At 32.6% G+C, this 123872-nt stretch overlaps 4 protein-coding genes across 6 annotated transcripts; all 4 read right to left on the bottom strand.

The window, feature by feature from the left end:
• Window positions 1-22596: 22596 nt before the first annotated feature.
• Window positions 22597-43163, bottom strand: LOC143048462 (translation initiation factor eIF2 assembly protein-like). 2 transcript variants are annotated; one of them, XM_076222152.1, is made up of 12 exons: window positions 42906-43163; window positions 41044-41112; window positions 39847-39901; window positions 38664-38705; window positions 37697-37792; window positions 37216-37322; window positions 36425-36558; window positions 35483-35605; window positions 35125-35153; window positions 25714-25833; window positions 25069-25203; window positions 22597-23076 (listed from the first exon to the last, which is right to left on the bottom strand). In XM_076222152.1, exons 1-12 carry the CDS (start codon window positions 42977-42979, stop codon window positions 23008-23010), a joined length of 1053 nt encoding a protein of 350 aa, XP_076078267.1. In that variant the 5' UTR covers window positions 42980-43163; the 3' UTR covers window positions 22597-23007. The 2 variants fall into 2 exon arrangements, 1 of the variants encoding a protein (XP_076078267.1); XR_012969850.1 differs by having other exon boundaries at window positions 22726-23076; window positions 25607-25833.
• Window positions 43164-55998: 12835 nt separating this feature from the next.
• On the bottom strand, window positions 55999-63242 carry LOC143048454 (actin-related protein 2/3 complex subunit 4). Its single transcript, XM_076222142.1, has 6 exons — window positions 63160-63242; window positions 58908-59026; window positions 58522-58633; window positions 57962-58057; window positions 57047-57246; window positions 55999-56649 (listed from the first exon to the last, which is right to left on the bottom strand). Exons 1-5 carry the CDS (start codon window positions 63160-63162, stop codon window positions 57070-57072), a joined length of 507 nt encoding a protein of 168 aa, XP_076078257.1. The 5' UTR covers window positions 63163-63242; the 3' UTR covers window positions 55999-56649; window positions 57047-57069.
• A 2885-nt stretch (window positions 63243-66127) lies between these two features.
• On the bottom strand, window positions 66128-82115 carry LOC143048444 (mitochondrial carnitine/acylcarnitine carrier protein-like). Its single transcript, XM_076222135.1, has 9 exons — window positions 81956-82115; window positions 79500-79592; window positions 78274-78401; window positions 77626-77716; window positions 76843-76960; window positions 74309-74381; window positions 73107-73216; window positions 67454-67578; window positions 66128-66868 (listed from the first exon to the last, which is right to left on the bottom strand). Exons 1-9 carry the CDS (start codon window positions 82049-82051, stop codon window positions 66806-66808), a joined length of 897 nt encoding a protein of 298 aa, XP_076078250.1. The 5' UTR covers window positions 82052-82115; the 3' UTR covers window positions 66128-66805.
• Window positions 82116-91796: 9681 nt separating this feature from the next.
• On the bottom strand, window positions 91797-116588 carry LOC143048435 (ubiquitin carboxyl-terminal hydrolase 15-like). 2 transcript variants are annotated; one of them, XM_076222116.1, is made up of 21 exons: window positions 116433-116588; window positions 113577-113707; window positions 113108-113208; window positions 111217-111361; window positions 110656-110801; window positions 109901-109956; window positions 107834-108020; window positions 105207-105380; window positions 102579-102737; window positions 102171-102395; window positions 101833-101916; window positions 100946-101040; window positions 100575-100646; window positions 99748-99867; window positions 99077-99192; window positions 98369-98634; window positions 95690-95805; window positions 95092-95241; window positions 94532-94635; window positions 94191-94279; window positions 91797-92563 (listed from the first exon to the last, which is right to left on the bottom strand). In XM_076222116.1, exons 1-21 carry the CDS (start codon window positions 116558-116560, stop codon window positions 92456-92458), a joined length of 2772 nt encoding a protein of 923 aa, XP_076078231.1. In that variant the 5' UTR covers window positions 116561-116588; the 3' UTR covers window positions 91797-92455. The 2 variants fall into 2 exon arrangements, with proteins under 2 accessions (XP_076078231.1, XP_076078242.1); XM_076222127.1 differs by having other exon boundaries at window positions 107834-107981.
• Between the last annotated feature and the right edge of the window lie 7284 nt (window positions 116589-123872).

Below are 123872 nucleotides of genomic sequence, written 5' to 3'. Positions count from 1 at the left end.
CATCCCGAAATGCCTCGAAATAAATGCCTCCTCGACTCCTCTTTTGGCATCGGGTTTACTTCAGTACGGGAAGAAGTCCAACAACATCGGGACCATGCTAATACAGGATGTTAGATATCAAAAACAAACTAGGTATCAATTTATTATTTCATTAATTATTGACAAACAGGGCTGTTCATCTCTTTCTTTCTTTTAAGTGGGGTCTTGATTTGCCAAACACTGGCACAACGTTTATTGGCAATTGAGAAATTCAGATTAGAGGACTTTGTAATCACGATGTAAGAGTATTTTCCAATGCACATCTAAGTTAAGACATGTCCATATCACAACAAAAAAATCACTGACAGAAACCTGATGACATCTTAAATGTTCGAAAATATATATAAAAAAAGATGCCCCGCAGGGTGCAGCTTTATACGACCGCAGAGGTCGAACCCTGAACGGTTGGGGCTAGTATGGACACAACATTCAAACTGGATACATCTCTGAATTTGGATTGTGATTAAATAGTTGACACATCATAGGTTTCTGACACAGAATGAATTTGATCTAATGAACTTAAAATGTTTTTTTTTTTTTTTGCTTTTGAGCAATTCACTTTGCTGTTGAATATTAATCCTTTGATATTTGAAGAAATTTTCTTTTTCATTTCTGAAATCTGAAATAAGAAAAATTGAACCCAAAAAATGTTCACCTCCCCTTTCCCTTATTCCAACTAGAGGCTCTAAAGAACCTGTGTCTCTCACCTTGGTCTTGTGCATATTAAACAATGGACACGGATAAATTCATGACATAATTGTGTTTTGGTGATAGTGATGTGTTTGTAGATCTTACTTTACTGAACATTCTTGTTGCTACAATTATCTCTATCTATAATGAACTTGGCCCAGTAATTACAGTGGAAAATATTTTCTAAAAATTTACAAAAATTTATGAAAAATGTTAAAAATTAACTATAAAGGGCAATATTAAGGGGTCAATTGAATATTTTGGTCATGCAAACTTATTTGTAGATCTTAGTTTGCTGAACGTTATTGCTGTATACAGTTTATCTCTATCTATAATAATATTCAAGATAATAACAAATAAACAGCTGCGCCATGAGCGCATGATACGCATGACGTCTTGTGTGGAAGTTTTATGCAATAATCATAAATAGTTTCTGAGAAAGTTTAAAGCAATAACCATATATTGTTTTTAAAGCAATTGCTTTTATGCCGTCGCGTATGGCCATCTTTGTGACCCAGATCAGAGACTCCGCCCAGATCAAGCCATAGTATTTTGTTAAACAGGCTCCTGGTCAGTCATTCTTTAACACCTATTATATGTATGTTTTCTAATGCAATACATAGCTTGAAACTTTAAAAAAAAGTTAGTGGATTTAAGAAGTTTCAGAATATGTTCTTGTAGATGTATTTTTGTATTTAAAGGGTTAACCGTTTGACTATCAAATAACATAGAAGTCCGAGTGAAAAAAAGTACATTTTTATAAATGCGATTCCGTTTTCCGCCGTTCGTACGATGTTTCAACAAAATATGGATTCATTTCAGTTGTTGATTTAGTATTGAAAATTTAACTGAATTATCTCCTAATAAATACGGTTTTTTATGTTTAATTTGTGTTTCTTTAAGAGGTCAGGTGCTCTTGTTCATTCATAAAATTATCGTTCATTCATACATTTACCGTAAAATCAAAATCACTACACGTGTCAAATTATTACCTGTAATCTAAAAATAGACAAAACTTTATTTGCGCAAATAATTTAGCGGAACGAAACCCTTGTTGAAAACACATAACAATAAGTTCGTTTTCCTTTTCTGTCAAAACTCCGTAATATTTATCGATCACCTTACTAATGAAATGGACCCGTCCAAACGTAGTAGATGCCAAGTCGGTCCAGATGAAGAGATATTTACAATTTGGAATTTTCTAGTTTATTAATACATAGATTGAAAAAAAGTACGTCTTTTTAAATATCATGATCAAAACTGGGTTTGCATAACAAATGTCAGATGAAACCATTATCCTCGTCTTTTCAGTGAACAAGTCTACTACGTTTGTTGACACTCGACGATCCACCGTGTTAGCAATTTTATTTCACATGTTTTCGAAATATTGAAGATCATTTTTCGCAATGTGTCCTGAAAATTGATAAATATCAAAGCAACGTAGAGCTGTTTGTTCTTGTTCGTATAATAAAATTGAGAATGGAAATGGGGAATTTGTCAAAGAGACAACAACCCGACCATAGAAAAACATACAACAGCAGAATTAAGGTCACCAACAGGTCTTCAATGCAGCGAAAAATTCCCGCACCCGGAGGCGTCCTTCAGCTGTCCCCTATACAATATATATACTAGTTCAGTGATAACGATTTAATGTCATGTTTGTCTGTGATGACCCCCCCTTTTCGGGATTGCATGAGAATTGTAGTTATCTCGTACCCACATGCACTTGTTTCTATCCATAGGAAGGTCGACTATCCATATAAAACTATTTATATGGATAATCGACCTTCCTATGGATAGAAACAAGTGCCTGTGCTCGTACCACATCAGAAGGACACATATCAACTGAGCAATGATGTTTGGAACTTAGTTTTAAAAATGATGACAAAGTAACATTATGAAAATATTTTTATTAAGCTGAAATATACATTTATTCTTTACATGTTTATGTCTTGTAAGATATTTTATTTCTTTCCCGTTTTTTAACATTTGCGTCTGGAAAGTTGAAATGTTTTAACTTAATCATTTGTGTTAATGGTTAAATATAAATTAATAATGAAAATTGTTAAAATTAAATCAATAAAGGAAATTATTGCCAAGGAAGTTACAAACACTACCAGGGGATAATCCATGATGATTTCTTTTTGGGTTATATGTTTCAGCACATGTATATTTGACCCCAACTTTAGCCTGGTAAACGTGTTGTCTCCTTGTGAAATATAAAACATATTAAAAATGACTTTCTGCTAAAGTCTTTTATTTATATAAAGTTAAAACCTTCTTACTTTTAACTAGACAACACTCATGTCAGGTTTAATTCTTGTATATATGTGGATGAAAAATAAAAGTCCCCAAACATTAACATGGCAGCAATTGCTTTTACAGCCTTTAAGGGGCTATTGGTACTTTACGGAACGGAACGGAACGGAACGGAACGGAAAGGAATTTCATTTAAGGTATCCAAAGGGGGCATTTATCAAAATTTCGAAAAATCTTTAAACAAAACACTTTAAAATTTCTGTGTTTTACGGTTTTCCATATACAAATAACACAAATGTATACTTAATCTCATCTTCACAGGTGAAATGTGTAATAATGACGTATAACATCGGAAAATATTCTGTAGATGAATATGTCGGATTGTCCTGATAAATTATCATGAAATTAACGCATTTGCAAGTCATGCATTATGATATCTAGACTGACCTCACGTCGTCCTTGATTAGAGACAGTGATCAAAATGAATCTGATTTAAACTTTTTAATTTATTTTTCCGTTCCGTTCCGTTCCGTTCCGCAAAGTACCAATTGCTCTGAGGAATTGGTATTTAACGGAAAAAACGGAAACAGACATCTTTAATGTAATTAAAGCAGTATGATAAAAAAAAAATTGTCTGACACCTCTTTTTGCATGAGTGGTATGTGTTTTAGATAGCATTTTCGACTTGATCAATAATAAAAATTTAACACAAAGGCAGGTTACACAAAAAGTCTTTCTCCTTCCATCGGTAATTATATTTTAAAAAAGAGGCCTTCAACAGCCCGTTCCGACGATGATTAGAGACAGTGATCAAGTTGAATCTAATGTAAACTTTTTAATTTATTTTTCCGTTCCGTTCCGTTCCGCAAAGTACCAATTGCTCTGAGGAATTGGTATTTAACGGAAAAAACGGAAACAGACATCTTTAATGTAATTATAGCAGTATGATAAAAAAAAATTGTCTGACACCTCCTTTTGCATGAGTGGTATGTGTTTTAGATAGCATTATCGACTTGATCAATAATAAAAAATTTAACACAAAGGCAGGTTACACAAAAAGTCTTTCTCCTTCCATCGGTAATTATATTTTAAAAAAGGGGCCTTCAACAGCCCGTTCCGACGATGATTAGAGACAGTGATCAAGTTGAATCTGATGTAAACTTTTAATTTATTTTTCCGTTCCGTTCCGTTCCGCAAAGTACCAATTGCTCTGAGGAATTGGTATTTAACGGAAAAAACGGAAACAGACATCTTTAATGTAATTAAAGCAGTATGATAAAAAAAAATTGTCTGACACCTCTTTTTGCATGAGTGGTATGTGTTTTAGATAGCATTTTCGACTTGATCAATAATAAAAAATTTAACACAAAGGCAGGTTACACAAAAAGTCTTTCTCCTTCCATCGGTAATTATATTTTAAAAAAGAGGCCTTCAACAGCCCGTTCCGACGATGATTAGAGACAGTGATCAAGTTGAATCTGATGTAAACTTTTTAATTTATTTTTCCGTTCCGTTCCGCAAAGTACCAATTGCTCTGAGGAATTGGTATTTAACGGAAAAAACGGAAACAGACATCTTTAATGTAATTAAAGCAGTATGATAAAAAAAATTGTCTGACACCTCTTTTTGCATGAGTGGTATGTGTTTTAGATAGCATTTTCGACTTGATCAATAATAAAAAATTTAACACAAAGGCAGGTTACACAAAAAGTCTTTCTCCTTCCATCGGTAATTATATTTTAAAAAAGGGGCCTTCAACAGGCCGTTCCGACGATGATTAGAGACAGTGATCAAGTTGAATCTGATGTTAACTTTTTAATTTATTTTTCCGTTCCGTTCCGTTCCGTTCCGTTCCGCAAAGTACCAATTGCTCTGAGGAATTGGTATTTAACGGAAAAAACGGAAACAGACATCTTTAATGTAATTAAAGCAGTATGATAAAAAAAAATTGTCTGACACCTCTTTTTGCATGAGTGGTATGTGTTTTAGATAGCATTTTCGACTTGATCAATAATAAAAAATTTAACACAAAGGCAGGTTACACAAAAAGTCTTTCTCCTTCCATCGGTAATTATATTTTAAAAAAGAGGCCTTCAACAGCCCGTTCCGACGATGATTAGAGACAGTGATCAAGTTGAATCTGATGTAAACTTTTTAATTTATTTTTCCGTTCCGTTCCGTTCCGCAAAGTACCAATTGCTCTGAGGAATTGGTATTTCACGGAAAAAACGGAAACAGACATCTGTAATGTAATTAAAGCAGTATGATAAAAAAAAATTGTCTGACACCTCTTTTTGCATGAGCGGTATGTGTTTTAGATAGCATTTTCGACTTGATCAATAATAAAAAATTTAACACAAAAGCAGGTTACATTTCAAAAAGTCTTTCTCCTTCCATCGGTAATTATATTTTTAAAAAGGGGCCTTCAACAGCCCGTTCCGACGATGATTAGAGACAGTGATCCAGTTGAATCTGATTTAAACTTTTTAATTTATTTTTCCGTTCCGTTCCGTTCCGCAAAGTACCAATTGCTCTGAGGAATTGGTATTTAACGGAATCGAACGGAAACAGGCATCTGTAATGTAATAAAAGCAGTCTTGATAATATCAGTGCAAAGTTTTTAAAAATTACTTCTCATCTTATTTCAGTTCCCTTATGTCAAATTTTTAATTCAAGCATTAAAAAATCAGTTTATCCATCATTATTCAAACTAGCTATAAAGTCATACCAGTTTTTGAAAATAAATGTTTAAAAATGATGTATTTAATTACAGACCAATTGCATTTTTACAATTAGTATCTAAAATACTTGAGAGACACGTAAACAATTATTTAATGAACTATACGGACACATATAATCTGTTGTATGTCCTGCAATCAGGTTTTCGTTCGAACCATTCCTGTCAAACTGCCATGACAACTTTGTTAGATAAATGGTTAAAAGCAATTGATGAAGGCGAATTAGTAGGAGCAGTATTTCTGGATCTTTGTAAAGCCTCTGATGTTCTTCATCATAAACTGCTTCTCCAGAAATTACAAAAATACAGATTTTCTTATTCTTCACTGCACTGGCTTACTTCATATGTAACTGATAGACAGCAGGTTGTAAATATTTCAAATACTTTTTCAGGTGTATTAAAAGTAAAAACAGGTGTACCTCAAGGGTTCGTTTAAGGTCCCATATTATTCTTATTATTCATTAATTTTTTGCCTTTGTGTAATCCAAATCATAACAGTGATCTTTTGGCTGATGATAGTACTATTTCTGTTACTGGTAAAAACAAAAGTTGTATAGCCAGACACTAAATACTGTGTTAGAAAATATTTCTCATTGGTGTGATGAAAACAAAATGTTAATCAATGTATCCAAAACAAAGAAAATGTGTTTATGTTCAAAACACAAACTTTCTGTTATGTGTAATGAACCTTTTAATATCTTCATTAATAATCAATATATTAATGAAAGTCAGCGTGAACAAGTCCTTGGTATTTTTGTGGACGCAACTCTGTCTTGGTCTGATCATATCAAATATGTTATTAAAAACTTTAAGGTAAATTCTTCCTTTAGCTCTACTAAAAAGGATCAAGAAATATTTAAATCATAATGCAAGAATTTTATTTTATAATGCATACATTCTTCCAAATTTTGACTACTGTTGTTCAATATGGGGCAACTGTAACACATTTTTAATCGACAGTTTGCTTAAATTACAAAAAAGGGAAGCTAGAATTATTTTAAATGAACACGATTTTCAAAAACCATCTGTTGAACTTTTTAAAGAATCTGGAATAATTCCAGTAAATACATGTAATAGAATATTATACCACAAGTCCTTATTAATGTATGAATAAAACAATGGATTGGTACCCCAATACTTGTCAATACAAATAGCAAACAATCATACAGTACTCGACTCTCATTTTCAGATAATTGTATTGTTCCAAAATCAAATACAGAATTATACAAACCAAGCTTTTCTTTTAGTGGTCAAAAGGTGTGGAATTCACTATCCAAAGAAATCAAAAAAATGTATCGTCATTCAAGTATACTTACAAATCATTATATATTTTAACAATAAAACTCAAAACACTATCATGTAATCCGTTTTGTTCATGTATTTGTTTATGTAATTTAATATTTATACTATTATTCATCATTGTGTATTGCTAGATTGATTTGGTTTATATCAACCGTGCAAGGGCTTTTGTCAAGGTCGTTAAAAAAAAAAAACCGTAGTAGTAGATTATGTTTATTCATGTTGTTAATATTGTGTCTATAGAGAGCCTTATTGAAAATTGATTTAATGTTTTTTTTCGTAAATAAATATGTTGATTTTGAATAGAGAAAATAAATAATTTGGCCAGCAAAGGGAGAAAAAAAATTTTGACAGAGGATATTTACAATAAAAAATAATGTTAAATTTGAAAAAAAATAATTTGTCGCGCCACTTCCCAAAAATAAAAATAAAATGCGCGCATGCCTCCCCCTCTGCAAGTTAAATGGTCTGTCCCTAAAGATCATATAAAATGTGTCGATACGTTGCTTATAAGGATCTGAAAACGCTCAATTTTACTTTCTGTTTAAAGATCTTTTGAGGTTCTCTTAATTTGTCGGATTAATACACACTTTTAAAATTTGAAAGCTTAAATTTTTATTAGCTGATATAAAAACTACCAGGACAGAAAGTAAAACGGAGTGTTGTCAGATCCTTGTACGCAAACTTTTTAAGAGTAGACACGGGATTTGAATTTTGATTTAATTTGGTTTGAATATAAATAAAAATTTATGTGTTAATCTTCTTTGTTTATCCTACTATAAATTTCATGATTCTTCTTTTGGAAATAAATTCAATCAACGATGACAGAAGGAATTTTTTTAAGAGTAGACACGGGATTTGAATTTTGATTTAATTTGGTTTGAATATAAATAAAAATTTATGTGTTAATCTTCTTTGTTTATCCTACTATAAATTTCATGATTCTTCTTTTGGAAATAAATTCAATCAACGATGACAGAAGGAATGTTCATGTAATATTATACTTGCCTGACGACGACAGAAGGAAACTGGAATCGCAGAGCCAATGCAGTGTAGTCTATATAAACATAGCAGACATAATGGGTATGTAATATCATTCAATTGTTATCATGTAGTTTGCTGTTATGATAACAGCAAACTACATGATAACAATTGAATGATATTACATCTCTCTTTCTCTCGCAAATGAAACTAATATAAAGAACCGTTCATCATTTTTGAAAAAGACTATGAACGAAAATCGATTTATTTATCTTCCCTTGGTGACAGATTGATTGGGAAATGAACCAGCGTAATATAATGGTAATCACAGAGAGTGACCAGCAAGCAATTTTTAATTGTAGCTTATTCAACGTTAAAACAATGACAACAATGTTCCACTATAAACGAATGTTACTTTATACAAATATAAGGACTTTGTTAGCTAAATCTACAAATTTTATTAGATATTATGATTTTTTATTGCAATAGATTAATATGCTATATCATGTAGTTAATACTTATGCATAGGTGACTTCGTTACCTTCCCCATCCTTGTAACTGCCCTTATTAAAATTAAACGTGCAACTCAACTGTGGTTGTTATTACATGGTGTCAGATGTTTTGACGTATTACACGCCGGAATTTAAGTAACAATTCAATTAATCCTGTCAGCAGTAACGTCCGGAAGATATTTTAGAGAATATTATTGCACAATTTGTGTACAACAGGTGACATTGATCAGTAACAAGTATGGCAACCGGGTTTCAGTTCGAACACCCATCATTAAGGTAGATAGGGTGTCTTCCTCCATTTTGGATTTTGAAATACTAGAAAACAAGGTCTAGATCTTTAGTTTAAACATATTTATTTATAGTGGATTGGGAAACAAGTTTTTACAACTTATATTAATCCCTTTCCACTTTGCGGGTGCGAGTGCTGCCTTGTAGCGGCATTAGCCTACTCTTTTTCGAAATCTACAAGGGTGTCTTTAACGTGCAAGAGATATGGCTCTCTCTTAACACGGGCCAGCCATTTATCGTCCCCGTCCGACGGACTATCATCGTTTCCTCAAGACCATACTCGCAAATGGTGTCAAGGGAGAGCCGAAAATTGAGTTCCTGAAATTTTCATCCCAAACGGGAATCGAACCAGGAACCTTTGTGTTAGTAGTCCGATGCACTAACCACTACACCACGGCTCTCTTAAGGTCTAGATCTTTGATGAAATGTGCAAATTTTTATAGGAGTAGGTAATTTATGTGTAAGAATTTTCATTATACATTTTTTGTAATATAGAAAATGCAATGTTTGATCATATTTTTTATTGTATTTTACAAATATAAGAATTCCTATGTTTGATTATATTTTTTCCAACTTTGTCAAATAAGGGGAGGCAACTCAAATGCAAGGGCAGATAATTCAGATAGTGTTACTTTTACAATAGAATGTGTTAGGAATTTACCCATTTTTACATGTATCAAGAAAACGAGTCCGGTGACCCCATTTTTTCTTTTTCTTATCTGAAAGCATAATATAGGAGCTATCTTCTCATATTTTATCTCAAAATTCTATGGTATTGTTTGTGTTTTATGGCGGAAAAATGGGTTTTCCATGCATAATCTATACAAAATCTTGACAATTTTGCACACCCTATAGTGTGAAAATAAGTCTGGTGACCCATTCTTTTTATTAATGTTTTTAAACAAGCAGGATATGAACTACATTTTGGCAAATTATTAAAAGATTCTATGGATTATAATTTAGACACCCCATCTACCTTAAATTGGGGTGCACCAGACGTGTACCAAGAATTTCAAAGATTCAAACAACATGTTGAGTTTACATTCAAGGGTCCCCTAGTTAAGGCAGAGCCTGCTGACCGCGCAGGTTGGTTAGGACTATGGATTGGACAACAAGGACGTGAAGTCTACAAAACTTTTGTGTGGCAAGAAAATGAGCAAGACAACCCCGACATAATTCTAGGAAAACTGGAAACATACATCCGCCCTAGGACAAATAAACGTGTAGCCAGATTTAAAGCATGTCAAAGGAAACAAACTGAAGGTGAGAACTTTGATAATTTTGTTAAAGACCTCAGATTATTATTGATGGACTGTGACTATGGAAACACCGAAGATATCTTGATAGATCTAATAATCAGTGGCGTTAAACATTCAAAAGTTCAAGAGAGAATGCTTGACAAAGGCTCAGATTTGACTATAGCAAAAGCTATTGAGATTGGGCAACAATTTGAACTATCACAAAAACTAACTCAAAATGATTCGTGGCGAAGAAATTCTACGCGTCAGTGAACACTCTTACGACAAAAAGAAAGATCACAAAGGTACAAAACAACAATACCGTAGACCGCCTGTAAACACTCAAAATAACAATAAACAAGATAAAAGAAGACAAGATACCTATCATCATGATCATCAGTCAAAATGTGGAAATTGTGGAACAACGCATGGAAACAACAGATGTCCAGTAAAAGGCACAACATGTAAATACTGCAAAAAGCCTGATCATTGGTTAAAAGTTTGTAGAAAGAGACTTAGAAAAATCAACATGATTCAAGAAGTAGATCAGAACAGTTGTGATAGTCAAGATAGTGACAAAAGTGGAGATGAATTATTATACATATCAACCGTAAAAACTGAGACTTGGCGAAACTCAGAAGATAGATGGATTGTAGACGTTCACATCGGTGACAAGGCACTTCCGGTCAGAATTGACACCGGTGCAAAGTGTAGTATAATTTCCAAGAAATCACTCAATAAATTAGAATTAAAGAGTAAAATGTTTGAAATTACCGATTCAAAGAAAATTCTGAAATCGTACACAGGACACAAGATTCAACAGATCGGTAAAATAAGACTTCCGGTTATATTCAAGGATCGTGAAATTTATGAAACTTTTGAAATTGTCGATATGGAACAGGACAATATTATCAGTGGCGACTTTGCAGAGAGTTTGAATCTCGTGAAAAGAATAGACACAATTGACACTATAGAGGAAATTGCTAAGCCAAATGAATTGTCACATGACTTTCCAGAACTGATAAAAACATCTGGAACATTACCAGGTGAATATCGACTCACAGTAGCTGAAAATGCAAAGGGTGTAGTGCATGCACCGAGACGAATTCCTGCCGCTATTAAGGAAAAAGCGATAACTGAACTTAGAAACATGGAAGAAAACGGTTACATAACAAAAGTTGAAGAACCGACAGAGTGGGTCAGTTCCATGGTAGTCGCACTTAGAAAGGACAAAGTCAGAATTTGTATCGACCCGAAAGATCTGAACGAAGTGATTCAACATGAAAACTATCCGTTAAAGACAATTGAAGACGTAATACCGTTGATACCAGATGCTAAAGTATTTTCGGTACTAGATGCTAAGTCTGGATTCCTACAAATTAAACTAGAAGAACCGTCTTCATATTTGACAACTTTCAATACTCCGATTGGCCGATATAGATGGTTACGCTTACCTTTCGGAATCAAGTCCGCACCAGAAATATACCAGCGTATTATGGATCAGATGCTCGAAGGCATTATAGGAACTACCGCTATTATAGATGACATTCTTATTGCAGGCCGAAACATGGAAGAACATGACAAAATTCTGAAACAAGTGGTTGAACGTGCTACTAAACATAACTTACGTTTAAATTTTGATAAATGCTTTGTGAGAAAAGCTAAAGTTGCGTACATGGGCCATGTTATCACCGACAAAGGACTCCTACCGGATCCTGCTAAAATCCAGGCTGTAGTCGAAATGCCTGCTCCACAAAACAAGGAAGGTGTTCGTAGATTCTTAGGACTTGTTCAGTACCTTTCAAAGTTTATACCAAATCTCAGTCAAGTGGATGCTCCGTTGAGGACACTATTGAAATTTGATGTTTTATTCATATGGGAATACGAACAGGAAAAGAGCTTTCATGAATTGAAGCGTTTGTGAAGTACAACGCCAGTTCTTGCATTTTTCGATGTTAAGAAACCTGTTGAAATCAAGTGTGATGCTAGTCAAGAAGGGCTAGGCGCCGTTTTAATGCAAGAAGGCCGTGTTATTGCTTATGCATCTCGTTCCTTATCTGAGTCTGAAAAACGTTATGCACAGATTGAGAAGGAGATGCTCTCCATAGTGTTCAGTACGAAGAAGTTTCATTGTTATATTTTTGGGAAGAAAACTATCATACATAACGACCATAAACCGCTAGAACAAATTTTTAAAAAGCCATTATTAGCAGCACCGCTTCGTATACAGAAAATGATGTTAAAATTACAATGGTACGACATTCAAGTGTGTTATCGGAAAGGAAAAGACATGAAAATATCCGACGCTTTATCGAGAGCATTTTTGTCCGTAGAAAACAATACTGAAGAAGGAGATATCGTCCAGGACATGATTTGCATGATATCAGTCAGCAAGGACAAATATTCCGAAATACAGGATGCAACGAAATCCGAATTGTTTGAACTTAATGAAATAATTCTTAAAGGATGGCCAGATCTTAAAGTCGAAACTCCGTTTGAAGTCCGAGAGTACTGGGATTCTCGTGATCAGTTATCTGTTCTTGATGGAATTATTTACAAGGGACTTAAAATTGTGATTCCGCCCAGTTTGCGTGACAACATGTTAAAACTCATACACAAATCTCATCTTGGCATGACAAAATGCAAGAAACGTGCTCGAGAAGTAATGTTCTGGCCACGTATGAATACAGAAGTTGAGCGATTAATTGAAAATTGTGCGCTTTGCGCGTCATATCAAAATCAGCAGCCAGCTGAACCGCTTAAACCTACTCCGACCCCGGATCTACCGTATATGTTAGTTGGATGTGACTTGTTTGACTTTCAGAGTAAAGCTTACATAAAATTGAGAATGGATATGGGGAATGTGTCAAAGAGACAACAACCCGACCAAATAAAAAACAACAGCAGAGGGTCACCAACAGGTCTTCAATGTAGCGAGAAATTCCCGCACCCGGAGGCGTCTTACTTACCGTGGATTATTATTCTAAGTACATTGATGTGTTACCGTTGAATTCAACCAATACTACAGCTATAGTTGAAGCGCTAAAATCCATATTTGCAACACATGGAATACCAACTACATTACGTTCAGATAATGGACCACAGTTTAGTTCGTCCGAGTTTAAGAAGTTCAGTAAGGAACTCGGAATTGACCACCAAACATCGAGTCCACATTTTCAAAGTGCAAATGGTGAAGCCGAAAGATCAATACAAACCGTTAAAAATCTCTGGAGAAAATCTGATGACAAACATTTGAGCCTATTAGATTACCGTACTACACCATTAGAAGGAATTGACTTGTCGCCTTCCCAACTTCTAATGGGTAGACGACCGAGAAATACTCTGCCTACGTCAAAAGAAGTGTTGAAGCCTAATATGAACAACTCAATGAATGTAAAAAGACACTTTGACCGCGAGAAAGAAAAGCAAAAGTTTTATTATGACAAACGCAGAGGAGTGAAAGAATTACCAACAATAAATGATAAATGTGCCGTGCGTATGACACCTTTACCCGGCTCGAAGGAATGGAAACCAGGAACTATTGTCAAGCACAGCGACAAACCGAGATCTTATATTGTGCAAAGGTCCGATTCAGAAAACAATCGCTTGTACAGGAGAAATCGTAAACACTTGCGTACTTCTACCGAAACAGCCTCCAAGGACATTAACCGTGAGACAACAAGTGACAATTTCGAATTAGACAATCTACCTAATAGAATCGAGACCGCCCCGAAAGAAGCAAATGACAATAAGCTAGATGTAAGTAAAGAACGCGACGAGGAAGTGATGCGCTCAGATGTGACAATGACTAAATCAGGAAGGCTTGTCAAGAAACCAGAGAAGCTTGATTTGTAAAATTTTGTGAATTAGACTTTTAAGTTTTCTCATATTAGCGTAGAACTTTATGAGCGAGTTTCATTTTTTTTTTAGTTTTCATTAGAATAGACTTTAAAGTTGCTAGTTCCGAAATCCGAAATTTTCATATATTGACAATTCAATTTAATTCAATTTGTGAGTGCGATTAGAGACTTTTAAAATTCTTCAATTAGTTTCATTTGCGAGAGAAAGAGAGATGTAATATCAATCAATTGTTATCATGTAGTTTGCTGTTATCATGTAGTTAATACTTATGCATAGGTGACTTCGTTACCTTCCCCATCCTTGTAACTGCCCTTATTAAAAATAAAACGTGCAACTCAACTGTGGTTGTTATTACAGGGTATGATTACAAATGAGACAACTTTTATCAAAAGACGAACTAATAAAGATGTATACCCCAATAAAACATCGTATGCCTAATGGCATTCAACAATGAACAAATCACATCCAATATAGTAAGTTATAAGAGACCCCTTTACTTGCACTCACTACTAAATGTAAACCAATAAAAAGCAAGAAAAACAGCGTTTCCGGTTTCTAGAAAAAAAAGCAATAAACAAATATAACACGTATAATTCAAAGCTGCCGATTTCGGATCTTGATCTATATAATGAGGCGCTGTTCAAGTCGCCGTGAGCACTACTCTATCCCCTCAAGAGCAATGGTGTAATAGTACAACTTGTTTAGTTAAATTAAAATTCTGTTTAATATTAGATCGCCCATGTTAAGAGTTGTGTACATATATTTGAGGTGTTCAGAAACAGCAAAGATAATTGTTATCATTATAGAGAAGACTTTTTCACTATACAAATTTCTATTTAGTTGAGCACTCTTAAATAATTGTTAAAAGTTTGGCAAAAACAGATCCTCTCCTAAGAAACATTTTAACAAGAGAAACGTTTTAAATAGCTCTGATTTCTTATGTTAGCATGCTACAATAAATATAGATTACATGGATAAAATTGAGAAAGGAAATGGTGAATATGTCAAAGCGACAACCACCCGACCATAGAGCAAACAACAGCCGAAGGCAACCAATGGGTCTTCAATGTAGCGAGAATTCCCGCACCGTAGGTGTCCTTCAGCTGGCCCCTAAAATATGCATAATAGTACAGTGATAATGGACGTCATACTAAACTCCGAATTATACACAAGATATTAAAAATTAAAATCATACAAGACTAACAAAGGCCAGAGGCTCCTGACTTGGGACAGGCGCAAAATTGCGGCGGGGTTAAACATGTTTATGAGATCTCAACCCTCCCCCTATACCTCTAGCCAATGTAGAAAAGTAAAAGAATAACAATACGCACATTAAAATTCAGTTCAAGAGAAGTCCAAGTCTGATGTCAAAAGATGTAACAAAAGAAAATAAATAAAATGACAATAATACATAAATAACAACAGACTACTAGCAGTTAACTGACATGCCAGCTCCAGACCTCAATTAAACTGATTGAAAGATTATGTCTTCATCATATGAATATCAGGTACAATCCCTCCCGTTAGGGGTTTAGTATCATACTATCATAAAATATATGAGAAGAACATAACCCGTGTCATGCCAACAACTGTTTTTTTAGAAATAAATGTGTTTAGTTCCGATGCAAAGACCCTATCAGTGAATCAATGTTAAAGCCAAAATATGCAATCTTTAATGACCTGACAACAGTATCGTAACTATATCCCCTTTTAATAAGTCTATTTAAAGGTTTTGTTAGTTTCTGAGGAGAATACTGACATTTTTGTGCTTTATAAAGAATATTTCCATAAAATTTTGGATGTGAAATACATGAACGTATAAGATGTCTGCATGTTGAGTTATATTTACGAATTATTTCCTTATACCGGTGATAAAATTTAGTAAATGTTTTGACCAGTTTGTGATATCGAAAACCCTGGTGTAATAATTTTTCAGTAATACATAAATTTCTCTCGCTAAAATCTAATACATTGTTACATACACGAGCAAATCGTACAAGTTGAGATATATAAACACCATAAGATGGTGACAAGGGCGTTTGCTGGGCGATATTCATGCATTGGTTTTATACATTTTAGTCATTTTGTTGGAAGATTTGTTATTTTCATCTAAAAAACTTAAAAAGTTTACATCAGATTTAACTTGATCACTGTCTCTAATCATCGTCGGGACGGGCTGTTGAAGGCCTCTTTTTTAAAATATAATTACCGATGGAAGGAGAAAGACTTTTTGTGTAACCTGCCTTTGTGTTAAATTTTTTATTATTGATCAAGTCGAAAATGCTATCTAAAACACATACCACTCATGCAAAAAGAGGTGTCAGACAATTTTTTTTTATCATACTGCTTTAATTACATTAAAGATGTCTGTTTCCGTTTTTTCCGTTAAATACCAATTCCTCAGAGCAATTGGTACTTTGCGGAACGGAACGGAACGGAAAAATAGATTAAAAAGTTTACATCAGATTCAACTGGATCACTGTCTCTAATCATCGTCGGAACGGGCTGTTGAAGGCCCCTTTTTTAAAATATAATTACCGATGGAAGGAGAAAGACTTTTTGTGTAACCTGCCTTTGTGTTAATTTTTTTATTATTGATCAAGTCGATAATGCTATCTAAAACACATACCACTCATGCAAAAGGAGGTGTCAGACAATTTTTTTTTATCATACTGCTTTAATTACATTAAAGATGTCTGTTTCCGTTTTTTCCGTTAAATACCAATTCCTCAGAGCAATTGGTACTTTGCGGAACGGAACGGAACGGAAAAATAAATTAAAAAGTTTACATCAGATTCAACTTGATCACTGTCTCTAATCATCGTCGGAACGGACTGTTGAAGGCCTCTTTTTTAAAATATAATTACCGATGGAAGGAGAAAGACTTTTTGTGTAACCTGCCTTTGTGTTAAATTTTTTATTATTGATCAAGTCGAAAATGCTATCTAAATCACATACCACTCATGCAAAAAGAGGTGTCAGACAATTTTTTTTTATCATACTGCTTTAATTACATTAAAGATGTCTGTTTCCGTTTTTTCCGTTAAATACCAATTCCTCAGAGCAATTGGTACTTTGCGGAACGGAACGGAACGGAAAAATAAATTAAAAAGTTTACATCAGATTCAACTTGATCACTGTCTCTAATCATCGTCGGAACGGGCTGTTGAAGGCCTCTTTTTTAAAATATAATTACCGATGGAAGGAGAAAGACTTTTTGTGTAACCTGCCTTTGTGTTAAATTTTTTATTATTGATCAAGTCGAAAATGCTATCTAAAACACATACCACTCATGCAAAAAGAGGTGTCAGACAATTTTTTTTTATCATACTGCTTTAATTACATTAAAGATGTCTGTTTCCGTTTTTTCCGTTAAATACCAATTCCTCAGAGCAATTGGTACTTTGCGGAACGGAACGGAACGGAAAAATAAATTAAAAAGTTTACATCAGATTCAACTTGATCACTGTCTCTAATCATCGTCGGAACGGGCTGTTGAAGGCCTCTTTTTTAAAATATAATTACCGATGGAAGGAGAAAGACTTTTTGTGTAACCTGCCTTTGTGTTAAATTTTTTATTATTGATCAAGTCGATAATGCTATCTAAAACACATACCACTCATGCAAAAAGAGGTGTCAGACAATTTTTTTTTTATCATACTGCTTTAATTACATTAAAGATGTCTGTTTCCGTTTTTTCCGTTAAATACCAATTCCTCAGAGCAATTGGTACTTTGCGGAACGGAACGGAACGGAAAAATAAATTAAAAAGTTTACATCAGATTCAACTTGATCACTGTCTCTAATCATCGTCGGAACGGGCTGTTGAAGGCCTCTTTTTTAAAATATAATTACCGATGGAAGGAGAAAGACTTTTTGTGTAACCTGCCTTTGTGTTAAATTTTTTATTATTGATCAAGTCGAAAATGCTATCTAAAACACATACCACTCATGCAAAAAGAGGTGTCAGACAATTTTTTTTTATCATACTGCTTTAATTACATTAAAGATGTCTGTTTCCGTTTTTTCCGTTAAATACCAATTCCTCAGAGCAATTGGTACTTTGCGGAACGGAACGTAACGGAAAAATAAATTAAAAAGTTTACATCAGATTCAACTTGATCACTGTCTCTAATCATCGTCGGAACGGGCTGTTGAATGCCTCTTTTTTAAAATATAATTACCGATGGAAGGAGAAAGACTTCTTGTGTAACCTGCCTTTGTGTTAAATTTTTTATTATTGATCAAGTCGAAAATGCTATCTAAAACACATACCACTCATGCAAAAAGAGGTGTCAGACAATTTTTTTTTTATCATACTGCTTTAATTACATTAAAGATGTCTGTTTCCGTTTTTTCCGTTAAATACCAATTCCTCAGAGCAATTGGTACTTTGCGGAACGGAACGGAACGGAAAAATAAATTAAAAAGTTTAAATCAGATTCATTTTGATCACTGTCTCTAATCAAGGACGACGTGAGGTCAGTCTAGATATCATAATGCATGACTTGCAAATGCGTTAATTTCATGATAATTTATCAGGACAATCCGACATATTCATCTACAGAATATTTTCCGATGTTATACATTATTACACATTTCACCTGTGAAGATGAGATTAAGTATACATTTGTGTTATTTGTATATGGAAAACCGTAAAACACAGAAATTTTAAAGTTTGTTTTGTTTTAAAGATTTTTCGAAATTTTGATAAATGCCCCCTTTGGATACCTTAAATGAAATTCCTTTCCGTTCCGTTCCGTTCCGTTCCGTTCCGTTCCGTTCCGTAAAGTACCAATAGCCCTTTAAGGCTTTGATTGAGACAAGGTGGGACATGTGAAATTCCCCACCCTATTTTTTTTTTAAATAAAATTTTAAATCAAACCAAAAATTATACAGATCTTTAGATTAATATAACAAAGACTTGTGTAAAGTTTTAAGCAATAATCATCGATTGTTTTTGAGATATGGCACGACATGTAAAAAAACCCTCCCCTTTTTTTACAAAATACTCAATAACTCAAAAATGAAATTTTGACTCATCACCAAAAAGTATACAGATCTTTACATTAATATAACAAAGATATGTGTAAAGTTTTAAGCAATAATCATAAATGGTTTTTGAGATATGGTGCGACATGTAAAAACCACCTCCACCTTTTTTACAAAATACTCAAAAATGAAATTTTGAATCATCACCAAAAAGTATACAGATATTAAGATTAATATAACTAAGAAGTGTTTAAAGTTTTAAGCCACAATCAAGAATCATTTTTGAGATACGGTGCGACATGTGAAAAAAACACACCCCTGTTTTAGTTACAAAGTGCTGTAACTCAAAAAGTTTAAATCTTATTTTCACCAAAAAGTATACAGATCATTTGACCATCATAAGAAACAACAATATTAAGTTTCATAAAATTTGGATAAGTCATTCTCAAGTTACGGTGCGACATGTTTACGCCGGACAGACGGACAGACAGACGGTACGACAGACGGACGGACGGACACCGGACATTTGTATACCATAATACGTCCCGTCAAAATTTTGACGGGCGTATAAAAAAGGCAAAATTTCCTTAAAATTACCAATTCAGGACAGTAACCTAATAACGGGTTGTCCGATCCATGTGAAAACATCAGGGCAGATAGATCTTGACGTGATAAACAATTAAACCCTGTCAGATTTGCTCTAAATGCTTTGGTTTTTGAGTTATAAGCCAAAAACTGCATTTTACCCCTATGTTCTATTTTTAGCCATGGCGGCCATCTTGGTTGGTTGGCCGGGTCACGCCACACATTTTTAAACTAGATATCCCAAAAATGATTGTTGCCAAGTTTGGTTTAAGAGGAGAAGATTTTTGTAAAAGTTAACGACGATGGACGACGACGGAGGACGACGACAGACGCCAAGTGATGGGAAAAGCTCACTTGGGCCAGGTGAGCTAAAAATAATCTCAATTCAAATTCCTAACTACTCATATAAATACATCATAAAATATAAAATGTCATACAGTCATGATTTAAGTTGATTTGACTACTATTCTTGACAAAGAAAGATAACTCTAATGCAACATTTTATATTGGCAAATTTCCAATGAAGTTCATTAACCTAAAGTTTTTGGCAAATTTCCAATGGAATTTATTAATAACAAAGTTTTTGGCAAATTTCCAATATACATAATTTAAGAGCAATGAAGTTCATTAACCTAAAGTTTTTGGCAACTTTCCAATGGAATTTATTAATATTATAACAAAGTTTTTGGCAAATTTCCAATATACATAATTTAAGAGCAGTTTAGGTGAGCTATTAAAATTAGTTTAAATTACCAACCTTACACTGCTTTTAAATTATGTTTAGTACTTAAGTAATTGTTCATTAACCTTGAAACCCTTTTCCCCTTTTTTTGCACCTTATTCCTTAATGGTTTGAGCCATAACTCCCAAAGACAATTCTTACCATCCCTTTGTGGTATTCCAATATCCAAAAATCTAAATACATGGTCAGATTCATCATATCAAAGAACCCAAAGAATTCAATTTTTGATGAAATCAAATAAAGTTCAATTTTGGACCCTTTAGAACTCAATGTGGACCAATTTGATAATCGGTCCTAAATATTAAAAATCTAAATACATGGTTAGATTCAGCATATTGAAGAACCCCATATATTGAATTTTTATTGAAATCAAACAAAGTTTAATTTTGAACCCCGATTTGAAAACTTGAAAACTGGGCCCATAATAAAAAAACTAAGTACATGTTTAGATTCAGCATATCAAAGAACCCCAAGAATTCAATTTTTGTTAAAATCAAAATCAAAGTTTAATTTTGGACCCTTTGGACCTTAATGTAGACCAATTTGAAAACGGGACCAAAAATTAAGAATCTAAATACACGGTTAGATTCGGTATATCAAAGAACCCCAATAGTTAACTTTTTGATGAAATCAAACAAAGATTAATTTTGGACCCTTTTGGCCCCTAATTCGTTGGGACCAAAACTCCCAAAATCAATCCCAACCTTCCTTTTGTGGTCATAGACCTTATGTTAAAATTCCATAGATTTCTGTTTACTTATTCTAAAGTTATTGTGCGAAAACCAAGTAAAATGCTTATTTGGGCCCTTTTTGGCCCCCAATTCCTAAACTGTTGAGACCAAAACACCCAAAATCAATCCCAACCTTCCTTTTATGGTCATAAACCTAATGTTTAAATTTCATAGATTTCTATTTACTTAAACTAAATTTAGAGTGCGAAAACTAAATGTCTTCAGACGATGATGACTACGGACAACGACGCCAACTTGATACCAATATACGACCAAAAAATTTTCAATTGTTGCGGTCGTATAATAAATAATCCTTTAGTTTAGTCTGAGTAGAGACATATGTCTCTGGTCTGAGTTTAGCTATTATGACTGATCATACATAAATTTAAACCTCAAACTCTGTCAGACTAATGGCAGGATCACAGGCACTTGTTTCTATTCCTGGGAAGACCCACTATCAACATATATTTAAGAGTAGATAGTGGGTCTTCCCATGGATAGAAACAAGTGCCTTTGGGCAGGGTCAATCAAAGATTGAATTTACCTTACAAGGCGTATATGTATTTTTTCTCCTCAACTGACATTTTCAATTAGAAACAATGCTACACAAAAACTCAAATTTACAGCAAGTTATCCTTTCACACATTCTTGACTGTTGACTTTGTTTCCAATTTTGCAGATAGCAAAGGGAAAAATTCCTGGACAGGATGAACTGTAATACTGCCTCAGTAAGTGGAAAGCACATGGTATAAACATATAGGGTGGGTTCTGATTATAACATTGACTTCAAGTTACAGTTAATAATTCTCTTTAAAATTGGATTTCAATATAAAAGTTGATTATGCGATAAATTTCCATAACTATTAATTACAGCTATAGTACCTAAAATAATGCTTTATCCCAAAAGTTTGTGTAGGTCAGATATAGTTTGTCTCACTTTGCAAATCTAAAAATATGGAAACTAAGGGGTTTCTGTCACTCCAGGAAGTACAGTTAGCTAAACATTGGTTCAAATTTTTGGAAGAGAATAAATTTAAAACAAATATCAGTTTAAAAATATTTCATCAAACCTTGACTTTGTGACCTATATATCAATAGTGATCTTCCTTCTCTAAAGGAAAAGCATAAATCTCGCTTTGGTAAAGATTTAATATAAGGATCAAAAGACAAAATCTTGGAGCCTAACTGTTGAATACTTCACCAGTAACCTAGAAGCACATCACCATTTTAGGCACTGACCATTCATCTTTATTTTTGGGAAATACTAGTATCCCAAGTTGGCCATTGGTTTTTGGTGTCATTTGGTTGTGTCTCTAGATCTTTAAAAATGATGCATGTTTTAAGAAAGGTCCATGCTTGTTAGATATAGCAATCATTAGTATAATTATCATTTACACATAAAATGTCTGTTTAAAAAAACTATTTATTTCTCAATATGAGTAACAATATTTTATTCTCCCATAAGAATGTGTTTTATTATCAGAACACATAAATAATTTACTTGTACAAAACCTCTTTCCTGACTACCCTGAGTGATCTATTATCTATAATAATTTCCTTGTACAAAACTCTTTCCTGACTGTACCCTTTAAGATCTTTTATCTAAATTTCCTGTTTTCATCAAGCAAGGAAGAGAATGATACACATTAGAAAAATTGTTTATTATAATAACAATGAATTCCATTTATTATTCATGTTTGTATATATAATAAACAATGTGGTGTTTAAAGAAGGAAAGAGCAAAAATAGAGTTTCATATAAACAAATACAAGAAATTCCTCTAGTTTACTAATTTCATAATATTAAATAAGACTTAATGATTTCTAAAATAGATGTTATAAATGATAGAATAACAAAATACTGACAGAAATTTATACCAGTCATCACTCAAATTATACATTAAAAGTGCACTGCCATACATAAAGTTTTCTTTAACTTGGATTTTGTACATTTGATATCTAAGCCGATGGATGATTCTGTACAACTTCTTTCATGTGACCAATGATCTATGTGTTATATGACATGAATGATAGACCTGTCATTCTGTACAATATCAAGTTGTTGGTGTTGTACTGGTGTCTTCTTCTTCATCAGATGATTCTTCATTCTGTGTTTGAACTTTCTGTAGGAAAAGTGACAATACTATATTTAATAATTGATTACAATAGATAATGAAGGTATGAGATAAGCCCTGAAAGGTTCTAAAAATTTACAATCACAATGTGTTCTCCCCAGATATTTCATATAGCATCCTGATAAACAGGGGAAAGTGAAATACCATCTTGTTTCTAAAAATTATAGCATCACATCCATAACATAATCTATAAGAAAACCACTTCTGATAGCATCACATTAAAGATTATAGCATCACATTACCATGATGCTAAAAGGCCTTGGGGAGAACATTGCCAGTGATTGCATTTAATTTTTTTTATTATTGCATCAGTACGTATAGGTCAAAATATTTGAAAGCTCATTACAATCTATTGTAAGTAGCAATAGCAACTACTATTTGGAAGGGGGGGGGGGGGGGAATCCAAATTATTTGTGTTTCTCTATTTAGAAGGGGGGACAGAACACCTGAGGGAGTTAACTCTTTACAAATTGTCTGAATGTTTTAATCAAAGTATTAGTATTTAAGGAGAAATCAAACTTCTCATTGATCAAAATTAGTGTTTGTCAATATGCAGTACATTCAATGAAATTGTTCTTATAAATTTTGTGGTTCAGATTTCTTGAAATTATAATATTTTTATCAACAGGTCACAATTATTATTTTGTTCAAATTTATGAAAATTAAACCAGCCAAACTTATTTTATTCAAAGTGTGGAGAACCTTATTAAACTAGGATTTACAGCATATAATTATTCCAGGTTTTTTTTCCATAAGGCCAATTAAAATTAATTGCTAGATTTTCATCCCCGCCCGCCCCTCTGAAATCGTCCAGCCCGGATTTTTTTTATTTAACAAAAATACGATTTCCGGATTTTGGTCATGTCCGTTACCAGGAACCATCGATAATTTCGTTTCATTCGAAACTTCCTGTTTCAAATTTCTTTTTTGTATTGTTCGCCGGAGTAATCCCATCGAAAATGATTAAGTCTAAATATTCTGCTGCTCTATGATGACAACATCATCTACCGAGAATAGAGATTGATAACGAGAAGGGCATGAAATATTCGAGTTACGAGTAAAACGCCTTGTCCTTGAACGCAAATTGCGGTAGTCACCGGTAGTCACAAGTGAATCGAAAATCATGTTTTTTTCTTTATTTATACAATGACTTTGTGTCAGGAAATTTGGACTGTGAATGAAATCCAAAGCGCAAGAATCATAGAACAAATTGGTTCAAAAAACATGACTGGATTAAAGAAATTGACACAAGCACGAACTTGTTTGAATTATGACCGTATATTGAGAAAAAAATGTCGACAAACATGCATTTTAATTATAACAAGCCCTTCTATTCACCCATGGCTTTTGTTTTTGTTGACAAACAGCAAACACCCTCTGTTACTGTGCCTACCATCAATTTAGTCATTAAGCCACAACTAATTTTTTGGTTAAGTTCATGTTTTACATCATAATTTCTTTCAACACTGAGTTTACATTTTATTCTGTACTCGTAATACTTGTGTTGCATACAATTGTACCAAAACATTTAATTGATTTTATGACGACTACAAACCATTGCTTAGAAAGCAAAATAAATGTGGTGTAGGTATACTAGTAGTCTAACTGAAGACTGAAGAGAGCATTTCTCTTCTTTTTGATGTCTACTATAAATAGGTTTCTAAAGCGGCAATTGCTTGTATAACAGTGGTTGCCAATCAGGGATTTTTATTTAAGAGTTTGAAAAATAGTGTAGGATTCCTTATACAGCATGTATATACATTATACAAGCTTGTTTCCCACTAGCATATACCCCGCGGTATGAAAAACTCATGACGAGGGTTTCATATGAAATAAAATTTTAAAAATAAAATCCTCCCACCCGCCCCATTTTTTAAAAAATTTTGATGAAAATCTACGAATTAATTTTAGTTGGCCTTATGCCTTGAAATACCTTAGAACTAAATACAGGAATATATGATCACAAAAGTTTTGACCTACCAGTTTAAGTAAATCCATAAGTTTGTAAGGATCTTGACCAGTGGCTAGATCAATAATATCTCTAGGAACACCACATGTTGCAAATGGACTTGGCTGTACACCTTCTGGTCTTGCTACACATCTAAATGCTGGAAACTGATAATGAAAAATATTTTTTATTATTATAAATCACATTTTGATGAAACTACTCATTTGTCTAAAAATAATCATTAACACGATTTATCTTTTATAACAAGTAAAAAACAAGCAAATATATTTTAAACCACTTCTTATAATAGGAGGTGCAAATCTTCAATATGTGTGCAAACTTTCTGTGAAGTTTGTAAGGATCTGCATTGAAAACTTGAGGATAAGCTGATTACTCTACATTGGTACTATCTTTTGTAAACTTTACTGAAGATTACTTAATTACCAAGTTTGGAATAAAAGGAAATTCCATAACAGCAAGTGCATAAATTAAATATTTGTGCAAGCTTTGTATAAAGTTTTTTTTAAAAGTATCTGAATTAAAGATTGATTACACAATAGCGGTACCTACTTTTCACTCAACATCACAAAATTATAAACAAGTTTTGCACTTTCTGCAACCTGGTGAACTATTCAGTCCTTCTCTATTTACATCTACACCCCTCCCTAGTATCTTACATCAACACTATCTGTACCAGTACTCTCTAATGATTCAGACTCCTCCAGTTCTTTCCAGGTAAACATTAAACTATCTGTTACACTACCAAATGGATTGAAATCAATCAGCAATAATTTCCCCTACAAAACAAGAATTAGCAATTTAACATAATACAGAAGCACAAAAAGAATTAACATGAAGGTCTTCGCAACTTCACATACATATTCACATTTGAATATAAGCTTGATATGACAAACTAATATACAAATAAGTCTGCCTGTTGCCTTTTGAAATGACAAAGTTTAGGTTTTGGTATGGTGAAACCCCTGAAAATCACTCAGATAAAATAAAAATAGCAGGTGCATAAATTAAATTTGGAGGAATCCTGTCAGAGTGTGATGTGGACAACAAAGACACAAGAAGAGAGAATTGATCACTATGTGTCCCTACAGTTGTACTGTCAGAGTGTGATGTGGACAACAAAGACACAAGAAGAGAGAATTGATCACTATGTGTCCCTACAGTTGTACTGTCAGAGTGTGATGTGGACAACAAAGACACAGGAAGAGAGAATAGATCACTATGTGTCCCTACAGCTGTACTGTCAGAGTATGATGTGGACAACAAAGACACAAGAAGAGAGAATTGATCACTATGTGTCCCTACAGCTGTACTGTCAGAGTGTGATGTGGACAACAAAGACACAAGAAGAGAGAATTGATCACTATGTATCCCTACAGCTGTACTGTCAGAGTGTGATGTGGACAACAAAGACACAAGAAGAGAGAATTGATCACTATGTGTCCCTACAGTTGTACTGTCAGAGTGTGATGTGGACAACAAAGACACAAGAAGAGAGAATAGATCACTATGTGTCCCTACAGTTGTACTGTCAGAGTGTGATGTGGACAACAAAGACACAAGAAGAGAGAATTGATCACTATGTGTCCCTACAGTTGTACTGTCAGAGTGTGATGTGGACAACAAAGACACAAGAAGAGAGAATTGATCACTATGTGTCCCTACAGCTGTACTGTCAGAGTGTGATGTGGACAACAAAGACACAAGAAGAGAGAATTGATCACTATGTGTCCCTACAGCTGTACTGTCAGAGTGTGATGTGGACAACAAAGACACAAGAAGAGAGAATTGATCACTATGTGTCCCTACAGCGGTACTGTCAGAGTGTGATGTGGACAACAAAGACACAAGAAGAGAGAATTGATCACTATGTGTCCCTACAGTTGTACTGTCAGAGTGTGATGTGGACAACAAAGACACAAGAAGAGAGAATTGATCACTATGTGTCCCTACAGTTGTACAGTCAGAGTGTGATGTGGACAACAAAGACACAAGAAGAGAGAATTGATCACTATGTGTCCCTACAGTTGTACTGTCAGAGTGTGATGTGGACAACAAAGACACAAGAAGAGAGAATTGATCACTATGTGTCCCTACAGCTTTACTGTCAGAGTTTGATGTGGACAACAAGGACACAAGAAGAGAGAATTGATCACTATGTGTCCCTACAGCTGTACTGTCAGAGTGTGATGTGGACAACAAAGACACAAGAAGAGAGAATTGATCACTATGTGTCCCTACAGTTGTACTGTCAGAGTGTGATGTGGACAACAAAGACACAAGAAGAGAGAATTGATCACTATGTGTCCCTACAGCTGTACTGTCAGAGTGTGATGTGGACAACAAAGACACAAGAAGAGAGAATTGATCACTATGTGTCCCTACAGTTGTACTGTCAGAGTGTGATGTGGACAACAAAGACACAAGAAGAGAGAATTGATCACTATGTGTCCCTACAGTTGTACTGTCAGAGTGTGATGTGGACAACAAAGACACAAGAAGAGAGAATTGATCACTATGTGTCCCTACAGTTGTACTGTCAGAGTGTGATGTGGACAACAAAGACACAAGAAGAGAGAATTGATCACTATGTGTCCCTACAGCTGTACTGTCAGAGTGTGATGTGGACAACAAAGACACAAGAAGAGAGAATTGATCACTATGTGTCCTTACAGTTGTACTGTCAGAGTGTGATGTGGACAACAAAGACACAAGAAGAGAGAATTGATCACTATGTGTCCTTACAGTTGTACTGTCAGAGTGTGATGTGGACAACAAAGACACAAGAAGAGAGAATTGATCACTATGTGTCCCTACAGTTGTACTGTCAGAGTGTGATGTGGACAACAAAGACACAAGAAGAGAGAAGTGATCACTATGTGTCCCTACAGCTGTACTGTCAGAGTGTGATGTGGACAACAAAGACACAAGAAGAGAGAATTGATCACTATGTGTCCCTACAGCTGTACTGTCAGAGTGTGATGTGGACAACAAAGACACAAGAAGAGAGAATTGATCACTATGTGTCCCTACAGTTGTACTGTCAGAGTGTGATGTGGACAACAAAGACACAAGAAGAGAGAATTGATCACTATGTGTCCCTACAGCGGTACTGTCAGAGTGTGATGTGGACAACAAAGACACAAGAAGAGAGAATTGATCACTATGTGTCCCTACAGTTGTACTGTCAGAGTGTGATGTGGACAACAAAGACACAAGAAGAGAGAATTGATCACTATGTGTCCCTACAGTTGTACTGTCAGAGTGTGATGTGGACAACAAAGACACAAGAAGAGAGAATTGATCACTATGTGTCCCTACAGTTGTACTGTCAGAGTGTGATGTGGACAACAAAGACACAAGAAGAGAGAATTGATCACTATGTGTCCCTACAGTTGTACTGTCAGAGTGTGATGTGGACAACAAAGACACAAGAAGAGAGAATTGATCACTATGTGTCCCTACAGTTGTACTGTCAGAGTGTGATGTGGACAACAAAGACACAAGAAGAGATAATTGATCACTATGTGTCCCTACAGTTGTACTGTCAGAGTGTGATGTGGACAACAAAGACACAGGAAGAGAGAATTGATCACTATGTGTCCCTACAGTTGTACTGTCAGAGTGTGATGTGGACAACAAAGACACAGGAAGAGAGAATTGATCACTATGTGTCCCTACAGCGGTACTGTCAGAGTGTGATGTGGACAACAAAGACACAAGAAGAGAGAATTGATCACTATGTGTCCCTACAGTTGTACTGTCAGAGTGTGATGTGGACAACAAAGACACAAGAAGAGAGAATTGATCACTATGTGACGCTACAGCTGTACTGTCAGAGTGTGATGTGGACAACAAAGACACAAGAAGAGAGAATAGATCACTATGTGTCCCTACAGCTGTACTGTCAGAGTGTGATGTGGACAACAAAGACACAAGAAGAGAGAATTGATCACTATGTGTCCCTACAGTTGTACTGTCAGAGTGTGATGTGGACAACAAAGACACAAGAAGAGAGAATTGATCACTATGTGTCCCTACAGTTGTACTGTCAGAGTGTGATGTGGACAACAAAGACACAAGAAGAGAGAATTGATCACTATGTGTCCCTACAGTTGTACTGTCAGAGTGTGATGTGGACAACAAAGACACAAGAAGAGAGAATTGATCACTATGTGTCCCTACAGTTGTACTGTCAGAGTGTGATGTGGACAACAAAGACACAAGAAGAGAGAATTGATCACTATGTGTCCCTACAGTTGTACTGTCAGAGTGTGATGTGGACAACAAAGACACAAGAAGAGAGAAGTGATCACTATGTGTCCCTACAGCTGTACTGTCAGAGTGTGATGTGGACAACAAAGACACAAGAAGAGAGAATTGATCACTATGTGTCCCTACAGCTGTACTGTCAGAGTGTGATGTGGACAACAAAGACACAAGAAGAGAGAATTGATCACTATGTGTCCCTACAGCTGTACTGTCAGAGTGTGATGTGGACAACAAAGACACAAGAAGAGAGAATTGATCACTATGTGTCCCTACAGCTGTACTGTCAGAGTGTGATGTGGACAACAAAGACACAAGAAGAGAGAATAGATCACTATGTGTCCCTACAGCTGTACTGTCAGAGTGTGATGTGGACAACAAAGACACAAGAAGAGAGAATAGATCACTATGTGTCCCTACAGCTGTACTGTCAGAGTGTGATGTGGACAACAAAGACACAGGAAGAGAGAATTGATCACTATGTGTCCCTACAGCTGTACTGTCAGAGTGTGATGTGGACAACAAAGACACAAGAAGAGAGAATTGATCACTATGTGTCCCTACAGTTGTACTGTCAGAGTGTGATGTGGACAACAAAGACACAAGAAGAGAGAATTGATCACTATGTGTCCCTACAGTTGTACTGTCAGAGTGTGATGTGGACAACAAAGACACAAGAAGAGAGAATTGATCACTATGTGTCCCTACAGCTGTACTGTCAGAGTGTGATGTGGACAACAAGGACACAAGAAGAGAGAATTGATCACTATGTGTCCCTACAGTTGTACTGTCAGAGTGTGATGTGGACAACAAAGACACAAGAAGAGAGAATTGATCACTATGTGTCCCTACAGTTGTACTGTCAGAGTGTGATGTGGACAACAAAGACACAAGAAGAGAGAATTGATCACTATGTGTCCCTACAGTTGTACTGTCAGAGTGTGATGTGGACAACAAAGACACAAGAAGAGAGAATTGATCACTATGTGTCCCTACAGTTGTACTGTCAGAGTGTGATGTGGACAACAAAGACACAAGAAGAGAGAATTGATCACTATGTGTCCCTACAGTTGTACTGTCAGAGTGTGATGTGGACAACAAAGACACAAGAAGAGAGAATTGATCACTATGTGTCCCTACAGTTGTACTGTCAGAGTGTGATGTGGACAACAAAGACACAAGAAGAGAGAATTGACCACTATGTGTCCCTACAGTTGTACTGTCAGAGTGTGATGTGGACAACAAAGACACAAGAAGAGAGAAGTGATCACTATGTGTCCCTACAGCTGTACTGTCAGAGTGTGATGTGGACAACAAAGACACAAGAAGAGAGAATTGATCACTATGTGTCCCTACAGTTGTACTGTCAGAGTGTGATGTGGACAACAAAGACACAAGAAGAGAGAATTGATCACTATGTGTCCCTACAGCGGTACTGTCAGAGTGTGATGTGGACAACAAAGACACAAGAAGAGAGAATTGATCACTATGTGTCCCTACAGCTGTACTGTCAGAGTGTGATGTGGACAACAAAGACACAAGAAGAGAGAATTGATCACTATGTGTCCCTACAGCTGTACTGTCAGAGTGTGATGTGGACAACAAAGACACAAGAAGAGAGAATTGATCACTATGTGTCCCTACAGCTGTACTGTCAGAGTGTGATGTGGACAACAAAGACACAAGAAGAGAGAATTGATCACTATGTGTCCCTACAGTTGTACTGTCAGAGTGTGATGTGGACAACAAAGACACAAGAAGAGAGAATTGATCACTATGTTGATGGTGCTACACCATAGGGTAGTGAAATGCGTCTAATGTGGCGGGTATCGACCATTAGATATACCGCTGCTGCTGGCTAGCCTACAATGCCTCCGCGGGGTAATACACGGATACTGGGGTCCAGCATTCCAGGCTAAATTGCAAAGGGATCTCGGAGCAGCAAGGGCCCTAGAGATGCAGAGTGCAGGCCCACCGGCGAGTGGATACGCCCTGGCTCTCATCAACCTTGCCCCAGCTATGGGATATTAGCCCCACTGCCTTGTGGGTGACTTTGGAAAGTCGAAGGCTATGGAAGTAAATCCAGAAAGAAAATCCGGGTAGATAGAACTCGTAAGCTCATGCAGTCGTCTAAGGGATGGAAAACCCCTACAGAATAACCCGACCCTTCACGTAGAAGGTTTTGCTTAGGGTTAATGACCCTAACAAATAAAAAAAACTCATGTTACAGAAACAGCAATGAAGAATATAACTACAGCTGTGGAAGAGAGTCTCAAACGCACCAACAGTGGAGCAAGGATGAATGTAGGTAGTGAAAGCCGAAAGGAAACTACAAACAGGATAACGGAGACCCTTAACATGGCAAAAACTAAAACCAGAATTGGTTTTTGGAACGTCAGAACAATGTATGCAGCAGGAAAATTGGCTCAAATAACCTCAGAAATGCAGCGGTACAAATTACATATCTTAGGCGTCAGTGAGAGTAGATGGACAGGATCTGGCAGGATGACAACAACTTCAGGAGCTACTGTAATATACTCTGGGCGAGATGATAACCAACATCATGAAGGAGTGGCAATAATCATCAAAAAGGGTATAGAAAGAACACTATTAGAATGGAAACCTATAAGCAGTCGAATTATTATGGCAAGATTCAAAGGAAAACAGATTAACATCACTTTATTTCAATGCTATGCTCCTACGAATGAAGCTGATGATGAGAACAAAGATGTATTTTACGAACAGTTACAACATGAAATTGATAAAACACCAAACCATGACATGAAGATCATCATGGGAGACATGAATGCAAAAGTTGGTTTGGACAACACTGGCTACGAAAGAGTTATGGGAACGCATGGTTGTGGTAAGATAAATGAGAATGGAGAACGACTTGTCGATTTCTGCTCAACAAACAATTTAGTAGTAGGAGGTTCCATTTTTCCACACAAAGACATCCACAAACTAACATGATATTCCCCAAACCTCAGGGATAAAAACCAGATTGATCATCTAATGATAAATAGCACATGGAGAAGATCATTATTAGATGTGAAAGTTAAGAGAGGAGCCGATGTAGGATCTGACCACCAACTGATAACAGCTCTCATCCAACTGAAACTCAGGGCAACTGGAAAGAAAGTTCCATCAAGGAAGCGTTTTGATATTGATAAACTAGAGGATATCAAGGTTAAAAGAGATTTTACCATAAAGTTACAGAACAGATACCAGATATTGGAAAACTCAGTAAGAGATGAAAATGAAACATTAGATGAGAAGTGGAATGAGATATCAGATATATACACTAAATGTAGCGAGGAATGTATAGGCTATAAGCAAAAGACAAAGAAAAAAGATTGGATCACACCGGAAACATGGAACAAAATTAATATCAGAAGGCAGGCAAAAAAGAAAGTCAATGATACCAAATCACCAAGATTGAAAGACAAATACCAACAAGAATATAGTGACATACATCGCAATGTCAAAACCCTGGTTAGAGCTGATAAGAGGAAATACATGGATAATTTAGCAGATCAAGCAGAAGAAGCGGCTAATAAAAGAGAGCAAGGCAACCTCTACAAAATTACCAAAATTATCTGTGGAAAAGGCAAGTCTTCACCTAACATCCCAGTGAAAGACAAACAGGGAAATTTAATAACATCAGAAAAGGAACAAGAAAAAAGATGGGCAGGACACTTCAGTGAAATTTTGAACAGACCATCTCCAAAAGAACTACCTTCTATCCCAGAGCCTAGCTTTGAACTGGAAATAAGTATTGAACCACCCACCATATCTGAAATTGTAGCAGTAATCAAAACTCTAAAAAACGGAAAAGCTCCTGGTTCAGATAATCTGAATGCAGAACTGTTTAAAACTGATCCAATCTTAGCAGCCAATACCCTCCAACCAATTTTCCATAAGATCTGGAAAGAACTTATAGTACCAACAGAATGGGATAAAGGTATTATCATCCCAATACCTAAAAAGGGTGCATTAAATGATTGCAATAACTGGCGTGGAATCACCCTTATATCTATTCCTAGCAAGATCATGGCCAAAATTATTATAAAAAGAATATCTGAAGCAATCGACAGTTTACTCAGAAAGGAGTAGGCAGGATTTCGCAAGGGAAAAGGCTGCGTTGACCAGATTTTCATCCTGAGAAATATCATTGAACAATGCACAGAATGGCAAAGGCAACTCTACATCAATTTCATCGACTTCGAAAAAGCATTTGATAGCATTCATAGGGAAACCCTTTGGAAAATCATACAACTTTATGGCATCCCACAACACCTGATCAATCTAATCAAGGCTTTTTATGAAAACTTCAAATGTACAGTCGGAAGTGAACAACTTTATTTCCCAATTAAAACTGGAGTAAGACAAGGATGTGTAATGCCATCTACACTATTTATAATAGCCATTGACTGGGTGATGCGACAAACAACTAAAGATATCCCAAGAGGCATAAGATGGGGAACTTTCACCATTCTTGAAGATTTGGACTTTGCCGACGACATTGCCATGCTATCGCACACTCACCAACATATCCAGGAAAAGTCCAGTCGAATAGAAAAGTATGCAGGACAGATAGGTCTCAAAATAAACACTAAGAAAACTGAAGTAATGAGTTTAAACACTAATAACCCAGCACCAATTATAATAAACGGGAAACCATTACCACAGACCGATACCTTCACGTACCTAGGAAGTACTGTAAGATCAGATGGTTAGCTAGAGCTGCATTCAATAACCTGCAGCCCGTATGGAAATCCGGTCAATACACCATCCGGACAAAGCTAAAACTATACAACAGTTGTATACTACCTATCCTGTTGTATGGTTCTGAATGTTGGCGAATGACAGAGGCAGACCAACAAAAGCTCTCTACATTCCATACCAAGAGTCTGAGGAGAATCCTAAGGATATTTTGGCCACAAAAAATCACCAACCAGGACCTCCTCATTAAATGCAAACAGGAAGAGATCAGCATACTCATTAGCAGGAGAAGATGGAGATGGATTGGCCATGTTTTACGCAAGAGCCCTGAAGAACTTACAAACACAGCAATGTTCTGGACCCCAGAGGGAAAGAGACACAGAGGACGACCTAAAATAACATGGCGGCGCACAGTTGAGTCTGAGATGGCAAATTTCCAACATACTTGGGGGAGCTTGAAGAAGATGGCACAAAACAGACAGATGTGGAGAAACTTCGTTACTGCCCCACACGCCAATGGGCGTAATGGGCAGTAAGTAAGTAAAAAAAATTACCGAAATTAGGTGAAACAATTTCTGGATCATTGTACCACACGTTGATTTAATAAAAATAATAAACAAGACAAGAAAGCGATAAATCAAGTAAGAATTAGAGAAATATTAACATATCATTTTGAAGATCAACTGAACTATTGAACTAGCTATATTCTTGCACTGGAAAAACAATTGTTTGTTCAAATTGATATGAATTACGAAGTGCAATTCTGTAGATGTGATTTTTGTGGATACCAATTTTTGTGGGTGAGGAAAAATTAAATTTTGGTGAAAATTTGATTTTGTGGTTTTGTTGAATCTGCATGTTAACCTCTAGTAAATATATACTTCATTGAACAGTTTAATATGTGGTTTACCTTTACCCATTATATCCAGTAGTGTCCTGGTGATGTGTTTCCAAGATCTAAAACAGTTATCTCACTAGAAAACAACTTAAACTTGTCTGTTCTATGGTCGTGTTGTTGTCTCTTTGACACACTCCCCATTTCCATTTTCCATTTTAATAATTCTCTAAATTCTTACCTTGTCTCTTCTATAAACATCAAAACTATCTGCAATATAGAATTGAATTATCTATTTTTATCTACACCTTTGTAATACTTGTGTTTAATTGAACGTCAAAAAAGATTATAATCCACAGAAAAATTATTTCAAATTTCTTTCATAAAAGTTTTTACAATTTCCGTTATTTGATATTTATATACATTGTACCTATCTCTTTGGTCAGACGAGTAAACTACAGGATAAACTTCATATGTGCAATCATAAGTTTTTAGTTGACTGGGAATTCATCAAATTTCATTGCAAACAATGTTATTATAACTAGTCATAAATAATAAAGCTATACCACACAACAACAGTACATACTATTCATACTTACAATTTGCACATGTAAATTTTGAGGATACCATATGATAGAAAAATGACTTTATGTCTGCTACAATATCTTCTCTCTGATCCATAATATGTTCATAGTATATTGAGTGATGACGTTGTGAAATAGCTGTAAAACAATAAATAATATCAAAATATAGCACTGATCAAACTGATTTGAAAGAAATTTTTACGCAGAATTATTTAAAATCTGCCATATAAATACTTCTAGATTTAAGTTGAAAATATGTATATTTAACAATTTCCATCATCCCTTTATTGTTCAGAACTATATTCTAATTTTAAAATACAAGGAGAAAAGCTAAAATCATGAAAATCAAACCTGACCTATAAATTGTCATAATAAAACATGAAGAAAAAAGTCTGGAAAACTGATTTGCAGGACTGAAGAATGGACAGGTGAACAGACAGACCGACTGACAGACGGAAAGTATGCAAACCTAAATCCCCTTTGACTTTGTTGGATTGGGACTAATAAATAAGTAGACATGATTTTATGGTCCATGAAAAAGGATAGACTTACCAAAGCAGCAATGAAATTCCATAGGTAAACTGCACAAAACACACCCTGTTTGCAATAAGGAGAAGTTGAACAGCAGTATCCAATCATTACACAGAAAAGTAAGATTGAGAAACATGAACATTGCACACCTTTTCCTGAAAAATGTATTTTGTTGTAGAGATGCTGTCTCATTGATGATGCCCACATCTCTATTTAAAAATTATGAAATATTTGCTTGTATTTCATACTGCTGTTGTTGGACAATGGGCAAATATGAGAGTTAATACTTTGGTTTTCAGGAAGTGGTGCATACAATAAATGCTTTCGAAATTTAAAATGAGTTTTTATTATGCAATACCTATTGTGTTGCAATTTTGGTAATAATAAAAACATGGCAAAATTTTGAATTTATAGCATAGGACTCACCTAATAACTGGTTATTTCTGACATAACATCTAAATTCTGCTGCAGGATTTAAATCTTGCCATTGTCTTAGGATTAAATGATATTTTACTGTAATATCACTACTGTCTTCATCGTAATCTTCACATTTACAAAATCTAAAAAAAATTAAACAGAAACGTATAAAACTTTCCTCAGACAGAAAAAAAAAATCTTTGAAAATGAAATGATATCAGTATTCTGTTTTATTGTTCAGTATAACAGCTTAAAGACAGACTTATTTTTTTTTCTGTTACCTATTCAATCATTACTAAATTATCAAATTACCTTTCTTAAATTTGCTGTTGTGAACTTTCTTTGAATATTGTAATACAAGACTACACTGACATGAAAAATTTGTCTGTTTTTAGTTTCATTTTTAGAGATTTTCCTAAATTTGACAAAGTGCACGGAAAATGGTTAACCTTTATGTGTGCAAAGATGTATATATGGTCAAAACAAAACAAGTGCCTAATTATATTTATTTGAAGTTTAACTATTATCAATTACATTCAGATTAGCCTGTGCAAAACAATAGATTTAAACAATATTTGAATATTGTTCTTTTATTTTTCCAAAGTTTTGACCTAGTTCCTTATATATGGAATGCAGTGAGACTTAGTACATTTAAATACAAGTGAAAACAAAAATAAGATTTTAAGAAAAAACTGAAATGTTTGCAACACACATTCTTTTTATAATAAGTGTGGTACTAAATGCATCTATTTTAACCTTGCTGAATTAACTCTTATGATATCAATCGTAAAAATACTTACGGTTGTGTTAAATCATGGGTGATGAACTCTGAACTTTTAAGCAAGAGATATATGTCACTAGGACATGTACACTTCAATGTTTTATCAAATGATATCCAGGTAGCATCCTGAAAACATTACCACATATCAAAGATATGCCTATATCTTTTTGACAGAATATTAGTTGATATTTGTTCTTTCCGATACAGGAATCAGGTCACTGAATTTGATTTACTTAAAGTTTCAGTGACAGATGTAAATAAATAACAATGTATCTTAATTATCATGTTAAAAACTAGCTCATTCTTATTTTAATGTCTTTGTTTTCTTTGCATTCTTTTGATTTGTCCCCCCATTTGTTTTTATGCTATAATCAGCACCAAAAAGTACTGGAATTATACTTTTACGGTTTTACATACACAAAAATTTAAGTATGCTTATTGGATCTATAGTGTTTTGTTTTTCCACAATATTTTGAAACTATTAACATTAGTATATATACCTGTGGAGAACTCCAATTTAACTTTGGAAAGACTCTCCCGCCACATGATTTAATTTTGTTTTTAATCGTTGTTTCAAATTCCGGAAAACTGGGCTCCTGCAATTAAAGATATAAAATAATAACCAATTTAAAGTAAAAACGGCCTTTAAGGAAAAAAAATTATACTAAAAACATTGGCATGATTGTAAGAGAAGAATTGATGATCTTTAAGATATACCTTTGATACTACATGTACAATGTATTGATGATCTTTAAGATATACCTTGATACTACATGTACAATGTATTGATGATCTTTAAGATATACCTTGATACTACATGTACAATGTATTGATGATCTTTAAGATATACTTTGATACTACATGTACAATGTATTGATGATCTTTAAGATATACTTTGATACTACATGTACAATGTATTGATGATCTTTAAGATATACCTTGATACTACATGTACAATGTATTGATGATCTTTAAGATATACCTTGATACTACATGTACAATGTATTGATGATCTTTAAGATATACCTTGATACTACATGTACAATGTATTGATGATCTTTAAGATATACCTTGATACTACATGTACAATGTATTGATGATCTTTAAGATATACTTTGATACTACATGTACAATGTATTGATGATCTTTAAGATATACTTTGATACTACATGTACAATGTATTGATGATCTTTAAGATATACTTTGATACTACATGTACAATGTATTGATGATCTTTAAGATATACTTTGATACTACATGTACAATGTATTGATGATCTTTAAGATATACCTTAATACTACATGTACAATGTATTGATGATCTTTAAGATATACCTTGATACTACATGTACAATGTACTGATGATTGGTTTATAAGATTCTGTTTGTATTAACAACAAGTTATTATGGCTATGGTCTATTATTTTTAGTAAATAAAAGGTGATCTCTTATAATAAGTAGATACATACCTCTGCTATTGGTCCACCATCATCATCCCAGTCTACATCAATCTATTAAAACAAAGCATTTGATTTTATCATTTTGGTCATGTTAACACAATTGCAGTCCTTACTTTGCTGTAAAGTATTGGTGTATTGCTGCAAAATTTTCTTAACCCAACCACCGGTTGTATAATTTATTTGAAAATTTCAGGGCAGATAGATCTTGACCTTATAAACAATTTGTCATGTCAGATTTGCTTTAAATGCTATGGTTTCAGAGATATACTCCAAAATCTACATTTGCCCCTAAGTTCTATTTTTAGCTATGATCGACATCTAGATTGATGAGAAAAGCTCACTTGGCAAATAGGACCAGGTGAGCAAAAAATTCAGATTTTTTAGGGTAAAGATCTCCATTTGACGCAATTGTAATTCATTGAATCTAACCAAATAGCATCTATAATATTATCACATGTAAATGTAGAGAATGTTAATAAATGAGTGCAAATTGTACAATGAGTCTTAATCTCCATAACAAAGGATGAATTTAAGAAATTAAGTGACACTTTTAAAGTTCTTAATCAACCAATTGAAGTTCTTATGTATGTTTTATGCAAATGTTGGAATGTCAACATTTATCTGTGGTTTCTGTTTCAAGCAATTTGTAATCATTAGACACAACCATTTTAACACCACCAAAGTGAAGAGAGTTCAAGAACTGTCATTGGTTATAAATGATGTAGCTAGGAGACCAGATCATAACTCTTGGCTGCGAAGATGTTCGAATGTATTCTCTAATTTTTGTGCTATTTTCACATTTCTTGACCGGTGTGAGAAAAATATTTCTCCTCACTAGTGAAAATTCTGATCTCGGCAAATGATTGGTTGAAATTTAATTGTGACGTTAAATTTTCTTGTTTTCTTCTGAATTTTCTTATTGTGATGTCATGAAAAAAGGCGTAAAAAAGTACACAATTTTCCTCAAGTATTGAAAAGGAAGGATAAAAATCATTAGAGAAACAGATTCCACCACTGTAACTTGTGTATTACGATATTTCTCCACTCCAAACAGTTAAATTTTAATTACTTAAAAAGCTTGGCAAGCCTTGTGCTTTAAATATTAAAATTTAACTGTCTCGAGTGGAGAAATTTTGTAAAACAATTTTCAATCTATATTTCAACATTCTGAAGAAATTAATCTGCATGTTACCTCTTCTCCTCCCACATTGTCTTCATTACTTTCCAGTGCACTGGCTGTTATTGACCTTAATACAAAATATTCAATAATTAATTTTATGGGCATTCTGTTACTTACAATCTATATTCATCAGGGGAATTATTGCGATCCGATGGATACATCTGTTGTAGGGTTGTCACTGACTCAGACGTACTTATAAATATAATTATTTTCTGTGACTGTATCTTACATTCATTTGTAGGATCCTTTACTATAGATAATTTAGCTGATCTGTAACAATAACATCTTCATGCCTTATATATCATGTACTGCAGTACGCCGCTAGATTAAAACTGACGTGGAAAGGTAACACACGGCTAGCGAAAGCTCTTTTTTAGAGAGCCCAGGTGGTCGTGTGGTCTAGCGGGACGGCTGCAGTGCAGGCGATTTGGTGTCACGATATCACAGTAGCATGGGTTCGAATCCCAGCGAGGGAAGAACCAAAAATTTGCGAAAGCAAATTTACAGATCTAACATTGTTGGGTTGATGTTTAGACGAGTTGTATATATATATATATATATATATATATATATATATATATATACATATATATATATATATATATATGAAACTGAAAATATGTGTGTATTTCTTAAAATTTATAATCTTAAATAAAGCAATGTTATTTATACATGAAAAATAAGATTTGAATGTATAATAATTGATATTTGGTATAGGCACCTGCAATTTTTATAAGTTGGCTTTGCACAAGCTTTCAGCAACTGCAAACACAATAAGGTCATCCTGCCACATTCTGTATGTGCAAGGCTTAGTCTGTAATTCACTGGTTGTCATCTGTTATATTTTGATTTTTGCTTGTTATTTTGTATATAAATTTAGCTGTTGATTTTCTTGTAAGAATTGTTTAACATTGTTTTGTCTTGGGGCCTTTTACAACTAGCTATGCAGTATGGGTTTTACTCATTGTTGAAGGTGACTTATATAGTTCTTTACAGATATTCCAACCTCTCTCCTTTGTTTTTTTTTTATCAGTGGTGTATGTTTTTATATTAGTTGAACTTTTTTATGAGTGACATTTTTCTTATTTCCAAAACTGTTGTATTGTTGTGTAAAGTTCTAAACTTACATGACTAATATACATATAGCTTTTGTACTATAATATATTTACAATTAATTTGAATTAAATCAAACTGATAAGATATACTTACTCTGCTGGGAGAACAATTCCATCAGCATGAAGGTAATCAATGAATTCTTGAGGAAGTGGAATCATATAGCTAAAATATAAATATACTGTAAAGACATGCTCTTACCTTTTCATAGTATGTGCCTGTTACTTGAAAATGCAGTATGAAACTTTGTACAGTAGACATAAAGTAATAATCAATGCAAAATATATTTGTGCATTATTACAATTACTGTGAAAAAATAATCCCATAAAAATCATAATAAAAAGCAGACATAAATATAGTACCCCATATTGTAAAACAATTATTATTGCTATAATGAAGCTGCCAACAGTACATGTGTAACATTGTTTGAAGCATTTCATAGTAAGATTTCTAAAGATCTCACATTTGACAAGACAACTTTAACAATATATTGAACATCCTGTAGTTCGTTTGTATTTGTTGAAAGGGTCCAAAAAAAAAACTCTGGTTAATTTTGTAATATCATTCGTTTGATATGTTTGAGTTTTTGATTTTGCTATTTGATATAAAGGGAAAGCTGGGTTTTTGATTTTGCTATTTGATAAGGGAAAGCTGGGTTTTTGATTTTGCTATTTGATAAGGGAAAGCTGGGTTTTTGATTTTGCTATTTGATAAGGGAAAGCTGGGTTTTTGATTTTGCTATTTGATAAGGGAAAGCTGGGTTTTTGATTTTGCTATTTGATAAAGGAAAGCTGGGTTTTTTTGATTTTGCTATTTGATAAGGGAAAGCTGGGGTTTTGATTTTGCTATTTGATAAGGGAAAGCTGGGTTTTTGATTTTGCTATTTGATAAGGGAAAGCTGGGTTTTTGATTTTGCTATTTGATAAGGGAAAGCTGGGTTTTTGATTTTGCTATTTGATAAGGGAAAGCTGGGTTTTTGATTTTGCTATTTGATAAATTTAAGAGTTCTTTAAAAAGTATATCACTATAGCACTGTACAGAGAGGTTACACAAGGAACTATGTACATTTAAACTCATCATATGATTGATTTTATGAGATTTTCAATTTCTTTTTTTCCCCAAATACATGTGGCCAATATTCCCTAGGTAATTCTAATGTTTATCAATTCTCAGGTTCTTTTTGAATTTGTGAGTTTAATACACCATATCGCTATATGGACATCACAAAGGTTCCCCTGAAAATGTGAACTACAGGACTTCAAAAAAAGACAGTCAATTTGTAAATTAAGAATAAGCGCTCACTCTTTAAATATTGAGACAAACAGATATTAAAAAAAAGAAATAAAAAGATCTGAGCGTCTTTGTTCTAATTGCTCACTTGGTAAAGTTGAAGATATGCTTCATTTTTTATTAGTATGCCCTCTTTATGATATTCAAAAGGAAGATTTTTTTCAAGACATTTCTAACAATTGTTATAATTTTATAAATTTAAATAAATCTTCTAAATTTTTATGCTCTTGAAGCAAGAAAATGTAACTCTTATGGAAAAACTGGGCTGTTATATTTGTGACTGTTTTGAATTAAGGAGATCAGGTATGAACACCGACACTTAGTCAAGTAAATAATTTGAAAAAAATGCATATAATGTAATTTTATTCTTTTATTCACAATATATATATGTTGTTTTTGTCTCTTTATTCTAAATATATATGTATTTGCTGCTATTATTGTTGTTTTTACCAATTATGTAAATCAATTGTATCTGATTTTATGCCCTTTATGGGTCCAACGGCTGTTTTGCCAGACAAGCTCGGACTAACTGATGATCAGATCAGATGATCAGTTGTACATGTATATCTTGGTACCTAAAATGCATAATCTGTATCTTGAAATATCAATCTTGTACTTTTATTAAGATTTCAAAAGCATGTGTTCATATTCCCACAATTTATATTTACCTCTTTATTGTTATATCCTTAAATTTATTATACCAAGAGGGAAAACTACACTGTAAAACTTCATCAACTTTCATGACTGTTTTGGATTAAATACAAAATAATTTCAGTATACTATTGAGAAAAGAAATTTATAAAGTGTTCTGTACTGCAGATATTTTCAACAAATAAATAACTTATAAACCATAAAATGATGTAAGATAGTTGAATTCTTGAAACACATTTTAGTTTTTTGTTATTGCATCATGTTCCTAATGTAAATAACAGAGGTGTTCCGATTGGTGGCGCTACTAAATTTAGTCAAATGACGGAATAAGCACGGAAACCCGGAAAATAAGTTTTTGCACATTAAATAAGTGTGGACACAGATTAGTGTGGATAGTATGTATGGCTGTTTGACAGATCTTTTCTGACAAAAAAGAGAGTTCTCTGGTTTCCTCCCATAGGGTTCTATGTGTGTTAAACTGTTTTGCACAGTGACAGCCAATCTTTACCAAACACTGAAAATAGCAGTGTATCTTATTTAATATTGACTTTTTAATGTTCAAGACTGTCATGGTGGAGACACTACTTTAAGTGCCGACCGTTCATAGATTTTATTTAGCTAGACATTGCAAGTATTAAATCTATATACTGACCAACGTACTGACGCTAGAAAATCTCACAATGGACGAACTTTGGGATAATTTCAAAACAGAGGTATTAAAAACCATGGAAGAGTCAATCCCTACTAAAATGATAAATAACAACAAACAAAAACTACCATGGATTAATAAAGAAATAAAGTCACTGATTAGAAAAAAGAACAAATTGTTCAAAAAAATGAAAACAGACTCACATAGTAAAATTAATAAACAGTACAGGGAAACAAAAAACTGCTTCAGAAAGATACAAGAAAAGCTTATTGGACATATCTGGAAAACATCATTTGTTACGACGAAAACTTACAAACCTCGCAAAAACAGAAAAAAAAATTGGAATTATATTAGGTCCACCAAAAAAGGCAGTTCGGGAGTTGCACCATTAAGATCTGAGGGTATGCTGATAGACGACACAAAACAAAAAGCTGAAATACTCAATAAAAAATACCACTCTGTTTTTACACCTGAAAATGATAAAGAACAAATACCAACTCTATCAGACAACTTTCCATCTATGGCCGAAATACATGTTACACCAAATGGCATAGAAAAACTTTTGAAAAATCTTGATCCATCTAAAGCTACAGGTCCAGACGAAATACCAGCCCGCATTCCTAAACAATTTGCACCTCGTCTAGCTTTCATCTTTAATACATCTTTCTTGAAAGGAGATGTACCAACAGACTGGAGACAGGCAAATGTGATCCCTATTTTTAAAAAAGGCGAAAAATACCTAGCCAGTAACTACAGACCTGTCTCCCTAACCTGCATTTGCTGCAAACTGCGTTAACACATTGTTTTAAGTAACATACTGAAACATCTGGACACACATAACATCCTTGTGGATAATCAGCATGGCTTCAAATCTAAACGCAGCTGTGAAACACAGCTACTTACTTTATGTCACGAACTACTTAGTAACCTCCATCATGGCGTACAAACCGATCTTATTATTTTAGACTTTTCCAAGGCATTTGACAAGGTACCTCACAAAAAATTATTAAGGAAGATGGATAACTATGGCATAAGGGGAAATACCCGGAATTGGGTATCAGCCTTCCTTAATAACAGAACGCAACAGGTTGCCCTTGACGGAGAGGTATCTAGTCAAATGCATGTGGTAAGTGGGGTGCCCCAAGGCTCAGTCTTGGGTCCACTACTTTTTCTCATCTTCATTAATGACCTACCTGCAGCAGTAACATCAAAAACACGCTTGTTTGCAGATGATTGTATCTTATACAGAAACATAACAATTCACCAAGATTGTACCATCCTACAAAATGACCTAAACTGCCTAGCCAAATGGGAACAAACTTGGGGTATGCAATTCCATCCAGAAAAATTCAACTCTCTCACTGTGACAAGATCACAGTCACCATTCAAACATGACTACGTATTAAAAGGCCACATTTTAGAACCCGTCAGCACTGCAAAATATCTCGGTATCACCCTTTCTCACAACATGTCTTTGGACACACATATCAACAACATTACTGCAAAAGCAAATAAGATCTTAGGCTTTCTTAAAAGAAACTTAAAAATAAACCAGGAAGAAACAAAAAGTTTAGCATACAAATCAATGGTACGTTCGAATTTAGAATACTGCTCTTCAGTATGGTCACCTCACACCCAAAAAACAAAAAAAAAAAACAACATTGAAAAAGTACAAAGACGGGCAGCACGCTACGTCACCAACAGGTACCACAACACCAGTAGTGTCACTTCCATGATTGACCATCTTCAATGGAAGTCACTTGAAACTCGCAGAAACATCAACCGAGTAACTATGCTGTACAAAATCTCACACCATCTCATTGCAGTAGACCTAAACCTTTACCTTTTACCACAGCCAGTCAAAAACACCAGATTCACTAATTCATTACAATACCAAACATTTAGCACAAGAACAGATTACTTCAAGTACAGCTTTTTTCCATTCACAGTTGTACTGTGGAATTCACTTCCACAAAACGTCATCAGTGTTAACTCCCTAGATCAGTTTAAAATACTGATCCAGAGTCAGTATATTTAGATATCCAACCTGTTTGTAAATATGTAAATGTGTTAATTTTTGTTTGTTTTTGCACAAAATTATTTTTGAATTATTGCACTCATTGGTTACTATATTTTATTAAGTGTCTGTTTGCGATGCGCCGACGTATAGTCATCAATGTAATGATGGATCGTCGTATGATGTAGATGTAGATGTAGATGTCAACGTTAGATATTGCTACTACCACGAAAAATAGCGCTAAGTAAATATTTGATCAGGAAATTTTCTTAGAAATGCTGAAATGAATATTTCAAATTATATATGAAAATAAAGATTGCTTCTTAAATTTTCACATTATGATAGAGGAAAATAAAAATAGAATATCCATAGGCTTCGGAAGACACATATTATCAGAAAAAAAAACCGTTCACTTGGCGTTGTCCCATGTAACAAACTCGAAACATTAATCTCGAACAATTCGCGGAATGTTCACGCAACTCTTTTTGCAAGAATGTTCTATGACGCGTGATATATTTCAGTACTGGTTTACATGGCCGTCTCAATATAAAATTAGCATAAAATTAGCATAAATATTCTGAAATAAAATTAAGAATGGAAATGGGGAATGTGTCAAAGAGACAACAACCCGACCAAATAAAAAACAACAGCAGAGGGTCACCAACAGGTCTTCAATGTAGCGAGAAATTCCCGCACCCGGAGGCGTCCTTCGGCTGGCCCCTAAACAAATATATACTAGTCCAGTGATAATGAAAAACTTTTACTGCAAAAAAAAAAAGAGATTTTATTTCATGAAGATTATTTTTCGACTTTGATTACTATACCTATAAAAAGTACTTTAAAAGTTGAAATTGTTACACCAAATTGTATTAAGATTACAGGGTTAACTATAAAAAATAAGGATTAATGAAAATGTCTTGCAAGGTGACCAAGGTTGTCCGTTGACGTCGCCACAAGCGTAATATGGGACGGCATGTATTGCATTCGCGGGTTCCTCCCTCCACTTAATGTAAATGTCCTACTTTCAACAAAACAAAATGATGCACATATTCAGTACAAAAATACACATCTATAAGACGATCAAAAAGTTTAAAAAACTTCAGTGTCATAACTTTAAGCCATTTAATTGTCTCAGACTCTTGTTCCACTGCTTAAATAAAATCATATTCGGGATATTCCCACGAAAAACACATTATTACTAGAAGTACAATGTAATATCCTATGTAAATTATGGAAAAACTCTGGAACACTAAAAGGGACGCACCCCAAATTCAAAATTGATCTATGTTTTGTGGTAAATAGCATTTTACATAAGTTTCATAACATTTGTTGTACATTGAGTAAGACACATTATGCCGTTTCACATGTATTATGCAATGATAATGTATGAAATTAAAATGTCTCTGATGACATATATATAGTTCCAGCGTATAAATTTAACAAATACTAGAACACACCCGTGATATCACGGGTCCGTGACTGAATTAAAGTATATAACTATGCGCAAGCCTTATTTTAGTATTATTATTGTCATCTGATAAAGTCATACCGATTATAAGATACACAGTTTTTCTCTGCTGTCACTGAAGTCTGGAATGGAGTATTTTTTAATCAACAGCATTGTCCTATATAAGTTATAAATAAAGTTGAATTCTTTGCTTCGCTGTTTTACGTCATGCCCACTAACAAATTGAAAACTGTACCTATACGCCTTATTTTTAGTCCAGATTTTTAGTATTCGTATTGTTATCTTAGAAAGTCTTACTGATTAAAATACTACAATAGGTAACAATTTGACAATTTAGTAGTGTCAACCCTGTGGTTATGACCCGTGTATATAGCATATTAATCCTGAATACAACGTTTGGTGGTGCGCCTGATAGATGCGGAACGTACAGATAAGGTAATGGGTAACAGGTGAATATACTATTGGTATCGGTAGCGGACTCGACCCGGAACTTCATAATTATTGGCAATATTAGGGACGACATCAAAAGTTCAATGTAGGATAAAAAACTTAATTCACATAGTTTTTCCACTGACCCCCCCCCCTCCCCCCCCCCATCCCCCCTCTTAACTTAATTTGGGAAAAATTGATTTACCAATAGGGATATATGTAAAAATCGATTTTAGATATACAAAACTATTTGATTTAAGTTTTTTATCCTACATCGATCTTTTGATGTCGTCCCTTAATTACGTGGAAAACAAAGGGGTCTGGAGTGGTGTAATTTTTAATCTACACCTTTGTACTATATTAGTTATATATAAAGTTGAATTCTGTGATTCGTCGTTTTTACGTGATGACGGCTGACAAATTGGACCTCGTAATTTTAGTATTATAGATGCCATTTCTGCTGATTTTCTAGATTTTTCTTCCTGGAAATCCATCAATATTTGACTGGAAATATTAAAAATTACATCTGTAACATGAAATAAGCCACCATTCAATGAAATATTTTAAAACAAAAAAATCTCCATGAAACTTGTCAAAACAATATTTCACAACAAAATGCTATCAATGAAAATATTTCCTAATCGAACTACGGATTACCTGAGGGATCACATGCAATGATTTTTTTTTTTTTTTTGTGAGAGTGTGTGTGTTTCTGGAATTTTGGAATTATTGTTTTTTTTGCATCAAATGACCGACAGTACACAAGCATGTTGCATGCCGCTGTTTGAGTTAAAACATGGAAAATATTTTGTAACGCTTTTAAGTATCTTGTATACCTAATTGTCGATTAAACACAACAGCAGATGAGATAATAAACCATCATGTACCAAAAACAAAATATCATTCAGTATACATCCGAATGATTTAGTGTAAAAATTTCCTAAACAGCAATGAATTAATTCACAATTCACGTACTTCATTTTTTTACTGTAGCCATGTACTCGTTTATGAGAAAAAAAATCATCATTCTTGCATTTAATTCGAACCCTGCACATGGTGGAAGCCATCGACTCCATGTTTTTCAATTGCCTATGGTTGCTAGTTCAGGTGGTTCTCTAATTTCTTCCACCAATACAACGTGGCCGCCACGATATAGCCAGAAGTGCTGAGATAGTGTTGAACATATGAAATCAACCAATCTCGCATGTCTTAATAGTCTGAAAACACGACCTTGTGTGGTGCCAAAATATGAAGACCGACAGTATGTAGGACACGGTATGTGTCAATAACGGTATAGTAATATATGATAGTTAGTTAAGTTGTAATTCATCGATAACAAAATCGATGTAAAAGCCGCTATCTTATATAACAAGTTGGGATATATAAACATATATAACACCATAAGATTGGGCCACGAAATAACACTGTTATAAACGGAGAATAAAAAAAATCGGGTGCGTAAAATCAATACAGGAACAAGGCTGCTATCAAACTGCAATTGTTTTCTGGTCTTTTTTGTAGTACAATTTTTTCGTTGATATTTATACCAGATCTCCTATATTTTCATCTATAAACTATAATTATATATTTTAAGGTTTCTTGTAGCAAAAGAAGATATTTTTGTTAGGCGGAAAATTGTACCATGGAAGTTGTTGGATAAGTATTGTCGTAAATAAAAACTTCAACATTATAAGCAGGTAGTAATTTAAACATTAGATCCATTCCATAAGCGAGCCGGACTGGTGATACTTCCGTAGCAGATTTTCACTACCGTTTTATTCGCAGGGTTCGGTAAAAATTAGTTGTCTGTGTAGCGTGTTTGTGGGGGTCTTTTTTATGTGTTTTTTTTAATTGTTTGTCTTTTCGTCGTTTTTCCCTGCGTCAATGTGTTGTCTGATTTAAAGGACATTTGAGCGCAAGAGTAAAGGACATTTGGGCGAAAATAAAAATGAGCATAGATCATTTGAACGAGAGAAAAAATTAAAATGACGAAAGAGTATCTCTTCTGTTCGCCAGATATAAGCAGTTACTCCTCCTCATCACGGGGATGTTAAAGTTGGGTTTCGAGCACGATGTCGAGTAAAATTCATAAACTGTGGAGTTTATCACGCACAAAGTTTAAAACATCTATTTGGGGTAATAAAAAAAAAAAACACTGTGAAAAAAATAGACAACGGCATTATTTACTGGTCAGTTCCGGATTGAAAATATCCAAGACTTCTGGTAAACAAATTTCTCGTTATTTCATGCCTGCAGTTTCTGTTCGGCTCTGAGTACATTAATGATTGACTATGATAAAATTGCGCAATAAAATGGGCATGAAATCTAGGATCGGGTCCATTGCTTTTACGTTTTGAGGTAGATTGAACTGCGGCCCTGAGATAAAGTGGAAACCGTAACTGTTGGTCTTTGATGTAAATTTCAGCCCACTAAACGCGGCAAAAGTTTATACAAACCTTACTGTTAGTTAAAGCGCTGATCATGGAAATTCCGGTCGACAAAAAAAGTCTGTTAGTTCCTCTGGAGCTAAGAAAGCTATCACAAACATTCCTACCGCTATTTACTGACATCTGGAATCTACCTCTTTTTATTGTTGATTTAATCCAACTTTCTGAATTTTTCGTCACCAGGCTTGGCCAAAGTGAAACATACAGCACTTGATTTCAATTGACGAGAAAAAATCCTTCACAACTTCCATAACACTTTATTAAAGTCAACATGTAAAATAGAGAAATAATGATTCGATTTTATAAGCTATTTTAGTTCAATTTTGTCAAAATAAAGTAAGAAACATTGCTGATGCATTATACACCTACCAGTGAATAATTCTACCTCATTGAATCCGTATTGATGTGGACTTCAGTTTAACCCCTTAGCGAGAGATGGGTTACATATGAACTAGGCGTTTTCAGTTACTACGAGGAAAATCATGTCAACATTGAAAAAGAAACAATTGTAAATTATTTGGTTAACAGATTCTCATATAGGTAAAAAAAAGTGATTAACAGTTTTAACCTATAATATGAAATCAAACAGACCTAGAAAAATTAGAGTAACGAGTTCGCTACCTATTTATAACTACTTTTATGTTTATATAGGGATATATAACCCTCGGTAGTCTCCAGAGGTCACATCGGTGATTAATTAAATGAATTCTAGACAAAAATAAATCGGTTAACATGAATGTGACAGCTAATGCCATTTTCATTAAAGTATAGAAATTGATAATTACAGTTGTATATAATTTTCATCGGAAGTCTTGGATACGTGACCAAAAAAGGCAGGGACAGTCTTTACATATTTATACCTTAAGTAAGGGATGCGCATGAGAAACTTAAGAACATTGAAGTCTACTTCTGCTTAATGGAGTTTGCTTTAACCAATTAGATCGGCGTCTGTCTTTGATATTAACAATCCTCAAAAATGCTTCGACATTGCCAACATGTGCATGGCGCTCTATCTGCCAATGATATTATTATTTACTTAAATGCAATGTTTGCATGGTCACCGATTTTGAGTTTTTGTTCTCTGTGGTAACAAAATTAACGAAAACAACTTACTATGTATAACATTCATATACGTATTGATAAATTGTTGTTGTTTGTTTTACGTCCAGTGGAAACTATTTCAAAATGGTTCAGGACGAGGGCAAATTACCAGTAGTAGTCTCAGACAAAGAAGTAGGTCTAGTAGCAGGGCCAGATCGGGGCATTGAACTGCCACTAAAATCATTATGGTATTTGTTAGGAACAGAAAATCTGCCTTGCAACAGACCACCCATGGACCTCTCCTAAGAGTTGCTGCAAGGGTTCTTAGCCTACACAGAGTGTGGTTTTCTCATGACCAGGCATCGAATTTACCGTCCAGATTCTATCCAGACGTAGTTGCATTTTTAGAAAACACAACCAAACATTCACCCCTTATCGACAAAGGTTATAATGCATGTCGGACAAAGAATAAATTAATTATATTTTCTCATCCCAATTCATATATGAGGTTTCAGGTATTCATTAAAGTAATTTTGATTACCAAAAATATTAAAAAAATTCAAATGATTTTCTTCTCAATGCAGTTTGAACTTTCCGAGAAAGTTGTAAGGTGACTGTGAAGCATGTTAAGATAGTTGCGATGACTCACTCTGTCGATTTAACATTTGAAAATTATAATAAATTGGGAATGTGTCCATGGGATACATGGATGATGCCCCGCTTGCATTTAAAATTATAAAGGGATATTACTCAAGAACTTTAATGTGACACTACCTAGATTTGTACTTGATCTGAGTTTTATGGTAATAAGCTTTGTTCATAAGTTTCATAACAACTTGTTGGGGAAAAACTTAAGAGAGCAGAAACGATAAATTCAGCTATTTTCCATTTGTAAAGACACATAACTCTGGAACGGTAAAAGTGACAGCACCAAAATTCAAACTTGATTTGTGTTTTGTGGTAATTAGCACTGTGCATACGTTTCATTACATTTGGTTGAGGCCAGCTAAAGTTATAGAATGGAAACGAAAACATTCAGCAATTATTCCATTTCAAATGTAAAGGGGCATAACTATAGAACGGTAAAAGTGACGCCACTAACATTCAAACTTGAGCTGTGTAGTGATAAGCATTGTTTATAAGTTTTATATATTATTTAGTTTAGGCAAACTAAAGTCAGAAAACGAAAACGAAAAAACTCTGCAATTTTTCCATTTGTAAAGGGGCATTACTCTAGAACAGTAAAAGTGACACCATAAAAATTAAAAAAACAAACATTTAAAGAACCCTTTTGCCTGCTGTTTCGACTGACTATGTATATGAAAAACTCTTCAAAACAAGAATATGTCCACAGAACACAGTACACAGATGCCTAACTAGCACCATCATTTTCTATGTTGAGAGGACTGTTAAATTGGGTTCAACACTCTAAATTTGGCATTAAAATAAGAAAGATCATATGGGGTACAGGTGTACGAAATTGATTGGACTTCAACTTGACCAAAAACTTTAACCATAAGCAGGACAGACAGACAGACAAACAGAAAAATAATGCTTCTAATTTACCCTGACTCAAACTTTTGTTTGAAAAGAGTCATCAGAACAAATGTTGACCATTCTGTGATTGCTGAAAGATATGACCTAGTAATGCAAAGTGATATTATTTCATAGTAAGAGATTCCACCTATTGTGATGTGAATACTTTATACAGAAATTCACAAATTCAATATAATATAGCCTGTATATTTCAACTTTCTTCACATGGTACTTTTCTAACATGAAGATTCATTGTATTAAAAAATGACTCAAATATTCCCAACATTTCAGTGCCATATACAGTGCAATACATGTCCTTGTCCTTTTATTACTAGTTGTCTAATATTTTATATGATTATCATGAAGTTCCCATTATCTGTTATCATCAAGATGTCTTTCTTCTTAGACAACATACAAGTTATGTTTTGATGTGTTTAGGCAACATTACTAGTCTATTGGAACCTTCTTGACTCCTCTTTTCACCATATAGCTGAGCTGAAAATTATTTACATATCTCAAGAAAAATGAAAAGAAGCAGTCAATAATATAGATGATCTCCTCAAAACTTCAATTTGTTGATCTATCACATTAATGTTCAAACAACTGATGCAACAGGTAGTGAATAATCTAGAAGACTCGCCCTCAATACTCTTATGAAAGAGCAAATAGACACATACTAAAACCTAACATCAAAATTAATAGTAAGATGAGATATAAGCTGTACAACTAAAAGGTGATTTCAATTTTTCATTTTGTGACTTGCTATTTTTATTTAGCGTCATTCCAGCAGCAGCGGTATTGGGGAGGTGTTTTTCTCCCTATGCATATGATATTCATGATCTTGCGTTTCCCAATCTTATTTAAATTAAATCCTTGAATTGCCCCCATTCTGATGTGGTAGGTTCAAGGCCTTGATGTGCAACTAATCAAAACGAGAGCACAGTGTTTTCCCTAGGCTATTCATGCATGGCGGTACCGCTACGCATAAAATTTCGGCCGCCATGCATTTATCATACCCGCTATGCATCCCGCTATGTGTGAAATTTTTATTATCTTATAATATGAAGTGACAATTGACAAAACTCTACAGGTGTTTCAAACTCACTGGACTGATAATTGATCATAATTAGATGCAACGCTCTGATTTTACAACCACGTTGATTAGATAGAACAACATTCGAGACTTCGATTGCATAATAGAAATCGGGAGTTAAAATAGTTTTAATGATAAATATTATAGCCTGATACAGCTTCCAAATATCCTTCCGTGAAAAAATAAAAAGTAAACCTTTTGCAGTATAAATTTTACGTTTTGAAATCATAAGTCTGACATCGAAATATTTATATCAAACGCAGTTAATTAGTTGTAACAGAGAATAAACATCATTGGGTTGAAACATGATGTAACTTTGACCTCCATAGCAGAGTTCAAAAAATTTATGGGTCACTGAATATTCACAATTCAGATCGTTTTTGTTTTGATGTTTTTATTTTTGAAACTGATCTTTCAAACTAGTTTTAATCCAGAAGAAAGTAAAAACATTGCTTGACTGTACCTTAAGTTGAATATCTATATCCAAATTAAATTAATTAAAACTGTAATCCATGATCACAAATTGAATGCATGCTTTGTTTACAATTGTTGAAAGCCATGTGCTTTTTGGCGGGAAAATTCGGGAAACCCCTTATTAACAGGAAACAGTTACATTTCATTGTTATTTATAGACAGTAGGAATTTCATTTTGGAAATCATTTTGATTACACTGCTAAGATTTATTCATGAAAAATTAATAATTTCTTGGGGTGAAACTGATAATACTTTTTTTATTAAAATAATTTACATAGGGGTATGGAAAGGGGGGCTGGTTTTTTTTCTGTTTTTTTTTCAATAATATTACAAATATATATAAAGTTCACCAGTCTGAAAATACATGGTTAAATGGATTTTAATTCTGAAAAACTCATGTTTATTTAATTCCTTTATTATTTCCATCATAATCAGAAACAAGCTACATGTATAAGGTATTTCAAACATATATTTTTGGCTTTTATATCAGAACATTCAAGACAATTAATATGTATGTACCTGTAGAAAAAACAAACCTGGTAGAGCCTAAAAAAATTCTACAGGGCCCTTGAAAAAACTTTTGGATCCAGGCTGGCCTTGAGAGAAAATGTTAAGTATTGTTCCTTGCAGATTTATGTGAAGTTTTTAAACTGACATGCACAATTCATTCACAAGTGTAATAAAAATAATTCTACAAAACAACGCAGCGCATCGCGTTGCAAATTCATCTTAGACCCACCATGCATCAAGAATTTTCTAGGGAAGACACTGGAGCAATGCAAGGCCTTGATGCGCAACTAATCAAACAAGAGCAATTCGAGGCCTTGATGCTCGACTTATAAGAAAAGGGGCAATTCAAGGCCTTGATGTGGGACATATCAGAATGGGAGCAGTTCATAGATTAATTTTGTTTATATTGGGTAATACTGGTATGATCTAATATGCTTAGAAATACATATAACAACTGAAAAAACTTTTTATAGATTTTATTTATTGCTAGGCATATGATTTATAATATACCCTTTATAAGTATAAATATATGTACAAAATGATTACATGTTTATAGCTTTCTTTTATAAAATTACACAGCTTTAATATTCATGATAGTATTTTATATTTGAAATTTCCCTAGAGCATGACTGATCTATAATTCATATAAAACGTGTCCTTCATTTACCAAAACTGAAACATATTGGTACATAAAGGAAACTTTAGTAGGTAGAAAGAAGCATTAATGAACATCATTATCAAATCTGTCAATACTATTTTGAAGGGAAAACAATTGAAACAAGTTTGGAGTGTTAATCTGTAGCACCTGGTTTTGGCAAACACACTTCTTCCAAGTCACTTTCTTCTGACTGTCACACATTTTGTCCATAGATATAAAAAGAAATATATACAAAATAATACCGAGACAGATTAAAGATGTTCCATAAAAAGTTATTAGTTGATTATTTTTTCGACTTATAAAGCCCCTTTCCCTCCAAAACTATAATTCTACCAGCTACTTTCCTCAAAACCTGCTGTAATATGCAATGACAGTAGCTTTTAAAATAAGCACAATCATCTTTTAGAGTACACAATTTAGAAAGCCGTGAAAATGCATGTAAAATATTGAATTATTTTGTCAGACTCCTAATTACAGTTTAACTTATATTTTTATGAACACTTTCACATATCAAGACCAAGGGTCTGAGGTTTGGAGTCCCTGTTCCATATTTCCTTTTTTCAAATCATGCAAAAATGAAGGGAAAATAGGTTTGAAACCCCATCCCTTTTGATTTTTTCCCACACATGGAGTGCATAAAAATATTTCTTGAGCAAGTACCATAATATTTTCCACAATCTGAAGTCAAGTGCTTTTGTGTAGTCATGTGGTTGTGCTTAAGGCAGTGAAAAAATAGTATCTTCATGTTTTACAATAACATTACAGTAATAATAAGTATCAAAATTAAGGTGCAATACTGAAAATTTGGTCAACAAATCTTGCAAAAATAGGTTTCATAACTATCATCCATAAAGTAAACATTAATGCTTAAAATTAGAATCCCTCTGTTATTCTGTCACTGAAGATATTTAGATATAGAATTGCAGCACATTATTCCTAGTAACAAAGATCTACCCAAAAATTATATACTGGTATTCCAAACTACTTACAATCTTTGATGTTTTACAGTTTAAATCATATACAACTGCAAAAATTTATTATTTGTAGTATATTGTACTACTTGAAATAAATCAGATGTTTAATTCATAATAATGTACAAATTTTCTTTTTCTTTTATCAGAAATAGTAATTTTGCATTATAGTATAAATACATATGACTTTACAAATTAAATGACGATGCACACCAGAAATATACCAAATGATCATTTTATAAAAGTCTGATTGTATTCATGGACCTATGGAATTCATACTGAATCAAAATTTGTCTCTCCTAACATTTTAAAACCCAATTTACATGCTTAACAATGAAATTTCTGTGTTGTACAATTTCCTTATAAGCTATCACAGAATATACATCTAGGAGACATGCTTTAATCTTTCTTCTGAATAAGTATCCATAAAGGAATGGTTTAAAATGTATTTGCTGCACCATTTTCTATCTGAAAATAAAAAATAAAAAAAATTATACAATCAATATAAAGCTATGTCATGAGTGTAGTGTAAATTGGCTTCAGTATATTCAAAACAAACAATGAAAGTTGTATTTATTTAAAACAAGTTTTAGGAAAGACCAAGATTTAAGCTGATATTTGAAATACTGCATACTGTGTGCTTGTATACCTGGCATAAGAATATTTGTTGCACTTTCCAATAGTCAGCTATTTTTTGAATGGATTATTGTTCATTTGCATTCCACTCAATAAAAGCATTCTGCCAGTAGACTTCAGGTTATTATTTTGTTTAGCTCTTATAAAGTTTCATAACAAAGATAACACACTGTTGCATAGATAAGGAGAAACATTTTATATCTTTTATGTATTTACTTCATGTACCTACCATTTATAAAATAAAAGACTGCATCAGAATCGTTTAAGAAACTCCTCAGCACTTAATCTAGCTCTAGAATTAAGGGCTATCTTCATTTCACTAATTTCCTTGTCTATTTCTTCCATAAAATGAATTATAAAGTCTACAAGTTTATGTTTAAACATTTCTTCTGTATGTACATTTGTTACAAGAAAACTAATATCATACCCCTGAAACAGAATTAAAACATTACAATGTTAAAAGTTAGAATTATAGAAACAAATAACTGAACTAAAAATAATAAAATTATGTTATTAAATTTTCATTAAAATCCTCTACAATACACCTTTATGAATATACATGTACTGAGATTGGTCTTTTCTTTATGTTATTTTGATCTAATAATTCAATTTTTTAAAACTAAAATGACAATATTTAAACAATACAAAACATTAAACCTTAATGAACCATGAATGAAGTGCAGGGCTAAATAATATTATAAATCCAACTTATAAATGCCAAAGCTTATAAAACTTTATATATTATACTATTGACTTATTATTAATGGTTCTCTTTAAACTGACCTAATCACAATTTGACAAACTTATATATAGTTGATGCTCAGCAAAGAAAATGCACACCTTAGTCTAGCTTTTTCAATTTTGTTGCCAATAAAAGCTGGGCATCATTAACAAAGGTATACATGTATGTTTTTTGTGCATGTACAATATAAAAATAACAAAGAAAATTCTATTCAAGACTGTGATGGTTGGTTTTTTTATATAGATTTTCCAAGTGAATTATGAATTTATTCCCATCTTTGTAGTTCGCTTCTAATGTTGCAACTTTAATTTTAAACACACTTTAATGCAGATCCTAATCTAATTTTCAGAAAAAGAATCCAGAAGCATCTTCATTTTTCAATCTAATATAATCAGCTCTTACCTCTACAGGTTTTCTCCTAAGAATAACAAAATTTTCTGCTCTTTGCATCATAAATCTGGTGAATTTGTGACATAAGATTTTTTCTATATCATCAGCCTGTCAAAATATAAACTTCTATTTACATTTGTACATTGTTTAAAACGATAAAATATTTTTTACATTAAAATAACAACAGTCATCATTTCTTAAGATGTTATTTAACAAGTGTATTAGAATTTACTGTTTTGATTACTGCATCTTACCATTATAAGCAGTTAAATGTGTATAACCTGGGGGGGAGGAGGGGGTAACCTTAAATTAGGTCGTACAGTTGCCTTCAATTGCTTACATCCAATTCATTTGAATTTTGGTCAATATTAGACTCATTGGCAATCATACCACATCTCCTTATTTCCATTTTATCTATTTTAAGAAGCTTTATTTGCAGACCCTATCAATAGCTTATTCCCATCCCTAATAAATATATTTGTTATTTGCTACTAAATGTTAAACAACAATCCTTCATACCATACTTGTTTATTAAAATTATGATGTACATGAAGACAAGTAGCCATAATTACCTGTTTGATACCTATACTTATTCTTAGAGAATTTACTGAGCCCTCTATCAATACTTTTTCTTTTTCATTTCTACTAATCACAACTGGCGTAAGAAGAAGTTCTTTACTTGATCTGAAATTAAAATGATAGGTTCAATTAGTTTTATTATTATCTGTCTATACATGTACACTGAATGTATAAGAATGAACAGTGTGTCAATATTACATAGTTTGTTTGAATGTTAATATTTAATTTCATTCTTTTAGACTGGAATACAGTGTGTCACTGACTGGAACTTAGAAGATACAATTTTTCTTGTCACTAAATTTTTTTGTTATCAAACCATACCATGTAAGAGGAATTCTGTTATTTACAAACTTAGACAAGTACAGGTTACTTTACTTACTTGACTTCTACTTCTGGTTTGTTGTGACGTTCAACAACTTGTGAGTTGAAATTCTGGACACATATGGCTGCTGTAAGAGTGTGCTTGATGGCATTCAAGTAAGGCTTCAAAGTAGCAGACTGAAAAATAATAAGCATTTACTGATAAGTTTCAAAATATCAGCCAAGCAAGCAGTCATTCTCACATATTCCTATAAGAAAACAGCTTTCTACTACACACCTTACCTAATATTTATTTTACAAGTGTATCAGGGTTCTTAATAATGCAAGTCAAATGGTCTAATCATTTTCAAAACTGGTCAGTTCAAAGATATATTAAAATTGTTAAATGTTGTATGAACTTAGTGCAAATATCTTAATTTTATGACAAAAGATTAAAAGTCCAAGTCTCATTCACTCGCTTACAAATGTAGTGAGAACACTGAACATGGTTTATAATGTATTATCTTACCTCCTATACATTTCTAGGAATGTGATTGGTTAAAAGGGTCCTCATGGAAACCGTGTATATTTGATATTAGGTTAGTAGGGAGGCGGGGCATATTTCATACATGGTTAGTAGTGGAGTTACGTCCCTTTATATTCCATATAAGGTAGTAGGGAAGCCGGGCTTATTTCATACATGGTTAGTAGTGGTGTTATGTCCCTTTAGTAAAACAAAACAGTACTCAGAAAAAATCTTGAAGTTTTCAACAGACGAAGAAATTGATGATTAAGATTGAAATAAATTCACAAAACACATTTAAATCTAACAAGTTGTCATTGTTGGCATCTGTTTTTGTAGGATGAACTGAGTAGTTTCTTAATCATGTTTATGCTAGCTGTATTGAAGACTTGCTCATTTTGATAGGTCACTGGTCTAAATTTTACACGTTAAGATAGTCTGTAAGATAAATTTGTTACATAGCGTGCTAGTGACATAATACGGTATATATGGGGTCAGTAAATTCTATATGGGGATTCGAGCTACACTCTCACCCCATATGGAATTTACTGGCCCATACATGTACAAATGTATATACTGTATTAGGTTAGTAGCACACTATGTAACTAATAATATTGGTCTGGATGTTTATCCAAGTTAAACATAGTATGTGTATTTTTAAAAGTATTATTAACCCTCTGTTTACATGTTTTTTCATGTATATCAGTCATATTAATATATGGAAAATGATTAAATAATAATGGACAAAGAATGCAGAATATTTTTTGAGAGAAAAATGGACCAAAAATATAAAATACAAATTAGAAATTAAGAGGTGTTAAAATAAAGAGAAAAGAATAAACAGCTGCGCCATGAGCGCATGATACGCCCTTTTATGCAATAATCATAAATAGTTTCTGAGATATGGCCCGGCATGTGAAAACAAAACTTTTTTTTACAAAAAACTCAATAACTCTAAAATAAAATTTTGAATCATCACCAAAAAGAATACAGATCTTTAGATGAATATAACTAAGAAGTGTGTAAAGTTTTAAGCAATAGTCATTAATGGTTTCTAAGATATGATGCAACATGTGACCCCTCCCCTCTTTTTTTAACAAAAAACTCAATAACTCCAAAATAAAATTCTGAATCATCACCAAAAAGTATACAGATCTTTAGATCAATATAACTAAGAAATGTGTTAAGTTTAAGCAATAATCCTATATCGTTTACGAGATATGACCGACATGTGAAAACCAACACCCCTTTTTTACAAAAAACTCAATAACTCTAAAATAAAATTTTGAATCATCACCAAAAAGTATACCGATCTTTAGATTAATATAATTAAGAAGTGTGTGAAGTTTAAAGCAATAATCAGGAATTGTTTTTGAGATACAACGCGACATGTGAAAAATGCACACCCCTTTTTTAGTTATAAAGTTCTGCAACTCAAAAAGTTTAAATCCTATTTTCCACAAAAAATTATAGATCGTTTGACCATCATAAGAAACAACTACATTGTATGTTAAGTTTCATGAAATTTGGATAAGCAGTGCTCAAGTTAGGGTGCGACATGTGGACGCCGGAGAGATAGACAGATGGATGCCGGACATTTGTATACCATACAGTGATTTTCCAACCCTCATTTTGGGGCCGAATTTCGGCCCCATTCACAAAGAGAAATATGCTCTTTTTTTCCCAATTTTCAGCTCTAAAATTCCCAATCGTATATGGACATCGTCGCGAGATTTTGTTATTGTCGTATCTCCGTATCGTGTATTATTTTGTTGACAAATCTCTGAGCGTTCGGGGTATTTCGGGAGTTATCATTATCGTTCACTTAAGACGATGATTGGTTTGCAATCTTTTTTGGATTGCATTGCAATCTACGATATTCTGGTCACGTTTGCGCTTGAAACATCCGAATGAATAATTCAATGACAAAGCAAAAAAATGAGACATAATGTAAACAAAATGAACGTAGATCATGTCTCATAATTCCAAATATTACACAAAGAAGCTAAAGGCGGCGGACGGTAGTAAATGCCGGAAGCTGGAAGCTTTTGGATTCAAAAAGTCGTTTCTACTTCCTTCTGATGAAACAAGTGAAAGAAGGAAAAGACCGACTCTCAGATACAGAACTGGAACAACTAGTTGACATGTTTAAAAATAAACATGAAGGAAAACTTGGAATTTTAAATAAAACTAAAAAATAAATGCTTCAGATTTCAAATGTGTCTTTTTAGAATTTCTATAGATTCTCATCATTATAAATAGAATCAGAAGGGATAGGTTGAATTTTACCTTTCAAGAGTAAAGTTACAAAGCTTGAGTGCATGCAAATGTGTCCTCAGACACATTCAACTTTTATTTTTAATCCTTTTCCTTAAAAAGATAGCTTATTTTGTTTATTTTGTAGGCAATTCATGCAGTTAATCCTTCTCAGAATGCAGGATTTTGCACCTAATTTTCAAAATTTTCTTTGGGGGCATGCCCCCAAACCCCCCTAGCGAGGCGCACACGGCTTATGCCGTGTGCCCGCCGTCGTAAAGACCAATCATATTTTTCCCAATTGCATAGACCCCAGGACCCTTCCCCTAAACACCAGGAAAATCACTGCCATAATTTGTCCCGTCAAAATTTTGACGGGCGTATAAAAACTGAAAAAAAAGAAAAGAAAAAAATTAAAGAATAAAGGACCCCCCTTAAGACTCTAATGATGTGACAGAGAGTTAACTTTCAATATTTAAGACAGAAAGTATATATAAACAAGTTGATTGGACTTCAACTTCATCAAAAACTACCTTGACCAAAAACTTTAACCTGAAGCGAACGGACGCACAGATGGACGAACGGAGGCACAGACCAGAAAACATAATGCCCTCTACTATCGTAGGTGGGGCATAAAATATATGAGACATGATTAGGTTGGGGGACCTTCACCAATTAGTGAATTTTTCCCATCAAAAAGTAACAATCCTTGAGTTGATTAATTAATCAGTGCCAAAAACTGGATTTATTTTTAATGGTTAACTTTTTAGTTTTTACACAATGTGACTTGGATGGAGAGTTGTCTCATTGGCACTCACACCACATCTTATTTCTATTTCAATGTTACCAATTTGGATGTCAGAGCACTGTAGAGGGAAGTTAAACAGTGGAATCTATGCACACTTCCTATTAGGACCAATGAAGATGTGTAACTATCTTATCACGAGGGACAATGCCTAACCCAACACAATGATATGTAAGGAGATCAGAAAACTAGTACGTCAGAGGAAGCTGAATTCAAAGTCCTCTTAGATCGCCTGGTTTGACATGGGTATACAAGATCTGAAGAGATATCTGCAGATAGATCTTCAGGTCAACATATGAAACCATAAAGACCAATCAAGGCCCTGAATCTGGTTAAAAGTCCAGTCTAGTTATCAGAATTTAGACAGAAATGTGTGAGGAAAGGCGAAAATCACATATTCAATGGTTATTGATTTACCATTGGCATTGCAGGCATCTCCCCCTTTTCAACATATTACGTAAGGAACAGAGAATTCCTTAGAAATGTAAAAGAACATGATGAGAGGATACGAAAAATAGTTTCAGACAGACATAAATGTATCATCTCAAAAATCGGCTTCTCTATGCTTCCGGTTAGAACATTTATCAGGAAATGAAATGTTTTCCACTGTATGCCTTGGTTAACAGATTCCATTGGAAGTTGCAGACTAAATATGTGACTGTGCATTTCTTACGCGGGCATGTAATCATAAAACAGGTAACTACAAAAGGAATAGTAAGATAAAATTGCTTTAGAATCAACACCCACCATCTCGTACTGTACCAATAACAGGAAGTAATTGCAACACTTGCGCACTTCTCCGCTAAACTGGGTCACGGAGATACCAGTTATTACATATCAAAGCACTAAAGAACTATAAGTATTGTTGACATTAAAAAAAGTGAAAAAAGGACTCAGAAAATAATATTCCGATAATATAATCATGAAAAAGTGTAAATCACCCGTATACAAGCACAACTCCAATATATACTATCATGAGGTAGTGCAAGTAATAAAAGTCTCGCTAGCTCAAAATTACTAGTGAATCAAATAAAGTCTAAACCTTAAAATATTCACCATTTTAGATGATAGTAAATGATCTTAATTATTCTTTAAGTCGCTTTTTCAGTTTTTATCTTTTTATTATCTTATTTTCTGGTAAATTGGCTAGAATATCATAAGTCATAACATACTAAAAACCATCCACAAAGTGTGCTGTACATTGCAACTTGTTCTCGTATACCGGACTCTTTCGATACACTCAGGCTTTTACTTATTCAATAATAAACAGTTGTAAATATCGTACAGAGTAAAAAATGGTGCGGGAAAAGGTTCATTAATAAAATATTCATGAATGAAACGCTGTCTCGCGTAGATTTCTTTTGATTTTCTCTTCAGCCAATGGCCGATCCGCAAAGTAGTGTTTGTGATACTTATTTTTAAAATGAAGTTAAATTCATCTGAATTTTGGTGAACATTCATTCCAAGCTTTAATCTTTTCAAAAGACTTAGAGTAGAAACTCAAAATATCCAAGAATCAGATTTCGAACACTAGAACTACATTATCTTGGAGCAGAACATTGCGATAGTCTGTATTTGAGGCCGACGCCTATGGAAAGTTGCGATAGAGAGCTATAGCAAACTTTCCAAAAAATAAAAACTAAGCAAAATTTATCTAACTTAAAAGAAAATTAGTTATTTTTATACGTTAAAATCTTATAAATTTCTCCCTCGAAATGAAAATTCATGGTTACTTATCTGCATTCCTAATCAAATTTTGCTAACTTAATTGAAAATCTGGACCTTAGTGCACTGTTATTTACAATCCAAAATAGTGAAAGACACCCATACTATAAACTTAAACTTGATTATATATTTCTGCATTTCAGGAGTTATTAAGTCATGACACCATTTAACTTAACCACCTAGATGAATTCCGAAGACTGTGGACGTTCATATAGCCCGATATAAACATGAATAGAAATTGAAGGGAGCATATGCAATTGGGTTTTTCAAGGTCTGTTTGATTCCATATTATAGATTTAAAATATGTTATTCTTCGTTTTTATCTGTGTATAAGAATGAATTTGTGTGGATAAAATCAGTTTACCAAATGGCTAACCCTTGTCTAGCTGTTAATGTTGACATCATTTTCTTTTAAATAGCTGAACACGCCTAGTATATGTGGTACTCATATCTAGCTAAGGGTTAATTTCAAGATCACACTTTGTTTAAGAATCACACAAATACCAATCTCAAATAAAATTTAACTGAATAAGTCAAAATGCTGGACTATTTTTTATCAAGAAAATGTTAATTATGCCAGTCGACAGTATTCCAGTGGCATTCCATCGGCATTTTATTGAGGGACTGCAAATATAATCAAATCCTTGTCAAAGGCAAGAGGAAAAATTATCAAACAAAATCTTTAAATTTCCCTTTTAGATATCTTGATGAAAACCAATCACCTTTCAAAGTCTTGTTTGGGTGAATTATAACAGCATATATCTATTCCTATGAATTTACAATAAAGGACAATAGAGACTGTATTAAACCTACCAAGCTATGGGATGTGGATCCTCAAGTACTGAAAAACAACAAAAGCAAACTACCACTAGTGATCACCAAATCGCACTTGATAGAGTAAGTAAAATACTATCATGCAAAAATGAATTGAGATTTAAACTAACATGCAAAAGTATTCGTAAGTTACTTTGCACATAATTTGTAAAAACAATGTCGTACTTAAATAGGTTAGAAAAAGAAAAAAAATATATTCTTGTTATATTAGGACCTAATGATTTGATTTGTTCTGTTTTGTCTATAATTTAATTTAATATTACCTCTTTGTTCTATATCTTTTTCTAAACTGACAATAAGCAGCTTAAAACTAAATTCAATTAATTTCTTTTTGTCAACATCCCATTTTCGAGCAGTAACATACCATCTACATGTTATCTGAATATTTGGTTTAAATTCATACTATGAATAAATTACTTGAAATGGGCATGGGTACAATCTTATAAATGTTACCTCTTTGTTAAATGTTGTGTGTACAACAAAGACAGGCAACAAAAAAGATGGCTGAAATGTGGCTGACCAGCAGAGACTATGGACATGTGATGCACTTTGTGTGCAGTCTTTCATTTAAAACTACTAAGTAAATTGTAATGAAGAATGACTGAAATTACAACTTTATGAATGTTCTATGCTTGACATCACAAATTGGTTTATCTGAACTCACTAATGGCATTTAACTCATTGATTTCTATTGTAAACTTATTTCAATATGATATTATTTTCTCATGTTCCTGTTTGTAAAACTTTAAGCCTGATGTGATTTTATTGTTATTGTGTGATAGGCGATGCATGTCTTGTAGGAGAGTATGTAAATTGTCAAAGCTCACACAGTTTTGAGTTCATGTGACTATTTTCATTTTCATATATATTTGTCTGTTTTATACCGGGATTTGTATACTATATTTTTGACCTGTTGAACAAACAACTATATTTAATTTCAAGATCTTAATAGATTGCTTTCTACAGCTTTCCTCTTTTCCTTTGAGTATCCAACATGAACGCTTCTGTTAGATTGGAAGAAATTCAAAAGCGACAGTAGATAAAATATGAGCATTAAAGTAAAGATGGCTAACTTTCTGTAAAATGAAACCTTATTTTTTTCACACTATTACATTTAGAAAGTAACTAATGAAATATCTAATTGAAGGAAAAACAATTTTTAAAGTACATGTATATATTTATTTTTGTAAAAAAAATAATATTTGTGATACTTGCTGTGTAAATAGACACATCAACATTTATAACAAAATGTGTTTTCTTTCCTATAGTTTATAGACATACTAGAATAAGATGGGTCTTTTGAAGGCAACACAGACCTCTCCTTTCAAAAATATAGTGGTAAATAAATAATAATGTAGCATGCATGGTAATCACCATTTTTTCATAAATATTTTTTAAGAATCACCAACTAAAAGGCATTCTTTCAATATTTTCAGAGTTTATAATTTGCATAGATTTTTTTATGAAATTTAAAATTTATTTTTTGTAGAAACATCTTGCTGGTGGGATAACAATTGCAATTTTAATTGTAGAAAATAGGAATTCATAATTCATCCTCCCACTGATATCCTAAATGGTGCTACATTTTTATTAAAACTTCATTTCAACATTCATATTCATTTAATATAAATAAGTACAATTGTATACAGATAATTGGATTGGAATCATGTTTATACAAACTCAAAATATACTCTTTATAAAAGTATAAATGAGCTTTGATTTTCATCTCACAACAAAATTAGTGTTTCTGAGAAATAAAATACTAATAGCACATCTTATAATATTGTTATCAAACTCCTGTTGATAACTAGTACATCCTATAACAATATTATCATCAAACTCCAGGTTGCAACCAGTACAAGAACTTCATTGTCAACTCATATCCAAAGAAACAAGCCTGCAAAAGAAAAAAAAACAAGTTATAAAATATGTAGCTTAATGTCCTAAGATTTCAATGTTATACATGTACAATATTTGTAGATTAGAAATCTTACTAGATTATTGTGAATGGGTAAGGCGGTAACTTTTTGCATGAAAATCCTCAGTTCACTTAGGATTCTTCTTTCTCCAAATTATCTCCCTTTTATGCCACCTATTTTTTTAATTGTGATAATGGAAGCCATTGTAATGATGACAGGCTGTCAATTTAGCTCTTTAAAACCGACAAGTTTATCTACATAGTATCATTACCATAGTTACATGGCATTTTACCTTAAAAGACAAATGTATCTTCTAGCTATTAAGCATTATTTAATGTACTTTTAAGACTTTTGTCAGCTTAAAACAATTATATGATTGGTTATCAGGGGGGATTTTTGAAAGTTAAAAAAATGCTCAAAAAATTCTAATTAAATATTTTGTGGAAGGGGAGACTAAAAACTTTTAGAGGTTAAAGACTTGTTTTTTTAATTTAAGATTTAACTCTTTTTCAAAAGAATTGAAGAGAAAACTGTCATGCGTTCTTCATCTATCAACAACTTACAGCATTTGCTGGAAAAGCCCTAAGAAATACTGGTGCTGCACCACGATAAAGAGATAAAAATCCTTCTTCTTTCATCAGCTGTTTAAATACATCCCTAATCCCATTTGGATATTTACCATGAGGAGCTGAAAAATATATAATGTAAAATGCATGCAATATGCATATACTATACATGATAACTTTTAAGTAAACTTTCAATTGTAAATCAGATGTATCCATCACATCTATCAGATCTGGGCAATAATATCCATAAACAAACTAAAATGCATTTCAAAAACTGCACCTATTTCATTTTCTGTATTTCAATATCTAAGCTATGAATTTATTATCATATTTTTTTTTCTAAACAACTTTAAAAATATGATCTATAGAATAGTATTTGGAAGTCAAATATTATTATTGACATAATTTCTAAACTTTCCATTGAATGAATGAATGAATGAATACTTTATTTGCAAGAAGCATATACATGCTATGGCAAACGAAAATATATACAATATATGACAAACAAAAGACAGCAGAGAACAGTAGTTACAGAGTATACAATAATATTATGACAATATATGCGATCTAATTTTCCAAGCTGCATTTAAATAGTTACATAGTTTTACTGTCAGAGATTTAGAATGAGCTTGTAATAAATTATCTAACTTGTGCCGATTTGGCCAAGAACAGTAGAATAAAGGTAAAAATTCTATACGCACAGATCTATACGCTGGACATGATAAAACAAAATGATACTCGTCCTCTAAAACATTCATATTACAACACATACAAATTCTGTTTTCTCTTTGAGTATTTAGATAACGACCAACTTCAACATTTAATTTAAGTGTGCCGCTACGTAGTTTTGTTAATATAGATACATTACAATGAAAATCTAAGTATTTTTCAAAACCAAATTCTAGTTTATATCGTTTATAAATACAAAGTTTATTACATTCTTCTAAAGCTGTATTCCAGCTTTGTAAAAATTGATCTTTAATACGTGTTTTTATACAATCAAATGATAATTTACTAGTATCTTGTGAAATCCATACATCATAAAATCCAAGGTTACATAACAATTTTTTTACGTTAGACGCCCAATTAATTTTACCATTATTTGCATCTTTGTACAAAAGTTTATAAACTTCATATACAATATGAGGTTTATTAGTTACAATATGAATCCAATATTTCAGGATTTTATATTTTCTCAAAATATGCAATGGCAGGTGCCCAAGTTCACCATATAAAAAATTTGTAGGGACTTTTTTACCAAGTTTCAAAATAAATCTACAAAATCTATTATATATAAGCTCTATATCACCAGCACGATGAAAACCCCATATTTCAGACCCATAACTTAAAACGGATCCAACCATACTATCGAATAGGAAAATTTGTTGTTCAGTAGTCACATATATTTGTTTCAATGAATTTATTAGTGAAGATAAAGCTCTTGATCCTTGTTGAGATAAACGCTTTTGAGTTTGTAAAAATTTTCCATTATAGTGGAGCAATACACCGAGGTATACATAGGAGTTCACAATTTCCAATTCTCTGTCGTTGTAATAAAAACGGTTTACCACAGGCCTCCATCCATTTCGGAAAACAACAACTTTTGTCTTCTCCGTGTTTACTTCTATGTTCCATTTATTACAATATAGTAGTAATTTATTCAGTAAATGTTGCAACACATTCGTTGATTTTCCAAAAAGTACGGTATCATCAGCAAATAAGATCAAATATATTAAAAATCCATTTAGAGACATGATGTCTTTATCTGTTTCAACGGAAATATCTTGAATAATGTCGTTAATAAAAAACAAAAACAGCAAAGGCGATAAAGGTTCCCCTTGTTTTACACCAAGAAAATTGTCAAACGCATCTGACAGCACTCCTCCAGATCGTACACGAAGACGCACTGATGAATATAAAGTTTTAATAAAAGAAACAAATTTGTTACTAATGCCATTCTTTAGCAGTTTGTATATCAAAATTCTTCTGTGTAGTTTATCAAAAGCCTTGCGAAAGTCCACGAAGGCACAAAAAAGCTGAAGCTTTTGTACTAAAACATGTGATATAATTTCATGCAGTGTGAAAATGGCGTCAACAGTTGAACGACCAGGACGAAAACCAAACTGATTGTCTATTAATTTCTCTTCGTCTTCCGACCACGACAGCAAACGTTCCGTTAATATGCTAGTAAATATCTTAGAAAGAATGCTCACCAATACAATCGGCCTGAAATTGTTAGGGTCTGACAAATCACCGCTTTTGGGTACAGGGATAACTATACATTCGGTCCAATTATCTGGATATATTCCATTGTCAAACATAGAGTTGAAAAGAATTTTAAAAATAGGCGCAAAGAAAAGAGGATTCGCAGCTAACATTTCACCAATTATATCATCGTTTCCCGAACTTTTGCCAGTTTTAAGTTTCTGTATAGCTTTTATAATTTCATCTTCTGTAATTTCTGAATCGAGAATATCAATACTTATTTCACCAAAGTCGGTATTGTTTAATAAATGTAAAACTTCATCACAAAGTTCTGGTGGGTTCGATCCCAAAATATTTTCGAAATAGTTCAACATCTCATTATTTTCAACTAAACATTTTGATCTGTTTTTCGGTTTTACAGCGGACCAAAACTTTCTAGGTTCCCTTTTTGCAATATTACAAAGTTCGATTCCTTTCCTTTTCTTGAAGTTAAACTGTGCATTACGTTTGACTTTATTAAATTTGTTTCTAGTCGTTATATATGAATGTCTATTTGTATCTGTCGGATGACGCATATAAAAATTTCTAGCAGTGTGAAATTCTTTTCGTGAATTTGCGCATTTCTCGTTAAACCATTCGTTATTTGGTCGTTTAACATATATATCGTCTCGAGATAAAACAGAGTGTCCAAAAACTTTATATGCACTTTCATAGATAGTTCGGGTTATCTCCTTCACTGCGTTATTAATATCAATTTCGGAAGATAGATCATTCACCAAACTCAAGAGGCTGTCACGATGAGACTGTAAAATTTCAATATACTCATCGCACTTATTGTTGTCCCATTTAATGAATTTATGGACTCGGGGGAGGTTTTGTTGACGAATAACAGATAAGTCTAGTTCGAAGTAAACAGGCATGTGATCAGAAAATTCGTTCATAGGTAGCACTTTAAAATCATTGATTAATCTACATTCGCTCGGGGGCACTAGTAGGTAGTCATTTACACTTCTTCCTTTGGCTGTACAGAACGTAAAATTACCATTTTTGTCATTACAAAGCCTGCCATTGGCTACAACTAAACCCGTGTTAAAACACATTTGTAATAGTTTACGGCCAAATGCATTAACTGTTTTGTCCATTGAACTTCTGTCAGAAATAATGGGGTTTACAACGTGCTCAACACTTTCGACATATTTGTCTAGATCGTCATTAAGTAAAAAATCACTTAATTCACCTATGCGGCTATTTAAATCTCCACATACCAAAACAATACCTTTATCACTATAGTTATTTACAATACTTTCAATAATATCGTGAAAATCTATATCACATAATTGGTAATAATTAGATCTTTCGTGTGGTACATAAGAAAAACAAATAAAAATATCTTTATCAGTATCAAAGAAACTATGGTCAAGTTTTAACAGAATAATACCATCATTTAATTCTTTTTCAACAATAATACCGTTACATAAAAAACTCTTACAAAAAACAGCAATACCTCCTTCATTTCTAGTACCTATATTCTTATTACGAAATACACAAGAAATTCTGTCAAAACCATCTATAACTAACAAGTTATTATCTTTTAACCAAGTCTCACTGAGAAATAAAATATCATAATCATTTATTAAGTTCAAAAAGTTATTATCTTTGTAGACTGAAGTTAAACCATGAACATTCCAACATAGACATTTTAATTTACAAAATTGTTCTCTGGATTTGTCCTATGGCAAATATTCCTTCCCATTTACAAATATACGGTCATTCACAAAGTAAGCCTTAATGTCCCGTTCGCGTAAGTCCTTTAGAATCGGCAGCTTTTCTTTTCTTCGTTTCTGGATGTCCAAAGGTAATTGTTCTGAAATACCGAAACAAGTATCTTTTAGATTTTTTGCTTTTTTTCACCAAATCCCGGCTTTCAAAATTTGAAAACTTCACTAGTATTGGACGAGTCTTCTCACCATGCTTTCCTAGACGATAGGCCTCAGCAATAGATAACTTTGTGTCCACATTTTCTATTTTCAGATTTTTAACGCAAAATTTGTTTATAATGTGGGTACATTGTTCACCTTCCGATTCCGGTATATTGTAAAATATCAAATTATTCCGCATGGACCTCATTTGAACGTCAATTAACTCGCTCTTCAGTTTGGTATTTTCCTTACGAATAACATCTAAGGTTTCCCCTATTCCATCTACAGAATGTGTTCCTCCAGATTTAATTTGCTTCGAAATCCTGTCAAGTTCAGTTTTAAATTTAGAAAAAACAACTTTCTGTTTATCAAAATCGTTGCTTATAAGCTGGGCGCTTCTTTCTACCTGGTCCATTCGATCGTCTATCGATTTGGCATTATGTTCCAATTTATTTATTTTAGAATTTATAGACGTAACTACCGAGTCAATTTGTTCGAGCTTACCCAACTTAATTTCAAAGCTATCCATTCTTTGGAACATTTCGTCAACCCAACCTGGCCTTTGTTCTGGAAATTGTTGGGCGTGCGGTGATGTGTGATGGACTTGGTGTATAGGATAAGGATACGACATCATACCGGGGTTACCGTTAATAGGTGTAGAGCAAAGATGTTGACTCTGGTTCTGCATTTGGAACATCGGACTGGGGCTTTGTGAATACATTAAATTTGTATCGTTAAAGTACCGTGGTTGATTAGAGCTAGACATTACATTCCCTTTATCTACTGTAGAAGAGGTTTCATTGTTTACATTCCGAACTTCACCTGAACCACTCAAGTGTTCACTTATGTGTTCACCTTTGTTTACGTTTGATAACTTGTTTTTTTTCCTTTGTTTTCTTTCCTTTTTAGACAGTTTTTTCGTATCTGATTCATCAAATGCAGTATTATCACTTGTGTTGCTATTACTGTTACTGTTATTTGTTCTTTTGACACCTCTGCGAGGCATTTTACCATAAAATTTTCACATTTTCTTTCTCTCATGGAAAAACACTGCCGTCTTCCATTTGTCACATGACATCGTTATCCAAATCATTGAAGGACTAGGACTTCTAAAAGTTAATTGACAGTTTTGATAAAAATGGATAACAGGCAGTTCTTGACATTCTGAAATGTTTGCCACTACCAAATTTTCAGGATATTGGAAAAACTTTGCTGTTTACATCTTTGTTCTATTTTCATGGTGGCCTTTTCCACGAGACACAATTCTAAACTAAATATTCTAAGGGTGATTGTGTCCAAGTTTTGTTGCAATTTGCTAGATAGATTCAGAGGAATGGTTCTTGTAAAAGTTAAAATAAAATGAATAACTTCAGTATTGTGAAAAGCTAGCATTGGCCATTTTTACCAAGTATGCTTAAAACAATGTCTTTGTGGCTCAATACCTTTGTTTCACATACAAATTCCAGATTCTTCTTAATTACTCCATATTTGTGTGTATTCTGATTTTACAGAATTATATTTCATACCTGTTTGGTATCTTGATTTTAAGACATCCTGAGGAAGTGCTACAGCCCAGTTAAATATTCCAGCCATACCACCAGCAAATAATGTTCTACCAACACTCAAATCTGTACGACTGGAATTTAAAATAAATTCTTTTGAACATATTTCTGTCATAAGAAAAATAACAAACATTAGATATTTTATATATGCATGTACATCAACCTCAAGAGTCACTACACTTATTATTTGATTTCATCTTACTAATAAATTACTTAGCCGAGCACTGCTGGATAGGACTGCAGACTTCCAACCCTGAAAAGTTTTGGCCACAATGGACACAATATTCAAGCTTGAAACAGGTCTCAATTTAGATTGTAATTAAATTGTTGACACATAATAGGTTTCTGACACAGAATAACTGTAGTCAAAGAACTTCAAATTGGTTATATGATTTGAATTTATATTCAATTTTTTGCTTTTGTGCAATACACTATGCTGTTGAATATTAACCCCCAAAAAAATAATTCAAGAAATTTTCTTTTAATTTCTGAAATCTGAAATAAAAAAAAATCCCCCCCCCCCCCTTTCCCCCTTTTCCCCCAAAACAATTCTTTCCCTCAAGATATGGTCAGTATCTCAATTCAAATTTCTAATGGAGTGTGCAACCATAATTACCCATTTAAATACATCATAAAAGTTTAAAAATATAAAATAACATACATAGTCATGGCTAAAATTGATATTAACCCTTACCATGCGGTACCCGTCAGATGACAGGCATACTCAGACCACCGTTATTTGGTTCCAATGGTGTTCCATACTTTTAAAAGTCAGCTTTATGATACTTATTTCAAAAGATATGCATGTTCCACAAACCTGAGGCAATCTATAGTCATGTTTCTCATGTATAAGTTGCATTTTGAGCACAAATACGGACTTGGAAAATTAAAATCAGATGAAACTCAATTGTCCTTTAACCAGAAAAACCCTTGTTTTCCCCCTTTTTTGCCCTTAATTCATAAATGGTTTGAGCCATACCCCCACAGTCAATCCTAACCACCCCTTTGTAGTATGGAAACTTGCGGTATAAATTCAGAGAGATTCATACATTTTAACACAAGTTAATTGTCTGGAAACTACAAAAATGCTTATTTGGGTCCCTTTTTTGGCCCCTAATTCCTATTCCCAAAATCAATCCCATTTACCATTTGTTTGGTGTACTTACTCATGTCCTGCAGGAGTTAATGTATGTTGTAACCATTCATAAGTCATGAAGTACATTCCACTGGCAGGTACATCTGTAATATAATACACTTACTTCTATAGTCAATGCTTGAGGATTATAATGGTATCAATGCAAATAGAACAATTAAATTACAATTACTTCGCTAATAAAATGTAATCGATTACATTACAATTACACCCTATTTCATATGTAATCGATTACATTAGTTTACTTTTCTTTATTGTAATCATGATTACTTTAGATTACATTGTATATTGCTATATCAAAGTTTTTTTTATAACTTTTTATCCTCACAATAAAGCTTATTTTGGTGATTTTTTTTAAAAGCCTTAATTTATTCATCTTTTTTAAAGAATTTATAGACAAGTACAGTGTAACATGTGTAATTTGATAAAATAGCTATAGACAAGTGTCCTTTCTCTATGTAAAAGATATAACTATATTTTTAACTACAAATTGTAACCAACTCCCTAATTAACCAAAAAACTAAAAATTAATTAAGTATAGTTTTATTGTCTGTTGGGACATAATTGACACATCCATTAATGTTTTTACTGGTGTTAATCACTACTTCCATTTTTTTAAACATACAATAGGTGGGCTTGGGTATTAAAATTTTATTGTCTTAATAACAAAATTAAAGTTAAAAGTGGTTGATTGTCATAATTTGTTTGAAATTTTTTAATACTTGATCTAATTAGTAATAAATAGAATTATTGTCAGGTGAAAACACAATAAATGGAGTTTTGTAACTTAGGAAAGATTATACATTTCTCTTTATATCAAGAAACAGTTTATTGTATTAAAAGATATTTTGTATTGATGAAACTTCTGACGTCACCTATTGTTTGTAATATTATGCCATATGTATACACTGCACATGTACTTGTTTATACTGGTGAGCCTTAAGGCTCAACTTTAATAAAGAATAAAAATAAGAAAGCACACATTATACACGAATGTATGGAAAATAAAATGTCAATAAAAGAAATCTGGTTTTAACGTCCATTTTGAATTAAGTGGGCTTATATATTTATGCCGACCATCAAAGTCAAATAGGAACTGAATGTTTTCTGCATTTGAATTTCAATGTAGTTATGTAAAAATATTGGGTAAACTGATATGAAATTGCATACCTGCCAACTGTCACTATTTGCGGGGGATTTCCCCCATGGAGGCTCCCCAGTGGAAATTTTGTAAGAGCAATTTTGTCCACTATTTTAAAGAAAACAATTAATTTAGCAATGGCTATGAGCTTGTTAAAGCATGAAGAAACCAAAAAAACACATTAGAATATATTTGAAGGCCCCCTTGAAGGTTTTGTAGGACTATAAGAACCATCTTTCACGTAAAACCCCCATGGGCATTTTGAAAAGTTGGCACGTATGAAATTGGAGTTTTCAATCAAGGAAAAAAAATGCTTTCAAGGCATATTCTTGTATCATACGAGCTCAATCTCACAAAGAAATATTGGAGAGTAAATTTCCTTTTGTAAACTGTTAACAAAATAAAACACTTGGTTATACAAATTTGTTATATAGATGATCACATTAAACAAGGTCCCATCATTGTGATTACTAGTTTCATGATTTTTCATTCAAGCTTTACATTTTCTTATTTTCATCTTGTCTATCAAAAACTATTTTCATATATACATGTATACAAGATTTGTAATCAGCAAGTAATCATATGAATGTAATCTTAAAGTAATCTAAAAGTAATCATGATTACACCTGTTTTTTGCCATGTAATCGATTACATTACGATTACTTGTAATCAGAAATGGCATGATTACTGATTACATAGGATTACACTGCAAAATGTAATTGATTACAGCTGATTACGATTACTGATTACGATTACCCCATGCCTGGCTTGGGGATTATATTGGTATGATGACTGTCAATTTTTTTTCGTCAATATTTCTTAATTGGCTCTTGAATATTTTTCTCCTTTATATAAATCATTCAAGCAAGAACACCTATATACAATCCACACAACCTATTATTGGCTATGGTACAGCCTATACAATAAGATCTGTGTTCAAATATAGCACATTTTTTACTGTATTTTCAATAGCCACTGCAATAGAATGAATTTAGGAATCAAGTACAGCAGATTTTGTAATGATAGCCAGTACATGTAATAGAGTGTGATGAATAAAATCAAATTATTTAATTTTTTGCACAACCTGAAGCTTGAAACAAGTATGGTATCTTTTTATCATTATCTTTTTGTTTACAAGCTTTATAACAAAATGTGTTTTTCCTATAGTTTATAGACATAATAGAATAAGATAGGTCTTTTGAAGGCAACACAGACCTCTCCTTTCAAAATTAAAGTGTTAAATAAATAATGTAGCATGAATGGTGATCACTAATTTTCATAAATATTTTTTAAGAATCACCAACTACAAGGCCATCTTTCAATACATTAATTGGTCTTTTAAATGACCAGATGTGTTCTATCTGTTATCAAAATAAAAAGCAATGGATATAATTATATAATTGTACCTCTAAGTAATGTGGCACCAGTGCCTCTGTAAACACTTCTGATACCACCTTCCTTATAAAGCTTCTTAGCACAGTCCAATGGACCATCATACATCTTTTTATGGGAATCTGCTTGAATCTACAAATTTGGACAATAGATTTTGGATTTGGTTGTATGGTTTGCAAATTTTTCATATTATTACAAAAATAAGTACATTGCCAAGTTGTTAGAATACTTATTTTATAAGATTCACCCTTGATTTTTTTCCTGTGGTAATCCCTTTATAATATGGATTGAAAATGCCTCTCTCTTTGTAATAGAAAAACAGTCCTGTGAGAAATTGAAATAATGAACCTATAAAAGAACTAGTAATTACTGTTTTCTGTATTAGATTTATTTAAGGTAATTTCCCTTTGGTACATTTTGTAAATCTTCATTGTATTATTGTATTATTAGAGAATACTAGATAACTGTAAATGTTATTGAATTTGTCTATCAAATGAAATTTATATGGATCTTGACTGTATTTGGCCATAAACTGTGATTCATAACAATATAAGAACATGAAACCAAGTCTGCTATTAAAGGGGTCCAGATTTTAAGATTTGATGCATAACCAACACTTTTGTAAAGTAATCAGGATAGGAAGTTGATACTTGAATCCTAGCTTACATTATGAATTTGAAATGAATTAGATGGTGATGGAGATGCAGAATCCTAGAGTTATTGTATTTAACATAAAATTGTAAACAATTGATGACTACCTCGAAGTTCCATCATGAGTTCTATGTATAAAACCATACCTGTAACAAACATTTGATTCTTTCACCAGGTGCCATTATAGCTGTGGTAAATACCCCAGATAACATACCAGCTTTAAATAACTGTGGATATCTACAATTTAATTAACATTTTTAACAACACATGTAATTACTTTTGCAACAAACAAATCATAATCTTAATTTTGATGGGAAATTATGAAGATATGCCATATAATTAGTCAATGACATGTGTAAATTGATCTTGTTCCAATATTACTTAAAAATTTCTTGACAATATTGTTTTGAAAAAAAATATAACATGTATAGCCAGTATGGGCAGATCTGAAATTGTAAATTGATAAGCAGATTCTTTATCTTCTATTAAATATTTATCAACTCTATTAACATTTTTTTCAAAACCTTTAGTTTATATTTTATTCTTCTTTCTTAAATTTAAAAGTAAATCTTGCAAATCTTAGATTGTTAGAAAAGTCAGAGACATCTCATAATTAAGCTTTGCAACACATTTGTACTGTCCTCAGCAAACAGCAAAGTTTGATTAAACTAACATGTTATCCTATAATATCTAAATCTAAACTCTTTTAAAATATGCTTTTAATATAATTACAAAGTTTTGAACTTCAAATAAATTGGCTTTAAAACTTTTGATGTTAATGATTTATGTCTTACGTAAGGTCATCTGTTGGGTGCTTTTGTTGAAGTTTTTTACCAATACCAAAACCTAAGAAACAAACAGCAAACATAGGTGACACTCCAGCTAATGGAGCTGCCATGCCTTTGTATAAACCTTTGATACCCTGAAAGCAATAATAATAATATGCCTAAAAAAGTGTACACAACAACACCAAATACAAAAAAAGGTAACTATAAATGTAATTATTTATAAATATTTCGGATAACAGATATCCTTCCTCAGTAAGATTCTGATGTTAAATGAATCGTCTTCAAGTCTTCTTAGATTAAACTATTACAATCTTGAAAAATACAATAAAAAAGTCAAACCAAAATCCAGCGCCCTCGTGGGGAAAATCGTTGACTACTATTCAGACGTTTTATATATATATATATATTTAAAAAGAGATGGTGTTGTTAGTTACATTCTTCATTCTTCATGTTCATATTCAATTTTTCAACTACAGTTTAACTTTGTTATGATTTGCTTTTTTATATCTTACTATATGAATATTATAAAATTCCTAGGTCCTACTTTGTTTTTCAAACTATAAGCTGTGTAAAATTCCATATATTGTAATTATTAATTTGCACCAGTCAATTATTTAAACCTTGAGGTGACTGGGATTCGAACTAAACTGTTATGAACTTAAAAGGACTATACAATATAAATAACATGATATCTGGCCATTTATATGTGTGTATTTTTTTATCAGATGTCTTTATACTTGTAAAAAAAGGTATAATTCATTGTTGATTTATTTAATAACAATGGTCATTAAAGTTGGTTAACAGGGATCACAATTATCATCAGACAAAAAGTCCTACTACAGCATTCAGAAAACTTATTCCACCATTTTTGTTTCTAAAGTGAACAGACCTCAATATTTCAAAAAAGAAAAACTGTTTTTTCTCTTACTGTTTTCATAGTAATTCATTTCATTTTAAGAGTCAAACATAATATTCAAAATTCTATTTTACTGTTTGAAGTATAATTCCTTTGAATGATTATGGTCATACTGGTCTAGAATTGGACCCAATGTTTTCAGATATTATTCTTTTAGAGTTTTACGAATATATAATTATTTTTTTTTAGCTTTTCCTAAATGTTTTTGTTTGTTGAGTTTGCTATAGTAATATTCAAAAGATGTTTTTTGTTTGTTGAGCTTGCTATAGCGATATTCAAAAGATTTTTTTTTATATGTGTTAATTTTGTCACTTACTTCTTTCTTTATTGTTATTGTAGCACAGTCTATAGTGCCTTTATATAGAGGTGCTTCTCCAGGTTTTGGTCTTGGCATGGTTTGAAGTCGCACCTGAAAAATAGGTTCATTTATGTATAAAAAGGTATACAAATCTTTTTTTTAATTTATTTTGCGTTACGTCATCACATGTACACTTTTGTATTTTTATATTTTTTGCTATATAATTTCTAAAATAATAAAAAAGAGAATCCCTTGTGTGCCTCAAATTCTTCATTTGGTCTATATTGAAACCATTCAGAAGTGTATGAAAAGCAATAAATTGCTTTGCTGAGCGGAGATGGATACGACTGCAGAGGTCCAACCATGAACAGTTGGGGCAAAAATGGACACAATATAAGCACTAAATACAGGTCTGAATTTGGATTGTAATTAAATATTTGACACATACATGTAGGTTTCTGACACAGAATAAATGTAGTCAAAGAACTTAGAATTGGTTAAATGATTTGAATTTGTATTCAATTTTTTGCTTTTGTGCAATATACTATGCTATTGCAAATTAAGCCCTCCTCCGCCCTGTCCTTTTTTTTCTTCTTTTTAATTTCAGAAATCTGAAATGAGAAAAAATTGTCCACTCACACAATTTCTTATTAACCCATTCCCACAATTTTTTTTCACATCCCCCCCCCCTTCTTTTCCCTTTTTCCAAAAAAAAAAAATTGTTCCCTCAAGATGTGGTCATAATTTCAACTCACATTTCTAATGAAGTTTGCAACCATAATTACCCATAAATACATTGTACTTCAAAAAGACAAATGTGTTTGGATTACCTCCCTTAGACTGCTTTAAAACTGTCTAAATTGTCCTTTAACCAGGAAACCCTTGTTTTGCCCCCAATTCCTAAATGGTTTGAGCCATAACCCCAAAGTCAATCCTAACCATCCCTTTGTGGTATGGAAAATTGTGGTATAATTTCAGAGAAATTTGTACACCTAAACACAAGTTAGTTTAAACATATATTTATTTATAGTGGATTGGGAAACAAGTTTTGCAACTTGAACTTATATTAATCCCTTTCCACTTTGCGTGTGCGAGTGCTGCCTTGTAGCGGCATTAGCCTGCTCAAGGGTGTCTTTAACATGCAAGAGATATGGATCTCTCTTAATACGGGTCAGCCATTTATTGTCCCCTTCCAACGGACTATCATCGTTTCCTCTAAACCATACTCGCAACTACAAGTTATTGTTTGGAAACTACTTAAATGCTTATTTGGGCACCTATTTTGGCCTTAATTCCTAAACTGTAAGAACCATAATCCCCAAAATCATTCCCAACCTCCCTTTTGTGGTTATAAACCTTGTGTATAAATTTCATGGTTTTCTATTCACTCATACTAAAGTAATTGTCTGGAAATTAACTGTCTTTGGACGATGACAACATGATACCAATATACATGTACGACCGCAAACATTTTTGGCGGTCGTATAAAAATGTCTAGTGTATTTATTTATGATTGACATCCGGAGTATACACATGATGTCTCAATGGTTAGAAACCAAAGATGATGCAACAGTTTTGTAGGCTTAACTGTCCGTTATTCTTCCAGGAAAAAGAAAAAATGGAAAGACAGTTGGAGATTCAAAACATCAAAAATAGATCTTCAAACCCTGACAGCACCAGCAAGTAAGGAGACATATGAAAAAACAGCAGGTATAATTGGAGAATATGTAAAAAGTTCAGGGCAATTTAAAGATTCATTTATCCCTCAAAGTCCATGATCCTGCACCTTACAAATTGACCAATAAGTACCGTGTGAAAATATTAACGGAGAAATAAAGTACCAGGATTAAATAATCCAGCACAAAGAGAACAGGTCAGTTGTGTCATAATATTGACCTTAGGATCAGGATATGGTAGTTTAATTTAAGTCAGAATATTTATCAAATGTAATTTTCTTTAATGTGTGGCATTAGAATGGTGAAACCTGCATTATAATTTAAGCTTGGACTTCATAAAACTTAATTTTAATTTTCAGTGTTGCAAATATCTGTTTACCTAGCTCAGCTACACATCACTATGCATAAACTGATAAACTGAAATTGTGACACTAAATTTTTTTTTATGAAGGCCAAGCTTAAAGTACTGCTAAACTGAATAGGCTTTAAATTTAGATGGATGTTTAAAACGTTTATGGCACATTAATTTTTGGGTCCAAAGTTCACTTTGTAGAACGATATCGATAAGACGTTTTTACAGAACACTCTTAGTTTTCATGATTTGTGTTCCATTCTTGTAAATAGTTATAACAGAGTAAATATGTTTTTCATTGTTATTGAAGCCTGTCATCTATAAATACACATAGTCATAGGACAAATGTTCATGGATATATGTAAAAGCATGAGATTAATGCAGACGAATTTTTTGTTATTTCCTTGCCAGGTGTATTTGTTTTATTATTTAATGCTCATATCTACCTTTATGGTATCCAGTGGTTGTCCAGTAAAAACGAGACATACTCCACCTACTCCACCAGCTATAAAATCTTTGACAGGGCTTACTTTCTTGCCCATTCTGAAAATTAGTTTTGATGCGGTGTAAAATTAACCGGAAATTCAAAAGAGAGAGTAAAATATGTAACGAGAAATCGTAATTGGAAACGTACGCGATTATAACTCGGATTATTTTAAGAGGGTCCAAATGGGTGATCTTCATTCCGTTATTCTTAAATCTATTAGACGTTTCTTTTCTTCTATTCTTTACTTAATTTTACCCTTATTGTCTATTCTGTATATTTAGCACCCTATTACTCTCTATTCTTTATTTGTTTGCCATTTTTTCTCTATTCTTTAATTTTTTTAATTTTTTTTTTCTGTTCTTTGTATTTTTTTTTAACATTATTCTAAACTTTTGCCAATCATTCACTTTTGTGTAAAACCCATCCAAATTTTATTTTGGACATTTGATTACACATGCAGGAATTTAACAAATAGTTGGCACTTAAAAACTTGTTATTAACCTGTTTTCCGTGTCTGACTTGTAATTTGTTTTTCGTTCATTGTTGTAGTAATTCAGGTGGAAGTAATTGTTTTTTAGTTTCATATTTTGTCTTTTGAGAGCTTTTTATACAACCTATAAGTTTGAGTTTTCCTCCTTGTTGAATGCTGCACACGTCAGATAGGAGAACAAATATGTAGAAAACATATGTAACAAATCTCTAGTTTAACCAACAGTTGAGCAGGCATGTCTGAAATCCTTCCAAACAGAATGTAGAAGAGCAAAATCAAAAGATAGACAAAATGACATACAAAACAAAAAGAGTAAGGAAATGAAGAACATACCCTCCAACATGTGACAATCTAAGTAACCATACAGAGTGTTTTAACTTGATTGTATATAGAATGTATAGCAACAATCCCCTTTTTTTCCTTCTGAATTATTTACATGTGACCTGATGATTTTAAGAAAAATTTTGATAAACATGTTTTGATTTCTATACAAAATCGTTCCTTTGTTGAAAGAATTCAATCACTAAATATTTCAGAAAATTATAGATGTTAAAATTCAGTATTGTTATTAATTTTAAGTTTAATCAAAGTTAAACTGGCCAAAAGTTGTTTGAAAATTTTGAAAAAAATCTGCGACATCATTTACTATTCCTTGACCTCAAAGACTTTATTTCTTGTGAATCTACTGTTTCTTTTTTACTTTTAATTCCATCAATATTTCATTATAATTACTTTTTATATACCGGTACATGATGAATCATATGGATGTATGTATGTTTAAAAGGTTACTACTCATCAAGCACCTTCAAAACTTACCTTTCAGAAAGCTATTTTTCAAGCATAAAACATTGGAAGTAGTAATTCTAGCCTTTCTTCATAACTTATTAGTAGTTTTGGAGTAAAAGACTGCACACAAAGTGCAATGAAATGTCCATAGTCTCTGCTGGTCAGTTGTCTTCTCTACCTGCTTTTGTTGTACACACAACATTGGACAAAGAGGTAACATTTATAATATTTTATCCATGTTTTGGATGTTCTGATCAGTAATGTGAAGTCACTGCCTTACTTGTCCATGTTATCATCAGTAATAACATATCTAAATTGGAAAAGCATTGGCTGAATACTTTATTAGTTATTGCCTAGACACAACATAAAGTGCCTGTTAATGCACTCAGAAGGACATCAATAAGTTTTAATACTTTAATAATTATTAGCACATGTTACACAATTCACCATTAACAGGAAGAGGATAACTTCAACAGGAAACCAGTTAGTGTTCAAACATAATATTGAGTTATCTCTCTTTATATAGTCCAAATGACATTAGATTAACATTCCCTCTACTTTCTTTTGTTTATAATACAATTACAAGATCTTCACAGGGTTTAGACTACCCTCAGATCTTAGGGGATTATTCTGCCCCGTTAGAAAACATAAAAGTTGCTAAATCAAAATTACAAGATCGTCACAGGGTTTAGACTACCCTCAGATCTAGGGGATTATTCTGCCCCATGTGACAAACATAAAATGATAAAATGTTATGAGTTATTTCACAATTTTAAACAAAGTCCTTCAACATTTTTCCTGTTTGAATAACTTGCAAAAGTTCATAAGATGAAGCTCCAAACTTTGTCATGCAGTTTGCTAATTGTTTGTCTCCTGGACACCATTTAATATTATCTACTTCTTTTGATGCCAATGATTCAGCTATTGCTGCAATGTCAATTCTTAAACGCTTGTCATCTACAAGTTTAGTCGAATAAACAGCTTCAACTACACTTTTATTGTCATTAATGTAAGCTTCAATTGGTATAGTCTTATGTTTTAATCCTAAAATGTCTTCAATTATTCGACGGTGATAAAAACTAGACTCTAACCCATCTTGTAAGCTTAAGGCTTCTGCTGCAATTGTTGATCTTACTACACGTTTGATTTTGTTTGCTTGCCAACTTATCGGACAGCTATTACTGTCATTATCAACTATCCAAATTACATGAGACTCTGTACTTCCAGTTCCATTACTAATATTTCCCAGAGAGGCGTCTGTTAAAACGATAATTTTCCATTCTTTTATATCTTTATTCATTTTTGGAAATGAAACTATTGATTTAATTTCCTTTAGTCTATTACTTGCTTTGATTGCTCTTATCAAATGTGCCACTGTCCCTTCTTTCAGTTTAGTACTCATGTCTATCATTTCAAAAGCCATATCAGGTCTTGAAACTTGAACAGCCCAATTTATTTGGCCAATTAACTTCCTGTACAAGGTTTGCTCACTTGTATTAAGTACATCCTGTTTCATAGCAGCTCTTGATGGTTCTATAGTTGTATTATCTATTTTCTCCATATATGCAGAATGATCCAGAATTATGCCTTTTTTGTCCTGATGAATTTGAAATCCTACATATGAAAATGTTTTCTCTTCAATTTTTCCAGCAACAAATCTTGTCCGCAGTTTTCTCATAACTTCCTCAAAATTTTCATCCCCAGAATGAAGAAAGTCATCTACATGACAACAAATTATTCCACTTAAACGTTGGTCAGTATGTTTGACAAACACTGCCGGGTCCAGATTACATTGTTTACATCCCAAACTTAGAAGCTCTTCCCTTACACTTAAATAGAATTGTCTAGCTCCATCTTTAAGTCCATACAAACAGTGCTTTAATCTCCATATTTTTCCTTTCTCAGAATTGCTTTCTTTTGGGGGCTTCAGAAAAACATCTCTATCTAATAACTTCCCTTGAAGAAAAGCTGACTTTATATCCGTTGTTTTAACGATCCAATTCATGCTAGCAGTAATTGAAAGGAATATTTTAATCATTCCTTTTCCTACTGTTGGACTGTCTCTTTGCATAGAAAATTCTTCTTCAAAACCTCGCACAACAAGTCTTGCTTTTGTTTGATTATCTTTCGTTGTAATAACCCATCTTGTAGAAAGAACATTCTGACCTATGTCATCACATTCTTCATAAGTGTCAAAATTATGGAGTTTTGAAAGTTCTGTTTGTTTAGCAATTTCCTCATCATTTAAAAAGGAACTCTTTGTCATATTTACACCAATTTCATTCTCATCACTGTCACCTGTGACCTTTTCCCACTCAACTTTATCTAAATCTACACTTTTCTTATCTTCATCAACATCATCTTGAACATTATACCAATGTTTATTTTTCCCAGTTGTTTTTCCTGCTTTACTTAGTACAGTAGCTTTAGTCCATGTGTTCGAATTAGGCAGTTTGTACTGAATTTTGTCATTTTCTTTTAGATTAGGGATTATTTTAGCCTGAATGTTCTCCATCTGAGGAATTGTTTCTTTTGATGTTGATAATAGCTCAGAAAAACAATTCTTCTTTTCTTTACGGGAAACTTCATTATTTTTATTGGTATATCTAGTTTCATGAATGCCTGTTTCATTTGTATCAGGTGTTTCAATATTGTCATATTGTTCTCGAAAATTAATATCTTTAGTTTTAGTTAATCTGTTTGGTGAAACCCTCACAAATACTCCTCCATGTCGAACAAAAATTACTTTTCCATCCTGGAAAACTACTTTTCCCGGTCCTAGCCAGCGATCTTTTCCCTCTCGCTTATAAAAAACGCTGTCACCGTGATTAAATATCTGCTCTGATGCTCTTATTTTGCCACGTAGTGCTCGTCTAATGCGTTCATCAGATTCTGATTGAATGTAAGCTTTTCGAGAATCATGTAAAATATTCAAATGTTTTGCAAATTCTTCACTTGAAGTTCTTCCTTCTAAAGCGGGCAAAGTGTCTTTCAAAATGTTCGGAAGGTTAGGATTAAGTCCAAAAACAAGTTGATGACTACTGAAACCATTCCACATCTGTAAAGAATTTCTTGCCATATTTGCCCAACAAAGAAGGCTCTGATTATTCACCTGTCTATAATCTGCTTCTAGCTTCATAAGCATAGTATCAGTAATTGCATGGACTCTCTCACATAGTCCATTTTGGAAAGGACTTTCACCAGCTGTGGTATAAACTTTAACATTTAGTATTGATGCAACCTCTCTCATTTCATCTGAGCTGAACTCACCGCCATTATCTGTTAATATAGTTCCCATAACACCAAATATTCCGATCCAATTAGTCATCATTTTCTCAATAACACCTGTTGTCTTTTTCCTATCAATAAAAACAGATACAGTGTACCGTGACCACATGTCGATCATGTGCAAAATCCACCGTCCATTCCATTGTTTTAGGTCCATTGCCACTTTTTCATTAAATTGAGATGCCATAGGTAGGGACACTACTGGTCTTGGTGGGGTTTTTGCATATCGCTTACAAATTTCACATTGTTCCTCTATAGTCAACAATTCTTGTTCATATTCCTCTTTCCATACCCCAGCATCTTTCAAAAGGGCAATTAAACGCTTCATTGGTGGGTGTGCAAATTGTCTGTGCAACTTCAGTAAGGTTGCATATCTCTTTTTCGAGTCTAACTCTTCAAGTCTCACAGCACATACATCTGCGACTGGAATTTCTTCAGTTTTATCTATTGGAATGCAGTAGTGGCCAGATGAAGTTAAATTCAATGATATATGTTGACCAAATATCTCTGCAGTATCATTTTCCAGGTCCATTTTCACACCTGCCTTTTTCATTGCTGTTCGAGACAATAAAAGTGGTATGTCCGAATCTACAACATCAGTTTTTATTGTGACATCTTTACCTGCGATAACTGCTGGCAGACTATACTCTCCAATTGATTTTAACCGTGTTCCACCTCCAAATTTAAATACCTTGTTGCCATCCTCCTTAAAAATCTTCGCTTTATCTGTTTCATTTAAAGAGTCAACATAACTTCTCATCCATAACTGTCCACAAACCGTGCTACTACATGCACTATCAAGAACAGCACAGTTTCTTGCATCTATCCCAAGACGAGTGATATCCTCACGCACATTCCCTGTAAACATGACTACTTCTTCTTCCTCTGTTATATTTACTCTCTCCTGCATATTCTCCCAGCTATGTGGACAGTTTGCCATCATATGTCGAAAAGATCCACAAGAACTACATGTCAATAATGTGCCGTCTGAACCTTTTGGATTTATACTCTTCTTTACTGTAGAGCTGCCTCCTTTTGTCCAATTTGTTTGTCCACCCCGTTGACTTTTATTAAATCCTCTATAAAAATTGCCTCTACCTCTTGAAAAGTCCCCCTTACCATTATATTGAAATGGTTTTTGTCTATTTCTAGAATACCCTGCTGCCATGAGGGCTTCTTCATTCTCAGCCAAAAAAGCAGGTTCAAGTTTAATGCTACTTATTGAGGCAGAAATTTTGTCCAAATCACACATTTCACCCTTAAATTTCTTTAGAGATCTCTTTGCTTCATCATACAATGTTGGTTTGTTTTCATAATTCATGCCTGTAAGGACTAACATTTTTTCTTCTTTTGTAATTTTTGCTCTTCTCAGTAATTTAAATGCCAATATTTCAGAGGGCAACTTCATGTTTTTCTTTTCGATTTTTCGATATTTAGCATCAAATGTTTCTACATAATCTTGAATTGATTGATTAGGACCCCTTTGAAAATCTTCAAAATCTTCGAATTTTGCAAGACTGTCAGCTAAATCATCTTTTGCAAGATGCTTGTCCATAAAAGTAATTAGTGTGGTCAAACCTGTGTCTTCCTTTAAATCATCTAAACTTATCTGATCAAACACTTTTTCTCTTATTTTTGATTCATCATCTTCAGGTAGGGATAAGGCAATTACAACACCCTGTTTTTTCTTATCTAAATCAGTTATTTCTTTCCAGGCCAAAAGTTCTTGCTTGTAAAGTTCGTATGATTTCAGTTTTGCATTGTAATTGGGGGGGGTTTATTTTTGTTGACATTTTGTCCACCTTTGAATTTTCTCTCCACTTTAAACTCTTTTATTATACACTCTGATGTCTTTTCTTTTCAACCACGCTCTGTTACCATTTGTTAATGCACTCAGAAGGACATCAATAAGTTTTAATACTTTAATAATTATTAGCACATGTTACACAATTCACCATTAACAGGAAGAGGATAACTTCAACAGGAAACCAGTTAGTGTTCAAACATAATATTGAGTTATCTCTCTTTATATAGTCCAAATGACATTAGATTAACAGTGCCATTTTCCAATCTTAAGGAAATTAGCTCCAGAACAAAAAAGGTGTAACTTGACCTCTGTTTTCACCTGCTGGAACATTTCAAAAAAGATTTGTAGAATGTTTCATAAGTTATTGAACAGAAATGACATAATGGACCATTTTCCAATCTATCAAGGACCATAACTCTTGGAAAAAGCCAATATTGAATTTGACCTATATTTTGTCATCAGTAAGATACGAGATAAAAATGCATTGATTTATCGGTTCACAAGTTATTTCTCAGAAATACCATATGGTGCCATTTTCTAATTGATACAGAATATCATATCTCCTTATCAGGGAAAGTGAAAATCGTTAAAATCAAACTTGTCCTCAATCTAGTCATCAGAAATAACATACTTATAAACTGTTAACACAGAGATACGACTCCCCTTTTTAATACATGTATTGAAATTTAATCATTCAAAGTAAATGAGCCTGGCATGACTGAAGGTAAATTGCCAAACAATCTACATGGAAATGAGATGTACCAATGCGAATACAACTGCATACCATATACCATTGACCTACCATGAGTGGTTTCCCATAAACTGATCTAATCACAAATTAATACAAATATAAATGTAAAATTTCAATGTCAATAGACCATGACAGAGACACTAGCGCCCCTGGAAATTGCATACCTATGTCAGGCTATGTGATGCTTTTTGACTCATCAAGGCGAGACAAAAATTGATGACTATTCTGAGAATAAGAGTATTGCATTCTCAAAGACCCCTACCAGTTAAGAATTCATTCTACTGGAACAAAATGCTAACTTTTTCTATAATTTATCATGGTGTGAACAATATAACAAATATCAAGTCAATATCTTCCAGCATGATGGTAAAAAGTGTTAAAATTGAATATTCCAAGTCCAAGGACCATAACTCTGTACAAAATCATCGGACCAGAACAAAATTCTAATTTCTCTGCAACTTGTCCTGATAAAAATTTATACCAAATACCTAATCAATATCTCTAAGCATGAAGACAAAAGGTGTGGAAAACTTATTTGCCAAAAAGACAAATAGACAGAGACAGATGGGATGCAAACCTAAAGTCCCCTGCAACTGATTTGATAGGAGACTAAAAAGCATTGGCTAAACATGGTTATTGCATGGTTTCAAAAGTCGTACAATTACCAGTAAGACCTAAAACAAATAAGCCTCAGAACATGCTTACCCAACAGCTGTTATTATCTAATTTCAAAGGCAATTTTGGTTTTTAAAATAAAATATATAAATCAAACTGTGTACAAGTTTATTTAGACATTACTTGGTCAATAGAAGAGTGAAAGCACTGTAACATACAAAAGGTTTTACTAACAAAAAACAAAACTGTGTATTGTCAGACTTGACCAGACTGATACTTTATTTCAAATAAAATAAATGTGTAATCCTTTTACTGTGGTAAATTTATTATGAACTACATATGGTTTTCCCCAGGTATTTGTCAAAAGTTATTGTGTTACAAAGGTATTCATATGTGTATATGTATAAGAAAAATGTACAGATATAACAATGGTATTTGTGTGTTAAAAGATTTCTGATCAGAACATAAGATTATCATCCTTAACTAGTGTCAATAGACTAAATCATTATCTCTTTATTGATGTTTTCATGTTTTTACAATACTAATTTCGTTCTTTTTGGTGCAAGACACCTTCAAATCAAATTAAACAAAGGATGGTTTTATAGGATGTGATGCTTAAATGCATTTTACAAAGAGAACTATTATTACAACTGTTCTGGGCCTAAGTACCGTCCTATGTCTAACTCTGAATAAATTACAGGTTTTGTTATCATAAACTTTTGTTTCAGAAAAAACAGAGCACAATCACTACTGGACAAGTCTGACAAATATTGCAAACTTTTACTTGCAAGGAAAAAACCATAAAAATTGTAATACAAACACATTCATACATCATAAATTATCATTCATATCTTCTTCACCATTTATACATAATACAAAACCCATATTGATAAAAATATCAGAGCTTTTACCCCAGTCATTCAATTATAAAGAATAGATATATAATTATGTTTTGTTAAATTCAAAAATATGATTTCTTCAGAAATATTTGTAAGGATCAATAATTAATAAAATAGTTTGTGCCATGAAAATTACATTGTTCCATTCCAAAGCAAGCAATGTCTATACATATTTTTTTCAATACTTATGTTAACCAAGTACACAAATAGGTGTAAACTAGGTGTAAACAAGGATTTTGTTTTACATTTTAAAGCCCTATATTGTGTGCCCTGCATTTAAACAGTAAACAGAATGAGAAATTCTTGTTTTCCAACAAGTTCCTTAATATAAAAAAAGAACTATGGCAGGTGCTTTTACAGATTCCCATACTGGATAATGGCTTTGGCAATGTCTGTTTTTGAATCATTAAGGTTTATCTAAAAAATTCACAGACCAAAAACTTTATCTTTTGAGGATTTTCTAAATTTCTTCTGTTATTCGAAGGTATATGTCTAATCTTTGCAAAAAAACATGAAACTGAATTAAACTTTTACCCTACTGTTTGAAATAATCATTATTTTTTCAAAGTAATATTCACAAAAATATGGACACATCATTGTACATAAATGTTTAAACACATGAACATTCCTTTTTCTATTTACACTACACTGCTGCATCTGATACCAAACAGAAAATAAACATATATACTATTACAGTGTAATTAAAACATATGATGATGGCAAACAAACAAATGATTTCTAAAAACAATACACATGACAGACTTTCAAATAGAGAATAGCTGAATAAGAAATATGTTCATATTTTTTCTCAATTTCAATGAATCAATTTGACATCTAAATAAATATTGCTGATGTCATAAAAATTCTAGGTAACTATATAAGGATCCTTAGAAAATGGTTATTCTAAAGTATTACATTACATTATCATGTTCAAATATATATCCCTAAATATATTGGATTTAAAAAACAACATTTAACTGTGGCATAGCATACAAAGATGCATCATGCGAGCTATTATCTCCCCTCAACATGCTGGATACACTTTTAAATTTACAAAATGAAAGTACTACAGTTAGTGGTTTTAATGATTTATATTTTATATAAATTTTAGCACTTTAATGTACATGGCATAAAATAGTATTTACAATTTCAAAATCTATGTTGTTTTAATACATGTTTATTTTTCAGTATATGTTTATGAGCTATAAATCTGAATACAAAATTTGTCACTATCAACACTGAAGATAGCTATACTTTGTTCATTCCATATTATTCATAGCAGATTGTCTATACATAATTAGGAATTTCATGTCATTTATGTTGTGTTTAAACCATAATATTTTTAAAAGATAGTAATTTAATCTACCTTTTCCATTTATGTAAACAACAGATTATATAATATAGTCCTTTTGATTTCCATGACATATTTTGAATAGCTGAACATTAGCTAAATTAAATGCTGTGTGAACTTTTTAAATATCCTAGCAATAATGTGAATATAACAATTTGTCAAAAAATCTGTCAACTCATACATAATTTCTGCTTACATCCTAATTAGTTTTATAAAATCTAGGACTATTAAACGTGGTTGGCAAATTTCATGTGAAGACCAATTTTCCCATGCATTGTATTTTTGGTTTAGTACACTGTTTTCTTTTTTGCTTTCCTCTTTAGAAAACTAAGAAGCCAAGTAAATCAGAAAGATGTTAGATGACTGTCTTGTAACAACAAATACAAAAGTTCTTTATCACATCAGCTTGTAGATTCTACTTCCTGTATGTCATATAACTGACAATTGTGGAAAACTAAGTTTTAAGATAACATTATGTTTCCATCTGTTCACACTGACCATTCATTGTTGTAGTACTTGACTTAGAATTAGGCTGACACTGTGTCTGTTTCTGATACACTACTACATAAGCTGCCTTTGACTGAAATGAACAAATTTAAAAGAAATAGAATAAGCAAATATTTGGCAAACTTGAAAAAGTTCTTATACATTAATTTATTATAAAATGAAAAAAGTTCTAAATATAAAGAATTGGCAATATATTTAAATCATCCAAAAATATCAATTATTCTGTATTTAAATCTACAGGGTTTCCCCTGGGTCAATTATTTTTTTTACCACCTCTTTCGTTAGAACAATATATTTTTCGCCACTTTATCATTTTGTTAGCCAAGTAACATATGTATATTTTTTCGTATAAAATTTTCTTTTTTTTTTCCACCCTCCCAAATAAGATGAGTTTGCCCAATTGTTGTCTATGATTATTCTCTCAAACATATCTTAGAGTCTACATTGTAATGAATAAACACTGAACATTAACTTTTAAAAAAGAAGAACTTTTTTTTTAACTTAAAAGAGGGAAAATTTCTTATATTTTGAACAACTTTAAAAGAAGTGAGCCACTTACTTAAAATATAAAGAAGATATAAGTCCAGGAATATAAAAAAATTCTTGGACATGTTTTAACCATATAGTACCAGAAAGATGTACAATTCTTTGGTAAAGTTTCTTAAAAAAAAATATGTGCCTTTTTGTACTAAGAAGTGGTTTTTACAACTAACAAAAGTTTTTGTCGCTAGAAATTGATCCCTCATTTAAGTTGTAGTCATTACATTGAAGGGTTACTCTCATTTGAGGGGTTGCTCCAATCTTCTCAATCTTTTGAATATATTTCGTCATATAACAAAAATTTTCTTTTCTAGACCATTGTAAATGAAAAAGTTGTGAAGTGAAACACGTGTGTCACTGAAACGACTTTAAAGTACTAACTCAAATTAATTATCTATATCAAAGTCAAAGGATAAAGTTTTAAATCAGAGATTGTTCTTGCTTTTGAACATTTTTCGTCATAATAACAGTTTTTTTTTTCTTTACTATCATTAAAAGAAGGAGAGGAGATGTCAAAATTTTGCTTCAAACACTTGTGTCGCAAAGTGGTTAATAAATCCTTTATGTGACATTTGATGGACGCCATTTAACCATATCATTTCGTCAGACAATACAATCAACACCTTTATTAATTAGTCCTTCGTTGTCGATGGCTATAAAATGCAATCAGCTGATTATTGATTTTCTGTCAAAATCTTAACGAATTCAATGTGAATTCCGGGTATTGTCCGATCAGGTAAAGTCCGAGAAACCAGAAAAACTTAAATAAACAAGATGGTTGAAAATAAATCGTTATATATTCCTTTCGCCAATGACGAATTTTAATTGCCATAACTATTATTTTTTTACCGCCAGCGGAAACCCTGTAAATCTATAAATAGGAACATTGAGCTTGCTATCAGGAACTACCTGCATTATTTGGTATATTTGTCTCGATTTTGTACCTGTCTCTTTGTTCAATTGTTCTGCCATTTTATGGTTTAATATTAATCTTGTACCAATTGTTAGGGTTTGTTCCATTATCTCCTTTTTGATAAGTCTTCTGATGTTAAATATTAAACCATGAGTTAACTGCAGTAAATATCCTTGAAAATTCACAGATTTGGCAATATAATTTGGCTTAAAGCATCTTGATGAATTAACATAAAGGTGTTACTTACAACAGCATCATCTTCTGATGACGAGGACACACTAGAATCATCAAAGTAATACCACTCACTATTCTCTTTGTTTTTACCATAGGCTGTGTCTGTAATATTAAAAGATAAACTGTAACAACTACACAGTTTTATTACAGAATCACAGACTTGTTGCAAAGATATATTTTTTATAGCTATTACTACCATTTATTCTATTTATAAATATATATGGAAAATACCAAAATCATAAATGCTCCATTAGCTTTTATTGATATTTTCCTGTATTTTTCATATCATGAGATGTTTACACAAAGAAACAAAAAATACTACAATAAATAATATTTTCTAGGTTTTGAACTTACAATGTCCCCCTCCCAGGCCTCCATAATGGTTAGATACAGCTATCAAGTCATATTTAGCAGCTCCATGGTTGTTGTTTATCATGTATTTGTTCATGTTTAATCCTCTGAAATATAAACAGTTCATTAACTTTCATAAAATCTGCAGTTGTTTAGTAAAAACCAGTGTCCTTAATTGGTTATTCAAGTATTCAAGACTTTTAATTGCATCATATTTGAAAAAAGTATAAATGTGCTGAAAAGGCATTTTCTATGAAATAAATAGTAATACAGGTTCTACTGAGCATATGTCTTGTCAGAATAACCACACATTCTAGCAAAACATGATTGAGGGACACATATACAGATGACCAGACTGACAGTGCTTAGACCATAAAACACAATGCCCCCCTACAATCATAGGCAGGGAATAAAACTCTGACTTTCTTACATATTTTACACAGTTTGTTGACAAATTTATAATCCAATTTGATATTCTTTGCGAGTTCAATAGGCATTGATCTTACATGTAATTGTACAGTCCCCAAGATAGAACTTTTAGAGACATTTGAGCTGTAAGTTACCTTGGAGGACATTCCACCATTACATCTATCTTGTCTCTGAAGTATCGGTTGTAGGAGAATCTCTTGAGGTGAATGATTAGAACATCTGGTAAAGACCATAAGTCAAACTTCTTGGTTGCTTGTTGATGTTTCTTACACCTGGGACAATACCTAAAACATATCAAAAACATTGTTATGAAAGGAATCTGATCTATAATTTCAAATGCTAAATAATGTCTCTAACCAACCTTGTAATATTTTTGAACTGAACTCATTTATAATGGACAAGAAAAGTAGCAACTTAAACAGTAATCTTCAAATCAGGGAATGCTACTTCTTTATCTCCAGTATGCTAAATCTGACATTTAATGAAACAACCTTTGAAAAAATAGTGTTGATATGGTATTTATTATTACTTCCATTAGCATGGATATCTTGCTTCATTGACTTATGAGCTACTCACTACTTCGTGATAGATTTCCAAAATTACAAATACAAAGTAACAATTAAAATATTAAGACTTTTTGAAGCAATGTAGGAATCCTTCCACCCAATTTATTCTGTTTCAAAAAAACAAGATAAAAAAATTCAAGAACCATGTTTCAGTATAAATTCATACCATAAATCATTTTCCCCTAGTTGCTCTTCTTTGGTAAACAAATCCAGACAATCTCCTAGTTGAATCACTTGCTTCTTTTGAGGTTTGTGATTAATACTGTCATCTTGTTCAAAGTCCTAAATATAAAATACCTTTTTTAAATTGACTCACTCGCACAACAATAGACATTCATAATTCTTTTTTAACATTTATTGCAAGTGTCTTATCATGCCAAGAAAAACCAGGTGCTCCGCAGGGCGCAGCTTTATACGACCGCAGAGGTCGAACCCTGAACAGTTGGGGCAAGTATGGACAAAACATTCAAGCATGATACAGCTCTGAATTTGGATTGTGATCAAATTTTTGACATTACATGGTTTTTTTTACACAAAACAAATGCCAAGATTTTACAAATCAATTAAAGATTTCTTCTTCAAACTTTTTAAATCTAAAATTAAATAGTTGACACAGCATAGGTTTCTGACACAGAATGAATGTGGTCTAATGAACTTAAAAGGTTTTTTTTGCCTTTGAGCAATTCACTATGCTGTTGAATATTAATCCTCTCAAAAAAATGTTTGAAGAAATTTTCTTTTTATTTATGAAATCTGAAATGAGAAAAATTTAACCCCCCCCCCTTTTTTTCACATCCCCGTTTCCCTTTTTCAAAACTGATATCAATTCAAATTTCTAATGGAGTTTGCAACAATAACTACTCATTTAAATACATCATAAAATATTAAGATGTAAAAAAACTGCTTGTTATCACTGAATGGTAAAGATTATTTAAATTTATCAGTTGGTAGTAAAAAGTGTATATACATTGTATATTGTATATAACAAAGATTTAAGTTGATTCTGGACAAAGAAAGATAACTCCAATTAAAAAAAATTCTTGCTATTGCACAATATTGTGCAATAGGATATTTCTTGCTTACTATTCTGGACAAAGAAAGATAACTCTAATTAAAAAAAATTTTGCTATTTCACAATATTGTGCAATTAGATATTTCTTGCAATTGCACAATACTGTGCAATTGAAAAGACTTGCTATTGCACAATACTTAATATAATAATTTTAGATCCTGATTTGGACCAACTTGAAAACTGGGCCCATAATCAAAAATCTAAGTACATGTTTAGATTCAGCATATCAAAGAGGCCCAAGAATTCAATTTTTGTTAAAATCAAACTTAGTTTAATTTTGGACCCTTTGGACTTTAATGTAGAATTTGAAATTTGAAAACAGGACCAAAAATGAAGAATCTACATACACAGTTAGATTTGGCATATCAAAGAACCCCAAGGATTCAATTTTTGATGAAATCAAACAAAGTTTAATTTTGGACCCTTTGGACCTTAATGTAGACCAATTTGAAAACTGGACCAAAAAACTTCAATAATCAAGAATCTAAGTACATTTTTAGATTCAACATATCAAAGAACCCAACCGATTCATTTTTTGTCAAAATCAAACTAAGTTTAATTTTGGACCCTTTTGACCTTAATGTAGACCAATTTGAAAACGGGACCAAAAGTTGAGAATCTACATATACAGTTAGATTCGGCATATCAAAGAACCCCAATTATTCAATTTTGATGAAATCAAACAAAGTTTAATTTTGGACCCTTTGGGCCCCTTTTTCCTAAACTGTTGGGACCAAAACTCCCAAAATCAATACCAACCTTCCTTTTATGGTCATAAGCCTTGTGTTTAAATTTCATAGATTTGTATTTACTTATACTAACGTTATGGTGCGAAAACCAAGAAAAATGCTTATTTGGGTCCCTTTTTGGCCCCTAATTCCTAAACTGTTGGGTCCTAAACTCCCAAAATCAATACCAACCTTCCTTTTGTGGTCATAAACATTGTGTTTAAATTTCATAGATTTCTATTTACTTAACCTAAGGTTATTGTGCAAAAACCAAGAAAAATGCTTATTTGGGCCCTTTATTGGCCCCTTATTCCTAAACTATTGAAACCAAAACTCCCAAAATCAATCCCAATCTTTCTTTTGTGGTCATAAACCTTGTGTCAAAATTTCATAGATTTCTATTAACTTAAACTAAAGTTATGGTGCGAAAACCAAGAAAATGCTTATTTGGGCCCTTTTTGGCCCCTAATTCCTAAAATGTTGTGACTAAAACTCCCAAAATCAATACCAACCTTCCTTTTATAGTCATAAACCTTGTGTTAAAATTTCATAGATTTCTATTCACTTTTACTACAGTTAGAGTGCGAAAACTAAAAGTATTCGGACGCCGGACGACGACGACGACGACGACGACGACGACGACGACGCCGACGCCAACGTGATAGCAATATACGACGAAAATTTTTTCAAAATTTGCGGTCGTATAAAAACACAACACAACTTAAATGTTCATTTTGGAAATTTCAGAAATATAGGAAACTCTAAGACTTACTTTTTAAAGGTAATAAAGAAGTTTGTTTGGTGTCAGAATATAACATCTGTAGAAAAAAATGTCAGACTTCACGGCGGCATAAATTAGAATTAGATATATAATTGGAGATAACTTGAAAAATTTCATTTCAGTCCAGTTCAAGAGATTGTACTTTATCTCCCAGACTTGAGTTAACTACATTTTAAAAATATTATCTTACATAGAAAGAAAACAGAGCAGCGAGACAATTCTTTACAGTATTAAAAAAAGAGTGAATATTTCAATAAGATTTACCTCAGCAGCTTTGTCATCATAAAACTTTTCCTGGGCTAATGGATTCCAATCTACAGCTACATAAGTCCTATGACTAAGTTTGAGAGGCTGTCCATCTTGTGCCATTTTACATCCTAATTCTGTACTGCCATAAGAATTTACCAAAGTAAATTTACACATTAAAGGTGATGTCTTTTCAGTCTTATCATGTCCATTCACTTCCCCATTTATATCTCCATTGGTGAGATTTTCTTTGGTATCACTTGATGTATCCATCTGTGTATCATCTGTAAATGAAATATGATATTCAAATCATTTCATTTATCTTCTAAGAGTGATGCACATCCAGTGACCAATATAATATTTTAAGAACGTTACAATGGTTAGGTAATCAATGTCAAATAAAGGTGTCAAAATTATCTTTTGGTTAATTTTTTTGTAGTTTATATCTTGATGCATTCAAAAATAAGCTAAATGCTGATTACACATGTAACGATTAAAACTGAACTTTGCCAAGATCAATGAAACATAAATAGATTACACCACACGCTGTCAATACCTTAAGTACCAGAAAACATGCATATAATATAGGTTATGTATACTTTGAACTTTCAGCTCGAAGAACTAATATTGGAAAATAAGCTTTTAATCTTTTAATTTCCCCAATCCATTGTATTTAACCAAAGGAGAACAGTTTTAAAGAGATATTCAAACAACAATGAATAATACCATCTTTCTTGTCTTCATCAGAATCTTTCTCATCTTCACTGGTACCATTCGTCATCTTTCCATCCTTCTCTACTAACCACCATTTGTCATCTTCAGCAGGCATCTTCACATACCGTCTGCATTATATATAACATAAATGAAGAATTTGTCCATGGGATTTCTAATATACAGAAAATTCTGATTTTTTTTAATTAACATAGGGACACACAAGAACTGCAAAAGTGAAGCCACCCGAATTCGAATTTGATCTGTGTTTGGTAGTAATAAGTATTGTGTATAAGCTTTATAACATTTTGTTGAAAACTGAATTTGAGTGAAAACAGCAAATTAAGCAATATTCCATTTATAAAGGGACAAGAACAGTGAAATTGAAGCCAATTATAAAATGCATTGTGGTAAAGTTTCATTACATTTGGTTGAGGCAAACTAAAGTAGGTGAACAAAAACTAATTGTGAGATATTGACTGACAAAGGTAAAACATAATTTCCCACTCCACCACAACATGGTCATAAAAAGTTGAAAAAAGATCCTTCTTAAATTCTGACTATATAATACGTTCAATACGGCTTGATAGAAAAACCAATATAAACTAACTTTTATGTTACTTTTATATTGTATTAATAATTATGGTGTTTTTAATCACAATTTTTTTATTTGAATCATTACTTACGATATTCTGTGAAGTAAGGTGTTATAGAAAGATTCATATGTACAATTCTTCTTAGATACTGGCAGCAGTAATGGTTGACCAAAGAGCTGAAATGAACCACTGTGGTAACTGTTTCTACTTCTAAAATAATAAAATCAACAATTAAGTTATTGTTCTGGAAATTATCCAAATCAGACAGTTACTTATTATGACAAATTAAATCATAACTACAGTTTTTTTAAACTACAAAACCAATTCGCCTTTTCTAAAGGTCTATGGGTAATCTCATTGTTCGTACACCAATAAGAAAATAACACAAGGTCATTGGTCGAATTTCAATTGTTAAGCAACGTGTTGGTGTATGCTATTGAAAATATTACCCAGAATGCATTAGATTCTGAACCAGCGAATTGACTTGGAAGTAAGTAAGGATTTTTGTATATATATATCTGTTCCTTTAAAATATTACTAATTAAATTTCAAATTCTAAGCAACAACAAAATTGCCAATGTCAAGTCTTTAACATTAATAATAATGTACAAATATATATCAAGGACACCTCGGTTTCCACTAAAAGCATATTTGATGCTGATCATGCCAATTAGTTTTAACTTGAGCATCTTAATTTAGACTGCAGAGAGAACTATTTTGCAAATGGATACAAACAAAAGTTTATTGAAAATTCTCTCACTTCAATATTTAATATAATATAAAGCATGAATGAAACACTCTTTTTTCTTACTGAAATTGTTTCAGGTTTTAAACCAGAAGTCAGTAAAACGGTACTGTATAATAGGTTGAATGAGTATCCTGAGGAATATAGATACAAGGTTTAGACAAATGCTTACTTCTTCTCCCTCATATATATAGGAACAATGACTGTGTCAGGATCATCATTTGTTGAAACAGGTACTTCATATCTGTAATTATAATTTTAAACTTAACTTATAAAAGCCTTGGAACTAAAAAGTATTAAGACATTATTTGCATATAGTGCTGTAATTTAGAACTACAAATCAATGACAAGATACCATGGAGGAGTTTAAGCACAACAATTGGTGGACTGTAAAAATTAATCTATTGGAAAGTATATGACTATGCTAAGTAAAAGTGAGAAAAAAAAGAAGAAATGTTATTACATTTTAATACAAATTTTACTGAATATGGTATAAATTGGATTGCAACACAGTCATGGGTAATCAGCCTACATTCTACTTACATAAATATATCATCCCTGTCTAGAATATAGCTAAGGCTTTCTTCAGGATTGAACACTTTGTGGAATCTATGGTTATAAACATCTGTTACTGCCATCTGTAATTAATATAGTAGATCACATTTACATTGTGGCTTTATATTTGTTTCTTAGCTGCCGCAAATTTAAAGTTGATATAGCAGTACGAAGATACAATTGATCAATGAAAATCTCCCAATTTCCTGATGGTGTACAGTATAAAATAGAACTATATGCAATGCAATTCACAAATTCACATTCAAATTAAATTACCTTGATGCCTCATTAAAGTTTACCCTCATTTTTTTTTTTTTTACTATTAAGGATGTACTTAGGTCATTAGGTGAGGTTTTGGAATGTGTGTCAAATGTTCGGACTCCTTGGTGTTTTTCCATACAATACAATTTAAAATATTTTGCCCCATAACACCCATTTATTTTTTCATATAAGACTTAATAGCTCATGAAAGGTTATTTACCAAAATTTTAGAAGATTCTTGATTTTCTTTCTTTTGTTTTGAGGCCCAATAATACCAATGCAAATATAAGGTAAAAGTCCAAGTCAGTCTTTTCCCGCCATTAAATCTCAAATATCTCGGAAAGGAGGTTCATGACCTATCAATATTTTTAGCTTATTTTTATCCTTAATTGATGCTCTACCAGCTTAAAGTATCAATTTTAACTTCATAATTTATTAATTTTGACCTGGCCTCAGCTAAGTACATCCTTAAATACTCTACACAATATTAATGAAATACCTCTGCAAGGATAATTAAAAAGAAAACATAGTTCATAGTCTCAACACATAATATAAAGAAATTGAAGTCAATATTCAGTTTAAAGATTAAAATGCTTAAATGCTATAATACATACCTTTGAATGTTCTACTCCTACTTTTTCTGACAATATTTTACACATGTCTAAAACACTTCCCATTTTTGGCACTATTAATTTAAACTACAAAATAGAACATTAAAATGATTATGAATCCATATGAGAAAAGTTTTATCTGAATTTAGCAGAAAATTATTTGACATAAGCTAAATTGACTAACTGGTGTCTGCTAATTGTCTAGTTGTAAGCTTTTATTTTGCAGAGTTCTATTTTCTTTTTTCTGTCTCTCCAGAAATTTATTTCATTGCATGGTTGAATATAGTTTTCATACATATATTTTTCTCATGAAAATATACTTTAATACATTTGAACATTACCTGCACAGGTTTCTTTTCGGGACTAAGTGGAACCCAGAATATTTCCAATTGTCTCTCCTTTTTGACTGGGAGTGGTAGAGAAAGATAACAAAAAGGATCAAAAGTCACAGATATTTTATCACATTCAGGACAGTGAACAGTGGATTTCAACAATCCATGGAAAGTGTCAACAATCACAGAATCGTTCCTCTTCCTGTAGTTTTCCCAAGATTCCTTGGCTACGAGCTATAATTAAAAATGAAAAATTATTCAAAGAAGTTAATATTCTTAATTTATTGCTTGTCAGTGATTACTTCATATTTTGGTTTGTGAACTTGATTGTGGATAGTTATAGAAATTTGTCTACAAAATTTGTAATTACCACAAACTAGAAGATTGACCATTAAATGAATATCCAATAGTGATTACCTCATCAGGCCGATCATCTGTATCTTTCTGTTCTATATATGGTTTTTTATGGATTCGGTTCAGATCTTCATGTAGACCATCCAGTAGGAAAGCCAGCAATTCTTGTGAGTCTTGTTGCTGGTATCCAGAAAACTGTGGAGCAAATCTTCCAACAGCAACCTGCAGAAAATTACAAACATATAATGATAAACTATATTTTGTTTATTACTTTTTAAAAACATCAGATAAATGAAACTTGTTTTCACTATTATAAATTCTTACGTTGGTACCAGGGGATTATCAGATTTATCCAATCAAGAAAGTTAAAATTTAATAATTTAACTCTACAATAAATCTTACAGATCAAATTTTAATCAAATATGAAAAAGTATAGTTTTAGGTAGACATACATTTATTTCAGACAATTAACACTGTAAAACACACACTAAATTAAAACAAGAGTGCACATGCTGAAATGTCTCGCCTTCTATACTAATCATTGATATTATGTTGATAGTCCTAAGTATAAAGCTAAGCTTTAATACAACTGTCACATAAACTTAACATTAACCAAGATAACTAAACAAAGACCAATGAACCTTGAAAATGAGGTCAAGGTCAGATGAACCATGTCAGGCAGACATGTACAGCTAACAATGCTTCTACACAACATATATAGTTGACCTATTACTTATAGTTTAAGTAAAATAGACCAAAACACAAAAACTTAACACTGTGAAATGAACCGTGAAAATGTGGTCACGGTCAAATAAAACCTGTGCGACTGACATAAAGATCATAAAATATTTCCATACACAAAATATAGATGACCTATGGCATAAAGTATTAGATAAAAAGACCAAAACTCAAAAACTTAACTTTGACCACTGAACCATGAAAATGAGGTCAAGGTCACATGACATCGGCCCGCTAGACAGGTACACCTTATAATCATTCCATACAACAAATATAGTAGACCTATTCAAGGATCCGGAAATTTTTTCACCTAATTTCGGTCATTTTCATATAACATAAAAGTTGGTGCCCTTTTTCAAAAACAGATTGTCAAAATCTCCTCACTGCATGAGTATGCTCATACTTGTAGCATCAACGAACTTTTTTCACTGTTGCATCGCGTTTACTTCATGATTTATCCTACCATTTTCCTAAAATCGATCAAAAGCAATTAAGGGAAGGCAACAGTTTAAGAATAAAATGATTTTAATGACTCAAAATGGTAATTTTCTCAGTCATCGCTTACGTTTCTTTCGATTCTGAAGTCGAAATTCAAACCGGATATAATGCGACAATACTAAAACGAACAATTCCGGATTTATTTCCGGGATTAGTTTTGTTTATCAAATTCACAGGAAAACATGGTTTTTTTAATATTTGACCTTTAATAGTGTAAGAATATTAATGAAAATAGTTGCACTTGCTTTATTTAGCAAGAAATCATTTTAAATTTATGACTTAGTGTCAAATCTGCAGAAGAGAATTTTAAGCATGCGTATCATAGTAAACAAAGCACGTGTGTTAGTAGTGAAAAAAATCTTTTTTCTACGTAAATTAAATCAAGTTTTTTAATTAAATTTTAAATCATTATTGACAATTGTCTTAGCTGAAAAGTAATTAAATAATGAAGACAGTTGGTATAGAATTTTAATTTCTTTATAATATTGGTTCGGAGCTTGTGATAAATAGCCAGGTGTGAACTTTAAACACAGGTAAAGAGATTAGCGATCATTAGCCAATAGCTCCCCGAGGCATTAATATAGTTATTAGGAGGGCCCTTAGGATTATAACACTTTACTGGAGTGGCATTTTAATTACATAAAATCGATAACAAAACAAAAATATGTTTAAAATGGCGATTTGAAACTCAATCTCAACGAAATGACCGAAATTATTTCTGTTGAAAAATAAAATTTGACCTAAATCCCAATAAATGATTTAGGACTTTTGAGTTTCCGAATCGGTCATGTCTGGCATATATGACCGTTTCCGGACCCTTGGGTCACCTATTGCATATATTATGAGAAAAACAGACCAAAACACAAAAATTTAACTATAACCACTGAACCATGAAAATGAGGTCAGATGACACCTGCCAGTTGGACATTTACACCTTACAGTCCTTCCATACACCGAATATACTAGCCCTATTGCTTATAGTATCTGAGATATGGACTTGACCACCAAAACTTAACCTTGGTCACTGATCCATGAAATGAGGTTGAGGTCAAGTGAAAACTGTCTGACAGACATGAGGACCTTGCAAGGTACGCACATATCAAATATAGTTATCCTATTACTTATAATAAGAGAGAATTCAACATTACAAAAAATCTGAACTTTTTTTTTGAGTGGTCACTGAACCATGAAAATGAGGTCAAGAACATTGGACATGTGACTGACGGAAACTTCGTAACATAAGGCATCTATATACAAAGTATGAAGCATCCAGGTCTTCCACCTTCTAAAATATAAAGCTTTTAAGAAGTTAGCTAACGCCGCCGCCGCATCACTATCCCTATGTCGAGCTTTCTGCAACAAAAGTTGCAGGCTCGACAAAAATCTATATCAAACAAAAATTTGAAGTAAAAAAGTTTTATTCTTTACTTGAAACCAATAACTAATACAACTTACTTTGAAGTTACGAGGAACAGTATGACTATACTTTCCAGACCACATGACCTTGATAAGTTCTGCATATGACTTTGCTATTTCTCCTCCCATTCCAAGAGGATTACTCTCATTCACCTCACTAATCCATCTGTCACTCAACAGGTATTCTGTCAACTTTGGAACATTGCTCATACACTACAAAAAAGGAAATATATATTTATTCTCCTGCTGAAATTTCTATAAATATTAGTGACAACTGCCAAGCTTTTCTGCCCAAACTCATATTGATGGATTGTCCCACTTAATACATAATAATATTTCTGAAGAAAATGTTATAGTAATATAAATGTAAAGAACTTCATCAAAGTTGTTTAATACTTGTTTTGAAGGCTCATGCTCAATATAAGCTTCCTAAAAAAAGAAAGATACCTAAAGGTGACATTATCAAGAAACCATGATTTAAAAGAATTTTATAACATGTATAGCTATATTGCAAATGTGATCTCAACCTTTGACCAATTGACCTCAATATCTACAGGCTTTGTCCCATCCCTACTATCCACAACTTTTATAAGTTTTATTAAAATACTACACGTGAACCTTATGCAATCACTCAAGGGAAACACAATTGCATATAATATACACAAGAATTCAAAAATTGAAAATCACATCATTCCCTTAAATTGGGTTTATTACTCACAAAAAATAAAGAGTCAGTGTAGTTCAAAACATAGGTCAGAATAAGGGGCTACTGAACTCTCTCGTATGCAGCTTAAAATCTTCTGTAAATTGTAAGTTTTTTGTGTTTTTTTCCCACTTTTTTTATTGTCCCTTTGTCGTTATCTTTCTTTATTGTACACATATTTACACTCCACATAATATATTATGAAGTTTAAGATTCATAATCTCTTCCCTCACCCTTATATATAATACCAGGAAACATATTTTTACTTTGAACAGGAAGTATAAATAAATCAACTTATATAGATTAAATCTGGATTCTTTTGTAATATTTTGTTTTTAATCAATAAATGAATAAAAGCAATTACAGCCATGATGCAGAATATGACAAAATGAAAAAAATCTACTATAGCAATAGAAAGAGACCAGCAATAATTTACTCTTTCTTCTATAAAAGAAATATAACATTGAGGTCAAGAATAATGACATAATGCATCTGTACATGATATGAAGTATACCTGTCTCCTACCTTTTGAATGTTTTGAAATGTTAACCCTAATGCAAATAGTGCCGAAGCCACTGCCACATTTGCATTTTACTGTTAATTTTCTTTTTGGCACACAGAAACTTTTATAAAACCAGATGCTCCGCAGGGCGCAGCTTTATACGACCACAGAGATCGAACACTGAACAGTTGGGGCAAATATGGACACAACATTCAAGCTTGATACAGCTCTGAATTTGGGTTGTGATCAAATTTTTAACATAATATAGGTTTCGGACACAAAACATATGTCTAGTTCTTACAAATCTATTGTGAAATAATGTGCAATTAGAGATATCTTCTTGAAACTTTTAAAAAATTTGAAATTTGACAAATTTTGAGAAACAAAAATTGGAACCCTTTAAAAAAATTGAACCCACCCTTGGAGCAATTACCCCCACACACGCTCTCAGCCTTTCCTGTGTAGTATGGAACCTTGTAGTACTATTTCAGAGAGATCCATACACTTAAACACAAGTTATTGTCTGGAAACTAGAAAAATGCTTGTTTTTGGCCCTTTTTTGCATGAATGTGAATATTACTCCCAAACTCAATGTCAGCCTTCCTTTCGTGAAATGAAACCTTGTGGTACAATGTCAGAGAGTTCCATACACTAACACACAAATTATTGTCCATAAACAACAAAAAAGCTTGTTTATGAACCCTTTTTGGCCTTTAATTCCTAAACTGTAAGCACCATAACCCCCACCTTCTACTTGTGGTATTTAACATTGTGGTACAATGTCAGAGCAATAAAAATACTTCTACACTAGTTATTATTCAGAAAGTAGAAAAATGCTAGTTTTGGGCCCCTAATACCTAAACTGTAGAGACCATCATCCCCAAATTCAATCCCAACCTTCCTTTTCTGGTATTGAACCTTCTTATTAAATTTCATAGAGATCCATTCACTTAAACTAAAGTTATAAACCAAATGTGTCTTCGGGCGATATCATATATATACCATTATATGATCCCAAAATGCGGTCGTATAAAAATAGAAGTCATTTTATATTAAATAAAAAGAATTTCTTATAAATATTATAAATCATAATTTCTGTTTTCAGTCTTTTTATTTTAATAATCATTATAATTCCTATAACTTTCCTACAAATAATTTTCAACAGAAACAACTTGGACTAATTACTGAGACTTAAATGGGAGACAATCAATTTGTTCATTCTCTCATTAATAATGCATCATTTTGGTCTCTTGTGGAGAGTTGTCTCATTGGCAATCACACCACATCTTCTTTTTTTATATTATGTTAAAACTTGTCACATTTCCTCATTAGAGACATGGAACATTAAGAAGTGTCATGGTAGAGGGGCATCCCCTGGAAGATGAAGAGAACATACAGTTCTGATAGTTTTTTCACTAATTATACTGTTTTGTTATAAATTTATGTGACTGTAAATTTTACCTGAATAGCTGAATTCATAAAGCAGGTATTCCCCAAGTTAGACAGACCACAAAGTCCAGGTGCTACACTGCCACCCCTGCCTTGGTCATAACCATAGTAACCATAGGATGAACCACCATAACCAGAATCATAGCCACTGGAACTGGACCTTGTAGAAGTATATGAACCACTGTTGTAACTGTTTGTACTGATAAACAAAATAAATTCTCATTAAAGGGGCAGGCATTAGCTAAAATTAGACAAAATCAAAATGATTTTTGTTTGTTTCAAACATACACAAAATTGGGATATTGAAATAATATTTGCTTAGAGCTGGATAGAGGTTACAAATGTGATAAGCATGTTCAGTTATTTAACAATGAAAAGTGAAGCATGGGAGAAACCAAACAAAAACATAATTTGTTGACTTATTTCAGCCCACAAAAAATCTTTCTTTAACAAGTACTTTTTTATATAAATAGATAAACCTAAACAAGAGTGCACACGCTGAAATGTCTCGCCTTCTATACTAATCATTGATATTATGTTGATAGTCCTAAGTATAAAGCTAAGCTTTAATACAACTGTCACATAAACTTAACATTAACCAAGATAACTAAACAAAGACCAAGGAACCTTGAAAATGAGGTCAAGGTCAGATGAACCATGCCAGGCAGACATGTACAGCTAACAATGCTTCTTTACAACATATATAGTTGACTTATTACTTATAGTTTAAGAAAAATAGACCAAAACACAAAAACTTAACACTGTGCAATGAACCGTGAAAATGAGGTCACGGTCAAATAAAACTTGCGCGACTGACCTAAAGATCATAAAATATTTCCATACACCAAATATAGATGACCTATGGCATATAGTATTAGATAAAAAGACCAAAACTCAAAAACTTAACTTTGACCACTGAACCATGAAAATGAGGTCAAGGTCACATGACATCTGCCCGCTAGATAGGTACACCTTACAATCATTCCATACAACAAATATAGTAGACCTATTGCATATAGTATGAGAAAAACAGACCAAAACACAAAAATTTAACTATAACCACTGAACCATAAAAATGAGGTCAAGGTCAGATGACACCTGCCAGTTGGACATGTACACCTTACAGTCCTTCCATACACCGAATATACTAGCCCTATTGCTTGTAGTATCTGAGATATGGACTTGACCACCAAAACTTAACCTTGTTCACTGATCCATGAAATGAGGTCGAGGTCAAGTGAAAACTGTCTGACAGACATGAGGACCTTTCAAGGTACGCACATATCAAATATAGTTATCCTATTACTTATAATAAGAGAGAATTCAACATTACAAAAAATCTGAACTTTTTTTTCAAGTGGTCACTGAACCATGAAAATGAGGTCAAGGACATTGGACATGTGACTGACGGAAACTTCGTAACATGAGGCATCTATATACAAAGTATGAAGCATTCAGGTCTTCCACCTTCTAAAATATAAAGCTTTTAAGAATTTAGCTAACACCGCCGCCGCCGGATCACTATCCCTATGTCGAGCTTTCTGCAACAAAAGTTGCAGGCTCGACAAAAACTCATCAACATGAAAATTTAAGCTGAACCTGTGATCATGTTATATTCAGGTAAATTTTAAGACACTTGAGAGCAATGAGAAATTGAAAAAATAAATAGAATAGCGTTTGCCATGGCTGGTTCAAAACAACTAATCAGAATATTAAAATAAACAATGAAATAAAAGTGTTCTGCTAACAAAAGCTAAAATTGAGAATGAAATTGTGGAATGTGTCAGAGACACAATTGATCAAAGAGCAGAAAAACAGCCTAAGGGTAGAATACAATTGTATATCAAATAGTAATGGTTTATCACAATCGCTCATTCTCATCCTGTTAAGAAAACTGTCTCTTCATATGTGTATACTGAAAACTTTTATCAAAAAGGCAAAAGCTGTCTCACCTTCTACATCATTTGACACAGAAGAGACAAAAACGTTTTAGATTAACAAAATATACTTCTGTGGTAACTTCTAGTTTCCTTATTTCTTAGGGTAATGACTTTTCTTTTGTTCATGTGATCTACATACTTTTTAGCTTGTCTGGGCCATGTTCCATCTTCATTCTTTTGTTCTATGACTATAACCTGTCAAATAAAAACAGTATTTTACTATTCTGACGAATATAAAATTTCTACTTATATGTAGATTCTTATTTGCAAGAACATGGATCAATCTTTTAGAGGCTTTCTAATGTTCCTGTGTCTTTTTCTCATTAAAACATGACATGATTAAAGACCATAATTACTTTGGATATCTTTTCTTTCTTTGATCCCGTGAAGTTTCATACCATTTCAACATCTAGCAGTATAGACAATTTTTAGAAATTGGCAACGAAAGCCATGATTACTCCAACAGCAATGTTTTTGATCCTTTAAAAATCAGGACTTTTAAAAAGGACCTTCACAGTCTTCACAATGAACTGCAAAATCTACAGGCCTGGAGCTCAATTTTTGAAAATTTTGAGTTAGATTTTGTTGGCCTGTAGATATGATTTTTACAGGCCCGAGAGCAATTTTACCAGCCTGGGCTGCCACTCAGCGTGAAGACTGCCTTCAATGTATTATTCCTGCCAAATTTTCTACAATTTACCCGATGGTTTTACAAAAAATACTGAAAAAACATTTACTTACAACTGATGAAAGGAAGTAATTGCCTTCATGGTCATAAAATCAAATCTTTCTTGCAAAAATCATCAAAAATATGCAAAGAATAGTTCTATTCAAATCTTATTTATTCACATATATTTATATATGAGATATTACTACTCCTATAATGTTACCTACCTGTCCAGAATACAAGGCAGCATCTTGTAATGTACTTTCTTTTTTACTAAGGTGTTCGTAAGTATTACTCATGTACTTGTACCACAGCCGTACTTCTTTGTCTTCTGCAATTTCAAAGGTTTTTCTCATTTCTTTTTCTAAATCCTCTGAAAAATTAAATGGTTTCCATTAATAACAATAGTTTCTAAAATTCCTTGGAAATTTTTTCATTTTCCTATATACCAAAAATCTTGAAATTTAATGGTTAAAGTATTTCATAAATGTTTAATTTTCAGTTGTCTTCTATAAAATCTACAAAGTTGACCTTTTTGCGGTGATACCTTTTTGTTTGGATGATGTCTAATTGTTGCCTATCCCTTTTTCATTTGTGGTGATCTTTAGACTTCTAAAACAAAAAAAGGTAACCCCAAAAAATTAGATTAAAATGTTTCATGGTGGAATTTAAAACATTTGAAGAGAATGTTTTTTTGTATACAGTGTAGAAAACCTTGACATAAATGCTATTTAATTTATGTCTTGATGTTTTTTAACTTGTTTTGTTCAATATATACATGTGCTTACCAATTGTATCAGCTCTGCTCATAGATTTGTTGATTATTTTTTCCAAATTAGAATTTTCACACATTTTGACATCTAGCATATAAACTTCTACTTTACAGTGTTTAACAAACATTCCTTGTTCTATTACTTTCCTTTCTACAGGTGTCTGAAAGAGGAAAAAATATAAATTTTATATGATCAATTCAATGTCAATGCTATAAAATTGAACAGTCATTATCATTGAAAACAAATTTGACAACCTTTTTCAAGCAAATATATTTCTTCAACTTATCTTATGGTGATTGATTAAAGTGATGCTTTTGACCAGTTACCTTAACAATCTTATTTCTTGTATTTGTCAATAGTCTATTTGCCAATTCCCATAAATGACCCAGTAATTAGAGCTCATTTTTAGTTGTCTCCCTTTTGAGGGACATACATTTTTTAATTACAATGATGAGCTAACAGAAAGAACAAATTTACCTGTGCATAATGTCAGTGTTTTCCCTTTTTCACTAAGGTAAGGTGGGTGTTTTAAAAAAATAACTTGCAACCGGGTGGTTTTTTTTTAAATGTCCAACCTTTTTTAATTTACTGTGGGTGCACGTGGAGGGGGGAGGGGGGGGGTCACAGAAATAAAGATTAGTATAATATTCACATTTAATGGAGTTAAACAAACATAAATAGAAGTAGTCATATTAATTGTCAAATATTATTTGATTTTATTTTTTCAAAAATTTATCTCTTTTATCTCTTCTTTCATTTACAATTTTATGCATCTGCATGGATTTAAGGCCTTTCGATCCAGGTTTCTGTCCTGTTTCTTGCTTTTGTGCCGTATTTTTGGAACACAGAACAGTAGTATCCTTCCTCTGTGACTATAAGTCATTTGAAGTTTTGCTCATATTTGTCTTCACTTGCGTGTCTTTTCCGTTGTTTGGTTGATTTTTGTTCAATTTCCACAACTTCAACATTACTATCAATTTTATTTAACTTATTTGGTCTAGTATTTTCTTTATCATCATCGTCATCGGCCTTTTTCTTTTCCCCCATTGATTAATGAAAACATTGAAATTTGACGATTGGACGCCATCTTTGTCAATGAAAACAAGGCGGGATAACTATTCAAATTTTAACGGTACGGAACCGAAAAAAATCCGGATTTTGAAAAAAAAGCCGACCACCTCCTAAAATCGAAAGGTGGTCGGCTTTCAAAAGAAGGTGGTCGGCACACCCGGCTTAAATGCCGAATGGAAAACACTGAATGTGAGTAATCTTTTAAGGTTTTTTATAATCTAATTGCATTAATTTGTTGTTAAAAGCTAAATGCTTTTGACATCAGAAATTAATTTTTCATTAAAAATTAGTTATAACTTATAAAGCGGATATATATCACGTTCAATTCATCATGCTTTGCATGGGCAAAAAGCCAATTTTGTCCAGTATAGAACCAGTCTACAATTGACAAAGGGAATAAATTTTTGTTTAAAGTGTGTAATAACAGTAAACAGAATCAAATTGATAATTGGTAAATGGACTTTTAGTTTGATATTTATGAATTGCTGTGAAATTGATCAACAACATAAAAAAAAACATATTATCCAGTGGCTAATCCAAGACTGTAGTTATATCAGAAGTGTAGTGTGTATTCTGTTTTTTTCCCTATCAAGACAACAGTCTAGCACAGGTAAAGCAAGTCCTTACTTTCATCTGTGAGTGTAGAACTTTGGGTAAATTAAACAAAGCCAAACATAGTGATTTTCTTTTGACCCCGACATGTTATTTACTTAAAGCTATTAATGAGTTATACAAATTAAAGGTAAAAAAAGACTTCTTTTAGACAAGGCATCAAATAGGTGGTTCATTCACTAAATAAGCCAGCAAGAAGTCTGATCAAAAAAGTATTACCAACCTGCCCTTCAATCATGCCATACCAAGACATAATTTTACCCCAGGCTTCTTCAGGGACAAGTTGATAGTCTAGTTCATCTATCAGGTGCTCTTTCAACTTCCCTAAAATAAATATTTACCCAATTTATTTTCATCATGTTATTCAATTTATCACGTAGAATCAGTGTCCTTGTTAGCCAAAATAAGAGGGTGATGAGTCAGGCTCCTTCAGGCTGTGTCCCCTGCCATCAAACTTCAGGTAGGATTCATTGCATACAAAACAGTAAAACTGGGTGAATAAATATGTTCCTCAATTCAGCTTGCATTATAATAAGACAAAAAAGAAAAAAGGGAGTATACAGATTTTTTCTATTGAACATATAATAAAGACGAAAAATCTATTCCAAGCTAATAAAATTATCAATTTATCATTTGAACTGTTAAAGAAAATGAGGGAAATGATTTGAATCTTATAAACCCCTCTTTCATACCTTCTTCAACCAATGGAGAATTATCAACTGGTCCTGGATTGGCTTCAGACTGTCCAACATTGAAGGCATCCCAGCTTTCATATCCAACATACTTTTTCCACTGTTTAAACCATTTAGTATCCAATAAAAACCTAAAATAAAATAATGGTTTTAAAAATCCCATAAAGATATCATAAACATGTAAAATTGTAAGATAGAAGGAAAGTTTTTACATCAAATTAAAATGTAGTGATAGTTACTCTTTTGGGAACATTTAAAGTTCCCATGTTCTACTGAGTGAAAAACATCATCTCAAATAAAAGTGATCCATACATCAAAGTTTAAAAATATTTGATCAACAACCTTGCTGGCTGCTACAAATATGCCACAACTGTAAAACATCACTGTTAATGTGTTGATAATGAAATAAAGTATGGCTAATACGACTATTATTAGGTTAATGAAAAATAAAAGTAAAACCTAATTTCATGGCCGAAATGGTCTGTAGGGAAAACGGTAGTATTTAATTTTCCCAGCATTAGGTTGGCCTTTTGTGTACCCAAGGCAGGTGAAGGAAGTCAAATTAGGAGCGCTGTGATTGGATGTAAGGGTACAATATATTTTTTATTTATCTATGAATAACTGCAGTGTGTATATTTACAATATAAATTTTAAAACCTATTGAAATATTTTCTAGAGAATTATTCGAAAAGACTTGCAAAATTTCATAAATTTGGTGCAAAATGACGGTGGGCATGGATAACATAAACAAGCTCCGTTGGAAGTTGGTCATGATACTATTTGGCTTTAATTTTTAAAACAGAGTAATAAAGTACTAACACAACATATAACTGTTTTATCCAGGTTTTTATCTTAAAAAGTGGTAAATTTAGAAAATGTTAACATTGTCGCCTATGGCAGAATAAATAGTACCGTTTTCCCTATACTGAAGATAGCAAGGGAAATCAAAGTCACTCAAACTTCAATTCTTTTATACTATTTTGAAACTTTTGATTAGTACATTTGATTTTTATCAGAAAGAATAGAAATTTTTCACTGAGAACAATACTGTGTTGAGAAAAGTGCTGAGTCATCATGATAGGTCAAATTGATTGGTAATGATATAAAACTTTATTCTAGGATGTCAATATTAACTATATTGTGTAAAATGCACCATATTATAGTTCTTTTGTATTTGATTTCACCTTTCGCTATGATTTTTTCAATTGGAAACACCAGAATTCAAGTCGCGACAAATATTTTTTACTGAAATGTTTGCCTTTTTTGCTGCGTAATTCCCTAAATGTATAACTTGGGTATTTCTGTAAACATAATCTATTAAAATGGGAAATTGTCTGGTTTAGTTTGTACTGTTTATGGAAGTAGGCAATATTTGGTCACATTGAAAGCATTTTCAGTGTTAGAATTGTTCATCTAAGAAAAAAGAGGCCCACTTGAGGCTAAATTTACATAGAATTTATACTCTCCTGTGTAAAGAATTGTTCACATTCTTGATAATGCATGCAGCAAATATTTCAAAAGTGCTTCATTTTGTAGTTTCTTTCTTTTATTATATCAGACATAAATAATTTTTCATTTCCTACTGTTTGAAAGGACTTTTGTTGGAAATTAATACTCCCAAGGGACATAATTCAGCTTTTTCATTGATTAATACAGGCAACAAAGGCAACTTTATAGCTGAGTAGTTTGCATATTTAATGTTTAAAGTGTCTAATATCTTTGTTTTCATCATCTCAAGACAGAATAATAGATTTTATAACAAGCTCTAAAAATTTCAACCACAATATGGCATATACTAAAGCATGGAATGGAGATTAGTATGAAAAATCTTGAATTTGTGCATTTCTTGTAAATTTTTGATAAAATGAATACAAATTGAATGGAACTGTCCATTTTATCTGTTTAAATGGAACTATTTATCATTCTTTTTAAATAAGATAAGATATGATTGGATACAGGTTGTTTATTAAGGCTTTTCTGAAAGAAGTAGAGAATGAGGTAAACCAGCATGTAGGGGTGGGGACATAAAATGATCTATGTTTCTTTAAGTACTGGGGTCATACAAGAATTTATTATAGCCAAGGTTTTCACAATAGCCCAGTATTGCATTAATAATGTCATAAGAATTCTTTATATCTTTATGTCACAGTATAGGGAAAACGGTAGTATTTAATTTTCCCAGCATTAGGTTGGCCTTTTGTGTACCCAAGGCAGGTGAAGGAAGTCAAATTAGGAGCGCTGTGATTGGATGTAAGGGTACAATATATTTTTTATTTATCTATGAATAACTGCAGTGTGTATATTTACAATATAAATTTTAAAACCTATTGAAATATTTTCTAGAGAATTATTCGAAAAGACTTGCAAAATTTCATAAATTTGGTGCAAAATGACGGTGGGCATGGATAACATAAACAAGCTCCGTTGGAAGTTGGTCATGATACTATTTGGCTTTAATTTTTAAAACAGAGTAATAAAGTACTAACACAACATATAACTGTTTTATCCAGGTTTTTATCTTAAAAAGTGGTAAATTTAGAAAATGTTAACATTGTCGCCTATGGCAGAATAAATAGTACCGTTTTCCCTGTAGTGTTTCCAATGAATTGTGCAATGTATCAACAAGCAGGAACAAGAGTAACATGGCCTCTCTTGTTTGCAAATTGACGTTTACAGTTATGGTTTGTCTTTTCTTGTCTTCAAGTGACTCGGTATGCAAATAGAACTGTCATCAAATCACTTTCGATTTGGCTGCATTTACTTTCGTTACGACGGTCCATACCCGGTATTGAAACCGAAACCAAAATCATAAATTACATAAAATACAAATAAACTTAACATAAATATTTAACACACCATTTATCATCTCGTTTCAGCGGCTTCTTCAAAAGTTCCTTTAACTCAGACTTTTGATTCTCTAGCAGTGCGTTGGCATTTGAAATTGCAGATTGGGCAGAAGAATCCGTAACACCACCTTCAGCCATTTTAGAAATGACAGAATCGCGAAGAATTTGCCAAATGTTACAATGATTTTGATTGGCGGAGTGGTGAAAATCGTCATTAACGGTTAATTCCGTAATCGCCCGATGTGTAACAAGGGTCCAATTGGGGAAGTCTGCTTGAACTTTTCGGCATGGTCATCAATATTAGAATTGAAGTTCCGCGAGTTCAAGATTAAGAACACTCACTGTTATTACATTTAAAAGAAATAAACTTTATAATTTTTTTTTACTTTTTAGCACTTATATTTCTGACTATAGTAGTGAAAAGGGTCTATTCTAATCATACGGTATGTTTAAATTTATATTAAATATGGTCAGAAATCAAAAAGAAAGAAAGAGGAAGTTGAAATTTTCCTAATTCAAATAAAAAATCAAAATTGAAGAAAGAGATTAAAATTTTCGATGATGATGCACCAGATTCAGCCGCAGGAACAGGCGTACATTGTAACATTTTTACATGTTGGTGAGGTCATTTTCAGCCTATAGCAATACACTCTTTCACGACTTACATTGTTCATGTATAAAACCAATCTAGACAAGATGCATATACTATAACGAATGTACATATTAAGTAATGAAATGCCATGGCCTAAAGAAAACATCTATTTTTATTGTCGGTTTAATATTATAATATATGACGAGTGAAAGGGTAGATCTTACAAGTGGAAAATTAACGGTGTAAAATCAATTGTGTATTATCCTTACAAGCGGAAAATGTGTTTTGTTAGTATAATTTATTGTACTGTCAGGGGAATTGAAAAAGGTTCTACATCTTAAATTAATTTTGGATAACACTTCTAAGTACCTGCAATTCTCCGGCGATAATGTACCAAAATGCCTACCCGAAGTTATATTTTTTTTTATCGTTTTTGTGGTTTTAATAAGGAACAGTGATTCATAAAACACAAAATAAATGAGAAACTTTTGTATTTTTGTTTGCGCGAGGCAATATCACATGTTTGCATGTCAAATACATCTGCATTGTGGGCAATTCAAAAGAATTAATGATTCTGCAATCTGGCATTCACTGACACAAACAAGATAAAATAGTTGGGCTTTCGATTGGGATACATTAATATTTAGTAATATATGCATGCTTTTTTATTAGTTGTTAGTGGCTTTGAACTAGCTGTCAGTAACTGCGAGTACTCTCATATCTGTACTAATGTGTACTCATAATGTTGTTGGGATATACAAGTACCCGGTAGTATTTCTCTTTGTATCCATCTGATGAGTTAAGCCTTTTTTAACTGATTTTTATTTTTCGTTCTTATGTTGTACTGTTACACCACTGTGCCAGGTTATGGTGGTGGTTGTGATTCCGTTAACATGCTTAACCCCGCCACATTATGTATGTACCTTCTTCTTGTTCTTGTTCTTGTTCTTGTTCTTCTTGTTCTTGTTCTTCTTGTTCTTCTTCTTGTTCTTCTTGTTCTTGTTCTTGTTCTTCTTCTTCTTCTATAATTATATAATTTATTTGTTTATTAACTTAATCTGCAAATTATCAAAACTATGCTTCATTTGTTTATCTGCATTGATATTCTTTGCAATTTGTTATTGGTATTGTACAAGATAGTGTTTTCAGGTCTGGTAATGGCTTTGTGTCAAGAAATCTTCTATCAAGTACAGACTTGCGATCCACAGTACAATGTAGGACTTCCGTTATCAGCAGGTTAAGCTCACTTACATTAATTGTAAATAAATAAATTAGATGATAAATAAATAATCTGTATTACAAAATGATAAGAGCACAAGCCCAAACTATTCTTCATCAACCCATCATAAAGCCCAAATGTGCACACAAGATGTTTAACCTAAGATAAAAGTATATAATTTAGACAACAATACTCATTCATATTCATTATTATTTATATAACACATGCTTAAACATGGTATTGAGAGACTACTCATAAAACACAACTATAATAGTTATCTGTAAACTGTTTTAACTATTTCAAATCTTGTGACGTTACGCACAGTAATGCGTTCGGATTAAAATTACGTTATTATATGATTTAAGAACGCAACCATTTGCCTATAAAAAATAAAATCACCAACATCCATATATCTACAGAAAGGCCCGGACATGTTTTTCTTATGTTAAGTTAATTCTATAAATTTTTGCACCATACGTTTATTTTATTGAACACACAAATCTTACTTTTACGTTAAAAATTGCATCTCCGGCGTAACATTTCAAATTAAATAAAATGCATTTTTGTATGTTCCGTTGTAATTTTGCACATAAAATCTGTGAAATTTGGTATATCAGCTTCCTACTAGATTTATATTAAAACATCATACCCGTGTTTTGGTATTGGCTGAAATTTGAAGCAAGCTTTCAACGAAATATTCAGCAGAGGAACCTGTCTTAATGTGTTATTAGGAAATTTTATCAACTTTTCAGTTTTATTATTATCCCTATAAAGTAATAAAATCATAACAAAACTATACTCAATAAAAAGTTCTGAAAAAGAAAAACATTTTCAAAGTTTCAAATGTAAAAAAAAACTTGTTCTTGAAGTAGAATTTTAAAAAATCGAATGTCTAGCCACTATGTCCAAACGTAATTTTTGTCCATTCCGTAGGTGAAACATGTTGTATAAATACTAAATGTGCATTTATAATACAAAACTAACATATTTATAAGATACAAACTATAAGTTAATACAAATGGCTAAATGAGTCGGGTGTTTTCGCAAACATGATGACCTTACAATTTTTTTCGGAAAGCATTCCCTATGTCTAGCCATTATGTCCTAGGGCGTCATTTTGACGTTTCTGCACAGTGGCATCTTTTATACAAACACACACTATTTACGAACTGTTTAGGCAGTTAAAATATGATGCCATGAAATGTTCATTCCAAAATGGTCTGCTGAATCAAAGTAACACTCAGATAAAAAAAACACACAAACATAAGTAACAAAACCCTTTATAGACATAGGGAAAAAGGGGGATGTGCCGAAGGATAATTTCTTTTGGACAAAAGTTTTCACGCAAATCTAAAACACCTTTATAGATAAGAAACCGATTAGAATCCGAGGTACAATGGTCTTATAATTTTTAAAGAATTAAATGAATACGTATTTGTAAAATGAAACCACAGTGATAAAAAGATAGAGAAATAGTCTGAAAAACTCGCACAGACACATACAAATATTGGACAAAAGTGAGTTCAATCTAAAAAAAAAACATTTCAACTAAAATCCTTATAAAAAGAAATATTGCTGAATTATTATATGACCGATTTTTATGAAATAAATACCATAAGTGTTTATGTTCAAATTGTCAAAAAAATGTTCAGCTATATTTTTGTTTTCATGTGTCCCTCCGGTAGCAGGATTGTTTTATAGGTAGCTATGTATCCTATCCAAAATAAAATTGGAAAAATTTGTTTTCATCTCATTACAGATCAGAAAAAAAAAACCCGATCCTTACTTAACTGTGTTAAAAATGATAATTTTGAAACATTTCTTCAGCTTATATTGTATTTATTTGATAAAAGTTGATTGATATTAGGTTCCCCGCTCTTGATAACAAAATGTCAAAGTTAGTATATGGCGTCACATTTGTCAATTATACATGTTACGTCTTACGACGCAATACCGTGCGTAACGTCTATACTCTTGATGGAAAAAAATAAAAATTATTCGACATTTGCGCTCCAGAGTAAATCATTGTTATCTTCATAAAGCTGATCTTTGTCTTTGACATGTATCATGCCAGTTATAATTGTTAATGGAACGTACGTTTTTAAACTGATTATATGGAATATTCATATATTTGAATTGTTCTTCTAAATACGATGAAACATTAGCAATCAACGCCTTAAACAACAGTTTATACAACCGTTGTATTCGATGGATCTGTAAATGTATAATTAGTGTCTTTTTTGGTAGTTGGGATGTATCAATACCCTGTTACGTCCGCGGTCTGTGTTTTGTTATATGTCTTTCTGCGTTGTATCGATCTGATGACGATTAAGCCCTTTTCAACTGGTTTTTATAGTTTGTTCTTTATTGTACTGTTACACGGTCACTGTCCCACGTTAGGGGGGATTGGCGCCTTCAACCTAGTTTAACCCCACCACATTCTGTATGTGCTTGTCCAAAAGTAGCTAACAACAATAACTGTTTTAGTGGTGTATCAGAAAGTAATGTTGTAATATATTAGTACAATGCCAAAATATAATAGATATAAGAAGATGTGGTATGAATGCCAAAGCAAAGCATAATTTATAAAAAGTAAACCTTTATAGGTGAAAGTACGGTCGTCAACACGGACCCTTGGCTCACACCGAACAGCAAGCTATAAAGGACTCCAACAAATTACTAGTGTAAAACCATTAAAACGGGACAAACAACGGTTTAATCTATATAAAAAACGAGAAAGTCTATAAAACATGACAACAAGAAATGTGGCATATACAATAGCCTTCTTCATGCGCTGTAGTAATAGTGACTTCTTTACAAAGTAAGATCTGTGGGCAATAATCTTTTTAAACAAGGTTTAAATCACTATTATCTCTAGACAATTTCTATAACAAGTCAAGAATATAACAGTTATTTTCAATTCGTTCCTTTGATTAATATAGTTGAGTGTATGATTTTGTCAGGTTTTATCGATTAATATAGTTGAGTGTATGATTTTGTCAGGTTTTATCGATTAATATAGTTGAGTGTATGATTTTGTCAGGTTTTATCGATTAATATAGTTGAGTGTATGATTTTGTCAGGTTTTATCGACTTATTTTCAATTACATCAACGAACTTTGGAGTTTGGTATTTTTAAAAAAAAAATTATTAAGCTTTTGTAGTGTTGGTTGTAGTAATGTTATGATAAGATATGAAGCGTATAATAACAGCTTTTGCAGTGTTGGTTGTAGTAATGTTATGCTAAGATATGAAGCGTATAATAACAGCTTTTGTAGTGTTGGTTGTAGTAATGTTATGATAAGATATGAAGCGTATAATAACAGCTTTTGTAGTGTTGGTTGTAGTAATGTTATGATAAGATATGAAGCGTATAATAACAGCTTTTGCAGTGTTGGTTGTAGTAATGTTATGATAAGATATGAAGCGTATAATAACAGTTTTTGTAGTGTTGGTTGTAGTAATGTTATGATAAGATATGAAGCGTATAATAACAGCTTTTGCAGTGTTGGTTGTAGTAATGTTATGAGGTTGTAGTAATGTTATGATAAGATATGAAGCGTATAATAACAGCTTTTGTAGTGTTGGTTGTAGTAATGTTATGATAAGATATGAAGCGTATAATAACAGCTTTTTCAGTGTCTATTAATTAAAGTGGCATCTGTATGAAAAGGTTATGTTATTGAAGATGTGGTCCTATTATAGTTGTGTCCGATTGCAAGGTGAGATGTGACCAAAACAATACTGCTTCTTCTGGAACAAGGTTGTATCCACTATTTTCCTCAAAAGGGGGGATTTTGACGATTTTTTTTTAAATAGATATGTTGTTTCCATTGACTGAATGAGGCCAAGTCAATTTAAGCTGTCTCACTATTGAGTTGTAGACCTTCCAGTAGCAAACGTTATTCTTATTACATGATTTGAGTTATTTCCCTTAAAACAGAACTGGTGTTTCTATGTCATTTGGTGTTTTGTTTATTTTGAGTTGTTTCCCTTTGAACAGAAATGATGTAATTAATAAGTATATGGAAAGATAGTCTATCAATGATTGTATCTGTTCAATTGATATAAGCCAGGAGCTATCCGAAAATTCTTTATTACTATCTTTTTTATTACAGTTGTATGTTTTGAAGGTAGATGTCACAGTTGTTATGTGGTATTTTCGTTTGGTGTGTGTTCATGCTTATTATTTACCTATTCCTGTTTGGGGGTCCACATTTGCAAATATTTTTTACTTGATCCTGTTTCATTAGATTATTATGTTTATTCTTCTGATAAAACAACACACAATTTGTATAAAAGATTTTTACAAGTAACTAAATATACATATTTGTACATGTATTGGGATTAGGACAATGTGTTTACTATTAATCTATTCATGCAATCATTTTCACCTTTTATCAAGATAACAAACAAGTGGTAATTATCAACTTAAGTAAATACTATTAGAGTGACAGATTTATTTTTGATTTTGGGCCCAATTTTTAAGGTTGGTTCAAAATCACAACTGAATTGTGTTTCATTTCAACATAAATTGAATATATATATGAACATTTATAGGGTTCTTTCAAATGCAGAATATAGATCTGTATTTCATTTTTTTTATTATTGGGCTAAGTTTTCAAGTTGGTCCAAATCAGGGTCCACAATTAAACTTTGTTTGATTTCAACAAAAAATGAATTTGTGGGTCGTTTTGAAAAGCTGAGTACAATATAAAAAAGAAGACGTGGTATGATTGCCAATGAGACAACTGTCCACAAGAGACCAAAATGACACAGACATTAACAACTATAGGTCACCGTACGGCCTTCAACAATGAGCAAAGCCCATACCGCATAGTCAGCTATAAAAGTCCTCGATAAGACAATGTAAAACAATCAAAACGGAAAACTAACGGCCTTATTTTTATAAAAAAAAAATGAACGAAAAACAAATATGTAACACATATTCAAACGACAACCACTGAAGTACAGGCTCCTGACTTGGGACAGGCACATACATAAATAATGTGTTATTAGTTAGCTTAGATTTTAATTTACTGATAACAAAATCAATATTTATACCAATAAAAACAATATTCAATGATCTTATTACAGTGTTGAATAGGTAACCTTCTAGAATTAGTTTATTTAATGGGATCATTTCTACATTTCCGGGCACGGTTAACAACATTTCCGTAAAAATGAGGATGTGGTATCCCGTTTGAAATAAGTTTTCTACAGGTACAACCAAACTTCAAAACCAAATCTTTATATCTATGGAAAAATTTAGTAAAGGTTTTAAGTAATTTATGGTAACGATATCCCTGGTTTAATAATTTACCAGTACTACATAGATTGCATTCGTTAAAATAAAAAACGTCACAACAGACACGGGCATAGCGAACGAGCTGTGAAATATAAACACCGTAAGGAAAGGAACATCACCATCTAAAAATGGAAAATTAACAATAGGGAACGAAAAATCGTCTTTTTTGTCGTAAATTTTAGTGTGGAGTTTCCCGTTTAAAACCGAAATATCTAAACCCAGGAAAGGACAGTTATTACCGAATGATTTATTTAAAGTAAGTTCCTTGGGTAAATTTCAGCAGTATATTGAGAAAATTCTTAACGAAAAAATATCATCAAGATAACGGTAA

This window comes from Mytilus galloprovincialis, chromosome 1 (genome assembly GCF_965363235.1).
Source record: "Mytilus galloprovincialis chromosome 1, xbMytGall1.hap1.1, whole genome shotgun sequence".
In the NCBI taxonomy this organism is placed as follows: domain Eukaryota; kingdom Metazoa; phylum Mollusca; class Bivalvia; order Mytilida; family Mytilidae; genus Mytilus; species Mytilus galloprovincialis.
Note: the sequence above shows the minus strand (reverse complement) of the source record. Positions and strands in the feature narration are given on the sequence as shown.

What these genes read in the sequence shown, in the direction of transcription:
- LOC143048454 (XM_076222142.1), bottom strand. An exon ending in TAAGTATAGGTATCAAACAG is followed by an intron (nt 58,058 to 58,521) that starts GTAATTATGGCT and finishes ATATTTTGACAG; the next exon opens with GCTGATGATATAGAAAAAAT. An exon ending in TTAGGAGAAAACCTGTAGAG is followed by an intron (nt 57,247 to 57,961) that starts GTAAGAGCTGAT and finishes ATTCTGTTTCAG; the next exon opens with GGGTATGATATTAGTTTTCT.
- LOC143048462 (XM_076222152.1), bottom strand. Translation starts at nt 42,979, where the DNA reads ATGAAAGTTGATGAAGTTTTACAGTGTAGTTTTCCCTCTTGGTATAAT. An exon ending in ACAATGTGGGAGGAGAAGAG is followed by an intron (nt 38,706 to 39,846) that starts GTAACATGCAGA and finishes TTGTTTTAATAG; the next exon opens with ATTGATGTAGACTGGGATGA. An exon ending in TAAATTGGAGTTCTCCACAG is followed by an intron (nt 37,323 to 37,696) that starts GTATATATACTA and finishes TAATGTTTTCAG; the next exon opens with GATGCTACCTGGATATCATT.
- LOC143048435 (XM_076222116.1), bottom strand. Translation starts at nt 116,560, where the DNA reads ATGGCTGAAGGTGGTGTTACGGATTCTTCTGCCCAATCTGCAATTTCA. An exon ending in AGGCCTGGGAGGGGGACATT is followed by an intron (nt 94,280 to 94,531) that starts GTAAGTTCAAAA and finishes TTAATATTACAG; the next exon opens with ACACAGCCTATGGTAAAAAC. An exon ending in CATCAGAAGATGATGCTGTT is followed by an intron (nt 92,564 to 94,190) that starts GTAAGTAACACC and finishes TGTTCATTTCAG; the next exon opens with TCAAAGGCAGCTTATGTAGT.
- LOC143048444 (XM_076222135.1), bottom strand. Translation starts at nt 82,051, where the DNA reads ATGGGCAAGAAAGTAAGCCCTGTCAAAGATTTTATAGCTGGTGGAGTA. An exon ending in AACCACTGGATACCATAAAG is followed by an intron (nt 79,593 to 81,955) that starts GTAGATATGAGC and finishes CCTATTTTTCAG; the next exon opens with GTGCGACTTCAAACCATGCC. An exon ending in GGGCTTTTCCAGCAAATGCT is followed by an intron (nt 66,869 to 67,453) that starts GTAAGTTGTTGA and finishes TTTCTTTTGCAG; the next exon opens with GCTTGTTTCTTTGGATATGA.